This window comes from Triticum urartu, chromosome 2A, assembly GCF_056163025.1.
Source record: "Triticum urartu cultivar PI428250 chromosome 2A, HENAU_Tu73, whole genome shotgun sequence".
Lineage (NCBI taxonomy): Eukaryota > Viridiplantae > Streptophyta > Magnoliopsida > Poales > Poaceae > Triticum > Triticum urartu.
In genome coordinates, this window is record NC_141874.1 from 239,757,358 (window position 1) to 239,901,536 (window position 144,179).

Consider the following 144,179-nt stretch of genomic DNA (forward strand, 5'->3'; position numbering starts at 1 on the left):
TCTACGCCGATGATGACCTCTCGAGCCATGGAAAACAATCTTCACGTCAGCTCAGAACTCGCCGAGCAGTTAGTTCCAATGGAGCTCTCCTCCATAAACGAGCTCTTGGATCGCTTCGCCGCCCTAGGAGTCGCTACGGATTACGACCAGATTGGGCCTAAACCCGATCTGAGAGAGATTAACTCTCCCCAGGTCACCCACCACGTTGCCGTGGTAGAGGGACAGTGCGGCGACCCCTCATCCATCTTAAGGACTCGTTACGTCCGGATTCCCGATCCCTCCAAGCCGGATGCCCGCAGAGGGGAAGATATCACTCAAGGCCTGAACCTAGAGTCAGGCAACAGACTGGATTCATTGGACGACATCCAGGAATCCAAATTTTCGAGTTTAGAAATTCCTCGGCCTCTGAGCCTCAGATGGGGTGAGGCTTCGGATTTAATTCCACCCACCCACCCTAACATTAGCGATCTATCCCAAATCAGGCAAGAGCCCGAAGAAATAGTACATCATTACTGGGCTAGATTCCTCCTGGTTATGAACAGGATAAAGGGCTGCCGCCAGGAAGACGCGATTTCATTCTTCCGCAATAATTGCACAGACAAGGGAATCCTCAACGCCATAAGTCGCCGTGATATTACACGCTTCGCTGACTTGGCGTCCATAGTGCGAAAGTACTGTGAGATGGAAAGCGCCCGGAAAACCAAAACAAAATTTTGGGACAATCCGGCCCTGAATACAAACCCAGTCCGATATAAAAGGGTGCATCATCGCCAGACACCCGGGTCAAAAGCCAAAAGGAAAAAACCCTCTACAGGGCATGGAACCGTATTGGAAGGATGGCTTAATGGACCCTGTAAAATTCGTAGTACAGAGGACGCCACACCAACTCACAGCCTTAGAGCATGTTGGATACTCTGGCAGGTGGCCAAAATTGGTGAAAACCTCCTAATTCCGGAGGCCACAGAAAGCTACCCCAGAGACATCAATACGGTATTAACAGTCTTCGAGACCTTCACATCAAATAATATGCGAAAAAGGACACTCCGCAGCTTTGCCGAAGTCTACCAAGTAGCAACAATAAACCCATGGAGTGACACGGCTATTACCTTTAACGCCAGTGATGAACCTAAATTCCGAACAACCCGAGCACCAGCTGCATTGGTCCTCAGTCCAATAGTGGACGGCTTTCGTCTTACCAAGGTACTCTTGGACGGCAGCAGCGGATTGAACCTCATTTATGAGGAAACTCTTCAAAAAATGGAAATAGACTGGAACCGCATCGTGCGAAGCAGCACAATCTTTAGAGGAATAATCCCCAGTCGGGAAGCGCGCTGTACAGGAAAATCACACTAGATGTGGTGTTCGGCACGCCGGATAATTACAGGTCCGAAGAGGTCACGTTTCATGTGGCCCCGTTCAGCAGCGGTTATCACGCTTTGCTAGGGCAGGAAGCGTTTACAATCTTCCAAGCAATACCCCATTATGGGTACATGAAGCTCAAGATGCCCGGGCCCAACGGGATCATCACTCTCGCTAGTGATCCGGACATAGCACTCCGTGCCGAAAACAAGACAGCCGCACTGGCCCTCGAGGCACTATCCGAAGCCCTAGCGGCTGAGGAACTGACTGCGTTGCGCTCTACGGTGAATAGGGACGACATGATACTCGACAAAAGATCCAAGTCCACCTCCTTTAAACCAGCGGACGAAATAGTCAAATTCCAAGTACATCCAACGGACCCAAATAAAACAGCTTCCATCGGGGCACAGTTAAACCCTGACGTAGACGCCGCACTGCGAGAGTTCCTACGAGAGAACTGGGACATTTTCGCCTGGCACCCTTCAGACATGCTAGGAATCCCACGCAGGCTGGCCGAGCACAGCTTAAATATCCAAACAGGATTCAAACCTGTCAAACAGGCTCTTCGGCGTTTTTCCGAACCTAAGAGACAGGCCATGGGAGAGGAGCTAGCAAAGCTATTGGAGGCCGGATTCACCAGAGATATAAAACATCCGGACTGGCTAGCAAATCTGGTGATGGTACCAAAGAAGGACAAATCCTGGCGCCTGTGCGTTGATTTTAAAGACCTTAACAAGGCTTGCCCAAATGATCCCTTCCCCCTCCCCCGCATTGATCAAATTATCGACACTACCGCAGGACACGATCCGTTGTGTTTCCTGGATGCATATTCCGGCTACCATCAAATCAAGATGGCAGAACCAGACCAAGCCGCAACGACATTCATCAGACCATACGGCCCATTCTGCTTCAACACAATGCCCTTCGGGCTCAAAAACGCCGGCGCAACATATCAGCGCATGATTCAGACATGTCTGGCAAACCAGATCGGCAAAACAGTGGAGGCATATGTAGATGATGTGGTCGTCAAAACAAGACATGTCGAATCTCTAGTAGACGACTGGAGGCTCACATTCGATAACCTCCGAACATACGACATCAAGCTCAACCCGGAAAAATGCGTTTTCGGCGTTCTAGCCGGAAAGCTCTTGGGCTTCATTGTATCCGGTAGAGGAATTGAAGCAAATCCAGCCAAGATCCGAGCTCTTTCGCAACTGGATATCCCAAAGGACCTCAAACAAATACAAAAGTTAACCGGATGCGTGGCGGCTCTAAGCCGCTTTATCACCCGCTTGGGAGAAAAGGCCCTACCCCTTTACCGCCTCCTTCGCGCACCGAACACTTCAAATGGACGGATGCACCCACGGCCGGACTCGACGAAATAAAAACCATGTTGGCAACAAACCCAGTCCTGGCCGCGCCAAACACTGGCGAACCAATGCTATTGTACATCGCAGCAACACATCAGGTTGTAAGCACAGTGCTCGTCGTCGAACGAGAAATGGACGGACACAAATTCCCCCTTCAAAAGCCGGTCTATTATGTGTCCACTGTCCTCACTCCCTGCAAATCACGGTACCCGCATTATCAAAAGATTGTGTACACGGTATTCATGGCATCCCGGAAGCTACGACACTACTTTCAAGAGTGTTCAATCACAGTAGCCTCGGAAGTACCACTTAATGATATTATAAATAATCGTGACACAACGGGCCGGATTGCAAAATGGGCCATTGAGCTCCTCACGTTCGACATAACTTATAAGCCACGGCAAGCCATCAAGTCACAAGTCTTGGCCGACTTCGTCGCAGAATGGACGGAGGCCGAACTTCCTAAAGAGTACGGCACATATTCAAATTGGATCATGCATTTCGATGGCTCCAAGATGTTGGCTGGACTGGGGGTTGGCATCGTTTTGACGTCCCCCATAGGACACAGTTCAATACATACTCTAGATTATGTACACAGATTCCAACAATGCAGCCGAATATGAGGCCCTTTTACATGGTCTCCGGATGGCAGTATCCATGGGCATTCAACGCCTAGAGGTGCGCGGGGACTCAAACCTCACAATATCCCAAATAAGTGGATACTTCGACGCCAAGGATCCAAAGATGGCGGCTTACTGCAACGCCATCCTAAAAATGTCAGCTCGATTCGAAGGGCTTGAATTTCACCACATAGCCCGGGAAAATAATCAGGCAGCAGATGTCCTGGCACGCATCGGCGCAAAACGCGATGTAGTCCCCCCCCAACATCTTCTTGGAAAGGCTATTCAAGCCATCCGTAGTTTGGGAAGGGGAGCCACACAACAACATCCCGGACCCAACCGCACTGCCCGACACTGAACATTCTGACACAATCGGCGGCTCTGACAATGAAATAACACCTTTAGCCCACGTAATAATGGCCGTCATCACCCCGTGGACAGAACCATTCCTCGCCTACCTTATTAGGCAGGAACTCCCCGAGGACCAAAACGAGGCATGCTGCATAGTGCGGCGATCCAAAGCCTACAAAGTCCATGAGGGAGAGCTTTATAAGAAAAGCACTACCGGAGTCCTTCAAAGGTGCATCTCCGAAGAGGAAGGGCGGAACCTCCTAGCGGAAATCGATGCCGAACTTGGCGGTCATCTTGCTGTAGCTCGGTCCCTTGTGAGCAAGGCTTTCCGTACAGGCCTTTACTGGTCGACGGCCCGGGCAGACGCCCAGGACTTAGTCCAACGATGCACCGGTTGCCAGCTCTTTGCAAACCAAAGCCATATGCCACCCACAGCCCTCCAAACTATCCCCATCACTTGGCCCTTTGCGGTCTGGGGGCTTGATATGGTTGGACCCCTTAAAGGCGGAACCCACAAGCACAAATACTTACTGGTCATGGTGGATAAGTTCACCAAATGGATAGAAGCCAAGCCTGTCAAGACTGCCGAATCCGGACCTGTGATAGACTTTATATCCGGGGTTGTACACCGTTAAGGCATCCCCCACAGCATCATCACTGATAACGACACGAACTTTACGACCGATTAGGTAAAATTCTGGTGCAAAAATATGGGCATCAAGCTCGATTATGCTTCCGTCTATCACCCACAAACCAACGGCCAGGTCGAACGTGCAAATGGTCTTATCATGAGCGGCATCAAACCCAGATTAGTGCGGTCCCTCAAGGAATCTAACACGCACTAGGTAGAGGAGCTCGACTCCGTACTCTGGGGGCTGCGGACCACGCCGAATCGCACCACCGGATACACGCCATTCTTTATGGTGTACGGCGCAGAGGTAGTTTTGCCTTGCGACATAATTCATGACTCACCTCGAGTGCGCATGTATGAAGAAAGAGAAGCCGAGCTCGATCGGCAGGACAGTTTGGACGCATTGGAGGAGGAGCGTGACGTGGCAAAAGCCCGTTCCGCATTCTATCAACAACAGGCTCGAAGATACCAAAGCAGAGAAGTACGGGCCAAAAATTACAACGTTGGCGAATTAGTTCTATGACTGCCGGACAAGAAAAAGGACAAACTCAAGCCCAAGTGGGAAGGTCCCTTCATAATTAACCAAGTCCTGACCGGTGGAGCGTACCGCCTGCGAAATGCATCGGACAACCGACTCGAGCCGAACCCATGGAACGCAGCCCGTCTCCGAAGATTCTATGCCTAGCGCCGAATCCTATGTTTGTCTCCTTACTCTGTCCATTTTTTATATATACTTTCTGTCTTACATCTCTCTCCTTCTCTCTCTCTCTTATAGCCTTTAAAGGCTCATAAAGTGACGCACTCTCCACGCTCATTAAACCTGGGGGCTTCTTTAAACAGAAGCTTATTTATACGGGCTTCATCCCCAACACATGTGTTACGCTTCCGCATGTACCTTTTATTCACCATTATATGCATCGATATGACTTAAGTTTTGGCCAAGCTGGGTTGCCTGGCTCCTGTGCTTACCCCTACATTCCCGATTGTTCGGCTAGGTGGTAAAGGGAGCACCTCTGCGATTGTTACTGTCGGGTCAGCCGGACATGTACCTCAGACTGGGTGAAGCTAAAAGCTAGCGTTCTCAAGGGAATATTCGGTCGGTGAAATAAAGATGATCTTTTTTTCTATATGCCTCTAGATGTTTTTCCTGCGTTTCTTTTCGCAGCATGGACATGCACTTTAGGGCATGCCTCCCAGGGAAAGGAACCCCTAACGGAACTATTCTCCCTGGAAGATGTTTCTTACTAACCATGTAATATAACATAACTAGTCGGGCACTTGTCTGTTCATGCACTAATGACCCCTACGCCTGGTCTCCATGCATTCCCCGGTTCTTATATAACCGTATGGGAATTCGGACACACTCCGGACCGTCAGGTCCCGAGGCTGAAGGAAAAAGGTCGGCCATGACAAACGATCTACAATCCGGCTAGAAGGCATTATAAATGTCAATTAAATTACATAGTCATTTTGACTGATTGTATTCCTCTTCAATACCATCTAACAGGCTATCTAATTGACAGTCCTGCTGGGAATACTTTGCGGCCAACTCTACTTGGCCATATACTAAGCTTACAAGGATCTCCTTCCCATCGGGCCCTATAGGACCGACCTCGGCCATGTGGTTGGGGTCAGCCTTTGCGTACCGCGTCTTCACCATGGCCCAGGCCTCCCTAGCGCCTTGACGGCAGGCTGATATCTTCCACAATCGGAAGCGCCACCGTGCTCCCTTTAGCTTCTCCGCAAACTCTCCAAGACCTTCGGGCATGGAGACGGATGGCCACAGGGCCTGGGCGACGCCTCACATCGCCTGCCGAACTAGATCGAGCAGTTGCGAGAGCTCGGGAAGAAGCTCACCCGTAGAACCGGGCATCTCCTCTGCAGGACGACCTGTTAGCACACCTACAGACATTGCTCTGTTAGTCGACTTCCCCGCCGAACTTTCTTTCAAAAGGTTCGTTCAAGCACTTACTAAATATGTCGCGCCGAAGCCGCTGATTCTCCTTCACGGAGTCTGACAGCTGGGCACGAACATCTTCCAGCTCGATGCCCAGCCGGGTGTTGGCATCTTGGAGAACGTTCTTCTCCCCCATCACCTTTAATAGCACCCTCTCACCAGCCTTTAGCTGGCGTAGGAGGTGTTGCCTTTCCCGATTCAATCCGGTGCCATCTGCAATTTTATTTGTCAGATTCGCACCAAAGTCGTGCTTCGCAACATACTTATCTTTCAAAATGTATATTACCAGAGGGGGTCTCCTTCGGCTCCCCTGCCGCGGCTAGTGCGGCCTCTAGTTGGGCTTTGCACTCTTCCAGCTCCTTGGACAGTAGGGAATTCTTTTCCGTAAGAACCTGCATATCAAATGATCCTTAAATCAATTATTCTAACTGTTTCAAGTCTCGGGGGCTACTGCTACATGTATATTTACCAAAATTTTCTTACCCGTATGTCTTTTACATATTGCTCCGTGGCTCTGGCTAGACCATTTTGAGCGGCACGGAGATGCGCATCTCCCGAGTTGAAGGCATCTAACGCCCCTTGGGATAAACAAGCGTCGCGAAGAATTGTCTGGCGACGCCCGTGGTTCATGGCACTCTCCACCTCAGAGTTGGTGGCAGACAACCTGTCCACGTCCTCCGTCGGAGGAGCGTCTAGCGCGCGCCTTGCATTCGCCTCCGCCTCCGGACCAGGCTTTGGAGCCTGGCTGGTGGAGGCGCGACTGGCAGCCTCTCCGGGTATAGTCCGACGAGGTCTCTTTGTCCTGAAGAGAGCACGAGTGTCAATGTGCCTCGAAGGTATAGCACCTGGGATAAGGGGGCGCGCCATACCTTTGCGCTGACGCCTCGGTCCGGACTGCACTTCTTTTCGGCCCACGGGCCCCATGGCCCCTCGTTGGCTTGTCGCCGCAGGTTCGGCCTTCCGCCTTAAAAACCTCCCCTGCAAAGTTCGGTTGCAATCAGGAAACAGAACACGAGTGAGCGGACACCTATTCAGGGTACTGGGACTTCGATCTCAGGTACCTGGGGCGTTGGGATTAGCCCTGGGTAATCGTTCGTAATGGCCACCAAGGCATTGTCCTCGCTCAATTGATGGAACACTCCATCAATCAGCTCCACAGATATGTCCGGATCCTCTTGAGAGGCCGGGTCGAGGGACCGTCCTGGGTCCTCGGGTTGTGGAGGCGGACTGCTTATTTCCTTAACAGCCCGGCGCAGTTCCTGCGTTGAAGTCATCAGACTAAGTATTTAACAATGGGAATACTAAACGGATGAGCAAGTAAATGCGACCACTTACCCAGCTTGGGGGATTGTGCATAGAGAATCCACCCTGTGGGTTGACGCGGAGAAATTCCTCCTCTTCCCCCTTGTACAAAGTGGACAAGATCTTTAATAGAGCGGCAACTAAATTTGGCCCCTTACGCCCATAGCGGGTGGCGTCATCCTCCCCATTGAAATCCCACATGGGGTGGCTTCTATACTGAAGCGGCTGCACCCCCCGCATGATGCATTCGGCCATAACTCCGATCATGGTTAGTCCGGAATGGGCCAACAATCTTATTCGGCCCATCAGGTAAACGATGTCCCTATCACTTTCCCTTCGAGGGCTCCATGGACACAAGCTTAGGTGCTTCTTTAGGGGAGCACTATCGAACTCAGGGAGGCCGATCCAAACAGGATCCGTCAACGGGACGTCTTCTATATAGAACCATTCCGAGGGCTAGTCTTCGGACGCCTTCTTTGGGGTTCCGGACAGATATTCGGTCCCGGCGATGCGCCACACTTCGGCTCCACCCACTTTATACATTTACCCCTCCTTAGAGCGGGGCACAAGGCAGAATAACCTTTTCCATAGCCTGAAATGAGCCTCGACGCCCAAAAACAGCTCGCAGAGGGCTACGTAGCCCGCGATATGCAGTACAGAGGCTGGCGTGAGATTGTGTAGCTGGAGGCCATAGAACTCCAGCAGCCCCCGGAGAAATGGGTGGATTGGAAACCCGAACCCCCTTATTAAATAAGGGACGAGGCACACCCGCTCTCCTTTGGAGGGATTGGGGGCACTTTCCGCTTGCTTCCCGCCGTTATAGGTGGCGAGACCGGCTCGAAACGGGACCATATAGGCCGGAGGGAGAAATACCTTGATCTGGAGCGTCACTAGCTTGCTATGCGGGGTGGAACATCTCTCCCAATATCCAGGCTTAGGGCTGGAAGGGCGAGGGGAGGAGTTGTGGCGGCTGGCCATGGTGGAATGGACCTTTGTCGGATGCACTCTGATGAACACTCGCGGAGGAGAGAAGGTGTGGATTGGATCTAAATCCTCGTCCCCTTAAATAGGGCAGCTCATTTACGCAGCTAGGGGTGTGAATGTAAAAACACTCAGGCTTTTCATATTCGTTTGACATGTGGGAAACGGCCATTATTGGGCGTAGAAGCCAAGGAGTGCAACATCTACAAGAAACCGGACTTTATTCAAACAGGTACACAAAATTTGGCGGAGAACCCGCCTTGGAATGCCGAAGACAATCTGCGCGCCAAACTCATCGTCATTGAAGCCTGGTTTGGGGGCTACTGAGGGAGTCCTGGAATAGGGGGTGTTCGGATAGCCGGACTATACCTTCAGCCGGACTCCTGGACTATGAAGATATTAGATTGAAGACTTCGTCCTGTGTCCGGAAGGGACTTTCCTTGGCGTGGAAGGCAAGCTTGGCGATACGGATATTCAGATCTCCTACCATTGTAACCGACTCTATGTAACCCTAACCCTCTCTGGTGTCTATATAAACCGGAGGGTTTTAGTCCGTAGGACAACATACACATCAACAATCATACCATAGGCTAGCTTCTAGGGTTTAGCCTCTCTGATCTCGTGGTAGATCTACTCTTGTAGTACCCATATCATCAATATTAATCAAGCAGGACGTAGGGTTTTACCTCCATCGAGAGGGCCCGAACCTGGGTAAAACTTCGTGTCCCTTGCCTCCTGTTACCATCCGGCCTAGATGCATAGTTCGGGACCCCCTACCCAAGATCCGCCGGTTTTGACACCGACAATGACCTTCTCGAAGAACTTGTACTTGGGGCCACTTGGAGACGTCATGGTGATCTAGATCTGTCAAAAAAACAGCTCGAAACAAGAACAGAGGATATTTGCGTGGTACGGTGGTCAAAACCTTGGGGAGATTATATAATGAATTTTTACCGACCATAAGAAGTATCATGCAAGAAAACGGAGTCCGGAGAGCGCGCGAGGTGCCCACGAGGCAGGGGCGCGCCCAGGGGGGTAGGGCGCGCCCTCCATGCCTCGTGTCCTTCCCGGACTACTTCTTATTTTCCCATTTTCTTAAATATTCCAAAACGGAGAAAAATTGCCATTAGAACTGTTTTGGAGTCGGTTTACTTACCGTACCACATACCTATTCCTCCGGGGTTATGGTTTCAATAATATTAGTTTCAACATTTATGGGATTACATGAGATATAATGTTTGATTCTTTGACCGTTCACCAGCTTCGGATTTGTGCCTTCGAAGTTGTTGATTATGGCACTGGAACGGTAGACCTCCTCGATGACATAAGGACCCTCCCATTTAGAGAGAAGTTTGCATGCAAAAAATCTTAAACGAGAGTTGTATAACAATACATAATCAGCTACATTGAACTCACGTTTTTGTATCATTTTATCATGCTATCTTTTAACTTTTTCTTTAAACAGCTTGGCATTTTCATAGGCCTGGGTTCTCCACTCATCAAGTGAGATAATGTCAAATAACCTCTTCTTGCCGGCAAGTTTGAAATCATAATTTAGCTCTTTGATGGCCCAATATGCCTTATGTTCTAATTTGAGAGGTAAGTGACATGCTTTTCCATAAACCATTTTATACGGAGACATACCCATAGGATTTTTATATGTAGTTCTATAAGCCCATAATGCATCATCAAGTTTCTTGGACCAATTCTTTCTAGCACTATTAACAGACTTTTGCAAAATTAATTTGAGCTCTTTGTTACTCAATTCCACTTGACCACTAGACTACGGGTGATATGGAGATGCAATTCTATGATTAACATCATACTTAGCAAGCATTTTACGGAAGGCACCATGAATAAAATGTGAACCACCATCAGTCATTAAATATCTAGGGACTCCAAACCTCGGAAAGGTAACTTCTTTAAGCATCTTAATAGAGGCGTTATGATCAGCACTACTAGTTGGGATAGCTTCTACCCACTTAGTAACTTAATCAACAACAACTAAAATATGTGTATACCCATTAGAGGAAGGAAAAGGTCCCATATAATCGAAGCCCCAAACATCAAATGGTTCAATAACAAGTGAATAATTCGTAGGCATTTCTTGACGTCTACTAATATTACCAATTCTCTGACATTCATCACAAGACAAAACAAATTTACGGGCATCCTTGAAGAGAGTAGGCCAATAAAAACCGGATTGCAATACCTTATGTGTAGTTCTATCTCCAGCATGGTGTCCTCCATAAGCCTCAGAGTAACACTTGCCTGTTCCTGTTCATGCTCAGGTATACAACGTCTAGTAACACCATCTACTCCTGCTTTATAAAGGTGTGGGTCATCCCAGAAGTAATGTCTTAAATCATAGAAAAACTTTTTCTTTTGCTGGTATGTGAAACTAGGTGGTATAAATTTAGCGACAATGTAATTGGCATAATCAACATACCATGGAGCAGTGCAAGAAGCATTTATGAAAGCTAATTGTTCATTAGGAAAGCTATCATCTATAGGTAGTGGGTCATCAAGAACATTCTCTAACCTAGACAAGTTGTCTGCAACGGAATTTTCAGCTCCCTTTCTATCAATAATATGCAAATCAAATTCTTATAGCAGGAGAACCCATCTAATAAGTCTAGGTTTAGCATCTTTCTTTTCCACAAGATATTTAATAGCAGCATGATCAGTGTGAATAGTTACTTTAGAATCAACAATATAAGGTCTGAACTTATCACAAGCAAATACAACTGCTAAGAATTCCTTTTCAGTAGTAGCATAATTTCTCTGGGCATTGTCTAGAGTTTTACTAGCATATTGAATAACATTTAATTTTTTATCAACTCTTTGTCCTAGAACAGCACTTACAGCATAGTTACTAGCATCACACATGATTTCAAAGGGTAAATTCCAATTTGGTGCCTAAACAATAGGTGCAGAAATCAAGGCTTTCTTAAGTATTTCAAATGCTTCTACACAATCATCATCAAAGACAAAAGGAATGTCTTTTTTTAATAGTTAGTCAGAGGCTGGGAAATTTTTGAGAAGTCCTTAATGAACCTCCTATAAAAACCGACATGACCAAGGAAACTTCTTATACCTTTGATGTCCTTGGGACACGACATCTTTTCAATAGCATCAACTTTAGCTTTGTCAACTTCAATACCTCTTTCAGAAATTTTATGCCCCAAGACAATACCTTCATTAACCATAAAGTGGCACTTCTCCCAATTCAAGACAAGATTAGTTTCTTCACATCTCTGCAAAACTCAATCAAGGTTGCTCAAGCAATCATCAAAAGAGGATCCATAAACAGAGAAATCATCCATGAAAACTTCACAAATCTTTTCAGAAAAGTCAGAGATTATAGCCACCATGCATCTTTGAAAGGTAGCAGGTGCATTACATAAACCAAAAGGCATACGTCTATAAGCAAAGGTACTGAAAGGGCAAGTAAAAGTAGTATTTTCTAGATCATCAGTTGACACAGGTATTTGAGAGAAACCAGAGTAACCATCTAGAAAGCAAAAATGTGTATGTTTGTTGGATAATCTTTCTAGCATTTGATCAATGAAAGGCAAAGGGTAATGATCTTTTTTAGTAGCTTTATTTAATTTGCGGAAATCAATCACCATCCTATAACCAGTAATAATTCTTTGCGGAATCAATTCATCTTTATCATTAGGAATGACAGTAATTCTCCCTTCATAGGGACACAATGGACAGGGCTTACCCACTGACTATCAGCAACGGGATAAATTATACCTTCTTCAAGGAGCTTTAATATTTCTTTTCTTACCACTTCTTTCATCTTAGGATTTAGCCGTCATTGGTGATCAATAACTGGTTTGGCGTCTTTCTCTAAATTTATTTTGTGTTGACATAGATTCACACTAATGCCCTTAAGATCATCAAGAGTATATCCAATAGTAGCACAGTGCTTCTTCAGAGTTTTCAACAATTTCTCTTCTTCATGCTCTGAAAGGTTAGCACTAATAATAATAGGATATATCTTCTTTTCATCAAGATAAGCATATTTAAGAGTATCAGGAAATGGTTTAAGCTCAAACACGGGATCACCCTTGGGTGGAGGAGGATCCCCTAGAATTTCAGCAGACAAGTTGTATTTCAAAATAGGTCCCTGTTTAAAGAATACTTCATCTATTTCCCTTCTTTCATTCATATACGTATCATTTCATGGTCTAGCAAATATTGTTCTAAAGGATCACTAGGAGGCACGGCAACAGAAGCAAGACCAATAATTTCATCTTTACTAGGCAATTCCTCATCATGGGGTTGTCTACTAAATTTATCAAAATTAAACTCATGAGACATGTCCCCTAAACCAACAGAAACAATATCCTTATTGCAGTCTATCTTAGCATTAACAGTATTCAAGAAGGGTCTACCAAATATAATGGGACAAAAGTCATCTTGTGGGGAACCGAGAACAAGAAAATCAGTAGGGTATTTAACTTTCCCACACAAGACTTCAACATCTCTAACAATCCCAACTGGTGAAATAGTATCTCTATTGGCAAGCTTAATTGTAACATCAATCTCTTCTATCTCAGCAGGTGCAATATCATGCATAATTTCTTGGTATAAGGAATGAGGTATTCCACTTGAACTAGCACCCATATCACATAAGCCATGATAGCAATGATCTCCTATTTTAACAGAAATAACAGGCATGCCTACAATAGGTCTATGTTTATTTTTAGCATCGTCCAAGAGATCTTTAACCATAGCAATACTAGGTTCAACTTTAATATTCTCAGGGGGTTAAGGTGTCTTAATATTACTTTTGTTAACCATAGTTGAAGCTTTAGCATGATCCATTATTCTAACAGGGAAAGGTGGTTTCTCAATATAAGCGGTAGGAACAACGGGATCATTATAAGTGATAGTCTTTTTTTCAACTTTAATAGGTGCAACTACATTTATTCCAATGGGAGGATTATATTTAAACCACTTCTCCTTAGGGAGATCAACATGAGTAGCAAAGGATTCATAGAAAGAAGCTACTATCCTAGAGTTAAGTCCATATTTAGTGCTAAATTCACAGAAAGCATCGGTATCCATAAAATATTTAACACAATCAAACTTAGGTGTTATACCTGACTCCTTACTTTCGTCGAGGTCCCAATCTTCAGAGTTGCGTTTAATTCTTTCAAATAAATCCCATTTGAATTCAATAGTCTTCATCATAAAAGATCCAGTACAAGAAGTATCGAGCATGGAGCGATTACTGAGAGAAAGTCGAGCATAATTTTTTCGAATAATCATTTCTCTTGAGAGCTCATGATTGGGGCATGAATATAACATTGACTTTAGCCTCCCCCAAGCTTGAGCGATGCTTTCTCCTTCACAAGGCCAAAAATTATATATATAATTACGATCACGATGAACAAGATGCATAGGATAAAAATTCTGATGAAATTCCAATTTCAATCGTTTGTAGTTCCATGATCCCATATCATCACATAGCCTATACCATGTCAATGCCTCTCCCTTCAAAGATAAAGGGAAGACCTTCTTCTTGATAACATCATCGATCATACCTGCAAGCTTAAATAATCCACAAACTTCATCCACATAGATTAAGTGTAAATCGGGATGCAATGTTCCATCTCCTGCAAAAGGATTAGCTAGCAGTTTCTCTATCATACCCGAAGGAATTTCAAAGTAAACATTTTCAGTAGGTTCAGTAGGTTGAGGAGCAACTCTTTGCTCTACTGGGCGGGGTGAAGATACCCCGAACAAGCCCCTTAAAGGATTATGTTCCATAGTAACAAGTGACAGTAAATTTCAGCACACTATATAAAATTTTCCTTACCATATTCCACCTACCAAAGGCGCTTCACACCCTGACAACGGCGCCAGAAAAGAGTCTTGATGACCCACAAGTGTCGGGGATCTATCGTAGCCTTTTCAATAAGTAAGAGTGCCGAACCCAACGAGGAGCAGAAGGAAATGATAAGCAGTTTTCAGTAAGGTATTCTCTGCAAGCACCGAAATTACTGGTAACAAATAGTTTTGTGATAAGGTAATTTGTAACGAGTAACAAGTAATAAAAGTAAATAAGGAGCAGCAAGATGGCACAATCCTTTTTGTTGCAAAGGACAATCCTGAACAAACTCTTATATGAAGGAAAGCGCTCCCAAGGACACATGGGAATTATCGTCGAGCTAGTTTTCATCATGTTCATATGATTCACGTTCAGTACTTTGATAATTTGATTTGTGGGTGGACCGGTGCTTGGGTACTATCCTTACTTGGACAAGCATCCCACTTATGATTAACCCCTATTGCAAGCATCCGCAACTACAATAGAAGTATTAAGGTAAACCTAACCATAGCATGAAACATATGGATCCAAATCAGCCCCTTACGAAGAAACGCATAAACTAGGGTTTAAGCTTCTGTCACTCTAGCAACCCATCATCTACTTATTACTTCCCAATGCCTCCCTCTAGTCCCAAACAATGGTGAAGTGTCATGTGGTCGACGTTCACATGACACCACTAGAGGGATGAAAACATACATCTCATCAAAATATCGAACGAATACCAAATTCACATGACTACTTATAGAAAGACTTCTCCCATGTCCTCAGGAACAAATGTAACTACTCACAAAGCATATTCATGTTCATAATCAAAGGGGTATTAATATGCATAATGGATCTGAACATATGATCTTCCACAAAGTAAATCAACTAGCATCAACTACTAGGATTAATCAACACTACTAGCAACCCACAGGTACCAATCTGAGGTTTGGATACAAAGATTGGATACAAGAGATGAACTAGGGTTTGAGATGAGATGGTGTTGGTGAAGATGTTGATGGAGATTGACCCCCTACCGATGAGAGGATCGTTGGTGATGATTTCTCCCTCCTAGAGGGAAGTTTCCCTGGCAGAACAGCTCTGCCGGAGCCCTAGATTGGTTCCGCCAAGGTTCCGCCTCGTGTCGGCAAAGTTTCTTCCCGAAAGCTTGCTTATGATTTTTTCCTCAACGAAAGACTCCATATAGCCAAAGATGGGCATCAAAGGGCCACCAGGGGGCCCACGAGGCAGGGGGCGCGCCTAGGGGGTAGGGCACGCCCCCACCCTCGTGGCTAGGGTGTGGGCCCCCTCTGGTGGATTCTTCCGCCAGTATTTTTTATTAATTCCAAAAATAACTTTCATGAACTTCCAGGACTTTTGGAGCTGTGCAGAATAGGTCTCTAATATTTTCTCCTTTTCCAGCCCAGAATTTCAGTTGCCGTCATTCTCCCTCTTCATGCAAACCTTGTAAAATAAGAGAGAATAGGCATAAGTATTGTGACATAACGTGTAATAACAGCCCATAATGCAATAAATATTGATAGAAAAGCATGATGCAAAATGGACGTATCAACTCCCCCAAGCTTAGACCTCGCTTGTCCTCAAGCGAAAGCCGATATCGAAAAATATGTCCACATGTTCAGAGATAGAGGTGTCGAAAAAATAAAATACGGACATGAGGGCATCATGATCATTCTTAGAACAGCAACATATATATATATATATGTGTGTGTGTGTGTGTGTGTATTGTCATATGATCTCCCATGCTAAAGTAACAATTCATTCACATACTCAAGTATGAATCAGAAACTTCATTGAAGACTAACAAACTATAATTTCCGTCATTGAAGCAATTGCAATTTATCATAACATAGGGAAGAGTCAATATAAGAGCTTCTCAGCAAGTCCACATACTCAACCATCTTTTAGTATTTCAAAATTTCTAACACTCCGCGATATTTATGGTTATGAAATTTTAATCGGACACAGAGAAAGACAGGGGCTTATAGTTTTCCCTCAAAACGTTTTACCTCAAGGGTAATGTCAACAATAACAGTTCATGAAAACCCACATCCAATTAGCCATATATATCAGGATCTTTCCAACACATTATGCTTGCCAAAGGATAAAATGTAAAAAAGGAAAGGTGAATATCACCATGACTCTTTGCATGAAGTATATGACAAGAATAAAAGATAGGCCCTTCACAGAGGGAAGCATAGGTTGTCATGTGCTTTTATGGTTGGATGCACGAAATCTTAATGCAAAAGAACGTCAATTTATATTGCCACTTGTGATATGGACCTTTATTATGCAGTCTGTCGCTTTTATTTCTTCCACATCACAAGATCGTATAAAGCTTATTTTCTCCACACTAATAAGTCATACATATTTAGAGGGCAATTTTTATTGCTTGCAGCGATGACAACTTACTTGATGGATCTTACTCAATCCGTAGGTAGATATGGGTGACTCTCATGCCAAAACTTTGTTTAGGGATATTTGGAAGCACAAGTAGTATCTCTACTTGGTGCAAAAAATTGGCTAGCAAGAGTGAGAAAGGCAAGCTCAACATGTTGGATGATCCATGACAATATAATTTATCTCAGATGTAAGAAAACATAACCCATTACATTGTCTTCCTTGTCCAATGTCAACTCTTTAGCATATCATACTTTAATGAGTACTCACAATCATAAAAGATGTCCAAGATAGTATATTTATATGTGAAAACCTCTCTTTCTTTATTACTTCCGATTAGTTGCAACAATGACCAAAACTATGTTTGTCAACTCTCAACAACTTTTATTCATCATACTCTTTATATGTGAAGTCACTACTCTCTATAAGATACATATGATCTCTTTATTTCTTTTTGATTCCTTTTTGATTTCTTCTCTTTTATTTTATTCCCTCAAGATCATAGCAAAATAATCAAGCCCTTGACTCAACACTAATATTTATTATATATAGCTCACAGACTCGATTACATAGGAAGATCATAAAGCAAAACTCACAACTAGATCATACTGAAACTTTATTCTACTAGATCAAGATATTATCAAAAGGATTGAACTAAGAAAAACGGTAAAGGTAAAAGTCATGGTGATACGATACCGGGGCACTCCCCCAAGCTTGGTAGTTGCCAAGGGGAGTGCCCATACCCATGTGATTATCTCTCTTTTGCCGGTGAAGGAGATGGAATTGTTGATGATGTAGGCTTGTCGTCCCTCTTCCAAGGCATAGGCTCACCATCATAGATGGATGATCGAGTCTCCAGGATCCTTAAATATGTAGCCAAACTAATCCTCTTGAATCTATATTCATACTCACAGTTTTGATTTTGCAGGTCATAGATCTGGGCTTGGAGGTGCTCGATTTTCTCATGAAGCTTGAAGATGGCCTCCCCAATGTCCTTGGCATCCAGCCTGTGGTTGTTGGTGAAATCCATGATCATTATGTGACTGGAGTTGATTCCACGCTCCACCATCTCCTGATACTTGCAAACTTGTTGCTCCATTGCCTCGAGCCTTGTCTCCACGCTTTTGGTCCTCCTTGGTCCCTCAACATCACGGATGTGCAGCAACCCCTCACGCTTCTCAATGGTTTGATGATGTTGCAGCACTTCCACGAGGTAGGGGTTGATGACCTTCTCGGAGAACTTGTCCTTGGGGGCACTTGGAGACGTCATGATGATCTAGATCTGTCAGAAAAACAGCTCAAAACAAGAACAGAGGATATTTGCGTGGTATGGTGGTCAAAACCTTCGGGAGATTATATAATGAATTTTTACCGACCATAAGAAGTATCGTGTAAGAAAACGGAGTCCGGAGAGCGCACGAGGTGCCCACGAGGCAGGGGGCGCGCCCAGGGGGGTATGGCGCGCCCTCCACCCTCGTGGACGCCTCGTGTCCTTCTTGGACTACTTATTTTCCTATTTTTTAAATATTCCAAAATGGACAAAAATTGCCATTAGAACTGTTTTGGAGTCTGTTTACTTACCGCACCACATACCTATTCCTTTTCAGAGTCTGAAACATTCCGGAAAGTGTCCCTTATGTATTCCTCCGGGGTTACGGTTTCAATAATATTAGTTTCAACATTTAATGGATTACCTGAGATATAATGTTTGATTCTTTGACAGTTCACCACCTTCGGATTTGTGCCTTTAAAGTTGTTGATTTTATGGCACCGGAACGATAGACCTCCTCGATGATGTAAGGACCTTCCCATTTAGAGAGAAGTTTGCCCGCAAAAAATCTTAAATGAGAGTTGTATAATAATACATACTCACCTACATTGAACTCACGTTTTTGTATCCTTTTATCGTGCCATCTTTTAACTTTTTCTTTAAATAGCTTGGCATTTTCATAGGCCTGGGTTCTCCATTCATCAAGTGAGCTAATTTCAAATAACCTCTTCTCACCGGCAAGTTTGAAATCATAATTGAGCTCTTAAATGGCCCAATATGCCTTATGTTCTAATTCGAGAGGTAATTGACATGCTTTTCCATAAACCATTCTATACGGAGACATACCCATAGGATTTTTATATGTAGTTCTATAAGCCCATAATGCATCATCAGGTTTCTTGGACCAATTCTTTCTAGATCTATTAACAGTATTTTGCAAAATTAATTTGAGCTCTCTGTTACTCAATTCTACTTGACCACTACACTACGGGTGATGTGGAGATGCAATTCTATGATTAACATCATACTTAGCAAGCATTTTACGAAAGGCACCATGAATAAAATGTGAACCACCATCAGTTATTAAATATCTAGGGACTCCAAACCACGGAAAAATAACTTCTTTAAGCATCTTAATAGAGGTGTTATGATCAGCACTACTAGTTGGGATAGCTTGTACCCAATTAGTAACGTAATCAACAACAACTAAAATATGTGTATACCCATCAGAGGAAGGAAAAGGTCCCATATAATCAAAGCCCCAAACATCAAATGGTTCAATAAAAAGTGAATAATCCATAGGTATTTCTTGATGTTTACTAATATTACTAATTCCTTGGCATTCATCACAAGACCAAACAAACTTGCATCACCAAAAAACACCTGACTACAACTGTTGACTCTAGACTTAACTGTCGAAACTGAAATTTACTATGGAATCTGAATGTTACTATTGAAACTCAACGCCCTGGTAGCACAGAGGCACTTCACATGTAGTTTACACCGCTCGAGCACTAGTATTAGAGAAATAGTGATCTAAATCAGCAGGCGATCGGCAGGGAACATAGTAGTAGATAGCAGTTGGAGTAGCAGCGCGAGGAGGAGTAGCTCGAACTAGAGACACAACAGCAACTTGTGTGGCTGCAGTAGCCCGTTTACCAGCATTAGCAGTGCAAGCGAGAGCAAGATCAGAGCAGGAACACGAGTGAGGGGGAGAGCAGAGCAGCAGCGCGAGCGAGCGAGCGAGAGACGGAGTAGCAGCGGTAGCGCGAGCAAGCGAGAGCCGGAGCAGCATCAGTAGTAGTGTCAGCGAGCGAGCGAGAGCTGGAGCAGCAGATCCGGCTGGTATGGCTGCCACCGCCGAAGTGGCCTCACACTGGGGGAGAGCCGCTGTGGAGATGTCACCCACGATGCCGGTTCGAGGTAGCCGCGCCATGGGGGGTGCGGGATGGAGCACCGTCGGCGCTGGGAGGTCGAGTTAAGGAGAAGGTGCGATGCGTTGAGTGTACAACCTCTTTGGTGGCGCCAAGTAGGCCTCGGCTTCGTCCAGGAGTCGGTGAGGATGTTGCGGTTCTAGTGGAGCAGGTTAAGGCGGCGCTGTGGGGATGGAGCAGCCGTGATAGATGAGGCGATCGTCGGAGCAGCTCCTTGGAGGTGGAGGGCGGGGCGGCTGAACTGGCGGGACGACAAGATGGACGATGGGTCCTCATCTGGCGAGGTGGATAAGGGATGTCGAGCTATTGCAGTGGACGACATCGTCGGGGAAGAGGCTCCGGCTGGGCAGCAGTGAGGTGGTGGACAAAGGAGGGTTGGGTTTCGTGCCTCGAGCAGAGAGGTTATGGTGGCTTGGGATTTCAAATGGCGAAAAGGAGGCGATGGGACGGGGAACCATGACTTAGGGACACGCTTGTCCAAAATGTAGGGTGTGTTGCAAAAGTACCCCCATCGATTTGAACTAGCGGCCCTTTCGGGTCAGGGTTAGAAGGGGGATTTCATGTGTCGGGATTTGGCAGCTAGAGGTAGTTTTCGCGCGCGTTGTAATTTCGGGATAGCAAGGCGCGGGTTGTGAAGGAGCGAGTTTTGGGAGCATGATATTTGAATTTTTGGGATATAACAAGGCGGGGGTTGAATTTTAGGGACAAGCCTAACGTGTAATATTGTACATACCAAAACAATTCGCACTTCCATCAACGAAAAAAACGAGAAAAACAAAACTATTGACACCACACAAAGAGAGAGTCTTGTCCCATTTTACTATACCAATGCTATTCAAAGCTATGAATCCATGTTATGTCCAATTAATTTTTTTCGCTGGCTGTATAATGCATGTAACCTACTCATACCAACATTTTAGTGCATTCCAAATGTCTATACTACCGCTGCAATTCAAACTAAATTTGAATTCATGTCTCTATTTGAATAAGAATCTACAATCATGATTGTTGCCAACTTAAACCATCATTCGTGTATTACCTTAACAACAAACCACATGATTACTATATAGGTAGATATGAACTATGTGTACTATATGAACTCGAATTCTAATTTTTTAATACACTTGATGTTGATTCCAAATAATAGTACATTTGATGTACTAACTTGATATTCATAATTTAAACCATGTTCAATACGTACACCGTGTTTATCACACAAAGTATAGTGCCCCACCCTCTACATTATGACCAGTATTTAGCCCTGAGCTGCAAAAGCCACACAATATCCCAAATTATAATATATGTTCTATATATTATATGTAGTACTAGCAAGATGCCCATGCATTGCACGGAACATCAAGATGCATTTGTATATGTAGTTTATCTTGTGGGAGAAAAGGATGTACGAGGGAAGGCCTTATTCGCAAATCTGGAGAGGGGTGTGGGTATCTTTTTTCAAAATTGCCATAGTTTCCTTCCTATCCGTCAGATATAGATTGTACGACGTATATTGTAGGATGGCAGGCACACCATCATCACCAACTAGTTTTTTTATATAAAAAATATATTATATGTAGTATAACATGTTCATAACCACACCATGCGTATCACCGTTATATATATTCATGCATGCATCGGTTTAAAACACTGATAAATTCCTCAAATATCCGAATTCACTTTTTACAATGAATTATGATCTCTATTCGTCTCTTACACCTACACAATCCTCTTATCTTTGTAGCTAGCGCTAACTTTCTCTCATGCATGCACACGCCAGCCTCCCTCTCACCCTCCCTCAGCATTCTCTAGCTCCATCATGCAAATTCGTCTTTTCACTTTAGGTCCTTCACCCACAGTATCTATAATTTATGAAGTATTCATGCCATGTTTACAACAACTTTATATGGTTTTGGTATGATTTGCATGGAACTAACCCGGACTGACGCTGTTTTCAGTAGAACTACCGTGTTGTTGTTTTTCGTGCAAAAATGGAAGTTTTCTAAATGAGCTGAAAATTTTTGACGATTTTTTTGGAACAAAAGAGACCCTCGAAGCTTCGCGTGAAACCGACTCAAAAAATCATATGAATAGAGAAACCTTCAAAAGTATCCCTAGATTAGAAGTTCTGCCGCTGCAAGGCTCTGTAGCCACGAGAAACAAATCTAGACCCTGTTCTGGCATCCTGCCGGAGGGGGGACTCATCACCGGTGGCGATCTTCATCATCCCGGCGGCCACCACAATGAGGAGGGAGTAGTCCACCCTCAGGGCTGAGGGTTTGTACCAGTAGCAATGTGTTTAATCTCCCTCTCTCTCTCTCTCTTGTGTTCTTGAGATGTCATGATCTTGATGTATCGCGGGCTTTGTTAATATAGTCAGATCATATGGTGTTTAACCCTCTCTATCTTGTTGTGATGAATTTAGTTTTCCCTTTGAGATTTTGTTTTATCGGATTGAATACTTTATTGAATACTCGTGGTGACAATGGGTATCATATTGATTCACTTGATATATGTTTTGGCACTCAACTGTGGATTCCCAAGGTGACATTGGGGTAATCTATGCGTAGGGGTTGATGCACGTTCTTGTCTTTGTTTCACCGGTAAAAATCTTGGGGCATTATTCGAGGTTCTTTATGTTGAATTGAGTATTATTAATATGAAATTATTTAGTGTTATTTTAGTATGAAATCTTGGATAGGTCGACCGAAAAGAATAGCTTTGAGGTGGTTTCGTACCCTACAAATGATTTCTTCTTATGGTCTCCGCTAGATAGGAACTTTGGAGTGATTGTTCATTGCACGTTGAGGGATGGTTATATGATCCAATTATATTAGCATTGTTGAGAGATTGCACTCGCAAAAGTACGAACCCTTGGCCTCATTTTCAAGCATTGCAATACCATTTTTGTACCCATGTACTATTTGCTACCTTGCTGTTTATTATTTATTCAGATTATTAAAATATATTTCTACCATCAATATTACACTCTTATCACCATATCTTCACCGAACTAGTGCACCTATACAATTTGCCATTGTATTGGGTGTGTCGGGGACACATGAGATTTCTTGTATTTGGTTGCAGGGTTGTTTGAGAGAGACCATCTTCATCCTACACCTCCCACGGATTGATAAACCTTAGGTCATCCACTTGAGGGAAAATTGCTGCTGTCCTACAAAACTCTGCACTTGGACGCCCAACACGAGTCTACAAGAATAAAGTTGTGTAGTAGACATCAAGCTCTTTTCTGGCGCCGTTGCCGGGGAGGTGAGTGCTTGAAGGTATATCTTTAGATCTTGCAATTGAATCTTTTACTTTCTTGTTTTATCACTAGTTTGCTTTATAAAAAGAAAACTACACAAAAATGGAATTGAGGTTGCATCATATTATTCATCATTATAATGTCTTTCATGATAATGGTGGAAAGGAAAATTGTTCTAAATTTATAGAAGAAGAATTGTATAAAATGTTTGGAGGTATTGCAATAATATCAAGTTTCCTCTCTACGTATTGAAAATCTTGAAGTTTTGCTTGTTTTTCCTTCCTATCCTAGTTGATTATTGTTCCCATAAATTGTTTGCTCAAAAAATCCCTGTGTGTGGGAAGTGGGTTTTCTACCTCTTGAGCACTGCGTTGGTTTTCCCTTGAAGAGGAAAGGGTGATGCAGTAAAGCAGTGTAAGTATTTCCCTTAGCTTTTGAGAATCAAGGTATCAATCCAGTAGGAAACTGATACGTCTCCGTCGTATCTACTTTTCCAAATACTTTTGCCCTTGTTTTGGATGCTAACTTGCATGATTTGAATGGAACTAACCCGGACTGACGCTGTTTTCAGCAGAATTACCATGGTGTTATTTATGTGCAGAAACAAAAGTTCTCAAAATGACCTGAAACTTCACGGAACGTCTTTTTGGAAATAATAAAAAAATCCTTGCAAAAGATGAAGACCAGGGTCCCACACCCTAGCCACGAGGGTGGGTGGCGCGCCTGCCCCTCTAGGCGCGCCCCGCTACCTCATGGGCCCCCTGGAGCTCCTCCGACCTCAACTCCAACTCTATATACTTGCTTTCGGGGAGAAAAAAAATAAGAGAGAAGGATTCATCGCGTTTTACGATACGGAGCCGCTGCCAAGCCCTAAAACCTCTCAGGAGGGATAATCTGGAGTCCGTTCGGGGCTCCGGAGAGGGGAATCCATCACCATCGTCATCATCAACCATCCTCCATCACCAATTTCATGACGCTCACCGCCGTGCGTGAGTAATTCCATCGTAGCCTTGCTGGACGGTGATGGGTTGGATGAGATTTATCACGTAATCGAGTTAGTTTTGTTAGGGTTCGATATCCAGTATCCACTATGTTCTGAGATTGATGTTGCTATGACTTTGCTATGCTTAATGCTTGTCACTAGGGCCCGAGTGCCATGATTTCAGATCTGAACCTATTATGTTTTCATGAATATATGTGAGTTCTTGATCCTATATTGCAAGTCTATAGTCACCTACTATGTGTTATGATCCGACAACCCCGAAGTGAAAATAATCGGGACAACTCCCGGTGATGACCATAGTTTGAGGAGTTCATGTATTCACCATGTGTTAATGCTTTGGTCTGGTACTATATTAAAAGGAGGCCTTAATATCCCTTAGTTTCCGCTAGGACCCCGCTGCCATGGGAGGGTAGGACAAAAGATGGCTTGCAAGTTCTTTTCCATAAGCACGTATGACTATATTCGGAATACATGCCTACATTACATTGATGAATTGGAGCTAAGTCTGTGTGACCCTAGGTTGTGACTGTTACACGATGAACCGCATCCGGCAAAATTCACTATCACCGATCCATTGCCTACGAGCATTCCATATATTGTTCTCCGCTTATTTACTTTTCCGTTGCTATTGTTACAATCACTACAAAATACCAAAAACATTACTTTTTCTATCATTACCTTTTGCTACCGTTACCACTACTATCATATTACCTTGCTACTAAACACTTTGCTGCAGATATTAAGTTTCCAGGTGTGGTTGAATTGACAACTCAGCTGCTAATACTTGAGAATATTCTTTGGCTCCCCTTGTGTCGAATCAATAAATTTGGGTTGAATACTCTACCCTCGAAAACTGTTGCGATCCCCTATACTTGTGGGTTATCAAGACTATTTTTTGGTGCCGTTGCCGGGGAGCATAGCTCTACTCTTTGATTCACTTGGGATTTATATCTGCTTATCATTATGAAGAACTTGAGAGATCCAAAAACGAGGGTAAGGAACTGCCATCTAGCTCTACACTTGATTCACCTTCTGTTTTGAGTAAGCTTGCGACACCTAAACCTGCTTCTGCTATTCGTTCTGATATGTCGCATGTTATTGATGATGTCACTTCTGCTATGCATGATACTTATGATGAAACTACTTCTATGCTCGATACTACTGTGCCACTTGGTGAATTTCTTGATGAACAACTTGCTAGGGTTAGAGAGAATGAAAATATTGAAACTGATAATATTGATGAAAGTGATGATGAAGACTCTCCCCTTAATAAATATGAATCGCCTATTATTCCTGAGGGTTATGTTTATGAAAAAGAAGCTGCTCTAGCTATTTTAGCTTGCAAAGATAGATACGAGCTCAAGAGGTTATTAGCTAAATGGAAGAAGCAATCTCTTAATGCTAGAATGAAACCTGACCTTGCTTTTGCTACTTCACCTATCTGTGTTACTGATAAGGATTATGAATTCTCTTTTAATCCTAACATAATTACTTTGGTTGAATCTGATCCTTTTCATGGCTATGAATCTGAAACTATAGTGGCACATCATACTAAATTAAATGATATAGCCACCCTGTTCGCTAATGATGAGAAATCTCGCTACCTTTATATCCTTAAAATATTTCCGTTCTCATTAAAGGGTGATGCTAAGATATGGTTTAATTCTCTTGATCATGGTTGTGTGCGTAGTCCCCAGGATATGATTTATTACTTCTCTACTAAATATTTCCCTGGTCATAAGAAACAAGCTGCTTTAAGGGATATATATAATTTTCTGCAAATTGAAGAAGAGAGTCTCCCACAAGCTTGGGGGAGGCTTCTCAAGTTACTTAATGCTTTTCCTGATCACCCTCTTAAGAAAAATGAAATACTTGATATCTTTTATAACGGACTAACCGATGCTTCCAGAGATTACCTGCATAGTTGTGCTGGTTCTGTTTTTAGGGAAAGAACACCGGATGAAGGTGAAATTCTATTGAATATTATGTTGACAAATGAAAATAATTGGACACTTCCTGAGCCTATTCCTAAACCAACTCCGAAGAAAAGAGGTGTTCTATTTCTCAGTCCTGAAGATATGGAAGAGGCAAAGAAATGTATGAAAGAAAAAGGTATTAAAGCTGAAGATGTTAAGAATTTACCTCGTATTGAAGAAATACACGGTCTTAATTTACCGCCTGTCAAAGAAACATATGATCTTAATCCATCTCCTATTGAAGAAATACATGGTCTTGATAACCCAACACAGGTAGTAAAGGTAAATTCTCTCTATAGATATGATAAAGCTGAAATACCATTTACTAAGTTTGCTAGCCCATGCTTAGATGAGTTTGATAAATTTATGGTTAAGCAAGAAGACTGCAATGCTTATTTTGGTAGAGAATTAAAACTCAATGCTGGTATGCTTGAACACTTGGGTGATTATATGGCTAATGTCAAAGGTGAACTTAAACTTATTAGTAAACATGATTCTATGGTTACCACTCAAGTAGAACAAGTACTTAAAGCTCAAAATGATTTGCTCAATGAACTGAATAGTAAGAATAATGATAATGTTGTTAGTTATGACTAGAGGTGGTAAAATGACTCAGGAACCTCTCTATCCTGAAGGCCACCCTAAGAGAATTGAGCAAGATTCTCAGAGAAATAATATAGATGCACCTAGTCCTTCTAAAAGGAAGAAAAAGAAAAATGATAGGACTTTGCATGCTTCTAGTGAACCTATTGCTGAAACACCTGAGAATCCAAATGATATTTCTATTTCTGATGCTGAAACACAATTTGGTAATGAACCTGAAACTAGTGATAATGTTCATGATAATGTTCATGATGATGCTCAACCTAGTAATGATAATGATATAGAAATTGAACCTGCTGTTGATCTTGATAACCCACAATCAAAGAATCAACGTTATGATAAGAAAGACTTTGTTGCTAGGAAAGATGGTAAAGAAAGAGAACCATCGGTTCAGAAACCCATGCCTTTTCCTCCCAAACCATCCAAGAAAAAGGATGATGAGGATTTTGAGCGCTTTGCTGAAATGATTAGACCTATCTTTTCGCGTATGCGATTAACTGATATGCTTAAAATGAATCCTTATGCTAAGTACATGAAAGATATTGTTACAAATAAAAGAAAGATACCGGAAGCTGAAATTTCCACCATGCTTGCTAATTATACTTTTAAAGGTGGAATACCAAAGAAACTTGGAGATCCAGGAGTACCCACTATACCATGCTCCATTAAAAGAAACTATGTTAAAATTGCTTTATGTGATGTTGGAACGGGTGTTAGTGTTATGACTCTCTCTTTATATCGTAGACTTGATTTGAATAAGTTAACACCTACTGAAATATCTTTGCAAATGGCTGATAAATGAACTGCTATACCTGTCGGTATTTGTGAGGATGTGCCTGTTGTGGTTTCAAATGTTACTATTTTAACGGACTTTGTTATTCTTGATATTCCCGAGGACGATAGTATGTCTATTATTCTTGGAAGACCCTTTTTGAATACTGCAGGGGCTGTTATTGATTGCAACAAAGGCAATGTCACTTATTCATGTTAATGGTAATGAGCATACGGTAGACTTTCCGAGGAAACAACCTCAAGTTCATAGTATCAACTCTATTGGAAAAATTCTGTCGATTATATTAGGAGGTTTTGAATTTCCTCTTCCTACTGTCAAGAAGAAATATGATATTCTTATTATTGGGGATGTGCATATCCCCGTTGAGGTAACATAGTGTTATTCGAAATTTCTCTGGTTCCATGTTATTCGGAATGTGTTTGTTAACAAGTCCTGATCAACCTTGTTAGTGGATTCCTTTTGATGAGCTTGAGATGGATGAAACTAGAAGGCACAACCTTTTGTACCCTCTTTCTACTTTCTGTTATTTAGTTGAAATAAAGTAAAAATAGCATTTTCTGTTTGTTATCTGAATTATCCGTGCAATATAAAAATACCCCGGAAATAAAAGTTCTCCAAATGCCCTGAAATTTAAATATGATTTTTTCTGGAATATTTGAGAATATTTGGCATTGAGAACACAGCACGGGGGGCATCCACCTGGCCACGAGGGTGGAGGGCGCGCCCTACCCCCTGGGCGCGCCCCCTGCCTCGTGCGCCCACGGTGGCCCTCCTCCACTTATTCCTGCACCCACACACTTCTTCTTCCTCCCACAAACACCAATATCCAGCTCAAGCATGAGTTCTAGCTCATTTTGCTGTGATTTTCGATCTCCTTGCTCAAAGCACCTCTCACCAAACTGCTTGGGGGATTGTTCTGATACGTCTCCAACGTATCTATAATTTTTGATTACTCCATGCTATATTATCTACTGTTTTGAATGTTTATGGTCTTTATTATACACTTTTATATCATTTTTGGGACTAACCTATTAACCCAGAGCCCAGTGCCAGTTTTTGTTTTTACCCTGTTTTAGGGTTTCACAGAAAACGAAAACCAAACGGAGTCCAATTGACCTAAAACTTCACGGAACTCACTTTTGGAAGGAAAAAAGCCCAGAAGACTTGGAGTGCACGTCGGGGGATCATCGAGGAGGCCACGAGGTAGGGGGCGCACCCACCCCCCTAGGGTGTGCCCTCCACCCTCGTGAGCCCCTCTTGCCCCCCCCTGACGTACTTCTTCCGCCTATATATCTCCATATACCCTAAAAACACCCGTGGGCACAATAGATCGGGAGTTCCGCCGCCTAAGCCTCCGTAGCCACCGAAAACCAATCTAGACCCATTCCGGCACCCTGCCGGATGGGGCAATCCTTCCCCGGTGGCCATCTTCATCATCCCGGTGCTCTCCATGACGAGGAGGGAGTAGTTCTCCCTCGGGGCTGAGGGTATGTACCAGTAGCTATGTGTTTGATCTCTCTCTCTCTCTCTCTCTCGTGTTCTTGATTTGGCACGATCTTGATGTATCGCGAGATTTGCTATTATAGTTGGATCTTATGTTTCTCCTGCCCCTCTTCTCTCTTGTAATGAATCGAGTTTCCCCTTTGAAGTAATCTTATCGGATTGAGTCTTTAAAGATTTGAGAACACTTGATGTATGTCTTGCCGTGGATATCTGTGGTGACAATGGGATATCACGTGATTCACTTGATGTATGTTTTGGTGATCAACTTGCGGGTTCCGCCCATGAACCTATGCATAGGGGTTGGCACACGTTTTCGTCGTGATTCTCCGGTAGAAACTTTGGGGCACTCTTTGAGGTCCTATGTGTTGGTTGAATAGATGAATCTGAGATTGTGTGATGCATATCGTATAATCATACCCACGGATAGTTGAGGTGACATTGGAGTATCTAGGTGACATTAGGGTTTTGGTTGATTTGTGTCTTAAGGTGTTATTCTAGTACGAACTCTAGGGCTGTTTGTGACACTTATAGGAATTGCCCAACGGATTGATTGGAAAGAATAACTTTGAGGTGGTTTCGTACCCTACCATATTCTCTTCGTTGGTTCTCCGCTATTAGTGACTTTGGAGTGACTCTTTGTTGCATGTTGAGGGATAGTTATGTGATCCAATTATGATATTATTGTTGAGGGAAATTGCACTAGCGAAAGTACTAACCCTAGGCCTTATTTCCACGCATTGCAATACCGTTTACGCTCACTTTTATCATTAGTTACCTTGCTGTTTTTATAATTTCAGATTACAAATACTATTATCTACTATCCATATTGCACTTGTATCACCATCTCTTCGCCGAACTAGTGCATCTATACAATTTACCATTGTATTGGCTATGTTGGGGACACAAGAGACTCTTTGTTATTTGGTTGCAGGGTTGCTTGAGAGAGACCATCTTCATCCTACTCCTCCTACGGATTGATAAACTTTAGGTCATCCGCTTGAGGGAAATTTGCTACTGTCCTACAAACATCTGCACTTGGAGGCCCAACAACGTCTACAAGAAGAAGGTTGTGTAGTAGACATCAAGCTCTTTTCTGGCGCCGTTGCCGGGGAGGTGAGTGCTTGAAGGTATATCTTTAGATCTTGCAATCGAGTCTTTTAGTTTCTTGTTTTATCACTAGTTTAGTTGATAAAAGAAAACTATAAAAAAATGGAATTGAGTTTGTCTCACACGCTTCACCTTTTTAATATCTTTCATGAGTATGATGGAAAGGATAATTGTGCTCAAGTGCTAGAAGAAGAAATCTATAAAATGTTTGGCACTAAATATTTGAATGATGAGCATGATTGCAATGTTGTTAGTATGAATTCCTTGTATATCCATGATGCTAATGATATGCAAAGCCACAAGCTTGGGGAAGCTATGTTTGATGAAGATGATATTTTTTGTCCCCCAAGTTTTGATGAGCAAATTTATTATGATGAAAGCATGCCTCCTATTTATGATGTTATATTGATGAAAGTGGATTTGGAGAGGTCATGACTTTATTTTGTGATGAATCCACTATTCCGGAAGAGGTTCCAATTGATTATGAGAACAAAGTTGCTATCTATGATGATTATTGTGATGACTTGTATGCTATAAAGAATAATGATATCCATGAAAATTGTCATCATGATTTTATTATTCATTTGGATTATGCCTCACATGATTATTATTTTGTTGAGTTTGCTCCCACTATTATTCATGAGAAGAATTTTGCTTATGTGGAGAGTAATAAAATTTCCATGCTCATAGATCATGAAAAGAATGCTTTTGGTGCTGGTTATATTGTTGAATTCATTCATGATGCTACTGAAAATTATTATGAGGGAGGAACTTATGCTTCTAGGAATTGCAATAATATCAAGTTTCCTCTCAATGTGTTGAAAATCTTGAAGTTATGCATGTTTTGCCTTCCTATGCTAGTTGATTGTTGCTCCCATAAGTTGTTTGTTCTCAAAATACCTATGCATAGGAAGTGGGTTAGACTTAAATTTGTTAGTCATATTCTTCATGATGCTCTCTTTATGTTTCAATTCTTATCCTTTATGTGAGCATCATTGAAATCATCATGCCTAGCTAGGGGCGTTAAACGCTAGCGCTTGTTGGGAGGCAACCCAATTTTATTCTTGTTCTTTGCTTTTTGCTCCTGTTAAGTAATAAATAATTCATCTAGCCTCTGTTTAGATGTGGTTTTATGCTTTTAATTAGTGTTTGTGCCAAGTAGAACCTTTGGGAAGACTTGGGGAAAGTCTTGTTGATCATGCTGTAAAAAAAAACAGAAACTTTAGCGCTCAGGAGAACTACTGCCATTTTTATTTGGAGAGTTCTATTTAGTTAATTATTTTTTAAGATGATTAATAGATAAATTAGTTAGGTCCAGCAATTTATTTGAGAATTTTATGAGTTCCAGAAGTATGTGTTTGATCCAGATTACTACAGACTGTTCTGTTTTTGACAGATTCTGTTTTCCGTGTGTTGTTTGCTTATTTTGATGAATCTATGAGTAGTATCGGAGGGTATGAACCATATATAAGTTGGAATACAGTAGATATTACACCAATATGAATTAAGAATGAGTTAATTACAGTACCTTGAAGTAGTGATTTATTTTCTTATACTAACGGAACTCACGAGTTTTCTACTTTAAGTTTTGTGTTGTGAAGTTTTCAAGTTTTGGGTAAGGATTCCATGGATTATGGAACAAGGAGTGGCAAGATCCTAAGATTGGGGATGCCCATGGCACCCCCAAGATAATCTAAGGACACCTAGAAGCCAAAGCTTGGGGATGCCCCGGAAGGCATCCCCTCTTTCGTTTTCGTTCATTGGTAACATTACTTGGAGCTATATTTTTATTCGCCACATGATATGTGTTTTAATTGGAGAGTCAATTTATTTTGTTAGAATTTGCTTAATGTTATTTAGAACAATGTTTTGCATCTTTTATTTCAATAAAAGTGGCATTGATGGCCTTTACTATGCCTATTTTAGAAGTCCACATGTTGCTGTTTGAAAACAGAAAGTTTACCGCTGTTGCAATAATTCCCTAGAAAAGTCAGAATGTGATAAAATGTTTAAACCTTTTGAATATTAACTTATGATAAATTTACTACAGTGGGAATTTTATTTCATAATTTTTGGAGCTAGGGAAATATGGATGTTGCTGCATTGTTTACAGACCGTCCTGTTTAGGCAGATTGCTGTTATGTTTGCATTGTTTGCATATGTTTGCTTCTTTAATGATTCTATCTAAGGATAGTACTATTAAATATGCAGAGGCATTTAGTATGCAATGTTGAATAATAATTTTAGTGATTTTCTATAGTAGAGTATGATAAGGTTTTGGCAATGGTTTATACTAACTTATCTCACGAGTCCTTGTTGAGTTTTGTGTGGATGAAGCTTTTGAGATTTAGGGAGACCGTGATATGAGAGGAATTAAGGAGACACAAAATCTCAAGCTTGGGGATGCCCAAGGCATCCCAAGATAATATTTCAAGAAGTCTCAAGCATCTAATCTTGGGGATGCCCCGGTTGGCATCCCACCTTTCTTCTTCAACAACTATCGGTTAGTTTCGGTTGATCCTAAGTTTTTGCTTCTTCACATGATGTTTGCCATTCTTAGAATGTCATTTTATTTTTATTTGCTTGCTGTTTGAATAAAATACCAAGATCTGAAATTATTAAATGTTAGAGAGTCTTCACATAGTTGCATAATTATTCGACTACTCATTGATCTTCACTTATATCTTTCGGAGTAGTTTGTCGTTTGCTCTAGTGCTTCACTTATATCTTTTAGAGCATGGTGGTAGTTTTATTTCGAAGAAATATATGAACTCTCATGCTTCACTTAGATTATTCTGAGAGTCTTAATATCATGGTAATTTGCTTAAAATCCTAACATGCTAGGCATCCAAGAATAGTAAAAACTTTCATATAGAGTATTGAATACTAAGAGAAGTTTGATGCTTGATGATTGTTTTGAGATATGGAGGTAATAATATCAAAGTCGTGCTAGTTGAGTAGTTGTGAAATTGAGAAATACTTGTGTTGAGGTTTGCAAGTCCCCTAGCATGGACGTATGGTAAACGTTGTGTAACAAATTTGAAACATGAGGTGTTATTTGATTGTCTTCCTTATGAGTGGCGGTCGGGGATGAGCGATGGTCTTTTCCTACCAATCTATCCCCCTAGGAGCATGCACGTAGTACCGAGGTTTTTGATGACTTGTAGATTTTTGCAATAAGTATGTGAGTTCTTTCTGACTAATGTTGAGTCCATGGATTATACGCACTCTCACCCTTCCATCATTGCTAGCCTCTACGGTACCGTGCATTGCCCTTTCTCACATCAAGAGTTGGTGCAAACTTCGTCGGTGCATCCAAACCCCGTGATATGATACGCTCTTTCACACATAAACCTCCTTATATCTTCCTCAAAACAGCCACCATACCTACCTATTATGGCATTTCCATAGCCATTCCGAGATATATTTCCATGCAACTTTCCACCATCTAGTTTATCATGACACATTCATCATTGTCATATTGCTTAGCATGATCATGTAGTTGACATAATTATTTGTGGCAAAGCCACCGTTCATAATTTTTTCATACTTGTCACTCTTGATTCATTGCATATCCCGGTACACCGCCGAAGGCATCCATATAGAGTCATACTTTGTTCTAGTATCGAGTTGTAATCATTGAGTTGTAAATAAATAGAAGTGTGATGATCATCATTCAATAGAGCATTGTCCCAAAAAAAGGCCAAAGAAAAAAAAGAAGGCCCAAAAAAAGAAAAAATAAATAAAAAGGGGCAATGCTACTATCCTTTTTCCACACTTGTGCTTCAAAGTAGCACCATGTTCTTCATATAGAGAGTCTCTTGAGTTATCACTTTCATATACTAGTGGGAATTTTCATTATAGAACTTGGCTTGTATATTCCAACAATGGGCCTCCTCAAGTGCCCTAGGTCTTCGTGAGCAAGCAAGTTGGATGCACACCCACTTAGTTTCTTTTGTTGAGCTTTCATACATTTATAGCTCTAGTGCATCCGTTGCATGGCAATCCCTACTCCTTGCATTAACATCAATCGGTGGGCATCTCCATAGCCCATTGATGAACCTCGTTGATGTGAGACTTTTTCTTTTTTGTCTTCTCCACATAACCCCCTCACTATATTCTATTCCACCCATAGTGCTATATCCATGGCTCGCGCTCATGTATTGCATGAAAGTTTATGAGTTTGAGATTACTAAAGTATGAAACAATTGCTTGGCTTGTCATCGGGTTGTGCATGATGAGAGCATTCTTGTGTGACGAAAATGAAACATGACTAAACTATATGATTTTGTAGGGATGAAATTTCTTTGGCCATGTTATTTTGAGAAGACATAATTGCTTAGTTAGTATGCTTGAAGTATTATCATTTTTATGTCAATATGAACTTTTGTCTGGAATCTTTCGGATCTGAATATTCATGACACAATTAAGAAGAATTACATTGAAATTATGCCAACTAGCATTCCGCATCAAATTTTTTGTTTTTATCATTTACCTACTCGAGGACGAGCAGGAATTAAGCTTGGGGATGCTGATACGTCTCCAATGTATCTATAACTTTTGATTGCTCCATGCTATATTATCTACTGTTTTGAATGTTTATGGGCTTTATTATACACTTTTATATCATTTTTGGGACTAACCTATTAACCCAGAGCCAGTGCCAGTTTCTGTTTTTATCCTGTTTTAGGGTTTCGAAGAAAAGGAAAACCGAACGGAGTCCAATTGACCTGAAACTTCACAGAACTCATTTTTGGAAGGAAAGAAGCCCAGAAGACTTGGAGTGCACATCAGGGGACCGTCGAGGAGGCCACGAGGTAGGGGGGCACGCCCACCCCCCTAGGGCGCTCCCTCCACCCTCGTGAGCCCCTCGTGACCCCCTGACGTACTTCTTCCATCTATATATCTCCATATACCCTAAAAACACCCGTGGGCACAATAGACTGGGAGTTCCACCGCCAGAAGCCCCCGTAGCCACCGAAAACCAATCTAGACCCGTTCCGGCACCCTGCCGGAGGGGGAAATCCTTCCCTGGTGGCCATCTTCATCATCCCGGTGCTCTCCATGACGAGGATGGAGTAGTTCTCCCTCGGGGTTGAGGGTATGTACCAGTAGCTATGTGTTTGATCTCTCTCTCTCTCTCTCTCTCGTGTTCTTGATTTGGCACGATCTTGATGTATCGCGAGCTTTGCTATTACAGTTGGATCTTATGTTTCTCCTCCCCCTCTTCTCTCTTGTAATGAATCGAGTTTCCCCTTTGAAGTAATCTTATCGGATTGAGTCTTTAAAGATTTGAGAACACTTGATGTATGTCTTGCCATGGATATCTGTGGTGACAATGGGATATCACATGATTCACTTGATGTATGTTTTGGTGATCAACTTGCAGGTTCCGCCCATGCACCTATGCATAGGGTTTGGCACACGTTTTCCTCGTGATTCTCCGGTAGAAACTTTGGGGCACTCTTTGAGGTCCTATGTGTTGGTTGAATAGATGAATCTGAGATTGTGTGATGCATATCGTATAATCATACCCACGGATACTTGAGGTGACATTGGAGTATCTAGGTGACATTAGGATTTTGGTTGATTTGTGTCTTAAGGTGTTATTCTAGTATGAACTCTAGGGCTGTTTGTGACACTTATAGGAATAGCCCAACAGATTGATTGGAAAGAATAACTTTGAGGTGGTTTCGTACCCTACCATAATCTCTTCGTTCGTTCTCTACTATTAGTGACTTTGGAGTGACTCTTTGTTGCATGTTGAGGGATAGTTATGTGATCCAATTATGATATTATTGTTGAGGGAACTTGCACTAGCGAAAGTATGAACCCTAGGCCTTATTTCCACGCATTGCAATACCATTTACGCTCACTTTTATCATTAGTTACCTTGTTGTTTTTATAATTTCAGATTACAAATACTATTATCTACTATCCATATTGCACTTGTATCACCATCTCTTCGCCGAACTAGTGCACCTATACAATTTACCATTGTATTGGGTGTGTTGGGGACACAAGAGACTCTTTGTTATTTGGTTGCAGGGTTGCTTGAGAGAGACCATCTTCATCCTATGCCTCCTATGGATTGATAAACCTTAGGTCATCCACTTGAGCAAAACTGTCCTACAAACCTCTGCACTTGGAGGCCCAACAATGTCTACAAGTAGAAGGTTGTGTAGTAGACATCATGTTCCTCGGTATGTGACTCCTCCATTGGTCCAATTAGTTTTTGTTCTAGTGCTTTATTCATTGCGAATTTGTGCTGCCTAGGTGACCATGTTCTTGAGCTTGCATGTCAAATTTATATGGTTCCAAGTAGTTTTGATGCATGATATAGGCTCTAGGCACTTGTAGGAGTAGTTGCTATCAATTTTATTGAGCTTGGTTCACTTTTGTTTGAAGTTACTAAAAATTTCAGAATTTTACAGAGAATGATGAAGAGATTTTTGAGGGGCTCATCGAGCCGAAGCTCGAAGGAAAAGCAAAATTAAGAAGCAAAGAAGCCCAAATATAATCCGCCTCGCACCGTGGACGTTAGGCCGTGTGAATGGCCCTCCGATGATTTCTTGAGAGCCACCAGGATTTATGAGGATTTTTATGAATTGGCTAAGAATGCAGGCCTCACCGACTTCCTCCGCGACCAACGCGAACAGTATCTCTTACTCACCAATACTTTTGTGCAAAACTTCTACTATTATCCTAGGGAATCACCTCATTCAGTAGAGTTTCATTTATATGATGTGGTTAAGAAGATGTCACTATATGAATTTTGCAGGGTTTGCAAAATACCTTTCGAGGGTAGCTTAGAGGAACCACATCGTAAAGATGTGGATGGGTTTATCGACACTATCACTTTAGGGGAAACTAGGAAGGTTTCCTGTAGCGACCCGACCCGAATGGATCAAGTCTCTGTGCTTATGTGTCATCCCTGGATCAGTATGCTGACACACACAGTACTCGAAGGATTTATAACAGAGGTAAATCACATGTATAAAGTAACGTAAATACTATTACCTCAATCCATATAGCGGAAGCAACAAGGTTGTGGTTTCCCATCAACACCAACGGCAAAGTTGAGTGTAGAAATCGTAACCCTAAAGTATCACTTACTCGTCGTAAGAAACCTGCAACATAAGATGTTGCAGCCCGAAACGGGTCAGTACATTGAATGTACTGGCAAATTCACACCATAGAGAATGATGAACAATGGCTATCACTACATGCATATTTGGCTGGTGGAAAAGCTCTATGGTTATAAGGTTTTTTGCGTAAAGCCAATTTTTCCCTACTACAAAGGAATAAATTTATTTAACTATCATGGTGGTTGTGAAACATCGAGAATGGTTGACAGCATTCTCAATCCCAATTAAAAATAATTAAAACCCAACAACATTAATTAGAAGTAACGTGATGAGATTCACAATGATATTCAAGTACTAGATACTCAAGTTGTCCATAACCGGGGACACGGCTAATCATGATTAGTTTGTTACTCTGCAGAGGTTTGCGCACTTTTCCCCACAAGACTCGATCGCCTCCGTTTGGTTTCTCGCACTACATGGTGTTTGAGAAGACGGATGACCGAGACATAGTATTTCAGAAGCGCTAGCACCTTACATGTGGGGTAGACCGGTACACCTACATCCCCTACATCTGCTAGTCCACCCCGTAAGAGTTCGCACAACTTACTCAACTATGCCAGAGCCCATAATGGCTTGTGGCTGCACACGGAAGTTTCTAGCATGAAAGATCTTATGATCCCTTTGAGCCTGGGTGGCGGTCCGAAAAAAAACAGGCAAGTCCTGATAGACATCAGGTGCCTCAATCCACCCAGATGTGTGTTAGGTTGCCACCTTAGATAAACCATTGAAATTATCAATCTCACATCTGTCATGGATATCACTCACCCAATCCACGTCTACTAGCATAGCATGGCATAATAAGCAAACGTAGAAGTAACTCCCAAAGGTTTCATAATAATACAGGTAACAGGTACTACCTCATCTACTTCCCATCCCACAATTTAATTAGATCCTAATCATGCAATGTGTGAGGATTGATCTAATGCAATAAAACATGGGTTGTAGAAAAGGTATGATCAAAGTGTGAACTTGCCTGCAATGTTGATGAAGACGATTCGCACTCAAAACTCGTGATAGATCTACTCGTCACACTCCGGTCAATCTATCGTAAGCAAACAATAGTAACCACACAATAAGTACTCATCTAATGCACAAGTAAAACTCGAACGAGAGAACGAACCAGAAAGTTCAACTTAAGAACTCTGGTTGCAAAGAAAGAACGAACCGAACAAAGAAACGGAAAACAACCGGCGGAAGAAAACAACTCGGTTCTAGCAAGTTGAATCTAAGTCAAATTTTACCGGGTCAAAAACTTGTTTAAGTTGATTAGACGGAACGGTGGTTTCGAGACGAAACTCCAGGCGCTTGAATCACCTGATTCCGATAAACGGGCGAGAAGATAAACTAGAACGAAGATCGGATCTGAGATCGCGATCGTGGAATAAATCCGACGAAAAGAAAACGGAGAATGGTTAAATGAACGGACGTTCGTTAACCTAGAAGAATCCGGTGATCACGTTCGTTAGGAAGAACGGTCCGGCGAACGGTCCAAAGGCAACTAAATCGGAAAAGAAAACGAATCTGATCTAGGGTTTCGGAGAAGTAAACAGAAAAAGAAACGGAAAACCGATCTAGAAAACTGGAACAGTTTGGCGAAGAATCGGAGAGAAAACGAATCGGTATAGAAGAAAAGAATCGGAACTGTTTATAAGAAAAACTGAACCGAGGGAAAGAAGAGACGCGGCGCGGTACCTCCGGCGAACGGCGGCGTTGGGCGGCGGCGGCGGTGCACAAGGCGGCGGTCACGTAGGGCGGCGGCGGCGCTAGGGCACAAAGGCGGCGGCGCGGTGGTGAGGTGGCGCGGCGGCGGTGCGGTGACGCAGGGCGGCGGCGGCGCGGCAAGGTGTGGCGGCGGCGGTGACGCAGGGCGGCAGCGGCGCGGCAAGGTGCGGCGGCGGCGGTGACGCAGGGCGCGGCGCGGCAAGGTGCGGCGGCGGCGGTGACGCAGGGCGCGGCGCGGCAAGGTGCGGCGGCGGCGGTGACGCAGGGCGGCGATGGCGCGGCAAGGTGCGGCGGTGGCGGTGACGCAGGGCGCGGTGGATGCTTGGGGCTTTTGGGTTTGATGATTTAGAGGGGGGGTGTGGGGTATTTATATAGGGGTATAGGGGAGGGGTGAGGAGACTTGGGGTAGGGGACAAGAAATAAGAATAGGAGTAGGAAAGATTTAAAAAAATAAACGGAAGTAGGACAAAAGTTCTACTAGGATTTCCTAAAGAAAGAGGCGGCGGCTCCCTGGCGCCTGGCGCCTGCGCACGGGGAGGCTGGGGCGCTAGCGATGGCCTTGGCCTCGGCCAGCTGGTGGCTTGGGCCTTTGGCCCAAGGCGCTGTAGTTTTTTTTTTTAAACAGATCCGCGCTTGGAAAAACACAGAAAAACAAAATCTACCGGACTCCAAAACTAATAAAGTAAATTTTCCCCGACTCCTAAAAATAAGCCGAACAAAATGAACTTTTCTCCGGACCTAAAATAAAATTTTCAAAAACGCGCATTTTTCCCTATCCAAATAAAATGCAAATAAACTCCGGAAAAACAAAATTTGATCTATTTATTAAATCTTCATTTTTCCTATATTTGGGAAAGTCATATTATTCCCTCTCTCATATATTTTTTTTGATAACGGAAAAATAATTGAAGATGAAATAAATAAATCAAATGATCCTCTTTTCCAATTCGAGAAAACTCTCAAATAAGAAAATAACGAAATCTCCACTCTCTCCGAAGGTCCTTGAGCTGCGTGAAATTTCTAGGATCGACCAAAAAGCAAGAAAATAAGATATGCATGATGATCTAATATTCCAAATTGAAAATAAATTCAAAAGAACTTTGAATTTAATTCTTTGAAACTCCCAACTCATATTTCATATAATTTGAAGAAGTCATTTTATCTTCTCTCGTGAAAATCATTGAGTTGCATAAAGTTTCAGAATTGGAATATTTCCAAATGAAATTCAATTATTTTTCAAACACCCTTTTCATTTTTAAATGGAAGAAGTCATGTCATCTTCTCTCTAGGGTTTTGTGTTTGAAAAGAATTTGAATCCATGGAGATCAGAAAGCAAATATGAAAGTTTGGGAAAGTCCTTTTATTCCCTCTAATTTAACTTTCAAAAAGCCTTGAATTTCAGTCAATTTTACGCAATCAATCAAACAATCAATCAAATCTATCTATTTGTTTATAACATTCCAAAATTTAGAATTTTGGGATGTTACAAACCTACCACCCTTAAAATGAATCTCGTCCTCGAGATTCGGAGAGGCTAGAAAGAAAAGGTTAGGGTTTGGGGTCTCCAAAAAATAATCCATCAATCATCTCCGGGGTCTAGGGTGCTACCACCCTAAGAAGCATGGTTACGGTTCCATCAAAACTCATATACTTCATCCATATTCTTGACAGTGTCGGTCTTCTTAGATCTTCAGGATAATTCCTTATCCGGGCTGTTCCGGTAGTGGCATAACCTTACCACAAGTCTTTTGTCCTTTCCTCTTGGTCAGGTTATTTCGAGATTGGGTCTTCTTAGCTGATGGGTCGGGCGCCAAAACTAAACAACTATCGATATCTCATGGTGGTCAACAATTTATGGTTTCTCCTGCAGGAAATGGGTCTGGGTTGATCCTCACCGTATAACCTACGGTTGGCAAAAGCTGCCTTGTACAGGGGAAAAATACCTATACCATTCTAAGACTTAAACAAGGTTTAATATCGCCGTCTCTCTACTATAGGTAAGTCACTCAGATTTACCATCCCATATAGCAAGGCGAATAATAAGAGTAAGTCGGTATGGTGATCAATCCATCCCGCACCCAAATCATTACCATGTATACAGTTTAGCGAATCTCGCATACTAACACTCAGTCATCCTCACAAGCATTGCAGAATTTCTCTTGTCGACGAACTAAGTTCGGATAATCCATTGATTCTGCAAGCCAGACAAACATCTATCGTTCCTTCACAACTCTCAGGTTTTGCGTTACTCCTATGGAATCGTCTATCGACAAAGGTATGGGTCCTTCCTTTAGCAAGAATGTGCTTGCTTGTTGGCAGGTCCTAGGCCTGTGGGTTATGGCCCATCTCATCACTTGTAGTCCTTGAACTTATCATCGGGCAACTGTTCATTATTCCAACTTCCAACTTCCTAGTATTCTTAAATCCATCCAATTGTATCATCTTCCTTCCTTATATTGGCACCAATATTAGGACATGATTACTCTGACTCATCATGGAGTTTTCCATTGATCCATATTCCAACATCATACCTCCTTTATATCCAATGGTAACTCATCTCTTCATCCGCGTGGGGTATCCCTCATACCGAGATAAAAACTTATACTTATGACGTCCATGTTCCACTTCGTGGAACATCATTATCCTTTCCGTGGCCAAGCATCCTTACAGGGGAATATTGGCCATCTCTGCATGGCACTTCTTCAACTGAGAAACGTGAAACACATCTTGAACTCCTGACAGTCCTTCGGGTAACTCAAACTTGTAGGCCACTTCTCTCATACGCTCCAAAACTCGGTATGGTCCTACAAATCTCGGGGCTAATTTTCCCTTAACTCCAATTTGTTTAACTCCTCGCAGAGGGATCACATGAAGACATGCTCTGTCTCCAATTTCATAGACTACCTCCTTGAGTTTTTGAGTCTACATAACTCTTCTGCCTGGACTGAGCTACCTTCAGTCTATCTTGAATCAACTTAACATTCTCTTCTGACTCCTTTGATCACCTTTGGTCCAAACAACTGTCGGTCTCCAACTTCATCCCACATACTCTTGGGGCATCACACATATCGAGACAAGACTCGTATTCATTTTTGTCCGAAATCCACTAAGTGGAGTATCCTTATCTTTTCCAAGAGTCAAGGGTTCTTATAGGGTACTACCACCCTTAAAATGCACAAATCTTCCATAGACCATATTTCTCTTATCATCAAAATGTTCAAAATCCTTCTTCATAGAGTAATAACTCATAAAATCCAAATCAGTACCAACACTGCTAACTTTATTGATTCTCAAATTATTACAATCTCCTGTTTTTCCATTACATGCCTCAACTCAACACCTCAAGAAAATGTTCTCACTTCTACTACTCCATTACTTTTGTTGCAAACTCAACTACCTAGCACAAGTTTCCTTCTCCGTGGGGCATTCTCTGGCAAAGTGCCCTACTCCATTACAACTAAAACATATTACTTCTGACAAGTATCGAGGTTTCCTTTTTGGGCATTTGTTGAGGTAGTGCCCTGACTCCTTGCACCCATAACAGGTGACATGACTCAGATCCTTCCTGGAATCCAATCTACTCTTTCTAGACTTTTCCATACCAATCAGGGCTTCTATTTCCTGTGGGTCATACTCTACTTCCTCAGTCGGGAATTCTACTAGATTCCCATTCATACAATTCTGGGAGATGTGTCCTTCTTCTCCACATGAATAGCAAGACTTGGTGTAGGGTTTAATTGGTTCCTCTTTGGGTGTGTCCTCCACCTCGTCCTTCATCGCAGGTTCTTCTAAAATTTCCATGAGGGCTCCTTTCAATGCTTCTTCCTTCTGCTGGATGGTTCTTTGTATCAAGGGGTAAATGTGACACTGAGCAGGGTAGTGGGTAGTCCCTTCACACAAGAAACAAGTGACCTGCCTAGTTGGGCATGATTCAGCTGGGTGACTTCCTTCACAATTAGGGCATTCATCCTTGTGTGCTTTATGGGTGTGTCCGACTTCTCCACAAATCTTGCATGCACAAGGTTTCTTCATATCCTTTCCATAAGGCTTCAACTTCTGGGACACAAACCGAGACTTTAGCAAAGTCAACTTAAATTCTTTCCAAGTGGTTACTCTTTGCCATCCATTCGTGGTTTGGTACATCCTCCACCAAGTAGCGGCACCTCTTTCAAAGCACTGAAGAGCATGCTGGGTCATATCCTTTCCAACTATAGGGTTGTTCTCCATATGATCCTCCATGTTCTGAATCCATCGGTCTGTCTCCAATTGACTCATCGGTCCAGAAAATACAAGCTCATCTCCATTCATCATCTATTGGGTCCATGGGTTTGGGGTGAGATGGGAGAGATAGAGAGGGATACACACAATGCAAACAACAGTTTTGAAAAGACAGATTTTTGTTGTGGCTGTCGAAAAACATCAAACAAATGACAGCTCACAAACGTCGCATCTAATGTAGGTGTATAATAGGGGTTTGGTCTTCTAAGGGTCAATAAATCTTCAAAATCACCAACTCTTCAAGCCTTGTTCAAGCCTCCAATGGCTTCTTCCAATCATGCTTGTCCTTCTCAAGTTCTTTTGCCAGATCAACTCTATTGACGCAAAGTCTATCGTGGCATCCTTCAATATTTCTGGAGTTGCATTCCAAACTTCTGGTTTCAACATCCTTGGCATGAACCATGTTCTACTGTCCTTTAGTTCCTGACGAATCTCCGGTATCTTGAGGTTCTGCTCCTCCAGCTTGGCTACTCTCATCTTCAGGATCCTGAGTTCCTCATGAAATACTTCCTTGTCTAATACGACTTCCTGGAGCTCCATTTTAAAATTCTTGATGTACTACTCCAAATCCTGGTGATACACCGGCTAGGGCTAAAACTTCATCTTATGATAGGTGCTCCATCAGCCTTCTACCATTTAATCCATTCTGATGACATGCATCCTTAACTCAGCACGGTGACAATAGCATTAGCAGGGGATGACATCACGGATAACCGTGTTTCTGCTCTTGTCATTTCCATGAGCTATCTTTCCATAGTTGATATCTCCTGCCTTAGGGTTTCTTTGACAAGACTTCGAGTTCTCATACTCCTTGTTTCAGTCTTTCTCCGATACACCCTGATCTCGGTTATTGACAACTTCCATAGTCTGCCAAGTTCCATAGGGGTAGCATTCCTAGGTCATACAAATCTGGGGATTCTTCAGAGCCTTCAATTCTACTTGTCTTCGGTCTTCAACAGCTGTAGTTTCCATTATCATAATGTATGGTAAAATCCTCTTCATTCCGAATGGTCTTACTGGTCTGATATCCTGTACTTCTTGGAGTGGTCTCATTCGTCGAATCTTCGAATGGTCAAAAGGGGAAAGGGGTATGGTCTCACTAAAGGGAATTTTTGAATAAGCTCAGAAGAGAAGAGAGGTAAAATATCTTTTTGAAAGGAAAAGTTGTAGAGAAAAATCTTTGCTATGGGCTTGCCAGTTTCTAGGGTCATGTCCTACAGTCAACATGTGCTCTGATACCATCTTGTAGCGACCCGACCCGAATGGATCAAGTCTCTGTGCTTATGTGTCATCCCTGGATCAGTATGCTGACACACACAGTACTCGAAGGATTTATAACAGAGGTAAATCACATGTATAAAGTAACGTAAATACTATTACCTCAATCCATATAGCGGAAGCAACAAGGTTGTGGTTTCCCATCAACACCAACGGCAAAGTTGAGTGTAGAAATCGTAACCCTAAAGTATCACTTACTCGTCGTAAGAAACCTGCAACATAAGACGTTGCAGCCCGAAACGGGTCAGTACATTGAATGTACTGGCAAATTCACACCATAGAGAATGATGAACAATGGCTATCACTACATGCATATTTGGCTGGTGGAAAAGCTCTATGGTTATAAGGTTTTTTGCGTAAAGCCAATTTTTTCCCTACTACAAAGGAATAAATTTATTTAACTATCATGGTGGTTGTGAAACATCGAGAATGGTTGACAGCATTCTCAATCCCAATTAAAAATAATTAAAACCCAACAACATTAATTAGAAGTAACGTGATGAGATTCACAATGATATTCAAGTACTAGATACTCAAGTTGTCCATAACCGGGGACACGGCTAATCATGATTAGTTTGTTACTCTGCAGAGGTTTGCGCACTTTTCCCCACAAGACTCGATCGCCTCCGTTTGGTTTCTCGCACTACATGGTGTTTGAGAAGACGGATGACCGAGACATAGTATTTCAGAAGCGCTAGCACCTTACATGTGGGGTAGACCGGTACACCTACATCCCCTACATCTGCTAGTCCACCCCGTAAGAGTTCGCACAACTTACTCAACTATGCTAGAGCCCATAATGGCTTGTGGCTGCACACGGAAGTTTCTAGCATGAAAGATCTTATGATCCCTTTGAGCCTGGGTGGCGGTCCGAAAAAAAACAGGCAAGTCCTGATAGACATCAGGTGCCTCAATCCACCCAGATGTGTGTTAGGTTGCCACCTTAGATAAACCATTGAAATTATCAATCTCACATCTGTCATGGATATCACTCACCCAATCCACGTCTACTAGCATAGCATGGCATAATAAGCAAACGTAGAAGTAACTCCCAAAGGTTTCATAATAATACAGGTAACAGGTACTACCTCATCTACTTCCCATCCCACAATTTAATTAGATCCTAATCATGCAATGTGTGAGGATTGATCTAATGCAATAAAACATGGGTTGTAGAAAAGGTATGATCAAAGTGTGAACTTGCCTGCAATGTTGATGAAGATGATTCGCACTCAAAACTCGTGATAGATCTACTCGTCACACTCCGGTCAATCTATCGTAAGCAAACAATAGTAACCACACAATAAGTACTCATCTAATGCACAAGTAAAACTCGAACGAGAGAACGAACCAGAAAGTTCAACTTAAGAACTCCGGTTGCAAAGAAAGAACGAACCGAACAAAGAAACGGAAAACAACCGGCGGAAGAAAACAACTCGGTTCTAGCAAGTTGAATCTAAGTCAAATTTTACCGGGTCAAAAACTTGTTTAAGTTGATTAGACGGAACGGTGGTTTCGAGACGAAACTCCAGGCACTTGAATCACCTGATTCCGATAAACGGGCGAGAAGATAAACTAGAACGAAGATCGGATCTGAGATCGCGATCGTGGAATAAATCCGACGAAAAGAAAACGGAGAACGGTTAAACGAACGGACGTTCGTTAACCTAGAAGAATCCGGTGATCACGTTCGTTAGGACGAACGGTCCGGCGAACAGTCCAAAGGCAACTAAATCGGAAAAGAAAACGAATCTGATCTAGGGTTTCGGAGAAGTAAACGGAAAAAGAAACGGAAAACCGATCTAGAAAACCGGAACAGTTTGGCGAAGAATCGGAGAGAAAACGAATCGGTATAGAAGAAAAGAATCCGAACGGTTTATAAGAAAAACCGAACCGAGGGAAAGAAGAGACGCGGCGCGGTACCTCCGGCGAACGGCGGCGTTGGGCGGCGGCGGCGGTGCACAAGGCGGCGGTGACGCAGGGCGGCGGCGGCGCTAGGGCACAAAGGCGGCGGCGCGGTGGTGAGGTGGCGCGGCGGCGGTGCGGTGACGCGTGGCGGCGGCGCGGCAAGGTGTGGCGGCGGCGGTGACGTAGGGCGGCAGCGGCGCGGCAAGGTGCGGCGGCGGTGACGCAGGGCGCGGCGCGGCAAGGTGTGGCGGCGGCGGTGACGCAGGGCGGCAGCGGCGCGGCAAGGTGCGGCGGCGGCGGTGACGTAGGGCGCGGCGCGGCAAGGTGCGGCGGCGGCGGTGACGCAGGGCGGCGGTGGCGCGGCAAGGTGCGGCGGTGGCAGTGACGCTGGGCGCGGTGGATGCTTGGGGCTTTTGGGTTTGATGATTTAGAGGGGGGGTGTGGGGTATTTATATAGGGGAGGGGTGAGGAGACTTTGGGTAGGGGACAAGAAATAAGAATAGAAGTAGGAAAGATCTAAAAAAATAAACGGAAGTAGGACAAAAGTCCTACTAGGATTTCCTAAAGAAAGAGGCGGCGACTCCCTGGCGCCTGGCGACTGCGCACGGGGAGGCTGGGGCGCTAGCGATGGCCTTGGCCTCGGCCGGCTGGTGGCTTGGGCCTTTGGCCCAAGGCGCTGCAGGTTTTTTTTTAAACAGATCCGCGCTTGGAAAAACACAGAAAAACAAAATCTACCGGACTCCAAAACTAAGAAAGTAAATTTTCCCTGACTCCTAAAAATGAGCTGAACATAATGAACTTTTCTCCGGACCTAAAATAAAATTTTCAAAAACACGCATTTTTCCCTATCCAAATAAAATGCAAATAAAGTCCGGAAAAACAAAATTTGATCTATTTATTAAATCTTCATTTTTCCTATATTTGGGAAAGTCATATTATTCCCTCTCTCATATATTTTTTTTGATAACGGAAAAATAATTGAAGATGAAATAAATAAATCAAATGATCCTCTTTTCCAATTCGAGAAAACTCTCAAATAAGAAAATAACGAAATCTCCAACTCTCTCCGAAGGTCCTTGAGCTGCGTGAAATTTCTAGGATCGACCAAAAAGCAAGAAAATAAGATATGCATGATGATCTAATATTCCAAATTGAAAATAAATTCAAAAGAACTTTGAATTTAATTCTTTGAAACTCCCAACTCATATTTCATATAATTTGAAGAAGTCATTTTATCTTCTCTCATGAAAATCATTGAGTTGCATAAAGTTTCAGAATTGGAATATTTCCAAATGAAATTCAATTATTTTTCAAACACCCTTTTCATTTTTAAATGGAAGAAGTCATGTCATCTTCTCTCTAGGGTTTTGTGTTTGAAAAGAATTTGAATCCATGGAGATCAGAAAGCAAATATGAAAGTTTGGGAAAGTCCTTTTATTCCCTCTCATTTAACTTTCAAAAAGCTTCAAATTTCACTCAATTTCACGCAATCAATCAAACAATCAATCAAATCTATCTATTTTTTTATAACATTCCAAAATTTAGAATTTTGGGATGTTACATTTCCGATGCAAGAATCACTAGCATACATTTTCCTGTTTTACGCTACTTTGCAATATTTGTTAGTCGTTTCTTAATTGGTCGCGGAAACTGTGGAAACCTTAGTGTTCCTGATATTTTTATTTTGCTCCATGTTTTATTCCGTGATGACTCTGTTAGTATGGGCGGTATTATTGCTAAACGGTTAAATCTGAATCGTACAAAGGGCCCCATCTTTGGAGGCATCTATGCTTCACGCCTAGCTGCACATTTTAACATACCTATTAGGCACTATAAAAAGAAGAAAAAGTGCTTCCTACTATTTATTTAGATTACAAGAGTATGGTAGCTCATGATTTTGTTATAAAGAATAGGGAAGGGGAGCTGAAATACAAATTGTTCTTTGATAAACATCATCCTGAGACTATCACCTTGCCTGCTCCTTCCTTGTTTGATTTCTCTACAGGCCAGTACCTCGTCTCGCTGGAGGACATTCACGCTTACCGGGACCCTACATCGGCCACAAAGCCAGAGTCGGAACCACAAATGATCCTCCACGACAGTCTAATTACCAGTGGGATCCGGAGATGATTGCCAACTAGTGGCAATCAGAGTCTTCTTCTTCACAGTATGACCCCAACTATTACTATGGATATCCGCCAGGCCAACCGTGGCCATAAACCAACTTAGGGCAAAAGCCTAATCTTGGGGGAGTACGTATTTCTCACCGACATTACATTTATGTTCACACACTCATTGCTAGATGTCGGTGCTCATACTTTTTCATTTTAATATCCATGCTAGTTTATTTTCCTTTTTATGCTTTCTTCTTGTGTGTTTAATAAACCTTAAGAAAAAATAAAACAAAAATTAGTTGTAGCTTTTAATTAGTTTACTTTCCATGCTTGTAGTAGTAATTAAAAAGAAAACCCAAAAAGATTTCCTGTTCTTCTTTTGCTTGTTGGTAGCTTTCCCGTGTAAATAGTTTTATTTCTTTTCTTTTCTTTGGGGATCGACAGGAGAAGACCATGATTAAATTGTTGAAGTGGCTCTTATATGCATTATTGTTGATCTGACAAAAGAGCCCATATTGCCTTGTCTTCTCCTGTTTATTGAATGCTCGCAGATTCCAGCGTAGTCCAATGCACGTGCACTATTATTATTATTATCCACATCGTTCAGTCGTGCAAGTGAAAGGCAATAATGATAATTATATGATGGACTGACTGAGATGAGAAAAGCTGGTATGAACTCAACCCTCTTGTTTTTGTAAATATGATTAGTTCATCGTTCCTAATTCAGCATATTATGAATAAACATGTTTGCAATGACAACTAGAGATCATAGTTTCTTGTGCCATGCTTAATTAACTAGGAGCTTATAATGGTTTACCTTGTGTGCCAACATGCTATTAAAATGGTTGTGATGTGGTATGACAGGGTGGTATCCTCTTTTGAACGATTTGAGTGGCTTGACTTGGCTCATGTTCACGCATGTACTTGAAACAAAATCAACATAGCCTCTACGATATTTATGTTCATGGTGCATTATATCCTACTCATGCTTGCATTATGTGTTGATTAATTTTAATGCATGTTCATGACTGTTGTCGCTCTCTAGCTGGTCGCTTCCCAGTCTTTTGCTAGCCTTCACTTGTACTAAGCGGGAATACTGCTTGTGCATCCAATCCCATAAACCCCAAAGTTATTCCTTATGAGTCCACCATACCTACCTATATACGGTATCTACTTGCTGTTCCAAGTAAATTTGTATGTGCCAAACTCTAAACCTTCAAATAAATATCCTATTTTGTATGCTCGAATAGCTCATGTATCAACTAGGGTTGTCCGTATCTTCCATGTTAGGAGGGTTATTTTCAAGAGGAGTGGACTTCGCACCTCACTCACGAGAAAATGGCTGGTCACCGAGATGCCCAGTCCCATTCTTTACACAAACTAAATCAAAATAATTGCAAACAAAACTGCCCCTGGGACTCTTATTAGTTGGAGGCACTCGTTGTTTCAAGCAAGCCATGGATTGATGCTTGTTGGTGGAGGGGGAGTATAAACTTTACCATTCTGTTTGGGAACCGCCTATAATGTGTGTAGCATGGAATATATCGCCATCTCTTGGTTGTTATCTTGACAATGAAAGTATACTGCTCAAAGTATTATTCATCTCTATTTCAAAACTGAGCTCTGGCCCCTCTAGAAATCCCTACTTCCCTCTGCGAAGGGCCTATCTATTTACTTTCATGTTGAGTCATCATCCTCTTATTAAAAAGCACCAGTTGGAGAGCACCACTGTCATTTGCATTCATTACTGTTAGTTTACATTGAGTATGACTGGACTGGTTCTCTTTTACCATGAATTACAATGTCTAGTCAGTCCTTGATCTTTAAAGGTGCTTTGCATTTATGTTTTGCGGTCTCAAAAAGGGCTAGCGAGATACCATCTTGTTATATCATATTATGATTGTTTTGAGAAAGTGTTGTCATCCGAGATTTATTATTATTGCTCGCTAGTTGATTATGCCATTGATATGAGTAAACATGAGACCTATGCGTTATTGTGAATATGGTTAGTTCATAATCTTTGCTGAAAACTTGAATGTTGGTTTTACATATTTACATCAACAAGAGCAAACAGAGTTTGTAAAAGGAGGCGATGGGAGGGGGAACCATGACTTAGGGACATGCTTGTCCAAAATGTAGGGTGTGTTGCAAAAGTACCCCCATCGATTTGAACTGGTGACCCTTTCGGCTCAGGGTTTGAAGGGGGATTTGATGTGTCGGGATTTGGTAGCTAGAGGGAGCTTTCGCGCGCGTTGTAATTTCAGGATAGCAAGGCGCGGGTTGTGAAGGCGCGAGTTTTGGGAGCATGATATTTGAATTTTTGGGATATAACAAGGCCGGGGTTGAATTTTCGGGACAAGCCTAACGTGTAATATTATACGTACCAAAACAATTCGCACTTCCCTCAATGAAAAAAAACAAGAAAAACAAAACTATTCACACCACACAAAGAGAGAGTCTTGTCCCGTTTTACTATACAAATGCTATTCAAAGCTATGAATCCATGTTATGTCCAATTAAATTTTTTTGCTGGCTGTATAATGCATGTAACCTACTCATACCAACATTTTAGTGCATTCCAAATGTCTATACTACCGCTGCAATTCAAACTAAATTTGAATTCATTTCTCTATTTGAATAAGAATCTACAATCATGATTGTTGCCAAATTAAACCATCATTCATGTATTACCTTAACAACAAACCACATGATTACTATAGAGATAGATATAAACTATGTGTACTATATGAACTCGAATTCAAATTTTTGAATACACTTGATGTTGATTCCAAATAATAGTACATTTGATGTACTAACTAGATATTCATAATCTAAACCATGTTCAATACGTACACCGTGTTTATCACACAAAGTATAGTGCCCCACCCTCTACATTATGACCAGTATTTAGCCCCGAGCTGCAAAAGCCACACAATATCCCAAATTATAACAAATGTTCTATATATTATATGTAGTACTAGCAAGATGCCCATTGCACGGAACATCAAGATGCATTTCTATATGTAGTTTATCTTGTGGGAGAAAAGGATGAACGAGGGAAGGCCTTATTCGCAAATGTGGAGAGGGGTGTGGGTATCTTTTTTCAAAATTGTCATAGTTTCCTTCCTATCCGTCAGATATAAATTGTACGGGCTATATTGCAGGATGGCAGGCACACCATCATCACCAACTAGTTTTTTTATATAAAATATATTATATGAAGTATAACATGTTCATAACCACACCATGCGTATCACAATTATATATATTCACTCATGCGTCGGTTTAAAACACTATGATAAATTCCTCAAATATCCGAATTCACTTTTTACAATGAATTATGATCTCTATTCGTCTTTTACACCCACACAATCCTCTTATCTTTGTAGCTAGCGCTAACTTTCTCTCATGCATGCACATGCCAGCCTCCCTCTCACCCTCCCTCAGCATTCTCTAGCTCCATCGTGCAAATTCGTCTTTTCACTTTAGGTCGTTCACCCACGGTGTGTGTAGGCCCTGATATGTCTCCAACGTATCTATAATTTATGAAGTATTCATGCCATGTTTACAACAACTTTATATGGTTTTGGTATGATTTGCATGGAACTTACCCGGACTGACACTGTTTTCAGCAGAACTACCGTGGTGTTGTTTTTCGTGCAAAAATGGAAGTTGTCTAAATGAGCTGAAACTTTTTGACGTAAGAGACCCTCGAAGCTTTGCGTGACACCGACGCCAAAAAATCATATAAATAGAGAAACCTTCAGAAGTAACCCTAGATTAGAAGTTCCGCCACTGCAAGGCTCTGTAGCCACGAGAAACCAATCTAGACCCCGTTCCGGCATCCTGCCGGAGGGGGGACTTATCACCGGTGGCCATCTTCATCATCCCGGTGGCCACCATTATGAGGAGGGAGTAGTCCACTGATATGTCTCCGTCGTATCTATAATTTTTGATTGTTCCATGCCAATATTCTACAACTTTCATATACTTTTGGCAACTTTTTATGCTATTTTTGGGACTAACATATTGATCCAGTGCCCAGTGCCAGTTCCTGTTTGTTGCATGTTTTTTGTTTCGCAGAATATCCATACCAAACGGAGTCCAAACAGAATAAAAACTGATGGAGATTTTTTTGGAATACATATGATTTTTGGGAAGAAGAATCCACGCGAGACAATGCTCGAGGGGCCCACGAGGTAGGGGGGCGCCCCAGGGTGTCAGGAGCGCCCCTGACCCTGGTGGCCACCCCGTAAGGTGGTTGGTGCCCTCCTTTCGCCGCAAGAAAGCTAATTTCTGTATAGAGACCGTGTCAAAATTTCAGCCCAATTGGAGTTACGGATCTCCGGGAATATAAGAAACGGTGAAAGGGAAGAATCTGAGAACGCAGAACCAGAGAGAGACAGAGAGACAGATCCAATCTCGGAGGGGCTCTCACCCCTCCTGTGCCATGGAGGCCATGGACCAGAGGGGAAACCCTTCTCCCATCTAGGGAGGAGGTCAAGGTAGAAGAAGAAGGAGGGGGGCTCTCTCCCCCTCGCTTCCAGTGGCACCGGAGTGCCACCGGGGGCGATCATCATCACCGCGATCTACACCATCACCTCCAACATCTTCACCAACATCTGCATCACCTTCCCCCCTCTATCTACAGCGGTCCACTCTCCCGCAACCCATTGTACCCTCTACTTGAACATGGTGCTTTATGCTTCATATTATTATCCAATGATGTGTTGCCATCCTATGATGTCTGAGTAGATTTTCATTGTCCTATCGGTGGTTGATGAATTGCTATGATTGATTTAATTTGCTTGTGGTTATGTTGCTGTCCTTTGGTGCCCATCATATGATTGCGCACGTGGATCACACCCTAGGGTTAGTTGTATGTTGATAGGACTATGTATTGGAGGGCAAGAGTGACAGAAGCTTCAACCTAGCATAGAAATTGATGCATATGGGATTGAAGGGGGACCAATATATATTAATGCTATGGTTGGGTTTTACCTTAATGAACATTAGTAGTTGCGGATGCTTGCTAATAGTTCCAATCATAAGTGCATAGAATTCCAAGTCAGGCATGACATGCTAGCAGTGGCCTCTCCCACATAATACTTGCTATCGGTCTAGTAAAGTAGTCAATTGCTTAAGGGACAATTTCGCAACTCCTACCACCACTTTTCCACACTCGCTGTATTTACTTTATTGTTTCTTTATCTAAATAGCCCCTACTTTTTATTTATGTACTCTTTATTATCTTGCAAACCTATCCAACAACACCTACAAAGTACTTCTAGTTTCATACTTGTTCTAGGTAAAGCGAACGTCAAGCGTGCGTAGAGTTGTATCGGTGGTCGATAGAACTTGAGGGAATATTTGTTCTACCTTTAGCTCCTCATTGGGTTTGACACTCTTACTTATCGAAAGCTATTGCGATCCCCTATAGTTGTGGGTTATCAAGACCTTTTTCTGGCGCCGTTGCCGGGGAACAATAGCGTGGGGGTGAAGATTCTCGTGTGTGCTTGTTTGCTTTATCACTAAGTAATTTTTATTTTCTGTTCTTAGTTGTTTTCTGTCTTTAGTTATGGGTAGGAAACGCAAAATACCAAAAAAAATTAGTTGTTCCTACTGAACCAACGGTTGAAGAACCACTCAAAATCTATCACACTGCTGAAGCTTTTTACTTGGATCATCTTCGATCCCTTTGTGCTCGTGCCGAAACCCCAACTAGCTTAGTTGAGGGCAAATCTTTAGATGAGCATGCTTGTTATGTGCGACACCGTATATCTAAAAAAGGGAAATTATTATGGAGTCAAATTCAATGTTTGCAATGCTATGCTTGGAATTTATGTGAATTATATGATTTTACTTGTTGTTCTGAAAACCCTAAGAAACTCCTTCCCTACCAATGTGAGTTTATTGATAATGGAATCTTATCTTCTTATGCTAAAGGTGTTTATAATTACTATGATGTTTCAACAAATTGGAGAATTTGTTGCTTATAAGGGTGCTTTTGAAATTGCTTCTTTGATTGAAAAGTATGATGCTACTTTTCACAAATCTGGAAATTTTGCTATACTTAAATATTGCTATGATAATTATGCTTCTAATACCTATGTTAAACAATATATTGAGGAATACTCCGCTGTCCAAGAAGAGACTAATATTTTGCAGGAGTCTTTGGAAGAAGAAGTTGATGACACTGTGAGCTCATTGGATGAAAAAGATGAGGAGGATAGCGAAGAACAAAAGGAGGAAGAGAGGATTTATCACCCGTGCCCACCTTCTAATGAGAGTAACTCTTCAACTCATACATTGTTTAATTGCCCTTCGTGCTTACCGAAGGATGATTTCTATGATGACTATTATGATCTCTTTGATTCTCTTGAAATATCCCTTTTTGATGATGCTTGCTATGCTTGTGGCCAAGATGCCAATATGAATTATGCTTATGGAGATGATCTTGCTATAGTTCCTTATGTTAAACATGAAATTGTTGCTATTGCACCCACGCATGATAGTCCTATTATCATTTTGAATTCTCCCGACTACACTATATCGGAGAAGTTTGCCCTTATTAAGGATTATATTGATGGGTTGTCTTTTACCGTTGCACATGATGATTTTGATGAATATAATATGCATGTGCTTTCTGCTCCTACTTGCAATTATTATGAGAGAGGAACTATATCTCCACCTCTCTATGTTTCCAATGCGATAAAATTGCAAGAAACTGTTTATACTATGCATTGGCCTTTACTTTGTGTGCATGAATTGTTCTTTTATGACATGCCTATGCATAGGACGAGAGTTAGACTTTGTCATTACATGATATATGCTACCTTGTGCTCACCACTAAATTACAAATCATTGTTAATTAAAATTGGCTTTGATATACCTTGGGATCCGGGTGGATCCATTACTTGAGCACTATATGCCTAGCTTAATGGCTTTAAAGAAAGCGCTGCCAGGGAGACAACCCAGAAGTTTTAGAGAGTCATTTATTTCTGTTGTGTGCTTTTATAAAGTTTAAATATAAAAATAATGTGCCAAGTTTTGCCTTTAGGATGTTTACATTTGCTTGATGGTTTGTACGGTGCAGGACAGAAACTTTGGCTGTAGTGCGCGATTTTACATTTTTAAGTGGAACATAAAATGGTTCTTATTATGTTTGCACTGTCTTCCTATACAAATTGTTTATTTTTCCTAATTTTGGTAGAATTTTTCAAGTATCAGAAGTATGGTGAATGTTCAGATTATTACAGACTGTTCTGTTTTTGACAGATTCTGTTTTTGATGCATAGTTTGCTTGTTTTGATGAAACTATCAATTTATATTAGTGGATTAAGCCATGAAAAAGTTATATTACAGTAGACACAATGCAAAAACAAAATATGAATTGGTTTGCAACAGTACTTAGAGTAGTAATTTGCTTTATTATACTAACGGATCTTACCAAGTTTTCTGTTGAAGTTTTGTGTGGATGAAGTGTTCAATGATCGAGAAGGTCTCGATGTGAGAAGAAGGAAGAGAGGCAAGAGCTCAAGCTTGGGGATGCCAGAGGCACCCCAAGTAAATATTCAAGGAGACTCAAGCGTCTAAGCTTCAGGATGCTGGGGAGGCATCCCCTCTTTCTTCAACAAATATCGGTATGTTCTCGGATTCGTTTCGTTCATGCGATATGTGCAATCTTGGAGCGTCTTTTGCATTTGGTTTTCATTTTTCTTTTATGCACCATGCTGGTATGAGATAGTCCTTGGTTGATTTATAGAATTCTCATTGAACTTCACTTATATCTTTTGAGTATGGCTTTATAGAATGCTTCATGTGCTTCACTTAAATCATTTGAAGTTTGGATTGCCTGTTTCTCTTTACTTAGACAACCACCATTTGCAGAATGCTCTTTTGCTTCACTTGTATTTGTTAGAGCGTGGGCATATCTTTTGTAGAAAGAATTAAGCTCTCTTGCTTCACTTATATCTATTTAGAGAGATGACAGGAACTGGTCATTCACATGGTTAGTCATAAAATCCTACATAAATCTTGTAGATCGCTGAATATGATATGTTTGATTCCTTGCAATAGTTTTGCGATATAAAGATGGTGATATTAGAGTCATGCTAGTGGGTAGTTGTGGATTAGTAGAAATACTTGTGTTGAGGTTTGTGATTCCCGTAGCATGCACGTATGGTGAACCGTTATGTAACGAAGTCTGAGCATGATTTATTTATTGATTGTCTTCCTTATGAGTGGCGGTCGGGGACGAGCGATGGTCTTTTCCTACCAATCTATCCCCCTAGGAGCATGCGCGTAGTACTTTGTTTCGATGACTAATAGATTTTTTCAATAAGTATGTGAGTTCTTTATGACTAATGTTGAGTCCATGGATTATACGCACTCTCACCCTTCCACCATTGCTAGCCTCTCTAGTACCGCGCAACTTTCGCCAGTACCATAAACCCACCATATACCTTCCTCAAAACAGCCACCATACCTACCTATCATGGCATTTCCATAGCCATTCCGAGATATATTGCCATGCAACTTCCATCATCATCATATACATGACTTGAGCATTCATTGTCATATTGCTTTGCATGATCGTAAGATAGCTAGCATGATGTTTTCATGGCTTGCCCGTTTTTTGATGTCATTGCTACGCTAGATCATTGCACATCCCGGTACACCGCTAGAGGCATTCATATAGAGTCATATCTTTGTTCTAGTATCGAGTTGTAATATTGAGTTGTAAGTAAATAAAAGTGTGATGATCATCATTATTAGAGCATTACCCCAGTGAGGAAAGGATGATGGAGACTATGATTCCCCCATAAGTCGGGATGAGACTCCGGACTTTACAAAATAAAATAAAAGAGGCCAAAGAAGCCCAAATAAAAAAAGAGGCCAAAGAAGCCCAACAAAAAATTAAAAAAAATAAAAAAATAAAAAAAATGAGAGAAAATGAGATAAGGGGCAGTGCTACTATCCTTTTTCCACACTTGTGCTTCAAAGTAGCACCATGTTCTTCATATAGAGAGTCTCTTGAGTTATCACTTTCATATACTAGTTGGAATTTTCATTATAGAACTTGGCTTGGATATTCCGATGATGGGCTTCCTCAAATGCCCTAGGTCTTCACGAGCAAGCAAGTTGGATGCACAAGCACTTAGTTTCAGTTTGAGCTTTCATATACCTATAGCTCTAGTGCATCCGTTGCATGGCAATCCCTACTCACTCACATTGATTTCTATTGATTGGCATCTCCATAGCCCGTTGATACGACTAGTTGATGTGAGACTATCTTCTCGTTTTTGTCTTCTCCACAACCACCATTCTATTCCACCTATAGTGCTATGTCCATGGCTCACGCTCACGTATTGCATGAAAGTTGAAAAGGTTTGAGAACGTCAAAAGTATGAAACAATTGCTTGGCTTGTCATCGGGGTTGTGCATGATGTGAATATTTTGTGTGGTGAAGATGGAGCATAGCCAGACTATATGATTTTGTAGGGATAACTTTCTTTGGCAATGTTATTTTAAAAAGACATGATTGCTTTATTAGTAGGATTGAAGTATTATTGTTTTTATGTCAAATGATAGACTATTGCTTTGAATCACTCGTGTCTTAATATTCTTGCCATGATTAGACATATGATCAAGATTATGCTAGGTAGCATTCCACATAAAAAATTATGTTTTTTATCATTTACCTACTCGAGGACGAGCAGGAATTAAGCTTGGGGATGCTGATATGTCTCCGTCGTATCTATAATTTTTGATTGTTCCATGCCAATATTCTACAACTTTCATATACTTTTGGAAACTTTTTATACTATTTTTGGGACTAACATATTGATCCAGTGCCCAGTGCCAGTTCCTATTTGTTGCATGTTTTTGTTTCGTAGAATATCCATATCAAACGGAGTCCAAACGGAATAAAAACTGATGGAGAATTTTTTGGAATATATATGATTTTTGGGAAGAAGAATCCATGCGAGACGATGCTCGAGGGGCCCACGAGGTAGGGGGGCGCTCCCCAGGGTGTCAGGCGCGCCCCTGACCCTCGTGGCCACCATGTAAGGTGGTTGGTGCCCTCCTTTCGCCGCACGAAAGCTAATTTCTGGATAGAGATCGTGTCAAAATTTCAGCCCAATCGGAGTTACGGATCTCCGGGAATATAAGAAACGGTGAAAGGGAAGAATCTGAGAACGCAGAACCAGAGAGAAACAGAGAGACAGATCCAGTCTCGGAGGGGCTCTCACCCCTCCCATGCCATGGAGGCCATGGACCAGAGGGGAAACCCTTCTCCCATCTAGGGAGGAGGTCAAGGAAGAAGAAGAAGGAGGGGGGCTCTCTCCCCCTCGCTTCCGGTGGCACCGGAGTGCCACCGGGAGCCATCATCATCACCGCGATCTACACCAACACCTCCGCCATCTTCACGAACATCTCCATCACCTTCCCCCCTCTATCTACAGTGGTCCACTCTCCCGCAACCCACTGTACCCTCTAGTTGAACATGGTGCTTTATGCTTCATATTATTATCCAATGATGTGTTGCCATCCTATGATGTCTGAGTAGATTTTCGTTGTCCTATCGGTGGTTGATGAATTGCTATGATTGATTTAATTTGCTTGTGGTTATGTTGCTGTCCTTTGGTGCCCATCATATGATTGCGCGCATGGATCACACCCTAGGGTTAGTTGTATGTTGATAGGACGATGTATTGGAGGGCAAGAGTGAGAGAAGCTTCAACCTAGCATAGAAATTGATGCATACGGGATTGAAGGGGGACCAATATATCTTAATGCTATGGTTGGGTTTTACCTTAATGAACATTAGTAGTTGCGGATGCTTGCTAATAGTTCCAACCATAAGTGCATAGAATTCCAACATAATACTTGCTATCGGTCTAGTAAAGTAGTCAATTGCTTAAGGGACAATTTCGCAACTCCTACCACCACTTTTCCACACTCGCTGTATTTACTTTATTGTTTCTTTATCTAAACAGCCCCTACTTTTTATTTACGTACTCTTTATTATCTTGCAATCCTATCCAACAACACCTACAAAGTACTTCTAGTTTCATACTTGTGTAGGTAAAGCGAACTTCAAGCGTGCGTAGAGTTGTATCGGTGGTCGATAGAACTTGAGGGAATATTTGTTCTACCTTTAGCTCCTCGTTGGGTTTGACACTCTTACTTATCGAAAACTGTTGCGATCCCCTATACTTGTGGGTTATCATCCACCCTCAAGGCTGAGGGTTTGTACCAGTAGCTATGTGTTTAATCTCTCTCTCTCTCTCTCTCTCTCTCTCGTGTTCTTGAGATGTCATGATCTTGATGTATCGCGAGATTTGTTAATATAGTCAGATCATATGGTGTTTGACCCTCTCTATCTTGTTGTGATGAATTTAGTTTCCCCTTTAAGATTTCGTTTTATCGGATTGAATACTTTTTTGAATACTCGTGGTGACAATGGGTATCATATTGATTCACTCGATATATGTTTTGGCACTCAACTATGGATTCCCGAGGTGACATTGGGGTAATCTATGCATAGGGGTTGATGCACGTTCTTATCTTTGTTTCACCGGTAGAAATCTTGGGGCATTATTTGAGGTTCTTTGTGTTGGATTGAGTATTATTAATCTGAAATTATTTAGTGTTATTTTACTACGAAATCTTGGATAGGTCGACCAAAAAGAATAGTTTCGAGGTGGTTTCGTACCCCACAAATGATTTCTTCTTATGGTCTCCGCTAGATAGGAACTTTGGAGGGATTGTTCGTTGCATGTTGAGGGATGGTTATATGATCCAATTATATTAGCATTGTTGAGAGATTGCACTAGCGAAAGTACGGACCCTTGGCCTCATTTTCAAGCATTAAAATACCATTTTTGTACCCATTTACTATTTGCTACCTTGCTGTTTTTATTTATTCATATTATTAATATATATTTCTACCATCAATATTACACTCTTATCACCATATCTTCACCGAACTACTGCACCTATACAATTTGCCATTGTATTGGGTGTGTTGGGGACACATGAGATTTCTTGTGTAGTAGACATCAAGCTCTTTTCTGGCGCCGTTGCCGGGGAGGTTAGTGCTTGAAGGTATATCTTTAGATCTTCCAATTGAATCTTTTAGTTTCTTCTTTTATCACTAGTTTGCTTTATAAAAAGAAAACTAGACAAAAATGGAATTGAGGTTGCATCATATTATTCATCTTTATAATGTCTTCATGATAATGCTGGAAAGGAAAATTGTTCTAAATTTATAGAAGAAGAATTATATAAAATGTTTAACAAAAACTCTTTGAATGATGAGCATGATTGCAATGTTGTTGGTATGAATTCTTTGAATATCCATGGTGCTAATGATATGCAAAGCTACAAGCTTGGGGATGCTATGTTTGATGAAGATGATATTTTTAGTCCCCCAAGATTTGATGTGCAAATTTGTTATAATGATTGCATGCCTCCTATTTATGATGATTATAATGATGAAAGTGTATTCGGAGAGGTCATGACTTTATTTAATGATGAATCCACCATTTTGGATGAGGGTTCATTTGACTATGAGAAAAAGGTTGCTATCTATGGTGATTATGGTGATGACATGTATGGTATATTGAATAATGATAACCATGAAACTTTGCATCATGATTTTAATTTTCAATCCCATGATAGTTATATCGTTGAGTTTTCTCCCACTACTATTGATGAGAATAAATTTGCTTATGTGGAGAGTACCACAATTTCTATGCTTATGCATCATGAAAAGAATGCTTTATGTGATAGTTATATTGTTGAATTCATTCACCATGCTATTGAAAATTATTATGAGAGAGGAACATATGCTTGGAGGTATTGCAATAATATCAAGTTTCCTCTCTACATATTGAAAATCTTGAAGTTTTGCTTGTTTTTCCTTCCTATCCTAATTGATTCTTGTTCCCATAAATTGTTTGCTCAAAAAATCCCTGTGCATGGGAAGTGGGTTTTCTACCTCTTGAGCACTGCGTTGGTTTTCCCTTGAAGAGGAAAGTGAGGGAGTCCTGGATTAGGGGGTGTCTGGATAGCCGGACTATACCTTCAGCCGGACTCCTGGACTATGAAGATACAAGATTGAAGACTTCGTCCCGTGTCCGGAAGGGACTTTCCTTGGCGTGGAAGGCAAGCTTGGCGATACAGATATGCAGATCTCCTACCATTGTAACCGACTTTGTGTAACCCTAACCCTCTCTGGTGTCTATATAAACTGGAGGGTTTTAGTCCGTAGGACAACATACACAACAACAATCATACCATAGGCTAGCTTCTAGGATTTAGCCTCTCCGATCTCGTGGTAGATCTACTCTTGTACTACCCATATCATCAATATTAATCAAGCAGGACGTAGGGTTTTACCTCCATCAAGAGGGCCCGAACCTGGGTAAAACTTCGTGTCCCTTGCCTCCTGTTACCATCCGACCTAGACGCACAGTTCGGGACCCCCTACCTGAGATCCGTCGGTTTTGACACCGACATTGGTGCTTTCATTGAGAGTTCCTCTGTGTCGTCGCCGTCAGGCTTGATGGCTCCTACGATCATCAATAGCGATGCAGTCCAGGGTGAGACCTTCCTCCCCTAACAGATCTTCGTCTTCGGCGGCTTTGCACTGCGGGCCAATTCACTTGGCCATCTGGAGCAGATCGAAAGCTATGCCCCTGGCCGTCAGGTCAGATTTGGAAGTTTAAACTACACGGCTGACATCCGCGGGGACTTGATCTTCGACGGATCCGAGCCACTGCCGAGCGTGCCGCATGTCGTGGTTCTAACTCTGACAGTGATGTAGGGGGGTGAGTATGGAGAGGCTAGATCCTAGCTATTGGGAAGTTGTTACACGCGAGGTTTACGAGTTCAGGCCCTTTTCGGAGGAAGTAATAGCCCTACGTCTCGGAGCCCGGAGGCGGTCGACTGGATTATGCGTGTATAGATTACAGGGGTGCGAACCCTTCCTACTGAGGAGGGGGGTGGCTTATATAGAGTTCGCCGACCCCCTCCTGCCCTCAGTAATGCAGGGTTTTAAAGTACATTTAAGATGGGGCGTTACTGGTAACGCCTCTAATAAAGTGCTGTAATGACCATGAAGACTACTTAACAGCTGACCGTTTGCCTACGGAGTGACTGTAGATCTCCTGGCAGTCGAGTGAATAGCTTCATGGTCGAGTGGTAGCTTCTTGGTCGAGTGTCTTGAACCCGTCGAGTGGAGTGCCTTCAAGTCGATTGATGGGTGATTTCTTCTAGGGATGTCCTTGGGTAGGACTCTTTGGGACGGGTCCGTGCTCCTACCCCAGGTACATAGCTTCATCATTAGCCCCCGAATGGATCGAGGTTAGATTGGGGGAAGAGTTGGGGATCCTTTCCGACTGGTTCTTCGAGGTTGTAAGAGTGCCTCGCTTAGGGTCAGTTGTCGCGGACGACGTCACCAACCTCTTTCAGTCACCTTGATCCATTCCAGGCCCTTCGTCGAGTGAATATCCTTGCTCGCGACATGCCGAGTGTTGGTACGAGCGGGATACTCTGTTTTTGGCAAGCGGTTCTGCGGCCCGCGGATCTCACGGGATTTGGATTTTGGGAAGCACGCGGGATGGGAGTAGCCGCAGTAATCGGAAGTGAAAAAGCAGAAACTCCTCGATCCTCGCGTCGCCTTTTTCGCCACGTACTGCGCGCGCGTCTGTTGCGGGATTTGACTGTGCTGCCTGGGCCTACCGGTCAGTCACTCGGGAGCAGCCCCTTATAAGTTGCCGGCTCGGGGTTTCCAAGCCGCGCGCTTCTCTTCTGCTTCCTTCTTTCTTTCTTCCTCTCTCCCTTTGCCAGCTCTCCTGCGACCCTCGGCCATACCCTAGCGCCGTTAGCCCGTGCGAGACCTCGCCGGCGACGATGGGGAAGGGCAAGACCACTGCTTTGGAGCGCGCGAAGAAGGCGGCGGCGGCGGGGAAAGGAAAGAAGTCTTCGCGAGGTGGATCTTCCTCCCGGACCACCATGCCCAAGGGTTGGATTCAGGGCGATTGGATGCCATCGGTGCTCCGACAGGAAGATCTCGACGACATGGTCGAGGGAGGAGCCATTCCCCACGAGGTCGCGCGTCTCCCGGGGAGGGAGATTGAGCCGCAACCCCGCGACGGTGAGTGCGTGCTCCTCGCCACCCACATCGACCGAGGGTTTTCTCTGCCTCCCCATCCATTCTTCCGGAGCTTCTTGAATTTCTTCGGAGCGCAGCTCCATCACTTTACCCCCAATTCCATAGTCTACCTTGCCGCGTTCATTTCCATGTGCGAGGCCTTCCTGGGTTGCCGTCCGCATTGGGGGCTTTTCAAGCATATCTTTACTTGCCGCTCCCAGTCGGTGAAGAAGGCCAAGTCGAGTGACGAGAAGACGCAAGTCATCCAGTTGTGCGGGGGTCTGGCGATCCAGACGAGGGGGAAGAGCTGTTTCCCCTCTATCACCTTCCCGGAGTCGGTCCGCGGCTGGCAGTCGACCTGGTTCTACTGCCAGGACCAGGCGACCCCCGAGCAGTCGACCGGTCTTCCTCCTTTTTCACTCGACCGAGCCGAGAAGCCTATCTCTCTGAAGGTCACGCCGGAGGAAAGTGCCCAAGTCAAGGTATTGGCGGGTCGAGTGATTGAACTTGTCCGTGAGGGGGTGACTGGGATGGACTTGTTAGAGGTCTTTCTCCAGAGGCGCATCCAACCGCTCCAGGCGCGAGACCATCTGATGTGGCTGTATTCTGGTCTTGACGACACCACTCGGATCCACCCGGAGGAGGTCACCGATGAGATGCTGGAGGGGTGGCTGTCAAGCATCACGGGGAACAAAGACAACCCCCGAGGAGCCAGAAGGGTGATTCCACTCGACAACTCATATGAAGTGGATCAGGTATGTCTTTGTGTCGGATATCTGGCCTTCTGTATTAGTCTTCTTTGTGTAAGTCGACTGACTTTCGTCCTGTCCGTTGTCCTCCAGGCTACCACTGAGATTTACTCGACGCCCAACGGGGCACAAGGGCCGACCGAGGAAGGTGAGGGGAGCGGAGGCGAGAGCAGGGACGACCAGGTCGAGTGGGAGTCCGACGGTGAGGGAGAGGAGGGCGACGACATCTTCTCCAGTGACGAGGAGGAGGAGGCTGAACCCTCCCGCTCGGAGGGACGGTCCAAGCTCGCCCACGATCCAGCGCAGGAACGTGGCAAGGCGGCCGCTCCTGTTGGGCAGTCGTCGAAACGCCCTTGGACTTCTTCTCCTCCGCCGACCGGGAAGGCTCCCAAGCACCCACGAACGGCGCCATCTAAGCCGCCCAAGGCCTTGCCCAAAATGAAGATAGCTATTCCCACCATTTCGGGGTAACAACAACACTTGCTTTCCTTTGTCGACTGTGGACGGATCCTTGGTCGATTCACTGGGCCAACTGACTAACTTTCGAGATTTGCAGTGGTGCAACTTCTGAGGTCTCCGCCAGGAACGACGACCAAGAGATGGAGGACGCTGTCACCTCCAACCCTGGTACGATCACTGCCGTCCTGCTTACGAGTCGACTGAAGCGTTGGTCGATTGAATGTTTTCCTTGCAGCTCCTCCTTGTGTTATCGACCTCCCGGACGACGACGACAACACACCACTGAGGGTGAAGAGGAAGAAGAAGGTGTTGGCTGGCAAGGCTCCGCAATCCACTCCCGCGCCTGAGGCTGCAGTTCGGGATGATGGCGAACTCACTCGGGCTTCTGTGACTTTTGCTGTTCCTTTGACGAGTGTGCAGCCTTCAGTGTCGACTGCACATCCGTCTTCGCTTTTTGCTGCGTACCCCGTCCCTGAGGACCAAGCGGCTGCTGCGAAGGAGGCTGTACGCCAGGCTGGAGTCATGATGGAGCAGGTAAAAGTGGCTCGGGAGGCTTGCCAGGCGGCTTACGACGCAAGCTCGGCTCTTCAGAGCAATGTCCAGGTCAGTCGACTTCAACACTTGGTCTGTTTTGGTATGTTCTTTGAAGAATCTCTTTTCCGAAGATCTTTAAGTTTGTACACCCACTGGGTGTTTTTTTTGGACGAGTGGGGGCACGCTAAGTGCACCCACTAGGTGTAGTCCCCGAGACTATGGTCGATTGCTGGCGGTCGGCTGTAGTCTTTAAATTGAGTCGTAGTTGAGTTTCTTCGCTCTGTCTGATCGGGCCATGTCGAATGGAAGTCGACTGCGGGCAGTCGACGCCTTTCTCTCTTTTTTTTACTAGGTGTAGGCTTATTGTCTCTCAGCTTCTCGGAAGCAACTTGTCTTTGACTCGACTTCAGGGGTCGGTCGGGTGGTCTTTGACTCGACTTCAGGGGTCGGTCGGGTGGGATAGGAACCGGTGGGGGCACGCTAAGTGCACCCACTGGGTGTAGTCCCCGAGACTATGGTGGACTGCTGGCAGTCGACCGTAGTCTTAGTATTTATTGTCTTTGTTGCTCTTCTTCTTTTTTTACTGAGATTGCAACTCCTCCCCTTCGACTTCAGAAGTCTTGTGATCTTGGAACCCGCTTGGCTGACCTGGAGAAGCAGCAAATTCAAATGAACCTCGATCTGGAGCTGGCCAGGATGGAGCTGCAGAAGGTCAGAGACGGCGCCGCAGGTAAGACGCCTTTGTCGACTGGTTAGTTTTCAGGCTTGAGTATCTCTTCGCTTTCTCCGACTCAATCATCATTTTTGCAGAAAAACTGAAAGGAGCTCTAGCGAAGAAGGATCAGGACTTGGCTGCTGCCCGTAAGGAGGCTGATGACAAGACCGCTCTGGCCGCGCAGAAGCTGGCTTCGGTCGACCAATTAGAAGGGGAGAACACCAAGTTGAAGACCGCTCTGAAGGAAGCCAACAGGGAGTGTTCGCGTTGGAAGAAGGAGCACCTCACCCTGAGCGAGAAGATGGAAAGCATCGCTCGCAGGAGAGACGACCTGGAGAGCTACTTGAGGAGCTTTGCCAAGAAGCTGTACATCAAGCTCGAAGGTGCACAATCAGTTTCGACTGGTTCTTTTTGTGTCGACTCAGTTTTATGAAATTTGACTTATCTTTGGGTCGTGCATGCAGAAATTTGCCAGAACTTCGAAGAGGAGACCGGGTGGATCGAAACAGGTTTGGATCCAATCAACTCTCCGGTGCAAGACGAAGCTGCCATGAACCTGCTCCGACTGGAATCCCGCGTTGACGGCGTCGTGGATTAGTTGGCTCGACTGAAGGTCGCCATGACGCGGATCGACCCAACGCTTTGGCCAGAGTCCACGCTCCATAACGATCTCGAGTCTCTGATGACTCGACTCAACGGAATCCCTGACCGAGTGCAAGAGTGGAAGAAGTCTTCAGCTCGGTGTGGTGCCGACGTGGCTCTGTCTTTGGTCCGCGTCCATTGCAAGGAGGTGCGGGAGGAGAAGCTGGCCGCCATCCAAGTTGCCAACACGAGGAAGCACAACTTCCAGGACTTCATGGAGACATTTATTGCTGCTGCTTCCCGCATCGCAGATGGGATCGACTTGGATGAGTTTGTCGCCCCTGCCAGTCCTCCTCCTCCTGAGGAATGAAAAAACTTGCCCCGGGATTCCGAGTGTATTTTGTAATCCGTTAAACTCTGCCTTAAATTTGCCTCGGAATGCCGAGTGGAAGTGTAACAGTTAAACTCTGCCGAGCTGTGGCTCGAGTACTTTGATCTGAGGTCTCTCGGATATTTTAGGCTTTATTTGAACTTGATTTGTCGTTGAATCTCTTTGTGGATGACCCGTCAAGTGGGATTTGATCTTCACTCGAAATAACTTTGTGTCTGTGGTGCAGCTCCGAAGGAGAAGGTGGCGGTCGACCTGCCCCTCGTCGTCCTTGGGAAATGAGAAGTGTTTCATACTTAGGTGAGTGCGGGACTGCAGCTAAGCCCCCGAGTGGGAGGTTTGCTCTCCACTCGGTAGGATTTTTCAAACTTAGGCGAGTGCTGACCGCAGCTAAGTCTCTTCGTAAGAGAACTTAGGCGAGTGCTGTACTGCAGCTAAGCCCCCGAATGGGAGGTTTTCTCTACACTCGGTACGATTTTCAAACTTAGGCGAGTGCTGACCGCAGCTAAGTCTCTTCGTAGGAGAACTTAGGCGAGTGCTGGACTGCAGCTAAGCCTCCGAGTGGGAGGTTTGCTCTCCGCTCGGTAGGATTTTCCAAACTTAGGCGAGTGCTGACCGCAGCTAAGTCTCTTCGTAGGAGAACTTAGGCGAGTGTTGGACTGCAGCTAAGCCCCCGAGTGGGAGGTTTGCTCTCCACTCGGTAGGATTTTCAAACTTAGGCAAGTGCTGACCGCAGCTAAGTCTCTTTGTAGGAGAACTTAGGCGAGTGCTGGACTGCAGCTAAGCCCCCGAGTGGGAGGTTTGCTCTCCACTCGGTAGGATTTTTCAAACTTAGGCGAGTGCTGACCGCAGCTAAGTCTCTTCGTAGGAGAACTTAGGCGAGTGCAGGACTGCAGCTAAGCCCCCGAGTGGGAGTTTTGCTCTCCACTCGGTAGGATTTTACAAACTTAGGCGAGTGCTGACCGCAGCTAAGTCTCTTCATAGGAGAACTTAGGCGAGTGTTGGACTGCAGCTAAGCCTCCGAGTGGGAGGTTTTGCTCTCCACTCGGTAGGATTTTTCAAACTTAGGCGAGTGCTGACTGCAGCTAAGTCTCTGCGTAGGAGAACTTAGGCGAGTGCTGGACTGCAGCTAAGCCTCTGAGTGGGAGGTTTGCTCTCCACTCGGTAGGATTTTTCAAACTTAGGCGAGTGCTGACTGCAGCTAAGTCTCTGCGTAGGAGAACTTAGGCGAGTGCTGGACTGCAGCTAAGCCTCCGAGTGGGAGGTTTGCTCTCCACTCGGTAGGATTTTTCAAACTTAGGCAAGTGCTGACTGCAGCTAAGTCTCTGCGTAGGAGAACTTAGGCGAGTGCTGGACTGTAGCTAAGCCTCCGAGTGGGAGGTTTGCTCTCCACTCGGTAGGATTTTTTATTTGAACTTAGGCGAAACGGGTTCGTGGCTAAGTCACCCACTGGGGGTTCTCGTATGTAAACAGAAGTGACAGCAATCATTGGAACACTCTTGACTTTGATAAAAATGAACTGCGGAAGTTTCTCTTATTACATCTTTATGGGAAGGAACTTAAGTGTAAAAGGGGCGGAGTAGTTCCGCATTCCAAGCTCGCGGCTCGTCAATCTGGCGATCAACATTGTAGAGGTGATACGCTCCGTTGTGGAGGACTCTGGTGATGATGAAGGGGCCTTCCCAAGTAGGAGCAAGCTTGTGTGGTTTCTGTTGATCCACTCGGAGGACCAAATCTCCTTCTTGGAAGGCTCGACTCTTCACATGTCGGGCATGGAATCGACGCAAGTCTTGCTGATAAATGGTCGATCTGATCATGGCCATCTCTCTTTCTTCTTCCAGGAGGTCTACTGCATCTTGCCGAGCCTGTTCTGCTTCATCTTCGGTGTAAAGCTCGACTCGGGGAGCGTTGTGAAGGAGATCACTTGGTAGAACGGCTTCGGCTCCATAAACAAGAAAGAACGGGGTTCTTCCAGTCGACCGGTTAGGGGTGGTCCTTAATCCCCACAAAACTGACGGAAGCTCGTCGACCCAGGCACCTGCTGCGTGCTTGAGATCATGCATTAGCCGAGGCTTTAGTCCTTTGAGGATCAGACCATTTGCTCTTTGAGCTTGTCCATTCGACTGGGGATGGGCGACTGACGCATAGTCGACACGAGTGCCTTGAGAGGCGCAAAAGGCTCTGAACTGGTCTGAATCGAAGTTTGACCCATTGTCAGTGATGATGCTGTGAGGGACTCCATATCTGAATATTAGTCCTCTGACGAAACTAATAGCAGTGCCAGCATCGAGGTTCTTGATGGGTTTAGCTTCAATCCACTTGGTAAACTTGTCGATTGCCACAAGCACATGGGTGAAACCGCTCCTGCCTGTTCTCAGAGGACCGACCATGTCCAGTCCCCAGACAGCGAAGGGCCAGACGAGTGGAATGGTCTTCAGGGCTGATGCGGGCTTGTGGGACATGTTGGAGTAGAACTGACACCCCTCACACTTGTCAACTATCTCCTTTTCCATCTCATTTGCTTTGGGCCAGTAAAATCCCGCTCGGTATGCTTTGGCCACAATGGTCCGGGAGGACGCATGGTGACCGCAGGTTCTCGAATGGATCTCATCAAGGATCATCTGACCTTCTTCCGGAGTTATGCACTTCTGACCGATTCCAGTCGCGCTTTCTCTGTACAACTGCCCCTTTATGACTGTGAAGGCCTTGGATCGGCGGACGATCTGTCGAGCCTCTTCCTCGTCCTCTGGGAGCTCTTTCCTTAGGATATACGCGATGTATGGTATCGTCCAGTCGGGAGTGATGGCCAAGACTTCCATGATCAGGTCGACCACAGCAGGAACTTCGACTTCAGTTGGATCTGTGGCACTTTTCGGTTGTGGGGCTTCTTCTGTGAAAGGATCCTTCTGGACTGACGGGGAGCGGATGTGCTCCAAAAACACATTGCTGGGAATGGCTTCTCTCTTGGAGCCTATCTTTGCCAGATCATCGGCTGCTTGATTTTTGAGTCGGGGGATGTGATGAAGCTCTAACCCCTCGAATTTCTTTTCTAGCTTTCTCACTGCATTGCAATAACCAGTCATAGCCGGGCTTCTGACGTCCCACTCCTTCATTACCTGATTAACCACCAAATCTGAGTCGCCATAGACCATGAGGCGACAGACGCTGAGTGAAATGGCCATGCGCAACCCATACAGAAGTGCTTCATACTCTGCTTCATTGTTGGAGGAATCGAAGTGAATCTGGAGGACGTATCTGAGCTTTTCTCCTCGCGGGGAGACTAGAACTACCCCAGCACCGGAACCATTCAGCATCTTAGATCCATCGAAGAACATGGTCCAGTGCTCCGAGTGAACTTGAGTCGGAAGCTGCTGTTCAATCCACTCGGCGAAGAAATCTGCGATTGCTTGGGACTTAATAGCCTTCTTTGCTTCAAACCTGATATCTAAGGGAAGGAGTTCATTCGCCCACTTGGCCACTCGACCAGTTGCATCTCTGTTATGCAGTATCTCTGACAGTGGGGCGTCGCTGACGACTGTAATGGAGTGGTCAGAGAAGTAATGGACTGGTAGTGAGGGTATCTTTGTTTTGAAGGGGTCAAAACTTCAGACAGATAATAGACTGGGCGCTGAACTTTGAAGGCCTTTCCTTCTTCTTCCCGCTCGACCGTGAGTACTGTACTGACAACTTGTCCCGTGGCCGCAATGTACAGCAGCAGAGGCTCTTTGCTGATTGGGGCAGCAAGCACCGGCTGGGTGGAGAGCAGAGCTTTGAGTTCTGCAAATGCTGCGTCAGCTTCTGGAGTCCACTCGAACTTGTCAGACTTCTTCATCAGTCGGTAGAGAGGCAACGCCTTTTCACCGAGGCGAGAAATGAATCGACTCAAAGCGGCCAAGTAGCCTGTAAGCTTTTGGACATCGTGCACGCGTACAGGACGCTTCATCCGGAGTATGGTGCCAATTTTCTCAGGATTGGCGTCGATCCCTCGTTCGGAAACGAGAAAACCGAGTAACTTTCCGCCTGGAACTCCGAATGTGCATTTTGATGGATTGAGCTTGATATCATACCTCCTGAGGTTGGCAAAAGTTTCGGCAAGGTCAGCTCGCAGGTCAGAACCTTTGCGTGACTTGACCACAATATCATCCATGTATGCCTCCACATTCTGACTGATTTGAGTGAGTAAACACTTCTGAATCATTCTCATGAACGTGGCTCCGGCGTTCTTCAGGCCGAACGGCATAGTGATATAACAGAAGCATCCGAATGGGGTGATGAAAGCTGTTTTGATTTCGTCGGGTCCATACAGACGGATCTGATGGACCCGGAATAAGCATCTAGAAAAGACAATCTCTCGCACCCCGCAGTCGAGTCGACTATTTGGTCAATGCGAGGGAGAGGAAAATGATCTTTCGGGCAGGCCCGATTGATATGTTTGAAATCAATGCACATGCGAAGTGACTTGTCCTTCTTGGGGACCATGAAGACATTGGTGAGCCACTCGGAGTGGTAAATTTCTCGGATGAACCCTGCTGCTAAGAGCCGAGCCACCTCCTCGCCGATGGCTTGCTTCTTCTGGATGGCGGACCGTCGAAGATGTTCCTTTACAGGCTTGAATTTTGGGTCGACCCGTAGACGGTGCTCAGCCAGCCCCCTGGGAACTCCAGGCATGTCGGAGGGTTTCCATGCGAAGATGTCCCAGTTCTCACGGAGGAGCTGGATGAGCGCTTCTTCCTATTTGGAGTCAAGCGTCATTGAGATGTGAGTTGGGGCAGCGTTGGGGTCGGTCGGGTGAATGTCGACTATTTTTGTTTCACCGGACGACTGAAAAGCTGATTCTGAAGCAGGCTTCTTGGCTCGTAGCAACTCGCTTGGGTCGGCAGTCTTTTGGTCCTCTTGCAGCTCGACCACTGCCATCTGAGCATCTGCAATCTTTGAGCCCTTCTGAAAGCACTTTTCCGCCTTCTTCCGATTGCCTGTTACAGTGATCACACCTTTGGGGCCAGGCATCTTCAGTTTGAGGTACACGTAACATGGCCAGGCCATGAAGCACTTTGGAAGTCCACGACCTCGAATGTCAACTTTTCCTTGCGGTAATTCTTTGAATCACCGAAAACCACATCAAGAGCGATCTGGTCGAGTGATTGGGCTTTCTTCCCAGGAATGACTCCATGGAAACTCATGTTACTGGTGCTGAGTCTGGACATCGGAATGCCCATTCCTTTCAATGTTTCAGCATACAGTATGTTCAGGCCACTGCCTCCATCCATCAGGACTTTAGTCAGTCGAGTGCCTTCAACAATTGGGTCGACCACCAAAGCTTGCCTCCCAGGGGTGGCAATGTGCGTCGGGTGATCAGACTAGTCGAATGTGATGGCAGTCTGAGACCACTTCAGGTAACTGGGTGTTGCCGGGGCAACCATGTTCACCTCTCGGTTAATGACTTTCAGTCGACTTTTGCTTTCGACATCGGCAAAAATCATCAGGGTGGAATTGACTTGGGGGTATCCATCGTCACTGTCTTCCTTGTCCTCGACTCTGTCCGACTCTTTTTCCTTATCCTTGGACTGTTTTCCTTGGAACTGCTGGATCAGGAGCCGGCACTTTCGAGTGGTATGCTTTGGGTAAATAAAATTACCCTCTTCATCCTTCTTGGTGTGGATGTGACATGGCAGATCCAAAACATCATTTCCGTCTTGATCCTTGACTTTTTTGGGCTTCCAGGTGCCCTTGGGTTTTCCCTTGAAGTTTCCCTGGGCTACGGCCAGGGCCTCTCCTGGAGCGGCTGGCTCGGCCTTCCGCTTCTGCTTCCGACTGGAATTGCCTCCAATTTCCTGGGCGATTGCTTTCTGCTTGCCACTCCGGAGTCGATCTTCGTATTCTCCGTTAGCATAGTTGGTGGCAATCTCCATCATCCGATTCAGAGACATCTCTCCAGTTCGACCAAACTTCAGATTCAACTCTCTGTATTTAACACGTTCCTTGAAGGCACAAACTGCTTGATGGTCTGGCACGTTCTCAACCGAGTGATGCAGCGTGATCCACCTCTGGATGTATGCCCTCAGAGTTTCATTCGGCTTCTGCACGCAAGACCGTAGCTCAGTTAGGCCTGCAGGTCACTTGCATGTTCCTTGAAAGGTTGTGATAAACACTCGGGAGAGGTCCTCCCAAGTGTAAATGCTGCTGGGTGCCAACTGATTTAGCCATGCTCTGGCCGAGCCCTCTAACATGAGAGGCAAATGCTTCATGGCCACCTCGTCATTGCCACCGCCAATCTGTACAGCCACTCGGTAATCTTCGAGCCAGGTGTCAGGCTTAGATTCACCGGTGAACTTGCCGATTCCAGTCGCCAACCTGAAATTGGGAGGTATCACTGCGGCTCTGATGGCTCGACTGAAACACTCTGGCCCTGAAGCGCGTACTCTGCTACTGGCAGGCGCATCTCTATTGTGGCCTTCTCGATGAGCTCTGTTCCTGTCAACCAAACCTTGAACGAGGATGGATCTCGCATCAAAGCCTGGGTCTCTGGGGTCGACTGGAATCCTCTGCCCAACACTATGAGGGCGTCTGTCATCTTGCCGTCGAGGCGCATACGACCCACTCCTCGGGGGAGGGGTTGGCACTCGACGTCGATCATCATGGTCGAATCGGTGATCATACTGCTCATTCCTCCTGTACTGATCATGCTGGCCACCACGTCCCTCACGCCTCGGGGGCGATCTCGGGCTGTGAGCTGACTCGACTGTATCTGTTGCGACAGACCGACTGTGGATCCTATTCCGCGACTGTGAGACAGCGGAATTCTGGTCTCCCGCCGCCCGGAGCAATGCTCTGATCTGTAACAAGCCCCTGCCAGCCTCCGACTGGGAGGGCTGAATCGATTCTGCTATACGGGCCGCGGCGGCTAGATTCTGAACTGGGGTTCGATATACCTGCGTCGGCGGGAAGAGCTGGCGTCGACTAGACTCGGGAGCCTGCTGACGCGCTTGCTCGTCGAGTGCTCGCTGGAGATTCTCCAGTCAAGTGCGCTCGGCCAAGTTGGCCAAACGCGCATCCTCCAAGGCTCGGGCCTCGGGGGTCTCTCCGACGATAGGAGTGCGGAGCGCGTCCATGTTCCGGCGGCGAAGCTCCTCTCGCTGCAATGACGTGAGAGGTTCAGGGAGATACTCATCGTGGGGATGCGACGGATCGCCCCCACCCGCGCCTCCATCAGTGCGAGGGAAACCAGGGGGACTGTGTGTTCCATCGACCGCCAGAACCTCAGCCGCTGGATCGCTGCTGTCGCACTCGGATGCGGTCTCCACGGAGCCAGTCCAACAGGCCGTAGAGGGATTCGACGGGCTCGATGGCTGCGACTTGCGGGGCTGCCAATTGGCAGGCCATGGCGTGCCTCACCCACCGCTGAAGTCTTGACCGACCGGAGTGCTTGCGCTGGTGGGAGACAGGGCGGGGAGACGATACGGGGGCCGACCCATATTGGGTCGACGGTTGCCGCAGGAGGACGTCACGAACGCATGCGCGGAAATGTGTCGCACCGCAGGCGGGGAGCGCGTCGATGTCGAGTGGTGCCTCCTGAAGCCAGGCGGAGTCGTCGACGATGAAGGTGAGCGCGCCGAGACGGATGTCGCGGTCCTCCACCAAAACTCCGCAAGAAAACATGATCAAAGGGATCGAGAAAAATCGTAACTTCTCCAACTAAGCGCTAAGATTCCTGCCCCACGGTGGGCGCCAACTGTCGTGGTTCTAACTCTGACAATGATGTAGGGGGTGAGTATGGAGAGGCTAGATCCTAGCTATTGGGAAGTTGTTACACGCGAGGTTTACGAGTTCAGGCCCTTCTCGGAGGAAGTAATAGCCCTACGTCTCGGAGCCCGGAGGCGGTCGACTGGATTATGCGTGTATAGATTACAGGGGTGCGAACCCTTCCTACTGAGGAGGGGGGTGGCTTATATAGAGTTCGCCGACCCCCTCCTGCCCTCAGTAATGCAGGGTTTTAAAGTACATTTAAGATGGGGCGTTACTGGTAACGCCTCTAATAAAGTGCTGTAATGACCATGAAGACTACTTAACAGCTGACCGTTTGCCTACGGAGTGACTGTAGATCTCCTGGCAGTCGAGTGAATAGCTTCATGGTCGAGTGGTAGCTTCTTGGTCGAGTGTCTTGAACCCGTCGAGTGGAGTGCCTTCAAGTCGATTGATGGGTGATTTCTTCTAGGGATGTCCTCGGGTAGGACTCTTTGGGACGGGTTCGTGCTCCTACCCCAGGTACATAGCTTCATCACCGCATTGTCATGACGAGCATGATCTAGCTCTGCCACCGAACAGTGCCCTGGAGGCCGCACCAGCATCGGCTTCGACCCTTAATTTGGAGCCAACTACGCCGATCAAGGATGTGTGGTTGGACACCGCCTCGGGGGCTGCGATCCCAACGGCGATCGAGCTGAACACCAGCCCCGCACTCTGTGAGACTCATGACTCCAAGGAGCCGGACTCCTCTCCGAACTCCGAACCCCTCGCGCCCCTGCCGATTGAATCCGATCGGGCGCCGATCATGGAGTTTACTACCGTGGACATCTTTCAGCACTCGCCTTTCGGCGATATTCTGAAGACACTAAAGTCTCTCTCTTTATCAGGAGAGCCCTGGCCGGACTATGGTCAGCAAGGCTGGGATACGGACGATGAAGAAATTCAAAGCCCACCCACCACCCACTTTGTATCCACTGTCAATGATTTAACTGACATGCTCGACTTCAACTTTGAAGACATCGACGGTATGGATGCCGATGCAAGAGACGATGAAGAACCAGCGCTTATCGGGCCCTGGAAAGCTAGCTCGTCATATGACATATACATCGTGGACACCCCAAAAGAAGGAGATGGCGATGGAACAGCGGAGGATGACCCCTCCAAGAAACAGCCTAAACGCCGGCGTCAGCGGCGCCGCTCAAAATCCCGCTAAAACAAATACGGTGATTCCAGCACGGGAGATAATAATACTCCGGAGAGTGCCGAAGAAAACCCCCTCCAGCAAGATTCAGCATAGGAGGATGGAGAAACCAGCCCTCATGAGAGAGCGGCAGACAGAGAGGTCGAGGAATAATCATATGCCTCCCTCCGAAGACGAGGCAAGCCTCGACGACGACGAATTCATCGTGCCAGTGGATCCCGTCGAGCAAGAGCGTTTTCAACGCAGGCTTATGGCCACGGCAAGAAGCCTCAAGAAAAAACAACAACATCTTAGAGCTGATCAAGATTTGCTAGTCGACAGATGGACTGAAATCCTTGTGGCCGAAGAGCATAAACTCGAACGCCCCTCCAAGAGCTACCCAAAGCGTAGGTTGCTACCCCGATTAGAGGAGGAAGCACTTGATACGGCCGACCGGCCACCTTGTGGCCACGACAGAGAGGCCTCTCGGCCCTCTACTCAAGCCGCACCCCGTACCAAGGCACGGGAAAATGCGCCAGACCTGCGAGATATGTTGGAGGACAAGGCAAGGCAAACAAGATCGATCTACGGATTGCGCGGGCGCTCCACGACTCGAGACAATAACCGTCACGCTGGACATAAATCCGGTGGGGCCGAACATAGTAGACAAAGCTCATTGGAGCTACGTCGTGATATAGCCCAGTACAGAGGCGCCGCACACCCACTATGCTTCATAGACGAAGTAATGGATCATCAAATCCCCGAGGGTTTCAAACCCGTAAACATCGAATCATATGATGGCACAACAGATCCTGCGGTATGGATCGAGGATTATCTCCTTCATATCCACATGGCCCGCGGCGATGATCTCCAAGCCATCAAATACCTCAGACTCAAGCTTAAAGGACCAGCTCGGCATTGGCTTAACAGCTTGCCCGCAGGATCAATCAGTTGTTGGGAGGACCTGGAAGCCGCATTCCTCGATAATTTCCAGGGCACTTATGTGCGACCACCAGACGCCGATGACCTAAGCCACGTAATTCAGCAGCCAGAGGAATCGGCCAGGCAATTCTCGACACTGTTCCTAAGAAAAAAATCAATAGTCAACTGTCCGGATGCAGAGGCCCTAGCAGCCTTCAAGCACAATATCCGTGATGAGTGGCTTGCCCGGCACCTAGGACAGGAAAAGCCGAAATCTATGGCAGCACTCACGACACTCATGACCCGCTTTTGCGCGGGAGAAGACAGCTGGCTTGCTCGTAGCAACAATATGGCCAAGAACCCTAGTAATTTGGATACCAGGGATAGTAGTGGCAGGTCGCGTCGCAACAAGCAGAAGCGCCGCATTAACGGCGACAATACTGAGGATACGACAGTTAATGCCGGATTCAGAGGCTCTAAATCCGGTCAGCGGAAAAAGCCGTTCAAAAGGAATCCTAGGGGCCCGTCCAGTTTGGACCGAATACTCAACCGCTTGTGCCTAATACATGGCACCCCCGAAAAGCCGGCCAATCACACCAACTGGGATTGTTGGGTGTTCAAGCAGGCAGGCAAGTTAAATGCCTAAAATGACAAGGGGCTGCATAGCGATGACGACGAAGAGCCCCGACTGCCGAACAACAGTGGACAGAAGGGTTTTCCCCCACAAGTGCGGACGGTGAACATGATATACGCAACCCACATCCCCAAAAGGGAGCGGAAGCGCGCGTTAAGGGACGTATACGCGGTAGAGCTAGTCGCCCCAAAGTTCAACCCATGGTCCTCCTGCCCGATCACCTTTGATCGAAGGGACCATCCCACTAGCATCCGTCATGGCGATTCGCCACATTGGTTCTAGACCCAATTATTGACGGATTTCATCTCACTACAGTCCTTATGGACGGCGGCAGCAGCCTAAACCTGCTTTACCAGGATACAGTGCGGAAAATGGGCATAGATCCCTCGAGGATTAAGCCCACCAAAACGACCTTCAAAGGCGTAATACCAGGTGTAGAGGCCAACTGTACAGGCTCAGTCACACTTGAAGTGGTCTTCGGATCTCCGGATAATTTCCGAAGCGAGGAGTTAATCTTCGACATAGTCCCATTCTGCAGTGGTTATCACGCACTGCTCGGGCGAACCGCATTTTCCAAGTTCAATGTGGTACCGCACTACACATACCTTAAGCTCAAGATGCCAAGCCCTCGAGGAGTAATTACGGTCAATGGAAACACCGAACGCTCCCTCCGAACGGAGGAGCATACGGTGGCCCTTGCAGCGGGAGTACAAAGCAGCCTCTCCATGCAGTTCTCCAGTCCGGCCATTAAACGTCTGGACACCGTCAAGCGCGCCCGGAGTAACCTACAACAAGACCGCCTGGCATGTTCCAAGTAGGCGTAGCAATGCGGCCCCAACCCCAGCCCTCGCAAAAATGCGACACCAGTGCTTCGCGCACATAACTACGCTCTAGAAATACCATGGGTACAGGGGGAGGGGAACCATCACGGCACGCCCGAAACACGGCTTAAACCGCACCAGGGGATGCCAATTTTTTAATTTTCTCTTACTTTCAGGACTCCATTCTTCGGAAGGCCTGTTCGGCAGTTCAATTGCCGCACAAACGATGCAAGAACCAGGGAAGCAGACAAGCCATGCCGCATTACGGAACTCCCAGGTGGTCTCTATCACGAGCAGTATACCTGTTTCGCATACCATTCCGCAGCCTGCCCCTGGAACGGACATGTTAAATAGTCCAACCTTTTGCTTACCGCATTATTTGTATCGTTCTGCTTTGATCGCAGCCCTTTTTAATAAACAATGCATAGCTTTTGTCTATTTGTGCATTACTCTTTTTCTATAAATATATGTTCCTTAACGACATGTTGCACCTGTACACTTTGGTACGGCCAAAATACGCCAGGGGCTTTAGTACCCCTCAATATGGTGTGAGAAGTCTGAACACTTTAACAAGTGCGGCACCCCGAACTTATAGCATTATATGCATCGGCTCCGAATCATGTCTTGGGTCAATAGTTGGGTTTTCCCGTCTCCTAGGTTTTGGTGCCTTATGTTCCGCTATATCGGCTAAGGTAGCACTAGGAGAACCACTGAGATTGTGCCCCAGTTGAGCTGGGTCGAGCACCTCAGTGGAGAAAGCTAAAACTGACTTCCATGATGAAGCGAGAGCCGGTCACTGTTCGAGAGGTTTTTCGAGTCCCTAAAGACTTATGCTGCTTAGAGCGAGGAGTCGGCTCTGTCCGGCCAAGGCGTGGATAGCGCCCCGAACTCGGTCTTCCGAATACCAGGGGCTTCGCCGAAATTTAAAATTATAGAATTCTATGGCTAAGTGAGAGTGTTCATGCATTATAGTCCGATTTCCTTGTTCGTTGGGCTGAGCGCCTCCCTCGAAGGACCCAAACATGGGGACAAGAGCGCTCAGGTTTATCCCCGAACACCCCAGCACTAGCGGCATGGGGGCAGAAGCCGACGACTCGCCATCTCTCAGAATTGATGAACAGCCGCATAGAAGGTAATATTTTAAATTCCAACAGCATTTCTTAGCGCATATGAACAAGTTTTCAGCGCACGGGACAAAACGAGCGAGTTTTACTCAAAAATTACATCCCTGAAACATTCATCCGCCACAAGGCAGGCACCCTTCAGAACATCCTTATAATAATTCTCGGGCTTGCGATGCTCTTTCCTCGGCGGTGGCCCGTCCTTCACAAGCTTCTCAGCATCCAGCTTGCCCCAGTGCACCTTACCACGGGCAAGGGCGCTACGGGCACCTTCAATGCAGACGGAGCGCCTGATGACTTCGAGCCTTGGACAGGCCACCACCAGCCGCCGCACCAGCCCGAAATAGCTCCCAGGCAGAGCCTCTCCAGGCCACAGCGGAAATATGAGGCCCTTCATGGCCTGTTCGGCCGCCTTGTGGAGCTCGACCAGTTGCTTCATCTGGTCGCTCAGGGGCACGGGGTGTCCGGCCTCAGAATACTGAGACCAGAACACCTTCTCTGTCGAGCTGCCCTCCTCGGCTCGATAGAATGCGGCGGCATCGGACACACTCCGGGGAAGATCTGCAAACGCTCCTGGAGAGCTCCGGATTCGGGTAAGTAACAAGTAACTCACGTTTATGTGTTTGCTTTGCATAAAGAATGCCTTACCCGCCGCTATATTCTTCACCTCATCCAACTCCTGAAGGGTCTTCTGGGATTCGGCCTTGGCAGACATGGCATTTTTAATAGCCGCCGTGAGCTCGGACGCTCGCGTCTTTGAGTCAAGCTCCAAACTCTCATGTTTTTTCATGAGAACCTGGAGCTCTTGCTGTACCTTGCCAACCTGGGCCTCGTACTTCTCCCGCTCGGTGCGCTCCGTGGTCGCCCTCTTCTCGGCCTCGACTAGCACTTGCTTAAGGGTCGCCACCTCAGACGTGGCCCCTACAATAGCCACGATAATCCTGTCATTTTGTGCAATTGCACCTTTTTATATATATATTTAAACAAGGTATTTCTTACCTTCGTTGTCCTCGAGCTGTTTCTTGGCACGCCCAAGCTCTTGCTCGGACCGCTCGAGGTTCTGCTTTAGCGTGTCCACTTCCGCAGTCAGCGCGGCGGACACAAGCAGAGAAGCCTGCATACGCATATTGACTCCTTTTTGTTAGACTCCTAGAAATTTTATTTGATCCTCTATTCGGCTTTTCTTTTCGAACGCCAAACAGAGCATCAGGGTCTACTGTCTATGCGGTAATATTATTTACACATTCTTTACTTACCTCAAAGCCTGTTAAAAGGCTAGTACAAGCTTCGGTCAGTCCGCCTTGGCGGACTGAACCTTCCGGACCACCGCACTCATAATGGTGCGGTGCTCCTCGTTGATGGAGGCGCCTTGGAGCGCCTCCAACAGATTGTCCGGCGCCTCCGGTTGGATGGGGGTCACCGGCACAGTGGGCTTGCTCCTCTTGGAAGGAGGTCCCCCGCCGGACTCTGGAACCTTTGAAGGTTCCAGAGCAGTGTCCGGCCTAGAGCCGAACTTGGAGCCCTGGGGGGCTTTATCCCCTTTACTCCTGGAGTCCGGGAGGTCGCCTTGCGGCGTCTCCAGGACCTCCTCCTCCCGGCTTGGAACCTGTTGAGACAACACTCCGGCGTCTTCCGTAGGGCGGGGGGAGGAAGCCGTCGGAAGCGAATTCACATCCGACGAGTCCAGTGAACCGCTCGACGATGCGTCGAGCCGGTCTTTGGGTGGGCTGCATAATCATATTCGACATAAGGGAAAGCTGTGCAATAAAGAAATACTATGAATTACTCTAGTATCCGGATACTTACGATTTCGCCATGGGCTTGTCCCTGAGTGGCCACTCCTCTCCGCCGTTGTCAGCGTCGGTGGAGTAGTCCAGAGGAAGGGTTTTCCCCTTCTTGGATTCTTCGGCCTCCCCAGAGAGGGCGGCCTTTCTCTTCTTCTCTCCCTCCGCTGGAGGGGGAGAGGTCTCTTCTTCCTCCTCCTCGTCTTCACGGGAGGAATGCGCCTCGGAGCCGTCGGACGATGAACTCGACACCTCCTGGCGCCGGGCACTTTTTCGAGTCCCCGTGGCCTTCTTCGTGGCCTTCTTCTCCGGCACCACATAGGGTGCCGGAACCAGCAGCTTCGCTAAGCGGGCATCGGCTGGGCCTTCGGTCAAAGGTAAGGGATCTTAGATCCCGCATAGAGTTAAACTATGAAAAATTAGTACCATGTAAAAGATACAAAAAACATACCACGCTAGCGTGACGCTACGCGCTAAATCCGCGATCCTCGGTAGCGGATGCGGGAGCCTCGGCGCCCTTGAAAAGCACCTTCTAGGCATCTTCGTACGTCGTGTCGAAGAGCCTACTCAGAGTTCGATGCTGCGCTGGGTTGAACTCCCACAGATTGAAGGCCCGTTGTTGACAAGGGAGGATCCGGCGGATGAGCATAACCTGGACTACATTGATAAGCTTGAGCTGCCTGTCCACCAGGGTTTGGATGCATGTTTGCAGTCCAATCACCTCTCCTTTGCTGCCCCATGACAGGCCCGTCTCTTTCCAGGACGTGAGCCACGTTGGGGGTCCGGACCGGAACTCGGGGGCTGCGACCCACTCAGGGTCGCGCGGCTCGATGATGTAAAACCCCCCGATTGCCACCCCTTTAGGGTCTCCACAAAGGAGCCCTCGAGCCATAAGACGTTGGGCATCTTGCCCACCATGGCGCCTCCGCACTCCGCCTGGTTGCCGCGCACCACCTTCGGCTTGACATTCAAAGTCTTGATCCATAGGCCGAAATGGGGCGGATGCAAAGGAAAGCCTCGCACACGACGATAAACGCCGAGATGTTGAGGATGAAGTTCGGGGCCAGATCATGGAAATCCAGGCCGTAGTAGAACATGAGTCCCCGGACGAATGGGTGGATCGGAAAGCCCAATCCGCGGAGGAAGTGAGGAAGGAACACTACCCTCTCATGGGGCATTGGGGTGGGGAGGAGCTGCCCCTTTTCGGGAAGCCGGTACGCGATGTCGTTAGACAGGTATCCGGCCTTCCTTAGTTTTTTGATGTGTCCCTCCATAACGGAGGAGACCATCCACTTGCCTCCCGCTCCGGACATGGCTGGAGAAGGTTGAGGTGGGGAGTGCGGACTTGGGCGCTGGAGCTCGAGTGCGCGAGAATGGATAGGCAATGGAGGAAGAAGGCATAGGTGAAAAGGTGGATCCTTATCCCCTTATATGGGTGGACGCAACTACGTGTCCCCACCAGCCTGGTAAAACTCGCTTATCTCCAAGCGCCATAATCAATGGCGCGGTTCGGTTACCCACGCCTGTATTGATGAGAATCCCGGAATAAGGGGACACGATCTCTGCTTTAACAAGACATGCCAAGGAAACCTCCTCGCATGACGCGCTGAGGTGGGATAATAAAACGATTCAGAAAAAGGCTTGGCCGTGGTGTGTCACACTACGGAATACGTCAGCAGATTAGATTTGTGTAAATATTATTCTCTCTATGGCAATATGTGGAAACTTATTTTGCAGAGCCGGACACTACCTTTGTGTTCAAAATATTCTATGAAGTACTTGGAGGAGGAACCCGCCTTGCAATGCCGAAGACAATCTGTGCGCCGGACTCGTCGTCATTGAAGCCTGGTTCAGCGGCTACTGAGGGAGTCCTGGATTAGGGGGTGTTCGAATAGCTGGACTATACCTTCAGCCGGACTCCTGGACTATGAAGATACAAGATTGAAGACTTCGTCCCGTGTCCGGAAGGGACTTTCCTTGGCGTGGAAGGCAAGCTTGGCGATACGAATATGCAGATCTCCTACCATTGTAACCGACTTTTGTACCCCTAACCCTCTCCGGTGTATATATAAACCGGAGGGTTTTAGTCCGTAGGACAACATACACAACAACAATCATACCATAGGCTAGCTTCTAGGGTTTAGCCTCTCCGAACTCGTGGTAGATCTACTCTTGTACTACCCATATCATCAATATTAATCAAGCGGGACGTAGGGTTTTACCTCCATCAAGAGGGCCCAAACCTGGGTAAAACTTGGTGTCCCTTGCCTCCTGTTACCATCCAGCCTAGACGCACAGTTCGGGACCCCCTACCCGAGATCCGCCGGTTTTGACACCGACAGAAAGGGTGATCCAGTAAAGCAGCGTAAGTATTTCCCTCGGTTTTTGAGAATCAAGGTATCAATCCAGTAGGAGACTGATACATCTCCATCGTATCTACTTTTCTAAACACTTTTGCCCTTGTTTCGGACTCTAACTTGCATGATTTGAATGGAACTAACCTGGACTGATGCTGTTTTCAGCAGAATTACCATGGTGCTATTTATGTGCAGAAACAAAAGTTCTCGGAATGACCTGAAACTTCACGGAACGTCTTTTTGGAAATAATAAAAAATCCTTGCAAAAGATGAAGACCAGGGGGACCACACCCTAGCCACGAGGGTGGGGGGCGCGCCTGCCCCCCTGGGCATGCCCCCCTACCTTGTGGGCCCCTGGAGGTCCTCCGACCTCAACTCCAACTCTATATATTTGCTTTCGGGGAGAAAAAATAAGTGAGAGGGATTCATCGCGTTTTACGATACAGAGCCTCCGCCAAGCCCTAAAACCTCTCGTGAGGGCTGATTTGGAGTCCGTTCGGGGCTCCGTTGAGGGGAATCTATCGCCATCGTCATCATCAACCATCCTCCATCACCAATTTCATGATGCTCACCACCATGCATGAGTAATTCTATCGTAGGCTTGCTGGACGGTGACGGGTTGGATGAGATTTATCATGTAATCGAGTTAGTTTTGTTAGGGTTTGATCCCTAGTATCCACTATGTTCTGAGATTGATGTTGCTATGACTTTGCTATGCTTAATGCTTGTCACTAGGGCCCGAGTGCCATGATTTCAGATCTGAACCTATTATGTATTCATGAATATATGTGAGTTCTTGATCCTATCTTGCAAGTCTATAGTCACCTACTATGTGTTATGATCCGACAACCCCGGAGTGACAATAATCGGGACCACTCCCGGTGATGACCATAGTTTGAGGAGTTCATGTATTCACCATGTGTTAATGCTTTGGTCCAGTACTCTATTAAAAGGAGGCCTTAATATCCCTTAGTTTCCGCTAGGACCCCGCTGCCACGGGAGGGTAGGACAAAAGATGTCATGCAAGTTCTTTTCCATAAGCACGTATGACTATATTTAGAATACATGCCTACATTACATTGATGAACTGGAGCTAGTTCTGTGTCACCCTAGGTTATGAATGTTACATGATGAACCGCATCCGGCATAATTCTCTATCACCGATCCATTGCCTACGAGCCTTCCATATATTGTTCTCCGCTTATTTACTTTTCCGTTGCTAACGTTACAATCACTACAAAATACCAAAAACATTACTTTTGCTATCATTACCTTTTGCTACCGTTACCACTACTATCATATTACCTTGCTACTAAACACTTTGCTGCAGATATTAAGTTTCCAGGTGTGGTTGAATTGACAACTCAGCTGCTTATACTTGAGAATATTCTTTGGCTCCCCTTGTGTCGAATCAATAAATTTGGGTTGAATACTCTACCCTCGAAAACTGTTGCGATCCCCTATACTTGTGGGTTATCAGAGACCACGTGTGAGTCACCTCGTACCTACACAAACAAATAAGAACCTGGCAACCAACGCGATAAAGGGGTTGTCAATCCCTTCACGGCCACTTGCAAGAGTGCGATCTGATAGAGATGATAATAATAAGATAAATATTTTTGGTATTTTTATGATATAGATTGAAAGAAAGATTTCCAAATAAAATAGATTGGAAACTTGTATGATGGTGAATAGACCCGCGGGCCATATGTTTCACAAGTGGCTTGTCTCAAGATAGCATAATTATTACGGTGGGTGAACAAATTACTGTCGAGCAATTGATAGAAAAGCGAATAATTATGAGAATATCTAGGCATGATCATGTATATAGGCATCACGTCCGAGACAAGTAGACCGAAACGATTCTACATCTACTACTATTACTCCACACATCGACCGCTATCTAGCATGCATCTAGAGTATTAAGTTCATAAGAACAGAGTAACGCCTTAAGCAAGATGACATGATGTAGAGGGATAAACTCATGCAATATGGTATAAATCCCATCTTTTTGTCCTCGATTGCAACAATACAATATGTGTTGTTTCCCTTTCTGTCACTGGGATCGAGCACCGCAAGATTGAACCCAAAGCTAAGCACTTCTCCCATTGCAAGAAAGACCAATCTAGTAGGCCAAACCAAACTGACAATTCGAAGAGACTTGCAAAGATAAACCAATCATACATAAAAGAATTCAGAGAAGATTCAAATATTGTTCATAGATAAACTTGATCATAAACCCACAATTCATCGGATCTCGACAAACACACCGCAAAAGAAGATTACATCGAATAGATCTCCAAGTGAATCGAGGAGAACTTTGTATTGAGATCCAAAAAGAGAGAAGAAGCCATCTAGCTACTAGCTATGGACCCGAAGGTCTGAAGTAAACTATTCACACATCATTGGTGGGGCCATGGAGTTGATGTAGAGGCTCTTCGTGATCGATGCCCCCTCCGGCGGCGCTCCGGAAAAGGCCCCAAGATGGAATCTCTTGGGTACAGAAGGTTGCGGCGATGGAAATAGGGTTTCATGGTGCCCCTGGATGTTCTCGGGGTATATGGATATATATATAGGAGGAAGAAGTAGGTTGGTGGAGCAACGAGGGGCCCATGAGGGTGGAGGATGCGCCCAGGTGGGTAGGCGCGCCCCCTGCCTCATGGCCTCCTTGATTGTTTCTTGACGTCCATTCCAAGTCCCCTGGATCATGTTTATTCCAAAAATAATGCTCTCTAAGGTTTCATTCCGTTTGGACTCCGTTTGATATTCCTTTTCGGCGAAACACTGAAATAGGCAAAAAAACAACAATTTGGGCTGGGCCTCCGGTTAATAGGTTAGTCCCAAAAATAATATAAAAGTGTAAAATAAAGCACATTAACATCCAAAACAGATAATATAATAGCATGGAACAATCAAAATTATAGATACATTGGAGACGTATCAAGCATCCCCAAGCTTAATTCCTGGTTGTCCTCGAGTAGGTAAATGATAAAAACAAAATTTTTGATGTGGAATGCTTCCTAACATATTTCTCAATGTAATTTTTCTTTATTATGCCATGAATGTTCACATCTGAAAGATTCGAGATAAAAGTTTAATATTGACATAGAAATAATAATACCTCAAGCATACTAACTAAGCAATCATGTCTTCTCAAAATAACATGGCTAAAGAAAGTTATCCCTACAAAACCATATAGTCTGGCTATGCTCTAACTTCATCACACAAAATATTAAATCATGCACAACTCCGATGACAAGTCAAGCATTTGTTTCATACTTTTGGTGTTCTCAAACTTTTTTGATCTTCACACAATATATGAGCGTGAGCCATGGATATAGCACTATAGGTGGAATAGATTGGTGGTTGTAGAGAAGACAAAAAGGAGAAGATAGTCTCACATCAACTAGGCGTATTAATGGGTTAGGGAGATGCCCATCAATAGATATCGATGTGAGTGAGTAGGGATTGCCATGCAACAGATGCACTAGAGCTATAAGTGTATGAAAGCTCAACAAAAGAAACTAAGTGGGTGTGCATCCAACTTGCTTGCTCACGAAGACCTAGGGCAATTTGAAGAAGCCCATCAATGGAATATACAAGCCAAGTTCTATAATGTAAAATTCCCACTAGTTTATGAAAGTGACAACATAGGAGACTCTCTATCATGAAGATCATGGTGCTACTTTGAAGCACAAGTGTGGAAAAAGGATAGTAACATTGTCCCTTCTCTCTTTTTCTCTTATTTTTTTAATTTGGGCCTTCTTTTTTTGGCCTCTTTTTTTTCGTCTAGAGTCTCATCCCGACTTGTGGGGGAATCATAGTCTCCATCATCCTTTCCTCACATGGGACAAGGATCTAACGATGATCATCACACTTATTTTTACTTACAACTCAAGAATTACAACTCAATACTTAGAACAAAATATGAATCTATGTGAATGCCTTCGGCGGTGTACCGGGATATGCAATGAATCAAGAGTGACATGTATGAAAATATTATGAACGGTGACTTTGCCATAAATAGGATGTCAACTACATTATCATGCATGGCAATATGACAATGATGAAGCGTGTCATAACAAATGGAAAGTTGCATGGCAATATATCTCGGAATGGCTATGGAAATGCCATAATAGGTAGGTATGGTGGCTGTTTTGAGGAAGGTATATGGTGGGTTTATGGTACCGGCGAAAGTTGCGCGGTACTAGAGAGGCTAGCAAATGTGGAAGGGTGATGGTGCGTATAATCCATGGACTCAACATTAGTCATAAAGAACTCACATACTTATTGCAAAAATCTATTAGTTATTGAAACAAAGTACTACGCGCATGCTCCTATGGGGATAGATTGGTAGGAAAAGACCATCTCTCGTCCCCGACTGCCACTCATAAGGAAGGCAATCAATAAATAAATCATGCTCCGACTTCATCACATAACGGTTCACCATACGTGCATGCTACGGGAATCACAAACTTCAACACAAGTATTTATAAAATTCACAACTATTCAACTAGCATGACTCTAATATCACCATCTCCATATCTCAAAACAATTATCAAGTATCAAACTTCGCATAGTATTCAATGCACTTATATGAATTTTTTTATTATGCCTAAAAGAAAATTTCCATGTTGTTCTAAAGGACCCCCAAAATAATATAAGTGTAGCATGAGAGATCAATTATTTCTATAAAATAAAACCACCACCATGCTCTAAAAGATTTTAGTGAAGCACTAGAGCAAAAACTATATAGCTCAAAAGATATAAGTGAAGCACATAGAGTATCCTAATAAATTCCGATTCATGTGTGTCTCTATCAAAAGGTGTGTACAGCAAGGATTATTGTGGTCAACTAAAAATCAAAGACTCAAATCATACAAGACTCTCCAAGCAAAACACATATTATGTGGTGAATAAAAATATAGCTCCAAGTAAAGTTACCGATGAACGAAGACGAAAGAGGGGATGCCTTCCGGGGCATCCCCAAGATTAGGCTTTTTGGTGTCCTTGGATTTTACCTTGGGGTGCCTTGGGAATCCCCAATCTTAGGTTCTTACCACTCCTTGTTCCATAATCCATCAAATCTTTACCCAAAACTTGAAAACTTCACAACACAAAACTTAACAGAAAATCTCGTGAGCTCCGTTAGCGAGAGAAAACAAAACACCACTTCAAGGTACTGTAATGAACTCGTTATTTATTTATATTGGTGTTAAACCTACTTTATTCCAACTTCTCTATGGTTTATAAACTCTTTTACTAGCCATACATTCATCAAAATAAGCAAACAACACACGAAAAACAGAATCTGTCAAAAACAGAATAGTCTGTAGTAATCTATAGATAACACAAACTTCTGGAACCCCAAAATTTCTAAATGAAGTTATGGACGTGAGGAATTTATATATTAATTATCTGCAAAAATAATTAGCTAAATATCACTCTCCAATAAAAAATTTCAGCAATTCTCGTGAGCGCTGAAGTTTCTGTTTTTTACAGCAAGATCATAAAGACTTTCCCCAAGTCTTCCCAACGGTTCTACTTGGCACAGACACTAATTAAACATGAAAAAAACTAACAAAACAGAGGCTAGATAATTTTTTTATTACTAAATAGGAGAAAAAAGCAAGGAATAAAAATAAAATTGGGTTGCCTCCCAACAAGGGCTGTCGTTTAACGCCCCTAGCTAGGCATCAAAGCAAGGATAGATCTAGGTATTGCCATCTTTGGTAGACAATCCATAAGTGGCTCTCATAATAGATTCATATGGTAATTTAATTTTCTTTCTAGGGAAGTGTTCCATGCCTTTCCTTAACAGAAATTGGAATCTAATATTCCCTTCCTTCATATCATTAATTGCACCAATCGTTCTAAGGAAAGGTCTACCAAGAATAATAGGACATGAAGGATTGCAATCTATATCAAGAACAATGAAATCTATGGGCACATAATTCCTATTTGCAACAATAAGAACATCATTAATCTTTCCCATAGGTTTCTTAATAGTGGAATCTGCAAGGTGCAAGTTTAAAGAACAATCATCAAATTCACGGAAACCTAGCAAATCACACAAAGTTTTTGGGATCGTGGAAACACTAGCACCTAAATTACACATAGCATAGCATTCATGATCTTTAATTTTAATTTTAATATTAGGTTCCCACTCATCATAAAGTTTTCTAGGGATAGAAACTTCCAGCTCAAGTTTTTCTTCATAAGATTGCATCAAAGCATCAACGATATGTTTAGTAAAAGATTTATTTTAACTATAAGCATGAGGAGAATTTAGAACGGATTGCAAGAAGGAAATACAATCTATCAAAGAGAAATTATCATAATTAAATTCCTTGAAATCCAAGATAGGGTTCGTTGCTATCTAAAGTTTTGACCTCTTCAATCCCACTTTTACCAATTTTTGCGTCAAGATCTAAAAACTCTGAATTTTTGGGACGCATTTTAACTAAAGTTGACTCATCTCCAGTCCCATAATTATCAAGATTCATATTGCAAAACAAAGATTTAATGGGGGACACATCAATCACTTTTAATCTTCATCCTTATTATCATGAAAACTAGAAGAACACGCTTTAAAAAAGCAATCTCTTTTTGCACGCATCCTAGTGGTTCTTTCTTTCCACTCATCAATGGAAATTCTCATGGCTTTTAGAGACTCATGGATATCATGCTTAGGTGGAATATATCTAAGTTTCAAAGAATCAAGATCAAGAGAAATTCTATCCACGTTCCTAGCCAACTCATCAATCTTAAGCAATTTTTCTTCAATCAAAGCATTGAAACTCTTTTGCAAAGTAATAAATTCTTTAATACTAGATTCAAAATCAGGGGGCATATTATTATAATTTCCATAAGAATTTTTGTAGGAATTACCATAATTATTAGAGGAATTACTAGGAAACATCCTAGAATTAAAATTACCTCTATACGCGTTGTTACCAAAATTGTTCCTACCAACAAAATTCACATCCATAGATTCATTATTATTCTCAATCAAATTAGACAAAGGAATATCATTAGGATCAGTAGGAGCACTCTTATTAGCAAACAATTTCATAAGTTCATCCATCTTTCCACTCAAAACATTAATCTCTTCGATTGAATGCACTTTTTTACTAGTAGATCTTTCCGTGTGCCATTGAGAATAATTAACCATAATATTATCTAGGAGTTTGGTAGCTTCTCCTAAAACGATTTCCATAAAAGTGCCTCCCGCAGCCGAATCTAAAAGATTTCTAGAAGCAAAATTCAATCCATGTGTAGGGAAATTACGTATCATTATTTCATCCTCTCCCAAGATTGTGCAACATGCTCATGATCAAGTTGCTTAAAATTCATAATATCGTTTCTAAGAGAGATGATCTTAGGGGGATGAAAATACTTAGAGATAAAAACATCTTTGCACTTATTCCATGAATCAATACTATTTTTAGGCAAAGTCGAAAACCAAGCTTTAGCACGATCTCTAAGTGAAAACGAAAGTAGCTTAAGTTTAACAATATCATTATCCACATCTTTCTTCTTTTGCATATCACACAAATCAACAAAGTTGTTTAGATGGGTAGCGGCATCTTCACTAGGAAAGCCAGAAAACGGATCTTTGATGACAAGATTCAACAAAGTAGTATTAATTTCACAAGATTGAACATCGGTAAGAGGAGAAATCAGAGTGCTAATAAAATCATTATTGTTGGTATTGGCAAAGTCACACAATTTAGTATTCTCTTGAGCCATTGTGACAAACAAGCAATCCAACACACAAGCAAACAAGCGAAGAAAAAGTGAACAGAAAGAGAGGGAGAAAGGAAAAGAGCGCGAATAAAATGGCAAGGGTGAAGTGGGGGGAGAGGAAAACGAGAGGCAAATGGCAAATAATGTAATGCGAAGGATAAGAGTTGTGATGGGTACTTGGTATGTCATTACTTGGTATAGATCTCCCCGGCAACGCCGCCATAAATCCTTCTTGCTACCTCTTGAGCACTGCGTTGGTTTTCCCTTGAAGAGGAAAGGGTGATGTAGTAAAGCAGCATAAGTATTTCCCTTAGTTTTTGAGAACCAAGGTATCAATCCAGTAGGAGACCACACGCGAGTCACCTCGTACCTACACAAACAAATAAGAACCTGGCAACCAACGCGATAAAGGGGTTGTCAATCCCTTCATGGCCACTTGCAAGAGTGAGATCTGATAGAGATGATAATAATAAGATAAATATTTTTGGTATTTTTATGATATAGATTGAAAGTAAAGATTGCAAAATAAAATAGATTGAAAACTTGAAAGATGGTGAATAGACCTGGGGGCCATAAGTTTCAGTAGTGGCTTCTCTCAAGATAGCATAAGTATTATGGTGGGTGAACAAATTACTGTCGATCAATTGATAGAAAATTGAATAATTATGAGAATATCTAGGCATGATCACATATATAGGCATCACGTCCGAGACAAGTAGACCGAAACGATTCTACATCTACTACTATTACTCCACACATCGACCGCTATCCAGCATCCATCTAGATTATTAAGTCATAAGAACAGAGTAACAACTTAAGCAAGATGACATGATGTAGAGGTATAAACTCGTGCAATATGATATAAACCCCATCTTTTTATCCTCGATGGCAACAATACAAAACGTGTCGTTTCCCTTCCTGTCGCTGGGATCGAGCACCGCAAGATTGAACCCAAAGCTAAGCACTTCTCCCATTGCAAGAAAGATCAATCTAGTAGGCCAAACCAAACTGATAATTCGAAGAGACTTGCAAAGATAAACCAATCATACATAAAAGAATTCAGAGAAGATTCAAATATTGTTCATAGATAAACTTGATCATAAACCCACAATTCATCGGATCTCGACAAACACACCGCAAAAGAAGATTACATCGAATAGATCTCCAAGAGAATCGAGGAGAACTTTGTATTGAGATCCAAAGAGAGAGAAGAAGCCATCTAGCTACTAGCTATGGACCCGAAGGTTTGAAGTAAACTACTCACACATCATCGGAGGGGCCATGGAGTTGATGTAGAGGCCCTCTGTGATCGATGCCCCCTCTGGCAGAGCTCCGGAAAAGGCCCCAAGATGGGATCTCTTGGGTACAGAAGGTTGCGGAGGTGGAAATTGGGTTTCGTGGTGCCCCTGGATGTTCTTGGGGTATATGGATATATATAGGTGGAAGAAGTAGGTCGGTGGAGCAACGAGGGGCCCACAAGGGTGGAGGGCACGCCCAGGGGGGTAGGCGCGCCCCTTGCCTCGTGGCCTCCTCGATTGTTTCTTGACGTCCACTCCAAGTCCCCTAGATCGCGTTTGTTCCAAAAATAACGGTCCCGAAGATTTCAATCCGTTTGGACTCCGTTTGATATTCCTTTTCGGCGAAACACTGAAATAGGCCAAAAAAACAATTTGGGCTGGGCTTCCGGTTCATTGGTTAGTCCCAAAAATAATATAAAAGTGTAAAATAAAGCCTATTAACATCCAAAACAGATCATATAATAGCATGGAACAATCAAAAATTATAGTTACGTTGGAGACGTATCAGGGTTAGACTTAAATGTGCTTGTCATGTGCTTCATGATGCTCTCTTTATGTTTCAATTCTTATCTTTTATGCGAGCATCATTGAAATCATCATGCCTAGCCAAAAGGCATTGAAGAAAAGCGCTTGTTGGGAGACAACCCAACACTTTTACCTACTTTTTTGTGTGTTCGCATGATTAGGCTACTATAGTAATCATGTTTTATTGCTTTTGTTTCAATAAAGTTCCAAGTAAGACCTTTGGGATAGCTTACGGTGATGGTTGATTTGATCTTGCTGAAAAACAGAAAATTTTGTGCTCAGGAAAACAATTCTCATTTTAAACATAAGCGTGATAAAATGCTGACTATTTTTGTAGAAGATTAATAGACGAATTTCCTAGGTTTTCCTATTTTTTTAGAATTTTTGGAGTAGCAGAAGTATGGTTGGAGTACAGGTTACTACAGACTGTTCTGTTTTTAACAGATTCTGTTTTCAATGCATAGTTTGCTTGTTTTCTAGTTTCCATGGCTTATATTGCTCATTATAAATGTTGGAATGATATGCTACAGTAGGAATTGTGTGAGAAAAATTATGAATCATGTCTTTGACAGTACCAAAAGTGAAATGGTTTGCTCTTTATCATACTAACCTATTTCACAAAGTTCCATTAAGTTTTGTGTGATTGAAGTTTTCAAGTTTTGGGCGAGATGTCGATATGAGGAGATTAAGGAGTGACAAGACCCTAAGCTTGGGGATGCCCATGGGACCGTAATATTCAAGGAACATCCAAGCAACTAAGCTTGGCGATGCCCTGGAAGGCATCCCCTCTTTCGTCTCCAAAATTATCAGTAAACCTCACTTGGAGCTAGGTTTTCATTCATCACATGATATGTGTTTTTCTTGGAGCATCATTTTATTTTTTTAGGATTTGATTGATGTTATTTAGAATAATGTTTTTGCATCTTTTATTTCAATAAAAGTGGCAATGATAGCCTTTGCCATGCTTATTTTGCAAGCCTACATGTTGCAGTTTGAAAACAGAAAGTTTATCGATGTTGCAAAAATTCCCTAGAAAAATCAGAATTTGATAAATTGTTGAAACTTTTTGCAAAATAAGAGCTGATAAATTTTCTACAGCATGGAAAATTTCCATAACTTTTGGAGTTCGGGAAGTATTGATACTCTTGCATTCTTTACAGAATGTACTGTTTTGGCAGATTGTTGTTATGTTTGCATATGTTTGCTTGTTTAATTATTCTATTTGAGGAAAGGTGTATTAAATATGCAGAGGCATTTAGTGTGCAATGTTTAATACTAATTTTAGTGATTTGCTACAGTAGAGAATGATAAGGTTTTTGCATTGTTTTATACTAACTTATCTCACGAGTCCTTGTTGAGTTTTGTGTGGATGAAGCTTTTGAGATTTAGGAAAACCGTGATATGAGAAGAATTAAGGAGGAACAAAAGCTCAAGATTGGGGATGCCCAAGGAATCCCAAGATAATATATCAAGAAGTCTCAAGCATCTAAGCGTGGGGATGCCCCGGTAGGCATCCCACCTTTCTTCTTCAACAATTATCGGTTAGTATCGGTTGAGCCTAAGTTTTTGTTTCTTCACATGATGTGTGCTATTCTTGGAATGTCATTTGATTTTGTTTTGCTCTTTGTTTTAATAAAATGCTTAGATATTAAAGTTTTTGAATAAGAGAGAGTCCTCAAATAGCTACCTATTTACTTAACTACCCGCTGGATCTTCACTTATATCTTTTTTGGAGTAGGTCGTCATTTACTCTTATGCTTCACTTATACCCTATGAGTAAATCGTTGAATGAATTGAATATCATGAAGTTGAAATTATATCATGCCTAGTGGTAGCTTCACATTCGGTTTAGAAAGTGAATCTTTTGAGGCTTGACAATCACAATATTGGTCATACAAACAATTCACGAATAATTAGTATAAGGAAGAGAACTTTCACATGCAAATACACTATCATGGAAATCTTTTGTGATTGTGAGCCCCCACCAAAATATTATATGCCAAAATTGTTGACATTGGACAAGGAAGACAACGTAATGGTTTATGTTCGTTCATATTCACATAGAAGTTATATTGTCATAGATCCTTTAACATGTGGTGCTTGCCCCCATCCTTGCTAGCCAAAAATTCCGCAGCAAGTAGAGATACTACCCGTGCATCCAAAAACTCTTAAACCCAAATCTTATCTTTAAGAGTCCACCATACCTAACTAAGTATTGAGCAATACCCTTCAAGTAAGTTGTCATCAGTGCAATAAGGCAATAAAAATTGCTTCTAAAAGTGTGATATCATTTAGAGTAAGAGAAAATTGAGCATTTGTACGAACTTGTGACGTTGAAGAATAAAAGCGATAGACTGCATAGCAAAGGTTGCCATCAAAAGGCATACAAACAAGTAAGCGCATGCCAACCTCTGCTTCCCTCTGTGAAGGGCCTATCTTTTGCTTTTATGTATTTACTTTTATGCAAAGAGTCAACGCTCTTCTATCTATTCCTCTTTATTTTTCCTTTCGGCAAGAATCATGTGGCGAGGAAAGATCGAGGCACATATACCCAGTTGGATATGGGTAGCATGAGTTATTATTGTTGACATCACCCTTGAGGTGAATACGTTGGGAGGCGAAATTATAAGCCCCTATCTTTCTGTGTGTCCGGTTGAAACGTTTTGCTCATGTGTATGTGGTGAGTGTTAGCAATCATAGAAGACTATATGATGGTTGAGTATGTGGAGCTCTTACTTAAACTCTGCTGAATAAGTTGAATTACAATTGCTTGGTGACTAAGAACATAGGTTGTTGCGTTTCAAGAGAATTCATCGTTTGAACCATAACATGTGAATTGGTTGCTACTTTAACATGAGAAGTTTTATAAGAAAGAGTTGTTGTTATGATGCTGGGAAAAGTGATTGAAATTATCATTGATCAAACTTATGCACTTTGCTAGCATTCACACTTCATAAATTATTTATTTTATCATTTACCTACTCGAGGACGAGTAGGAATTAAGCTTAGGGATGCTGATATGTCTCCCACGTAGCTATAAATTATGAAGTATTCATGCCATGTTTACAACAATTTTATATGGTTTTGGTATGATTTGCATGGAACTAACCAGGACTAACGCTGTTTTCAGCAGAACTACCGTGGTGTTGTTTTTTGTGTAGAAATAAAAGTTCTCCAAATGAGCTAAAACTTTTTGACGATTTTTTTGGAGCAACAAAGACCTCCGAAGCTTCGTGGGAGGGCCAGAAGAGCCATGAGGAGGGCACAACCCACCAGGGCACGCCTAGTGGGCCATGCTTGCCCTGGTGGGTTGTGCTACCTTGAGGCCCATCTTCGCGTGAAACCGACACCAAAAAATCATATAAATAGAGAAACCATCAGAAGTAACCCTAGATTAGAAGTTCCTCCGCCGCAAGGCTCTGTAGCCACGAGAAAACAATCTAGACCCCGTTCCAGCACCCTACCGGAGGGGGGAATCATCACCGGTGGCCATCTTTATCATCTCGGCAGCGACCAGGATGAACAGGGAGTAGTCCACCCTCGGGGCTGAGGGTTTGTACCAGTAGCTATGTGTTTAATCTCTCTCTCTCTCTCCCTCTCCCTCGTGTTCTTGAGATGTCACGATCTTGATGTATCACGGGCTTTGTTAATATAGTCGGATTGAGTTTTCCCTTTGAGATTTTGTTTTATCGGATTAGGTACTTTTATGGATTTGGGAACACTTTATGTATGTCTTGCATATGAATACTCGTGGTGACAATGGGGTATCATATTGATTCACTTGATATATTTTTTGGCACTCAACTTGCGGATTCCCGAGGTGACATTGTGGTAATCTATGCATAGGAGTTGATGCACGTTCTTGTCTTTGTTTCTCCGGTATAAATCTTGGGGCACTCTTTGAGGTTCTTTGTGTTGGATTGAGTATTATTAACTAGATGGTACCCCGCGTGTTGCTTCGGGAATTTTGTAGCAATGCGGACATACTGTGGGATAATTCAGAGTCGCTAACAGCGTAACAAATACAAAAAGACATATCAAAGTGATTACCCTATAGATAGGAACAACATATTATGGATTTGGTATGCCACAGTTGCAAGTAGAAACTAACCAAATTGTACTAATGAGAGTTTTTTCTTGATTACAAACAAATGTGGCCACATTACTGATAACCATTCTAAATTTAGGCAACATAATTACTACTTTTAGGTGGAAGTCATAGTGTAGTTTGTAAAAAGCTACATGCATGGTTAACGTTGTACCATGTGAGGTCGTCTCATAAGGAAATTCTAAAAGAAATAAAAGAGAACACTTCGACCTGTATATGTGAGCTGCATATGAAACATTCAGGTAGGTCCATAACATCATGCTTCTATAATAAGAGAAAGAAATGTGAACAAAAAGTAGGTTGATGAGTATGAGCAGAAAATGTTTTTTTCTATTTTGCTGATGTCAAAAGATATAACATGCATTACTTTTTACCCTCATAATGTAACTAAAAATAGATGTGTGAACTGATTTGACAGAATCTGTAGATGTAAAATCACATGAATTAGAAACAAAGGCCAAGTGTACAATCTTGTATAGGCTAGCCCAGACTCAAGGGTCATGACCCTCTACTTCTTCCTCTGCATTCAGAAAAGGAATACTGGTCGGTTCATTCTCTCTCTTTGTACGACATTGAACAAATACATCCATTCTTTCATGTGCGTGGGTGTGCATACATGTTGCTCATTCTCGATATATCATTGGCATCCAAATTTGGTGAATAAACAGTGTTGCGCCAGACAGTTGCACATGCCAACGTGAATCTGCCCTCTAATCACTTGTACAAAAATTCTAAACTCTGTCTAGCTAGGAGCCCAGGAAAAAAAACAAAGAACTAAGGGAAGAAGTTCCAGAGAGAGGAGTAGGAAGGAGAAGACATAGTCGCTGTGAGGAGGGCAGTTTCCATCCACCGCTGGGGTGGGATTGATGGTGGGCATTAGATCCAGCCCAATGGTGGGCACCTACCTCCTCTCGATCCTTCATTACATTAGTCCTTACCCTTCCTTTCTCGATCCGCTCCACCCAAAAGTATGAATAGCTGGCATGATCTCCATTCCCCGCCAATCAAGGAGTTAATCCACACCATGGATTGTAAATGACCTGCAGCCAAACCAAGATATAAAGGAGGGCGTCACCATCCGCAGAAACATTAGAGAAACAAAAAGAGACCATACACTTTGATTTTAGGTAGGAGGAGGGACAATCCGAAGAGGAGTAGCGCTATGATGGGGCTTTTCCTTTCAGGCAAACATTTATAGATCGAAGGGGAGAGGTGGAGCAGTGCCTGTTCGGCTGTGGTAACTGAATGAAGGAAGGAGCCTGTAGGGGAAGGGGATGGGACGGGCGGGAAGGAAGGAGAAGAGGTTGGGATTTTCTTTTTTGTTTCTGAATTGACACCATTGGCCTTCGGTGTTAATTTAAGTAGGGAAACTGAGTTAAATTCTTCTCTAGGCCATGCCCGTAGGGTGAAAAAGAGTGATTTGCTGATTTTGCAAACTGATTGATGATGTGGCATAGAGATGATGTGGATAGTGTGCATGTTGAGAGAATAGGTAGAAGTGGGGAGCAACTTCTTAAGTATGTTAGATCTGAAATTATTTGGTGTTATTTTAGTACGAACTCTTGGATAGATCAATCGGAAAGAATAGCTTCGAGGTGGTTTCGTACCCTATAAATGATTTCTTCTTATGTAATCCGCTAGATAGGAACTTTGGAGTGATTCTCCGTTGCACATTGAGGGATGGTTATATGATCCAATTATATTAGCATTGTTGAGAGATTGCACTAGCGAAAGTACGGACCCTAGGCCTCGTTTTCAAGCATTGCAATACCGTTTTTGTGCCCGTTTACTATTTGCTACCTTGTTGTTTTATTTATTCAGATTATAAAAATATATTTCTATCATTAATCTCTTCACCGAATTAGTGCACCTATACAATTTGCCATTGTATTGGGTGTGTTGTGGACACAAGAGATTTCTTGTATTAGGTTGCAGGGTTGTTTGAGAGAGACCATCTTCATCCTACACCTCCCACGGATAGATAAACCTTAGGTCATCCACTTGAGGTAAAATTGCTACTATCCTACAAAACTCTGCACTTGGAGGCCCAACACGAGTCTACAAGAATAAAGTTACGTAGTAGACATCAGCCTCCCCCCAGCTCCTTCTTTACAGCACACACTGATCGATATGCCTCTCTAGCCAGGTGTGCCTACCAGAAATACAAGCTTTCCCTCTTCTCTTCTGACCGTCCATGTCTCACTACCGTCCCTCTTTTCATCGATCTCATACTCGCACACTCCTTCCCCCTCGATATAGTATGCCTCTCGCACCACCTCCTAGCTGCATCCCTCTCTCTCTCTCTATCCTTCTCTCTGGGCCTTATTTGCTTCTAACACATACATGCATGTATACCGATCGACCTCCCTACATATACCTAGGTTGACTTTTAACTATTTTCCCCACACATCGATTGACGTACCTCACAAGTTATGCATGTCCTTTCTCCGACAAAGGACGATTGACCTTCCTATGTAGTTACGTCTGTTTAGCACAACCATATCGTCCCCCTCATCATTCGTGCATGCCTCCTGACCCGTCTCTCAATCACACGTGCACAAATAGGCAGACATCCCCTCGCTTATTGATATTGCAGGCGTGCCCTCCGTTTGTCTAGCAAGCCTCTCCCACCATTTGTGAGAAGTAACTCCACCACCAACCCCTCCGATACTCTAGCTATGTCGCTCTCCAAACTTTATTCCTCTCCTACACATATGCATGTATGCCGATCGATCTCCTTCAATACATAAGGTAGGTCTCTCTCCTCCTCGACACATATACCAGCCATTGTACCTCTATAGTTAGGTCTCCCCCCACACACACCAATAGTCGAGCGCTATAGGTAGGTATCCATGCCACAGAGACAAACTGCACCTGTCCTCTCTCACATTCCAGTAGGCCAACCACCCTATATTTTTGACATGGGCACACACAAATTCGATGGCACTCTTTATCGATAGCACGCACACACACACATCATCCCTCTCTTTGATTCTATGGATACCTCACGCTGATGATACCTCCACTCTCTTCTCGTGGATCGCCCCCTCTATATATATGATATATCCAGGCCTATGTTTCACACACATTTCATATGTTACATTTTTTGATTGAAATATCATTGACACATATTCCCTGTCTATCTCTCATGCCCCCCCCCAAAAAAACACTCACAAACCCACACACTATATCCCTCTACGTTTGTATCTCTCTCACACAACCCCACGTAGGTGGTGTATGTACACGAAGAGAATAGGTGCACGTACTCACGCTTCGTTCCTAATCACACCCGCGCGGGTATAGGGTGGAACTCATTTCTGTATGAAATGGCAGACCACGTGCTAATTTAGCGTGTATAGTGGCTATTTACCTACAGAGGTTTGTACCACGCGTGCACGAAACAAAGTTCGACTTGATGCGTTGGCGTGTTATTTTTAAATAAAGTTATATCGCTCAACGGCACGTACACATAATATAAAATGATTTTTATGGAGAAAAGGTAGCCCCCCTCCAATATATACAATGGAGCCTGCCTGCCGGGGTTTGTCTCTCTTTAGAGTATATCACACAAGGCGCCGGTGGCCTCTCTCTCTTTCTCACCGTTGGTCACTGATCCAGCCGCATCCCGTCCTCAAGCGGAAAGGGAGGATGTGCATCATTTCTCCATTTGACGGTGTCGAGGCAGCACGTCCCGATCTGCGGTACCTGCCGTTCTCTCTAACCAAGCTCCGGCGCGGTAGGGCCTACGCCACTTGCTTGCTACCGCAGTATGGGCAGATCCCGCCCGCAGCCACTCTCCTAGTTACATCCCGATGACCCCCGGGTATCCCCTTCGGCGTTGCTCCACTACCCGTCTTCCCACGTCGCTGCCTGTGGAAAATCTTGCATGTGGATCTTCCATAGTTATTTTCCCAAAACGTAGCTCGTCCGACGTACTTTCTATATTGCAATCTCGTCCTCACACCGTTTTAGACAAACACAACTGTGTTGTTATCTTCCCTTAGGATAAGGAATATGCTTCTTTTTTGTCGTCGTATGTGTCATCAACTGTTATTGGCCAGTAATTGTTTCCTTTCTACCTCTTTTTTGCAAACAGGGCTATCCATTTCACCATGTTGCTATTGCGACCTTTTGGTGAACTATACAAATCACTTTTTTCTTATGAGTGTTTTGTGCAGTCGTACTAAAATGTCACACGGGCAAAGTCTCTACATTTCAGTGCGACTGCACAAAGGGAGGTTGGTTTTGCTCTATCGTCCTCATCCAACTCCGAGCCTAATCTTCTCCAACTATTTGCTTAAGCTTCTCCAACTAGTTAGTATTAAGAGATACTGCAAAGGTGACCGGCTTCTATTTGTGTGTTTATTGTTTCATCAATAGTCCTCTATTATTGTAATCACACTTAGCATCTTTGGAATAGGGACGCTCAACTCTATTTTAGTGGAACTACACAAAATGATCGGAATGTTGCATGCTCCTGACAGCTACTTTTTTCCTAACATGCCTTGTTGATTTAGACAGAGCTGGAGGGAAGTTGCTGCCAATGACAGCATGGATCAATTTTAATTTAACACCTTCTCACAACTTTGTCTTCAATTGTGATGTAAATATTAGCTCTGATCTACTAATCATTGACATGCATTAGCAAGGAAGTTAGTTTTTTTTATTTTTTCCAAAAGAGCATGGATGGCAAGACACACGAAGCAAAAGCTGAAAGCTTAGTGCATTGTACAATTTCATGTCGCTGGAAAATTATTTGTATGGTACATCAATTATGTAAACAAATGCTGGAATCTTGATAGGATTGCCAGAAGCCTCTTCAACATCCGGGTCCATGAGCCATGCACAAAATTATACTCCCTTCGTTCCTAAATATTTATCTTTTTAGAAATTTCAAATGGACATATTTTAGGGTGTAGATTTACTCATTTTGCTTTGTATGTAGTCACTCGGAGATCTCTAGAAAGAAAATATTTAAGAACGGAGGGTGCACAACCGCATGGGAGACTCAGCCCGGTCGTTGCGCTGCACTAATAGTGAGTAATGAGCAGTCAAATCATAAGCCCCACCTTTCCCAATGTAAGTTGCTCAGAAGAAGCAACCACCAATACACTCTTCTTTGAATCCGCACATACTACTCCCTCCATCACTGTTTATGGAGCGGGCTTCAACAATCTCTGGGACCAAGACAACTAGCGACCGACCTGAAAAATAGCATTGGTAGTTATAGCACGACATCTATTACTAGAGGAAATAATGCGTACACACATGCATGCAGTGCTTCCACCCTGGGTATACACATGCATGCACTTACTCCACTCCGCGTACACACCGACATCGGGAGAAAATTGTGGACTTGATTGCGGTTACCACACCCTAATTAATTTATAATTAAATCAAATGTGTCTAAAATCTCTCTGGTGGTGGAAATGCATGGAGAGAAATGCATTAGAATGCAGCGCGCCCTGTAAACTGTGACGGAGGGAGGAGTAGTATGACGGTGCAAAACCAAGTACGTGTATGTCCAGTCGGTCAACGCACTTCCTCTTGGCATATCACTGACATGTGGGACCGGAGTGTGAGCAAACCGATCTCAATTGATGGCAAAATGGCCAACCCGTTGTTCCTTAAGAGAGAGGAGGAGCGAGAACACATAGACGGGCTCGCACGAAGGCCAAGATATATTCGAGCATGGTTGATCGATATCATCATTACATGTTCGATGTTTTTAATAGTACTATTGGGCTGCCGTTTTCCGCACTTCTCCCGAATAAATGTGTACTTTATCAGAGATTAAAATAAAATAAGAGTATAGACGCTCCACCATGAAGTTCCTAGTACCTGTATACTAGTAGTAGTAGTACTCGTACTACTAAACCTTGTGCTTGGCTCTTCGCCTCTTCCTGAAGTCGAACAATGATGGTACTACAGTGTATGCCTCTGGCAATCTGACACTGAATGAACTACTGCACGTCCACCGCCTGGGTGAGGGTAGGTTGCATTAGTCAAAAGCTTCTCGTCATCCTTCGAGCCACCAGGCTTGAGGCAGACGGAGAGGGCGTAAGCCAGCTTCACCTTGTCCTGCAAGATTCTCCTCGTTTTGCGAGTTGACGGGACACACCAAAAAGTAGTGCTAGTCCATACTCCGTCCTTTCCAATTAATATGGCTTAATATTTTTTGCGGGTAAATGAGAGAGCTTTATTCATATATAAGCATTCTTAGGATGATCAACCAAGTGACTGGTCACTAGGAAGCAAGGTACCCCACAAAAAAGAAGAAGTAAGAGAGGTGTTTCATCAAGCCAACTCTCAGTCACATTCAAAGTGTAGCCAATACAAAAAAAGACACATCTCTGACATTTTGGGCCAAACGAAATTTTTTCCTGTCATGCTGATGACACTTTTATGACGATAATTGTGACAAAACCCGGTATCATCATTGATGTGGTGGGCTCCTACTTCTATGACAAAAAAACATGATAGAAAATGGGCTTTTCGTCCTAGGCGGGCTAGAGATGCAGCTGCATGACATTGTTTGGGCCGTCCATGACGGAAAAAACCATGGTAGAAGCGAAGGTGAGGAAAATATCGGGGAGTTCCCGGTTACGGTGGGTGGTTGGGGTCGAGCGATGCACGGAGCTTTGTGCATTTCTCTCGTACACATACGCACGTGTGTGCGAGGCGTTGGGCTCTAACTGAACCCGAGCGATTGCACTAGCTACGTTACTAAACCCCCATTGATCCGTTGCTATTAACTGAACCAGAGTGATTCCTTTGCTACTGCTACTAACTGAAGCCGATCGAACCTGCTGCCTCCTTCCCTTGATGAACAGTGAGCATCTTTGGGGGAGGCTGAATGAACAGTTCCCGGTGGGGGGGGGGTTGGATGAAGAGGACCCCGTGGTAGTAGAGGCTGTTGCCTCTTGATGAACATGACCCCATGGAGGGCTGGATGAACAGGACGAACCCGTGCAAGGTTGGTTGAACAGTAGCCGGTGGAGGGCTCGATGAACAGTATCCCGTGGAGGGGTGGTTGAATAGGACCCCATGGGGAGGGCTGGTTGAACAATAGCCGGTGGAGGAGCGGTGGAGGCTGGATGAACAGGAGCCTGTCAATGAACAGTGGCTAGTGGAGGCAGGAGGGGAGACACCGTGGATGAACAGTCGCAGGTGGAGGCTGGAGGAGGTCGACGGTGGATGAACAATAGCCCATGGTGGCAGTCAACGGTGGAGATGAACAGTATCCCGTGGAGTCCCGTTTTGCGGTACGCCACACCCCTCCCGGTGAACAGGACCCCCGTTTCGACCATAGCGCTCCAACACAAGTCCGTTTCCTCCGTTTTGCGGTATGCCACACCCCTCCGGATCAGCAGGACCCTGTTTCTACCGTAGGAGGTCCAAGAGAAGTCCGTTTCCTCCGTTTTGCGGTATGCCAGAACCCTCCCGATGAACAGGTGATAACCCACAAGTGTAGGGGATCGCAACAGTTTTCGAGAGTAGAGTATCGAACCCAAATTTATTGATTCGACACAAGGGGAGCCAAAGAATATTCTTAAGTATTAGCAGCTGAGTTGTCAATTCAACCACACCTGGAAACTTCATGTCTGCAGCAAAGTGTTTAGTAGCAAAGTAATATGATAGTAGTGGTAACGGTAGCAAAATTAATATTTTTAGTTTTATAGTGATTGTAACAGTAGCAACGGAAAAGTAAATAAGCGAAGAACAATATATGAGAAACTCGTAGGCAATGGATCAATGATGGATAATTATGTCGGATGTGACCAATCATGCAACAGTTATAACATAGGGTGACACAGAACTAGCTCCAGTTCATCAATGTAATGTAGGCATGTATTCCGAATATAGTCATACATGCTTACGGAAAAGAACTTGCATGACATCTTTTGTCCTACCCTCTCGTGGCAGCGGGGTCCTATTGGAAACTAAGGGATATTAAGGCCTACTTTTAATAGAGTACCAGACCAAAGCATTAACACATAGTGAATACATGAACTCCTCAAACTATGGTCATCACCGGTACGTATCCTGATTATTGTCACTTCGGGGTTAACGGGTCATAACACATAATAGGTGACTATATACTTGCAAGATAGGATCAAGAACTCACATATATTCATGAAAACAGAATAGCTTCAGATCTGAAATCATGGCACTCGGGCCCTAGTGACAAGCATTAAGCATAGCAAAGTCATAGCAACATCAATCTCAGAACATAGTGGATACTAGGGATCAAACCCTAACAAAACTAACTCGATTACATGATAAATCTCATCCAACCCATCACCGTCCAGCAAGCCTATGATGGAATTACTCACGCACGGCGGTGAGCATCATGAAATTGGTGATGGAGGAAGGTTGATGATGACTATGGCGACAGATACCCCTCTCCAGAGCCCCGAACGGACTCCAGATCAGCCCTCCTGAGAGAGTTTAGGGCTTGGCGGCGGCTCTGTATCATAAAACGCGATGAATCATTCTCGCTGATTTTTTTCTCCTCGAACATGAATATATGGAGTTGGAGTTAAGGTTGGTGGAGCGTCAGGGGGCCCATGAGGCAGGGGGTGCGCCCAGGGGGTAGGCGCGCCCCCACCCTCGTGGACAGGGTGTGGGCTCCCTGCCGTGGATCTTTTCGCTAGTATTTTTTATATTTTTAAAAAATAATCTCCGTTGATTTCAGGTCATTTTGAGAACTTTTATTTCTGCACAAAAATAACACCATGGCAATTCTGTTGAAAACAACGTTAGTCCAGGTTAGTTGCATTCCAATCATGCAAGTTAGAGTCCAAAACAAGGGCAAAAGTGTTTGGAAAAGTAGATACGACGGAGACATATCAACTCCCCCATGCTTAAACCTTTGCTTGTCCTCAAGCAATTCAGTTGATAAGCTGAAAGTGATAAAGAAAAACTTTTACAAACTTTGTTTGCTCTTGTTATTGCAAATATGTAAAGCCAACATTCAAGTTTTCAGCAAAGATTATGAACTAACCATATTCACAATAACATTTAGGTCTCATGTTTACTCATATCAATGGCTTAATCAACTAGCGAGCAATAATAATAAATCTTGGATGACAACACTTTCTCAAAACAATCATAATATGACATAACAAGATGGTATCTCGCTAGCCCTTTCTGATACCGCAAAACATAAATGCAGAGCACCTTTAAAGATCAAGGGCTGACTGGAAATTGTAATTCATGGTAAAAGAGATCCAGTCAAGTCATACTCAATGTAAACTAACAATAATACATACAAATGACAGTGGTGCTCCCCAACTGGAGCTTTTTAATAAGAGGATGATGACTCAACATAAAAGTAAATGGATAGGCCCTTCGCAGAGAGAAGCAAGGATTTGTAAAGGTGCCAGAGCTCAGTTTTGAAATAGAGATGAATAATATTTTGAGCGGTATACTTTCATTGTCAACATAACAACCGAGAGACCTCGATATCTTCCATGCTACACACATTATAGGTGGTTCCCAAGCAGAATTGTAAAGTTTATACTCCCCCACCACCAACAAGCATCAATCCATTTCTTGCCCGAAACAACGGATGCCTCCAACTAACAACAACCTGGGGGAGTTTTGTTTGCAATTATTTTGATTTGATTTGAGCATGGGACTGGGCATCCCGGTGACCAGCCATTTTCTCATGAGTGAGGAGCAGAGTCCACTCCTCTTGAGAATAAGCCGCCTAGCATGGAGGATACAGACAGCCCTAGTTGATACATGAGCTATTCGAGCATACAAAACATAATGTTTATTTGAAGGTTTAGAGGTTGGCACATACAAATATCTTGGAACGGCAGGTAGATACCGTATATAGGAAGGTATGGTGGACTCATATGGAATAACTTTAGGGTTTATGGAATGCACAAGCAGTATTCCTGCTTAGTACAAGTGAAGGCTAGAAAGAGACTAGGAAGCGACCAGCTAGAGAGCGACAATAATCATGAACATGCATTAAAATTAATCAACACTGAATGCAAGCATGAGTACGATATAATTCACCTTGAACATAATTATCGTAGAGGCTATGTTGATTTTGTTTCAACTACATGCATGAACATGTGCCAAGTCAAGCCACTCGGATCATTCAAAGAGGGATACCACACCATCATACCACATCACAACCATTTTAATAGCATGTTGACACGCAAGGTAAACCATTATAAAGTCCTAGCTAATTAAGCATGGCATAAGCAACTATAAGCTCTAATTGTCATTGCAAACATGTTTCATTCATAATAGGCTGAATCAAGAATGATGAACTAATCATATTTACAAAAACAAGAGAGGTCGAGTTCATACCATCTTTTCTCATCTCAGTCAGTTCATCATATATCGTCATTATTGCCTTTCACTTGCACGACCGAATAGTGTGGATAATAATAATAGTGCACATACATTGGACTAAGCTGGAATCTGCAAGCATTCAATTCAAGAGAGAAGACAAGGTAATATGGGCTCTTTGTTAGATCAACAATAATGCATATGAGAGCCACTTAACATTTTCTTTATGGTCTTCTCCTCTCGACCCCCAAAGAAAAGAAATAAAACTATTTACACGAGAAAGCTCCCAAGAAGCAAAAGAAGAACGAGAAATCTTTTTGGGTTTTCTTTTTAATTACTACTACGACAAGCATGGCAAATAACTAGCTAAGAGCTACATCTAATTTTTTAGTTTTTCTTAAGGTTTTTCAAACACACAAGAAGACAACTTAAAAAGAAATTAAACTAGCATGGATGATACAATGAAAAACTATGAGCACCGACAACTAGCATGAGTGTGTGAACATGAATGTAATGTCGGTGAGAGATACGTACTCCCCCAGGCTTAGGCTTTTGGCCTAAGTTGGTCTATGGCCATGGATGGCCTAGTGGATATCCGAAGTTGAAGTTGGGGTCATACCAAGATGCATCAGCTACTGCCTGAAGAGCTGCAGCTTGGAGGCCAAGAGCTGCAGCTTGGAGGCGAGCTGCTTCCGCCCTCCTCTCGTACTCGTTCGCCACCTCCCTGGTTATAACATATCTCCTTTTTGCCTGAAAGTCAAAGAAAGTAGGAGTAGGGAGAGCGACGTAATAGGTGCATCATCTGTCAAACATTAGTCAGTACTGGAGGGACTGATCGTTCCTCTCAACAAACTGATGACATACCATGGCATTATAATCTAAATATGCAGGAGGCAACTCAATATCATCTCTGTGTATGGGTATCTCAAGAAAATCAGTTAAACAGGTTGCATAAATTCCACCGAAGAAATCTCCATTAATACTATTATTATGCAACCTACGTGCAACAATGGCCCCCAAGTTATATTGTCTATCTCCTAATACAACACTCTTGAGAACACTAAGATCGCGAATGCACCTGTGACATGCCTCGTCCTTACCGTTAATGCATCTACCTATAAAGAGAGCAAAATAATGTATGGCAAGAAAATGAATGCTCCCTATGGTACTTTGTGGTATTTCTGTAGATTCCCCCACAGTGATACTTGCAAGAAAATATTTATATTCAGATTTGCGAGGTTCACTACATTACCCCATTGTGGGAGTTTACAAGCAGTATTAAAATCTTCTAAGTCCATGGTATAAGGTTTATCATAAAGATCAAACAAGACAGTTTGAGAATTGCGTAATGATGTAAATTTAAATCTTCTCACAAAGGAATCAGTTAAATAGAGGTACTGACGGCACTTATCTGCCTCGAAGCTCTCAAGATCAGCGTTACCCACATATGTGTCAAATTCTTCCTTGATTCCTGCTTGAACCATAAAATCTTCGGACGGACATTCACAAGGCCGCACTTGAGCATCCCTTGGTAGTTCATTGTCTGGCTTGCGTATTGCGGGCCTGGGTCCTTGCTTCCTTGAGGAACCACCTTGGTACATTTTCCTAAACATATTTCTTCCTCTAAAAAATTTCTAAAATTTTTATTGACTCAAAATAAAATTGAACCAAACTCAATAAATTTGATAGCAACTACTCCTACAAGTGCCTAGAGGCTATATCATGCATTAAAACTACTTTTGACCACATAAATTTGACATCCAAGCTCAAGAAGAGGGTCACCTAAGCAGCACAAATTTGCAATAAATAAAGCACTAGAACAAAAACTAATTGGACCATTGGAGGAGTCACATACAAAAGAACAATCTCCCAAAGCAGTTTTGTGAATGGAGCTTTGAGCAAGGAGATCGAAAATGGCAGCAAGATGAGCAAGAACTCGGGTTTGAGCTGGCTAGTGATTTTTTCTGGACCAAGACGAAGTGTGTGGGTGCAAGGGTAAATGGAGGGGACCCACGTGGGGTCCACGAGGCAGGGGGCACGCCCAGGGGGGTGGGCGCGCCCTCCACACTCGTGGGCACGTGGATGCTCCCCCTGCTGTGTTCTCAGTTCTTAAAATCCTCAAATATTCTAGAAAAAATCATATTTCATTTTCAGGGCATTTGGAGAAATTTTGTTTTCATGGTATTTTTTTATTGCATGGATAATTCAGAAAACAGATAGAAAATACTAATTTTGCTTTATTTCATATAAATAACAAAAAGTAAAAAGAGGGTACAGAGGGTTGTGCTTTCTAAATTCATCCATCTCATGCTCATCAAAAGGAATCCACTAACAAGGTTGATCAAGTCTTGTTAACACACTCTTTCCGAATAACATGAAGCTGGAGAATTTTCCAATAACACTAGGTTACCTCAACGGGGATATGCACATCCCCAACAATAAGAATATCATATTTCTTCTTGACAGTAGGAAGAGGAAATTCAAAACCTCAAATAGTAATTGTTGAAATTTTTCCAATAGAATTGATACTGTGGACTTGAGGTTGTTTCCTCGGAAAGTGTACCGTATGCTCATTACCGTTAACATGAAAAGTGACATTGCCTTTGTTGTAATCAATAATAGCCCCTGCAGTATTCAGAAAGGGTCTACCAAGGATAATCGACATACTATCGTCCTCGGGAATATCAAGAATAACAAAGTCCATTAAAGTAGTAACGTTTGCAACCACAACATGCACATCCTCACAAATACCGACAGGTATAGCAGTTGATTTATTAGCCATTTGCAAAGATATTTCAGTAGGTGTCAACTTATTCAAATCAAGTCTACAATACAAAGAGAGAGGCATAACACTAACACCGGCTCCAAGATCACATAAAGCAGTTTTTACATAGTTTCTTTTAATAGAGCATGGTATAGTTGGTACTCCGGGATCTCCTAGTTTCTTTGGTATTCCACCCTTAAAAGTGTAATTAGCAAGCATGGTGGAAGTTTTAGCCTCTGGTATCTTTCTTTTATTTGTAACAATATCTTTCATGTATTTAGCATAAGGGTTCATTTTAAGCATATCAGTCAAACGCATACGCAAAAAGATAGGTCTAATCATTTCATCAAAGAGCTCAAAATCCTCATCATCCTTTTTGTTGGATGGTTTAGGAGGAAAATGCATGGGTTTCTGAACCCATGGTTCTCTTTCTTTACCGTGCTTTCTAGCAACAAAGTCTCTCTTATCATAACGTTGATTCTTTGATTGTGGGTTATCAAGATCAACAGGAGGTTCAATTTCTACATCATTATCATTGCTAGGTTGAGCATCAACATGAACATTTTCATTAACATTATCACTAGGTTCATGTTCATTACCAGATTGTGTTTCAGCATCAGAAATAGAAATATCATTGGGATTCTCAGGTGTGTCAACAATAGGTTCACTAGAAGCATGCAACGTCCTATAATTTTTCTTTTTCTTCCCCTTAGAAGGACTAGGTGCATCTACATTAGTTCTCTAGGAATCCTTCTCAATTCTCTTAGGGTGGCCCTTAGGGTACAAAGGTTCCTGAGTCATCTTACCCCCTCTAGTCATAACTCTAACTACATTATCATTTCTCTTATTATTTAATTCGTTGAGCAATCATTCTGAGCCTTAATTACTTGTTCTACTTGAGGGGTAACCATAGAAGCATGTTTACTAATAAGTTTAAGTTCACCTTTAACACTAGCCATATAATCACTCAAGTATTCAAGGATATCAGCATTGCGTTTCAATTGTCTACCAACATAAGCATTGTAGTCTTCTTGTTTAACCATAAAGTCACCAAACTCATCCAAGCATTGGCTAGCGAACTTAGTAATTGGGATTTCGCATTTATCAAATCTATAGAGAGAATTTACCTTTACTACCTGTGTCGGTTTATCAAGACCATGAATTTCTTCAGTAGGTGTAAATTCTTAACATCTTCAACTTTAATACCTTTTTCTTTCATAGATTTATTTGTCTCTTGCATATCTTCAGTACTGAGAAATAGAATACCCCTTTTCTTCGGAGTTGGCTTAGGAGTTGGTTCAGGAAGTGTCCAATTATATTCATTAGTCAACATATTATTCAATAGGAATTCAGCTTGATCAACAGTTCTTTCCCTGAAAACACAACCAGCACAACTATCCAGGTAGTCTCTGGAAGCAACTGTTAGTCCATTATAAAAGATATCAAGTATTTCATTCTTCTTGAGAGGATGATCAGGCAAAACATTAAGTAATCGGAGAAGCCTCCCCCAAGCTTGTGGGAGACTCTCTTCTTCAATTTGCACAAAATTATATATTTCGTTAAGGCAGCTTGTTTCTTATGAGTGGGGAAATATTTAGCAGAGAAGTAATAAATCATATCCTGGGGACTACGCACACAACCAGGATCAAGAGAATTAAACCATATTTTAGCATCACCCTCTAATGAGAATGGAAACAACTTAAGGATAAAGTAATAGCGAGTTTTCTCATCATTAGTGAAGAGAGTGGCTATATCATTTAATTTAGTAAGATGTGCCACAACAGTTTCAGATTCATAGCCATAGAAAGGATCAGATTCAACCAAAGTAATTAACTCAGGATCGACAGACAAATCATAATCCTTATCAGTAATAAAGATAGGTGAAGTAGCAACAGCAGGGTCATATTTCATTCTAGCATTCAAAGACTTTTCTTTAAGATTAGCAAATAATTTCTTAAGATCAGATCTATCATTGCAAGCTAAGAAGTCTCTAGCAGTTTCTTCATCCATAACATAACCCTCAGGAACAACAAGCAATTCATATCTAGGGGGAGAATCTTCATCATCACTTTCATCAATATTATCAGTTTCAATAATTTCATTCTCTCTAACCCTAGCCAGTTATTCATCAAGAAATTCACCTAGTGGCATAGTATTATGAAGCATAGAAGTAGTTTCATCATAATTATCATGCAAAGCAGAAGTGGCATCATCAATAACATCCGACATATCAGAATGAATAGTAGGTGTAGGTGTCGCAAGTTTAGTCAAAACAGAAGGTGAATCAAGTGCAGAGCTAGATGGCAGTTCCTTACCTCCCCTCGTAGTTGAGGGAAAAATCGTGGTTCTTTGATCTTTCAAGTTCTTCATAGTGATCCACAGATATAAATCCCAAGTGACTCAAAGAAACAGAGCTATGCTCCCCGGCAACGGCGCCAGAAAATAGTCTTGATAACCCCCAAGTATAGGGGATCGCAACAGTTTTAGAGGGTAGAGTATTCAACCCAAATTTATTGATTCGACACAACGTGAGCCAAAGAATATTCTCAAGTATTAGCAGCTGAGTTGTCAATTCAACCACACCTGGAAACTTAATATCTACAGCAAAGTGTTTAGTAGCAAAGTAATATGGTAGTAGTGGTAATGGTAGCAAAAGTAATATTTTTAGTTTTATAGTGATTGTAACAGTAGCAAAGGAAAAGTAAATAAGCGAAGAACAATATATGAAAAGCTCATAGGCAATGGATCAGTGATGGATAATTCTGTCGGATGCGATCAATCATGCAACAGTTATAACATAGGGTGACACAGAACTAGCTCCAGTTCATCAATGTAATGTAGGCATGTATTCTGAATATAGTCATACGTGCTTATGGAAAAGAACTTGCATGACATCTTTTGTCCTACCCTCCCGTGGTAGCGGGGTCCTATTGGAAACTAAGGGATATTAAGGCCTCCTTTTAATAGAGTACCGGACCAAAGCATTAACACATAGTGAATACATGAAGTCCTCAAACTACGGTCATCACCGGTAAGTATCCCGATTATTGTCACTTCGGGGTTAACAGATCATGTCGGTGGGAAACGACACCTATGGGGTCACTTGGATCCCTTCTACGGTTGGCGGACGTGGGGTTGTGCGAAGAGCAGGTCTAGCGGTCAGCACACAAATCGTTTACCCATGTTCGGGCCGCGGAGGCGCGTAGAACCCTAGTCCTGCTTGTCTGTGTATTGAGGTGTTCTTGTGTTCTTGAACTAGCTGAAGTGGCTCTCTAGTCCAAAAGATCTAAATCCCTCTCCAGTACGCCTCGGGCCTCCTTTTATAGACAAAAGGGGTTGCCACAGTGGCACAAAGGAGGTGGAAAGGTGTACAGGGGCTGAGTCTATCCTCTGGCATCGTCGGACAAATGCATTTAATGCGCTGCCACGTGCCCCTCTTGCATTATTTGGGACGACAAAGAAGCTTGTCCCAACTGTCGTCGCCTCGCCTAGCTCTGACGCGCGTCCAAGATGACGAGGCATTGTAGAGCCACGTTGGCTAGCCGCAGGGATGGCGCGGTGGTGGAGCCTTCACGAAGATAAGCATGCCACCACGCAGATGCTTGCTGAGTTGGTGTAGAGGCTGCATGCTGCCACACAAATGCCTACTCAGCTGGTCGAGCTGGCAGCTATATGGGAGCGGTGGTGGAGTGTTGGCGGATGCGGGCACCACTGCGGCCTCGCAGGCGTCCTCGGTAAGGGTCTTGCCGAGGGCCCGGCAAGGGTCTCGCTGCGGCACCGCGGTCGTCCCCGGCAAGGGTCTTGCCTGGGGTCTCGTGGACCTCCTCGGCAAGGATCTCACCAAGGGTCGTCGTCTTCTGGTTTCCATCTGATCTTGCGTGTCTATGATCTCTACAAAGATTTGCATGCCACCATGGAGGTGCCTCCCGAGCCTTGGTTCCAATATGGCATGGGGACCCCTTGGGTTCAAGGGTGGTACACTCTATTGGCGTCAGGTAAGTTGCCCCGGCAAGGATCCTATCGAGGCTGTGGAAGCCACCCCGGTAAGAGTTTTGCCGGGGGAGTCCACCTCACCCGCTTGATCTCTTTGCATCTCTGGCCTTGGCGTTTCTCCGGCATCCCTCCCCTGCCCTGCTTAGTGTGGCCGTGGGCGCGGCTCTGACTGCCCGTGCACAAGATAAGGGGTGCAAAAGGAGAGCCCCTACTTTTGTACACCGACAGATCATAACACATAATAGGTGACTATAGAGTTGCAAGATAGGATCAAGAACTCACATATATTCATGAAAACATAACAGGTTCAGATCTGAAATCATGGCACTCGGGCCCTAGTGACAAGAATTAAGCATAGCAAAGTCATAGCAATATCTATCTCAGAACATAGTGGATACTAGGGATCAAACCCTAACAAAACTAACTCGATTACATGATAAATCTCATCCAACCCATCACCATCCAGCAAGCCTATGATGGAATTACTCACGCACGGCGGTGAGCATCATGAAATTGGTGATGGAGGAAGGTTGGTGATGACGATGGCGACAGATTCCCCTCTTCGGAGCCCCGAACGGACTCCAGATCAGCCCTCCCGAGAGAGTTTAGGGCTTTGCAGCGGCTCCGTATCATAAAACGCGATGAATCCTTCTCTCTGATTTTTTCTCCCCGGACACGAATATATGGAGTTGGAGTTGAGGTCGGTGGAGCGTCAGGGGGCCCACGAGGCAGGGGGCGCGCCCAGGGGGGTAGGCGCGCCCCCCACCCTCATGGACAGGGTGTGGTCCCCCTAACATGGATCTTTTCGCCAATATTTTTTATGTATTCCAAAAATAATCTCCGTTGATTTTCAGGTCATTCCGAGAACTTTTATTTCTGCACAAAATAACACCATGGCAATTCTGCTGAAAACAACGTCAGTCCGGGTTAGTTCCATTCAAATTATGCAAGTTAGAGTCCAAAACAAGGGCAAAAGTATTTGGAAAAGTAGATACGGTAGAGACGTATCAACGGGATCCCATTTCGACTGTGGCCGGTTGAACACAAGGCCGTTTCCTCTGTTCTGCGGTACGCCAGGCCTTGTTTCAATCGGTTGTTCCGTCCAAGCCGGTTGGCTCCCGATGAACACGACGGCGTAGTTTCTCTGTTCCGACCCAGCCATGTACATGAGCCCTGGCCATATGTATGCGCGAGTAGGCATTGGAGACCCCGCCCATATGTACGTACATGGCCGTATTTACTTTCTTGCACCCCTGATGTATGTACGTGTACATGCTACGTGCGCACCTCTACGACGAAACATGCCCTTCCTTACTCGGCCACGGTTCATTGCTGCAGCATGCAGACAGACCAATCGACCAGTATGTACGTACATGTTCGCGACCAGAATGACAATGCTACGTACGCTTCGACCAGGTGGGTCCCGACTGTCAGGGAGGATAAGGAGGCACTTCCTTGCATGCGAAGATGTAGCTGGTGGGTCCCAGCAGTCAGGGGGCATATCATTTTTTGCCCGTAATATGGACGCACTTATTTGCGTGCGAAGTTGTAGCTGGTGGGTCCTAGCAGTCAGGGGGGAAACGTTTTTTCGCGAAATATGGTGGCCCGTCCGGTGGGTCCCAGCTGTAAGGTGGAGGTCATTATTTTCTGCGTAATAAGGAGGCATTTCCCTGTGTGCGGCCGTGGACGCAGCTGTCAGCCTCTCCACATACAATCCACTTCCAATGGATGTTGTTCGTTGACCGCGTTGACCAGGCTGCACCGAGAGCACCAGGGCGGTGGATGAAGGCAGGGCCTAGGAAGGGGACGACGCGGAGCCAGGGAAGACGCGGCAGTGGATGCCCACGCAGAGAGGAGTATGAGGGTTCACTGGTTCGGCTTCGGTGTGAGGTTGCCGTCGCCACAGAATATCAGGGGGTGTGGGTGAGTAGAGGGATGACCTGGCCAGCGATGAGAGTAGTAGGGGGCAGTGAGGCCTCCGCGATAGCACATCCGGGCACGGGAGACAGGAGGACGCGGCACGACCGACGCTAGTTTCGGCGACTGGAGCAAGAAGACCAGAGATTGAAGAAGCACTACAGCCGTTGGATGGACATCGTACGGTCACTGGAGCTAGAATCATTCATATTGACTACGTTGACAAAGCCCTCAGTCCCCGTCAACTTATTAGGCCCACAAGTCAGCCTCCCACTATGGTGGGTCCTAGCTAGCAGGGGGAGTATTCATTTTTTGCATAGTAAGGAAGCACTTCCATGCATGCGAAGATATAGCTGGTGGGTCCAAGCTATCAGCGGCGAGAACATTTTTTCGTGAAATACAGAGGCCCTTCTGGTGGGTCCCAGCTGTCAGGTGGAGGAATCATTATTTTCCGTGTAATAAGGAGGCATTTCCTTGTGCGCGGCCATGGACCCAGCTGTCAGCCTCTCCACGTAGAGTCCACTTCCGAAGGATGTCCTTCATTGACCATGTTGACCACGCCGCGTAGAGAGCACTAGGGCGGTGGATGACGACGAGGCCTAGGAAGGGAATGACACGGAACCAGGGAAGACTCGGCAGTTGTTTCACACGCGGAGGGGAGTATGAGGGTTTACTGGTTCGTCTACCGTCGCTGGAGAATAACAATAGGTGTGGGTGTGTAGAGGGATGGCCAGACCAGCGATGGGAGTAGGGTGGGGTGGTGAGGCATGCACGACAGCATAGCCGGCCACAGGAGGAGGGAGGAGGCAGTCCCGCCGGCGCTTGTTTGATCGGCTGAAGCAGGAAGAGCAGAGATTGAAGAAGCACGACGGTCGCTGGATGAACATCCAACAGTCACTGCTCTGATGTGTTGACTAAGTTGACATGGCTTTGCGTGTCTGTCAACCTTTTTTTGGGAAAGCCTCAAATCTGTGAAAAACAGCATAGAACCCATCCGTCATTATTTCTAATAATTTACAAGTCATTTGCTAATTCTAAAGGTTTTTTGGGAGCCCATATTCTTTTTGTTAAAATTACAGCCCATATTGTGGCCACGGTTAAAAAATTATATGAAATTTTGCATATCTCGGTTCAGTCTGAACTGTTTTTAATCCTGAAATTTTGAGTCACATTCAAACTGATTTTTAAAATAAATGTATATCAATATAAAATCCAACAAATTTTCCACGCATAAAAATCAATGGAATTTAAAATCTCGAAATGAAAAAAAAGAAATTTGAAACTAATTGCCGATTTGATGTGTTTCAAAAGTGTACAACCCATTTCTCACATTACTGATAGGCCATTTTCTGGGCTAGCCGAATGAAGCTCTCCTTGTCTTGAAAGATTTGCAGCCCAACAGGCATGACAAAGCGACTTGACAAAGCACAAAAAACTGGGCTAGCCATTTTCAGAAAGAAAAAAAACTACTGGGCTAGTCTTGTGGTAAACATAAAAGAAAAGGTTGTCTAGACAGGCCAGAGTGCCCCGCGCAGCCCAGTTGACACCATGCTTCCGTCTCAAAAACAAATTAGATAAATGGCACTCCAATTATGGAGATTCATAAAATTTCCATTGCAATTTCCAAACTTTGAAAAATGCCATTGCAATTTTTGCAAACTTTGAAAAACGCCACTCCAGACTTCGAAAAAGGCCACTGGAAATGGCAGTTTTCAAAGTTTGGAAATTACAATGGCATTTCTCGAAATCACCAGATTTGGAGTGGCATTTATCAAATTAACCCAAAACAAAGATAACTAGGGGAGCTGCTGGGTCCCTGGTGTCAGCCGCTCATTGTGCAATTCTCTCGTTTATTGACTACGTTGATAATGGTATGAGACCCAAATGTCAGAAATCCATTAGGAGGAGCCATTTTTTTATTGGCTTGAAATAAGGAGGCACTTGCTTGCATACTGCCATGACCTTGGTGGGTCCCTGCTATCATCCTCTCCACATACAATCATCTCCGGATTGTGTATGTGTCAACCTGGTAGGCCCACAAGTTAGCCTCTAAACCCGTAGCAGACAAATACAACCCATTTAACAAAATAACTGCCCATTCCATATGTTCAAATGGAAAGTTCAACATTCAGAGCAAAGTAACAGGTCTAATCCAGATATAGAGTATTGAACTTCCACGTTGACAACCATCATAGCCAAGTTAACTATCTACTCCCTGATGTCTACTACACAACCTTCTTCTTGTAGACATTGTTGGGCCTCCGAGTGCAGAGGTTTGTAGGACAGTAACAAATTTCCCTCAAGTGGATGACCTAAGGTTTATCAATCTGTAGGAGGCGTAGGATGAAGATGGTCTCTCTCAAGCAACCCTGCAACCAAATAACAAAGAGTCTCTTGTGTCCCCAACACACCCAATACAATGCTAAATTGTATAGGTGCACTAGTTCGGTGAAGAGATGGTGATACAAATGCAATATGGATAGTAGATAAAGGTATTTGTAATCTGAAATTATAAAAACAGCAAGGTAACTAATGATAAAAGTGAGCGTAAACAGTATTGCACTGCGTTGAAACAAGGCCTAGGGTTCATACTTTCGCTAGTGTAAGTTCCCTCAACAATACTAACATAATTGGATCACATAACTATCCCTCAACATGCAACAAAGAGTCACTCCAAAGTCACTAATAGTGGAGAACAAACGAAGAGAATATGGTAGGGTACGAAACCACCTCAAAGTTATTATTTCCAATCAATCCGTTGGGCTATTCCTATAAGTGTCACAAACAGCCCTAGAGTTCGTACTAGAATAACACCTTAAGATACAAATCAACCAAAACCCTAATGTCACCTAGATACTCCAATGTCACCTCAAGTATCCGTGGGTATGATTATACGATATGCATCACACAATCTCAGATTCATCTATTCAACCAACACAAAGGACCTCAAAGAGTGCCCCAAAGTTCTACCAGAGAATCACGACAAAAACGTGTGCCAACCCCTATGCATAGGTTCCCAATGTCATGAAACCCGCAAGTTGGTCACCTTAACATACATCAAGTGGCATGTGGTATCCCATTGTCACCATAGATATCCACGGCAAGACATACATCAAGTGTTCTCAAGTCTTTAAAGACTCAATCCGATAAGATTACTTCAAAGGGGAAATTCAATTCATTACAAGAGAGAAGAGGGGGGAAGAAACATCATAGGATCCAAATATAATAGCAAAGCTCGCGATACATCAAGATTGTATCATCTCAAGAACACGATAGAGAGAGAGAGATCAAACACATAGCTACTGGTACATACCCTCAGCCCCGAGGGAGAACTACTCCCTCCTCATCATGGAGAGCACCGGGATGATGAAGATGGCCACTGGAGAAGGATTGCCCCCTCCGGCAGGGTGCCGGAACGGGTCTAGATTGGTTTTCGGTGGCTACGGAGGCTTCTGGCGGCGGAACTCCCGATCTATCTTGCGTTCTGGAAGTTTTAGGGTATATGGAGTTATATAGGCAGAAGAAGCACGTCAGGGGAGCCACGGGGGCCCCACGAGGCAGGGGGCGCGCCCTAGGGGGGTGGGCGCGCCCCCACCCTCGTGGGCAGCTCCCGTATCTTCTAACATGGGGTCCAAGTCCATCAGGTGTGTTTCCTTCCAAAAATTACATCTCCAGTTGATTTCGTTCCGTTTCGACTCCGTCTGATATTCCTTTTCTTCAAAACACTGAAATAGGCATAAAACAGCAAATCTGGGCTGGGCCTCCGGTTAATAGGTTAGTCCCAAAAATAATATAAAAGTGGATAATAAAGCCCAATATTGCCCAAAATAGTAGATAATATAGCATGGAGCAATCAAAAATTATAGATACGTTGGAGACGTATCAAGCATCCCTAAGCTTAATTCCTGCTCGTCCTCGAGTAGGTAAATGATAAAAATGATAATTTTTGATGTGGAATGCTAGTTGGCATAATTTCAATGTATTTCTTCTTAATTGTGGCATGAATATTCAGATCCATAAGATTCAAGACAAAAGTTTAATATTGACATAGAAACAATAATACTTCAAGCATACTAACTAAGCAATTATGTCTTCTCAAAATAACATGGCCAAAGAGAGCTATCCCTACAAAATCATATAGTCTGGCTATGCTCCATCTTCACCACACAACATATTTAAATCATGCACAACCCCGATGACAAGCCAAGCAATTGTTTCATACTTTTGATGTTCTCAAACATTTTCAATCTTCACGCAATACATGAGCGTGAGCCATGGATATAGCACTATGGGTGGAATAGAGTGGTGGTTGTGGAGAAGACAAAAAGGGAGAAGATAGTCTCACATCGACTAGGCGTATCAACGGGCTATGGAGATGCCCATCAATAGATATCAATGTGAGTGAGTAGGGATTGCCATGCAACGGATGCACTAGAGCTATAAGTATATGAAAGCTCAACAAAAGAAACTAGTGGGTGTGCATCCAACTCGCTTGCTCGCTTGCCCAATAGCCTCCAAGGCTATTTGCCAGGCGCCAGCCTCCATGTAGTCGGCCCAGTTGCTGGCACTCTGCTGGCGACTCAGAGTGTCGGTGCACTGCTGCTCCATGCCCTGCTGGCAGCGCAAATCAGTGATACTTTGCTCCTCCGCCAGACGGTCTCTCTCTAACAACTCCTCATACTCCACATTGCCATCTAAAGAATGATATAATGCCTCCTCCCTCCGTCTGCCTTCCTGTGAAAAAACAGAACACTAGTTCCGGCGGTGACCGCCTCCGGCGTCGCCTATTGTGGACAGGCGGGGGCATGGCGGACATAGCGAGAGCGAGGATAAGTGGCGAGTGACGTTGGGCCGGTGGGGGCTTATGAGGATAGGGCGAGTTGGGTGATGGTGCCATCGGAGAAGGCCAGGAAATGGCAATTATAGTCGGAAGGTACGAGAATCAGTGTGTCGCAGGAAATGAGACGGTCATCACGGTCATCGGAATTCAATGCATAAGCAGGCATGGCTTAGCGTGCCAGCTTGCCCTCGAAAACTAGAAAAACTGAAATTATGATTGTGCCATCCCGTGCCATCCCATCCGTGTTGGGTCGCACGTCGGCATGATGGTCAAACGAGTGCACTCGAATCATCCAGATGAGGTACTCCCTCCTTGTCAAAAATGATTCCACCACTCATCATGTACCTTGGTTGGTGAGATTTTTGAATTGCCCTGCAAAGCGGAAAGGAGGTAGTACATGCGTGATTCGCTATTTATTCGTGTAGGATCGAGTAGGTCGGATGGTGTACGTCTAGGATTGCATTAGCTGATGAACGTTCGCTGGGAGATAAGGCATTTGCGAACGTTTTTGCTGGCAGTTTCTTCAGATTCGCATGGCATTTTCTTCAGAGCATCTTGCCAGTTTCTTCAGAGGTAGGCATTTTTATTCAAAAAACTGCCACTTCTGATCTTGCATCACAACTAAAGCTGCCAGGAGCGCATTAGTAGGCTATCTAGTGATCAATCAGTAACTTGTAAACACTGAGCGAACAGAAATAAGGAACTATTAGTAACTTGTAAACACTAAGAACACAGAAATAAGAGCTGATCCATTCGAAATGTTCACACGATACTCACAGGCCTGGCATTGTAATATGTTCACATTAGTAGCCCAAATTCAAAACCAACTAGTACGATTCCCATACATAAGATCAACATATTAATGCATCTCAATGATTCACAGATCATATACAAATATGTAGCTCCAAAAGCAAAGATCTAGAGAAAACATTTGTTCTTCCTACTAACATGGATGCTTATCTTGGCCATCATTCAGTACAGAGTGAAAGACAAATTTGTTTGTGAAGTCTACAATTCCTCTTGCAAACGTAAGTGGTTTCACCAATAGCTGGAACCATGAGAATGAACCACACATGATAGAGGAACATCCACATATGATTTGGTCTTCTCTCGATCACACGACGACTATTTTCGGAATACAAACTATAATCAGACAAAAGAAATGAAGCACCCAGTGTTGGACAATAAGTAGTACAATACTACTTTTGTGAAGTCCATGAAGTGACTATCCAATATTTCTATGTCTATTTTCAAATGGCACTGCATGTAGTGACCATACTATTCTCTTGTGCAGTTTAACCAAAATTGCGGTCACTTTGTTTGTTTTCCAAATAGCAACGGGCAGACATCTCTGTCTGCACAAATATCAAGCACCTAGTAAACATATACCCCACCTTGTATTTTTGGTTTAAACACATCTCTTCTAGTTAGCATCTGTCATGTTTTGCACTGGACAATTTGATACTGCCATGTTTTGCCTGGAAAATTTCATACTGAATTGATTTGCTGGTTTAGAGCAAAAATATAGCGCCTATTCTTCATCGGACCAAGGATATCCATGTTCGGAGTGATGGAAGAGGTGAAATCGATACAACCGAATTTGAGCATCCAATCATTGAATCATGTCTTGCACATCCAATGTAGGTCCACCCTGCCAATAAATTCACATGCAAACCACTAATATTACTATCTAATGACAGTACAAAAAGAGTAGCAAGATAGTAGCAAACCATGTACCTTCGTAATGAACAGCTCATAGTGCCACCAATTGGATATAAATGTTTGGAAGAAAACATGCTCCTACTGTTGAACCATTTGAACTTTTTGTGGAGTTCCACTAAAATCGAGCATCCCTGTTTGCATAGATATTGAAGCATAGACTCACAAATATAAGCATTCCAATTTCTTACTGGGAAAAGGTAGCAAGACTGTTTCTAACCACCTGTTTGAAGGAATAAATAAGGCAACAATGGCTGATGTCAGGAAGGCATACATAGTTTTTTCTGAAAAATTGAACCATTTCTGACCTTTCCTCTTCTTTTAAGCACATTTTGTGTAGTTCAACTAAAATAAAGTGCCATCTCTGCCTTCAGAACTCAGTGACACTGTACAAAAAGAAATGGCTTAACTACATCATGATGTTAGGTATGTAGTCGACATGCATTAGAGACAAACATACAGACCTCCTCCGATAACATAATAAACATTAATTTTAACAAAGGTGTGACTAGCTTTACCGGGACAAATTTGAGTGAACACTACACCCTATGTTCCTTAATATAAGACGTTTTCGCAGTTCAATTGAAAGTACCCAAATGTCTAGTATTTAGAAAAACAGGTAGTAGTTTTCTTGAGCACATATCTAGGAAAGCTTGCCACACTTTATATATGTCGATACGCTAATGCAACACCTTTCGAATAGTACAAATATACACTAATCCAGTGGCTAGTACAACAGTAGACTAGTTTTTTTATTACAGGGTACATTACAATGGTTTTACTGAACATATTTCCATAAGCTCTAGCACTGGAAGATTTCTATAAGCATTAATAATACAAAATGTAAAGGTAACAAGTTTTGAGCATTGGTATACTAGCTGTGCAAGAGCATTAAACCAAATACAAATGTCTGAAGGTAACTAGCATTATTAACTAATGGCAGTATAAAAAATTTGCAAACCTTGTACCTTCAAGGTAAATATCATTTTGAACTTGAGGGGACCTAAAAATTGCTATCCCAATCTTGATAATCGATCAAACATAAAAACTTGATTGAACGAATCAAGAGAACAATCGGAGGAGGAGGTGCCCACTCGTGACCTTTCCTCTTGTATTCATAATTTTATGTGCAGTTTAACCAAAATAAAATGACATCAGCGCCTTGGCATTTTGGTGACACTGTACAAAAAAATTGACTTATCTCATGAAAGTGAGGTATGTAATCTATAAGCATTAACAGTGCAAAAATCTAAAGGTAGTAACAAGTTTCATCGTTGGTATACTGGCTGTGCAATAGCATTAGAATGCCTTTGCTGGAAAATCTTTAATACATCCACAATCAACTGCTAACCCTGAAATAATCTAGTGACATTAAATGGCATTGCTTAATTTATCGGTGGCATTAGACTGAGTGAGGCATTTGTTAAATGTGGCATCACTTAAGCAGTAGCATTGCTTGACTTGACCGCTGGCGTTATACTAACAGCAAAAAAGTGGCAATAAGAGCAGGGGAGGACAATTCAGACAGTGGCACACCAGTACAATGTACCTCCATGGACGCATAGTGTCCAGGCAGCATATGTGGATTACGTCCCATTTTTGTTCTCTTTAGCCACCTTTTTCCTATGTGAGGACAACAAACCGATCGACCTGGTCATTCTCTATTGCGTTGTCATTCCTTTATGCCCTTTTTCAACCAAGAGACACAAGACTCATTCCTCAGCTACCGATTTTCCCCTTTTCAACCTAGATGCGGGTTCAATGCCTAGTCTCTTGGACACCACATTCTCCCTTCCTTTCCTTATTCAACCCAAACATGGATTAGTCTGCATGAAGTAGGGTTTCCTTTAATAGTGCATATTAAGGTTTTCGTCTGCGTGACCCTCAGGAGGATAGCAGATTGGGAAGATGGTGGAGTGGAAAAAGATCCACATGCAATGACGTGGCAGATGGGGCAATATAACAAGGGTTGGTTCAAAAAGAGGTAGCATACCTAAGGGTCACTGGGAAGTGGCTTCGCTCGTGGTCGTCGTCCTCCGCACACACTATGGCAACGAGCTTGGGGATGGAGGCCATCCCGTGTGGGCGCTAGGTCTGAGAGGATGGCCTTGTTGTCAGTGCGTGACCTCGCTCGCCGACGACAGGACACTACACTTCTTTTTCTTCCCCAGCGGATCTGTGACCACTTATGAGGAGGGAGAGAGAGGCCGTCTTTTTTAGATCTGGAGAGAGGGTGATAGTGTGAGAAGCAAGTGGGCAGCCCTTAGCAAGAAAGCGATGAAGCTCCAGCCTATATATCTTTTTTGATACTACTAGTACTAGAGGTGGAGTAGTGGTAGAGTAGTTTATATTTTCTCTCCATATAGTACCAGTTAGTTGTGCTTCAAAGCTGAACGGCACGCCATTAAGAAAATAAAGGTGGATAACTAATGCGGCACCTCGGGCCAATGCGGCCAGATCACATTTTGCACAAGAAATTTCACACCATGTTTCGTTGACATGTGGTCCTGTTCCAACATGTCAGTGAGACGACGGCGAGTCCTTTTATACAATTTCCGAGCGGACGTCTATGTAGGCCGGGGCGCCTCTTCGTGTACCATGGCAACCGTCCACTGCTTCTTCACCTTTCCCTCTTGATTTGGAACTGCTATCGCATGCTCTTCCTCCCTCCTCCATTTGCCTTCACCCTTCCTTCTACCATTGTTTGATTGTATTCTCCATGGAGGGAACAGGCCGGAAACGACCCCATTATTCTTGCCTCGAACTGAAAGATGACGTGGTGGAGGAACTCATTGATCGGTGCGACGTCATCACCTTGGCTAGCATGGAAGGTTCGTTCAAGACCATTCTCAACTCAACAAATAACATCATTACAAGGAACACAAGGGTCCAGGAGCGGTTTGATATCCCCTATCTTCTTCACCGTGACACTGCTGACTGGCGCGCGAACGACAGATGCCTCGCCTTGTGCAAGTTGATGCTGCTTGATAATGATACGTGTGATGTTAAGATACCACCGCTTGAGGGTAAGGCTTGGGCAGGCGCAAATGGAGATTGGGTTGTTTACATTGGGTACAACTACAAGTGGGAATTTGTGAATGTGTACACTCGTCGCCGGGTTCCACTTCCAAAAATCTTAGACTGCCCAGAGGTTGAGCAAACCGGTATTACGTACGTTCAACTACGATCATGTTGACTGTCGCCTATGGAAGATAGCAATTTGTCAAGTTCCCGACCGCTCTTGGGATTACACGAACTATGAAGTTGTTGCTATCTTCGACAAGCTTGTTGCCATCCTTACTTCCATGCCTCAATGGATATTGCTCAAAAATCAATTTCTGTACACGGATGAGTATTGTGATGCAATTCAATACAAGGGTCTTGTGTTTGCTGCCACCACTCGTGGCACTGTTTTTGCATGGAATCCTGATGCTTTCGGTACGTTTGTCTTCCACCGTAATTATAATTGTTTCATCCACATGCATGAGGGTTAGCTAGTTTCCCTTTACTAATTAACCTTCTTGTGTTTCGAAGGTCCTGTGAACATTCCACCACCTATACTTGAAAAATTTTATAACCAAGGGGGAGATGACGATGATGATGATCACGAGCATGAGGATCCATATACTCAATGGCGCCTGGCAACTTATTCCAATGGATCACCTCTTCTTGTCTGTATACAGGACACTGCTGATGGTACTAAGGAAGCAGGTGTTGTCTCCCATGGTCGCACTCTCCGGACCTATTCCAACATCCGTTGTAGGGTATTCGGGATGGATACTACTATGCTAGCGCCAACATCTTCTCCCTGGTTTAGTATTGATACTCTTGGAGGAAACTCGCTCTTCCTTGGACAAAACTATCCAATGATGGTGAAAGGTGATCCAGCTGCTATTGACACAATGATACTACCATTGATGATAACAACTGTATCTATACCTCGGACATTGCTATGGTTCCCTACCGTGGCTATCACTATATGCGTCCTGACATAGGCCACTTCGGCCTGGATGATCAGTCCTGCGTTGGTCTCGAGATTGACAGTAGCTGCCCCTTCCTAGAGAATCACTATTGGTTCAAGGCAAGCGTTTCCAATGCCAACGAGTGGTTGAGCTGAAGTTCATTTCATTGCTTGTTATTTGTTGTGTGATGAAAATTTAGTATTTCGTTCTCATTGTGGGTTGATGACATGTTGTATGTAATGCTAAATGATATGCCTATGACAAACTTACTAAATTTATGAATGGCTTTTGAGTCGCTTCTCTGAGTGGGTGCTGCGAAGAGGCAAAAAAATATTTTCCGAATACATAATTGTACGTGCATTGCAACAGGTTATTGGATAATTCCAATCAAAAATAGTACTACTATTTCTACTAGCTTCACATGCTTCATGCGTCAGCTGGATGTTTTTACTATAGCTACGAATCCCATCATCCTAGGTCCTCAAATGAGTCCAGTAGAAATTTCATTCTGATGTTTGGGTTCAAACTTCCAAAACTGCTGCACTATCTCTACGTCTACATATACGTAATACAACAAGTTTTAAACTTGAGACTAGCCACCCACCCTCACAAAGAACACTTTTGAACCTAGCACAGACTCCAGGGAATTTGGCCATAGTGTGAGGTGGGCCATGTGTTAATGTGTTCGTTGTACGTAACTAGCACCTCGAATCCTCGATATATAGTAGGGTGGCATGGGCCAGAACAAACATTCACATCCAGGAGTATGGCACATGCCACCAGCACAACTTCCATCTGACACCATATTTCTTGGAGTACGTGCTACAACTATCTCTTCAACCTCCTCATTTCTCTAACTCAGCCATCGCGCGGCGGGCGAGGTGGGGGTTTGCCGATAGTCGATTTCCTCAACTGCGGTCCCACTTGTAAGGCCAACTCCAACGCACGACCACAAACAGACGTCCGATTTGCCTAGATTCTGTCCGTTTGGGCAGGGCCATGGTGTCGTGTCCGTGCCATTGCGGTGGTCGTGTGCCCAACGTGAGGACGTATCCCGACTGTGTACATTTTTCTTTGCAAACACATATCTTTTTTTTCATCATTGATTTTTGGTACATGGAAATACATCACCAAATTCTGACTAGAAAAGCAAGACCAAAGAAAACAAGAACCACAAGAATATATTTTAGAAGATATCCAACTTCCATAATTGCTCCTGTAAGTTGGATTAGTGCCTTCTCAATGCATTCATTGTTGATCTGCGGTGGCTCGATCATGTGTGCTTCTTTCTTCTTCGAGTGTAAAGTAGGCGTTGCTTCCTCGCATCTAGTCTCATGTCTAGCCTCTATTCTATCAACAAGTGCACTAGTCTCATCTCCAGCCTCAATGCTAGCTAAAAGTGCTAGAACATCTACTAAATTGCGCTCTATCAATATATCGATGTACTCTTCTTCCGAATACCAAAACTTGCATCCATTCTACACAATAAAATTTTAAGTTAGCACAACTAGTCTAATCCGAGAGCACAACCGAAGCTTAAGTAGCACATACCCCATCGGTTGAACACTTGATGAACACCCATCCGGGATGTTTCGGCATTGTAGACACGCGGCGCAAGACCTTCTTTAGGCAGTCGTCGCACATAATGAGTGGCAACGGTGTGCCGATGAGCTTTTGGGCCAGCACCGAGCCCGGCCGACTGCCATTCATGTATGTGCCGGCGGACAGCCGACCGTGTAGCTCCGAGCGGCTAGCGGAGGAGTCAGTACCTGCACGCGGCCTTGCCGAGGCCTTCGGCCCGGTTCTCCGCCATTCCATGGCACGGCGCGGCCTCCCACAGCCGGGTGAGCTCAAGCCCGACCGGATCTTCTCTAAATCCGGCCTAGGGTGCGCGAAACACGTAGCCGTGGTTGGGTAGCTTGGGGGCGTCGAGGGAAAGGGTGCTGAGAGAGCGCACGTCCGAGCTGCACGCGCTGGAGTTGGCCTAGCGGCATGCCGGACCAGCCGTGTGGGGGTGCAAAGTGGCTTCACTCTGGTGGGGGCCGGAAGCCATCCCGTGCGGGCGCTAGGCCTGACAGGACGGCCTTGTCGCCAGTGTGTGACCTCTGTGGTAACCATCCGCTCCCCACTAGCCTCTTCGTTGACATGTGGTCCCATTCCAACATGTTAGTGAGACGACGGCGAGTCCTTTTGTTCAATTTTCAAACGGACGTCTATGTAGGCCGGGGCGCCTCTTCGTGTCCCATGGAAACCGTCCACCGCCTCTTCGCGTTTCCCTCTCGATTAGGAACTGCTGTCTCATGCTCTTCCCCCCTCCTCCATTTGCCTTCACCCTTCCTTCTTCCATTGTTCGATCATCTTCTCCATGGAGGGAACAGGCCGGAAACGACCCCGTTATGCTTGCCCCGATCTAAAAAATGACATGGTGGAGGAACTCATTGATCGGTGCGACGTCATCACCTCGGCTAGCATGGCAGGTTCATTCAAGAACATTCTCGACTCAACTAATAACATCATTACAAAGAACCCAAGGGTCCAAGAGCGGTTTGATCTCCCATATCTTCTTCACCGTGACCCTGATCACTGGCACGCGGACGACGCAAGCCTCGCCTTGTGCAAGTTGATGTCGCTTGATAATGATACATGTGGTGTTAAGATGCCATCGCTTGAGGGTAAGGCTTGGGTAGGCGCAAATGGAGATTGGGTTGTTTATATTGGGTACAATTGCGAGTGGGAACTTATGAATGTGTACACTCGTCACCGGGTTCCACTTCCAAAAATCTCAGAATGCCCAGAGGTTGAGCACACCGGTATTCTACGTACGTTCAACTACGATCATGGTGACTGTCATCTACAGAAGATAGCAATTTGTCGAGTTCCCCACCACTCTGGGGTTATAGGAATGCTTGTGTTGTCACTATCTTCGACAAGCTTGTTGTCGTCCTTCATATTTCGACTGGATGGATGTTGCTCGAAAATCAGTTTCTATACACGGATGGGTACTGTGATGCAATTCAATACGAGGGTCTTGTGTTTGCTACCACCACTCGTGGCACTGTTTTTGCATTGAATCCTGGTGACCGTAATTATAATTATTTCATCCACATGCATGCATGTTGGCTAGTTTCCCTTCACTAATTAACCCTATTGTGTTTCCAAGGTCCTGTGAACATTCCACCACCTATACTTTAAAAAATTTATAACCAAGGGGGAGATGACGACGATGATGATCACGAGCATAAGGACCCATATACTCAGTGGGCCTAGCAACTTATTCCGATGGATCACCTCTTCTTGCCTGTATAAAGGGCACTGCTGATGTTACCAAGGAAGCAGGTGTGTGATAACCCACAAGTATAGGGGATCAATTGTAGCCTCTTTCGATAAGTAAGAGTGTCGAACCCAACGAGAAGCTAAAGGTAGAACACATATTCCCTCAAGTTTTATCGACCACCGATACAACTCTACGCACGCTTGACATTCACTTTACCTAGAACAAGTATAAAACTAGAAGTACTTTGTAGGTGTAACGGGATAGGTTTGCAAGAATATAAAGATCACATAAATAAAAACTAGGGGCTGTTTTAGGTAAAGAAGCAATACATTTAGTATAGCGAGTGTGGAAAAGTGATGGTAGGAGTTGCGAAATTGTCCCTAAGCAATTGACTTCTTTACTAGACCGATAGCAAGTTTTATGTGGGAGAGGCCACTGCTAGCATGTCATCCTTGATTTGGAATTCTACGCACTTATGATTGGAACTATTAGCAAGCATCCGCAACTACTAACGTTCATTAAGGTAAAACCCAACCATATAATTAAGATATATTGGTCCCCCTTCAATCTCGTATGCATCGATTTGTATGCTAGGTTGAAGCTTCTGTCACCCTTGCCCTTCAATACATAGTCCTATCAACATACAACTCACCCTATGGTTTGATCCACATGCACGCTCAAGATGATGGGCACCAAAGGACAACAACATAACCACAAGCAAATTAAACCAATCATAGCAATTCACCAATTACCAATAGGACAACGAAAATCTACTCAGACATCATAGGATGGCAACACATTATTGGATAATAATATGAAGCATAAAGCACCATGTTCAAGTAGAGGTTACAGCGGGTTGCGGTAGAGTGGACTATTGTAGATAGATCGGGGAAGGTGATGAAGATGTTGGTGAAGATGACGGAGGTGATGGTGTAGATTGCTGTCACACGATGATAGCCCCGGCGGCGTTCCGGCGCCACCGGGAGAGAGGGGGGAGAGCCCCCCTTCTTCTTCTTCTTATTCTTCTTCTTCTTCCTTGACATTCTCCCTAGATGGGAGAAGGGTTTCCCCTCTGGTCAATGGCCTCCATGGCATGGGAGGGGCGAGAGCCCCTCCGAGATTGGATATGTCTCTCTGTCTCTCTCTATTTCTGCGTTTCAGATTCTGGCCTTTCACCGTTTCTTTTATTCCCGGAGATCCGTAACTCCCATTGGGCTGAAATTTATCACGATTTGTATCCAGATATTTGCTTTATTGCGGCGAAAGAACGACACCAACCGCCTTACGAGGTGGCCACGAGGATCAGGGGGCACCCCCTTCCTCATGGCCCCCTCGGGCATCGTCTCGCGTTGATTCTTCTTCCCAAAAATCACATATATTCCAAAAAAATCTCCGTAAGTTATTATCCCCTTTGGTCTCCATTTGATATGGATTTTCTGCGAAACAAAACACATGCACCAAACAAGAATTGACACTGGGTACTGGATCAATATGTTAGTCCCTAAAATAGTATAAAAAGTTGCCAAAAGTATATGAAAGTTGTATAATATTGACATGGAACAATCAAAAATTATAGATATGGTGGAGACGTATCAGCATCCCCAAGCTTAATTCCTGCTCGTACTCGAGTAGGTAAATGATAAAAAAAGATAATTTTTGATGTGGAATGCTACCTAGCATAATCTTGATCATGTAATCTAATCATGGCATGAATATTAAGACACGATGGATTCAAAGCAATAGTCTATCATTTGATATTAAGACAATAATACTTCAAGCATACTAATAAAGTGTTCGCACATGAACACATCACCGTGTACTTCCAATGCAGAGGGTGATGCACCGTAGCTCACGTCGAAGGAGACCCGGCCGAAAGCGCGGTACGCAGGCAATCCGGCGGGTGCTTTTGTTGACCCGAAGCTCCACGCACCCGGGAGGGACCCCGTCTGGTCGTGTGGCGGCTATGGGCTGCCCTAGGTCGACCTGATCGCCCCTAGGGCCTCGAGGTTCGCCGCCCTGCAACAAGAAGAACAGACGAAGAACGAGGAAGAAGAAGAACTAGGGTTAAGGAGAAAAGATAAAAGATAAAAAGTGGTAGATGATTTGATCGATTGTGTGTTGTTCAATCGGCCATCACCCCCTAGGTATATAAGAGGCGGCTGGACTTCCCGTGCAAGGAAAAGGCTTGGATTCACGTCCAAAACCCTAGTCAAATTCGGATTGGTTTTGTACGAACTTTCCAAAACTGTTCGGTTTAAACTGGCTGCACCTTGCGGGTCTTTTTTGTGTTGGTAAACTACCTCAGATGGAAACGAGTCCCAAAGCAATCTTGAACGTTCCGACGAGACGAACAACTTTCATGTTGAACGTTTTTCAATTTGACGCCATCTTCTGGGCCAAAACAGTCACGCAAAACATCTGTTCCCTCGCGCTACCCATCAGACATGCGTCTAGTAGGGCGCGCCACATCTCGCCTCATGACAGGGCTGCACTCTGATTACTCTAGCTTTTGCATACGAACTCGGATTTGGATGACTTTTATATTAAAATCGATCGTTTCGACGAGACGAAGAGAATCCGTGTAGATCACTTTTCCATACAAGGCCGACTTGAGTGCGTAATCAGCCGAATAGTGTTCTAGATACAAAATCTCAGAACTTCGAACATAACTTCGGCCTTAGAGATGAGACCGGATGGCTATTGCCCAAATATCAAAGTTTCTCCTTTTGACGATATGGAACTTTCTCACTATGAGAACTTTTCAATTTGAGGTCTTCTTAATTATGCTTTTGACCATGCCAAAATCTGGTGTCAACACATGCCCCCTATTTTTCGGCAAAGCTTGTGTGCCGAAAAATAACTTACTCATAGCTTGTTATAAGGACGATTTCAACACTTCATCAGCCATTTTGCATGTTCTTAGGACAATAAGTATATATCGGCCATTGCTTGTTTGAACCTCTTGATGCAAACTTCGGTAAAAACTTCTCAGCTTCTATAACAATCCGGTGATAAGGTTCCATAGATCAAAACCATCCTCAGAACCATATTGTTCTCCCTTTCGCGAGGATTTTGCAGATAATCAAGAATGAACTTCCTCCAATCCTTACTTCGTCTACATAAAAGTTTCATTAGTGGCCGAGGTGGTGAGCTCCAATTCGGCCTTACCTATGTTGGCAAGAATAAGCATCGACTATTGATAGAAATGCAATACACCATGATTAACATAGTAGTCGGATGCTTGCTCTGCCAACTCTCTCCAATTGTCATGTCTAAATATATGAACAATTTTAATGCAACCCAAGGTAAATTTTGCATCTAGACATACCCCAAGATAAACTAAAAGTGATTCGTCAAAACATTGATAACCCTTGGATATTTGTTGCACTACTCATAAAGACTCATCGAAAGCCTCAATATGTATAGCACCTATAGCAAGTAAAAGAGTCAATCCGAATAACAATGCATATTCTGCCTTGATTAATCATGCATAAAATTATTCTAAGCGGCATGAGGCTCCAAAAAATAGTACCATAAAGAGATATATAAACAACACCAACACTTTGGCCATTGTTATGAATTGAACCATCAAAACATAATCTCCATAGTACTAGAGAGACAAGGCTAATATCAATATTATGACATTAATCCGATGTTCAGTAATAAAATCAGCTATGATTTGGCCTTTTATAGATCTCGAAGATGCATAAGCCAAATCATATCCAAAGAAAGTATAATCCCAGTAACCAACTATGCAGCTATGAATTGGTCTATGCAGCATATATTCAATGACATCGGTCATGATGTCTCAACTCCATTCAATCCTAATATAGGCATACATATAAATTTCCATGAGCATGTACCTTGTCTCGCTCTCCAATCGAACTAAGGATGATGTTAGAATACTACACCGGCCATGCATTGACATACTCTTAGGACGATAGATAAATATCGGCCATTACCATGTAAAATTCATTCAAAGCACATATAGCCGCAATAAACAAATGAAATGACAAATCAAGTATTTCAGCCCTTTGGATCAGCAACAAACTTGTAGCTAATCAAATGTATAGTGACTTGGCAATACCCTTTCATGACGTAAGAAATTATATTGCATCCATGGATTAAAATAAGCCCATTGAGGGTTACCAATCATACCTGATGACGAATTCCATGGCATAGGCATTACTTACATAGTTGAAGAATATGGATAATGTGTAGACCAAAGATGTTGAAACCTACGGCATGTTCCTTCATAGTTTTCACTCTTTTCCTTCTTCACCTTTGCCGCACTTCTTGTAATGGAAGCTTGCACATAATTCTTATTTTGAGCAGTTCCTTTGGGAACCCATGCCATGTTCCTTTCTTCAAGTTCTTGTGCACTAAGTTTTTGTAATTTCTTCTTTTGCCAATACGATAAACGGAGCAGGCATCTCGGCTGTGATTCTGTTTTGACCAATGGCAATTCCTTTTTGGCCTTGTGCACTCTCAACTTCTTTTCTTCAGATTTGGCACTTCGACTCTCAATAACTGGTTGCTTTGTCTCATTGTCTTTAGTAGCCAATGTCAACACATTAATTGGCTCCTTTTCATTTGAGATCAAATCTGAAGTTGCACTCTTACGACCATCTCTTTTAACATGGTAAACTTGCTTGACCACCTCTTTCTTCTTCCTTGAGCTTTGGACCGATTCTTTATGATTGAAATGGTATTTAACATGTGATTGTTCAAATGTTGATCTTCTCGGAGCTGCATAATATTGGTGAGATGGTGTAAAATAAGATGGAGAATGTGCCCTTGTATCATACCTGTCCCATGATGGATATGGATCTATATGAGCATAGGGAGGCATCCACGTCATCGGCATTGGCGGACCAAAATAAGGATATGAATATGTCACATTAAAATTCTTACTTTGCTAATACCAATCCTCATATTTGCACCTTGGCGGTGATCTTGGTTTCTTTCCATGATTTGGCCGATAAGTATTCTTCTCTTCACTCTTCTTTTGATATTTATCCAATAGTTCAGCGAAGGTGATTTTTGATCTCTTACACTTGCGCTTATTTCGGCCATTATTTTCTTTTGGTTTTCTTTTGTCGATCATTGGATTTGCTTGCTCCCCCAGTTCTTGGTGTCTCCATTGTAGCTTCGATGGAACTCTCGCCCTCAAGATTATTTTCATTATGCTCTTCAACAACTTCTTTGCTTGAAAGCTTGGTCTCATCACCTGCAGTTTTTACATTCTCTTTAAGTGGATCGGCTTCAAGCAGCCGATGCAAAAACTTTCTGCCATCGGGACCAATCGGAATAGACTGGTCATCTCTTGGTGTCTCAACAAATTTCAATCGTCCTTTATCAATGGCCGATCTAATTATTTGACGAAACATGTTGTAATCATCAAAATTATGCTTGGACGAATCGTGCAACTTACAATACATTCATCCCTGGACAGATGGCTCAACATGGTGATCAGGAATTCTAATATAATTATTTCTCAACAACAAATCAAAGATTTGATCACACATATTGGAATTGAAGGTAATTTTTTTATTTTCTGGCCGATCTTGTTGTGAGAACTGCTTTGGAGTTAAGCAAACGAATGGTTCAGATTTTGCATCACCCTGTTCGGCTATGCATTGTGTTTTGCACTCTATCTCCGATGTCTTCGGATAAGAAACTATACTGGCATCGCTCAGAAGATTTTAACCTTGGCTTTAAATTTTTAAAATGAAAATAGTTAGAACATACATGTCTCAATTGAGACCAAGTGTAAGCCACGTAAGAAATAAGCAAAGCTACCCAACTAGATATGAACTTTGGACAAAGCAATGGGGAAAGCTTTGGCTCTAGCAATAAGTCATCATCGGTCTTTATAAATGGCGCAATGGGTTGACCGATATGTTCCACAACAATTTTATTGCTAACAAGAAAGTAAATTACCCTTCTTCATTAGTCTTTCAAAATTACTTATGAGAATATTTCTTATAGATGCATCAATAATGAAGTCGCTACCAAATATGAAAATAGGTAAATTACTCGCTATGCATACCTCTTCAAATACGTTGGGAGAGCATGATGGTGGTGTGACTTGAACAATATCTAGCTTCTTCTTTGGATGACTCTCCAACGCCTTTTCATCATCTTTTTCTTTATTCCATGCACCATTACCTTGAAGATCCTTATGAGCCGAACTTTGTTTGGCTACTTGCTCTTGTCCTTGAGGCTTGTCAATTTCTACAGCACGGAATTCATAGGGCAAGAAGTACGTTCCATTAACTTCAGAAAAATCAAGGATGGTTGTTTTGCTATGCTTGCCATGCCCTTTCTCAATAATGCTTGCCTCTTTGGATTTGATGGATTCATAATGTATACTACTTGATTTGGCTTTTTCAACCGAAAGACTTTCAAGTTCCGAATCATACTTCTTTTCATTGATAATACAAATTGGCAATGCTTCTTTTATTTGAGCCAATTCTTTTTCTATTTCTTTCTGGCAGCGAGCGACAAAGTTGGCTTTAAGCTTTTTCTCAATTTCAGCCCACTCTGGATATGATTGCCCCCCAATGCTTTTAGATTCTTTCAGCAATGACACACGGGTGTTGCCGAATTTTTGCAATAGTGTAGGGGGTGTATAATATGATGTAGTACTAGGTGAAGGCATATGCATTGTTGTAAAACCATATTTTTTCTTGCTAATTTTATCAATTGGCAAAGATTCATCTTCTTGCAAAACTCTAGCTTTTATTGCGGCGTAATCAGGAAATAGCCCCTTTTCATGTTGTTTAAGGCAAAGAGCACTAATCCTCTTATTTTGGGCTAAACTCTTCAATGCAACCACTACTACCTCATCTTCTACAATATTGGGCACAACCTCTGCTGTAAAACTTACATTTATTCGGCTATGACCAGGAAGGTGTGAAGCCGAACTATGAACATCTACGGTTGTGTATGGTGCTGAAAAATTATTGTCATGAGGGGTAGCATATGACGGTTGAGAATAACTGGCTGAATAGCTAGTAGTAGCATGGCCAATTCTCTCATTCATCGGCATGGTTGGATTAGTATATTGCTAATTAGTTGTCGATGAATAAAAGGGTGAAACACTTTCTTGCATGGCATTGGAAATTCTAACATGAGGTGTTTCAAATTTATTAACCGAACTCACCATGTAGTTCATCGGCATAACGATTTATGGGGTTGCCGATGCATGGGAGTTGTGATACATATGGTGCATGCTACTTCTATCATAATAAGTTGAAGCATGTAAATTACATTGAATCGGCATATACACGTAATTAGATGCATGATTGAACAAACTAGGGCTAACACCATATGAATTATTTGCATCTACAGTAGGGAATTGGGTATTCATATTACCTTTGAAGATTGCAAACCCTAGATGACGATCTCTAGCAAGAACGGGCTGGAGACCGTTGAAAGCTTCGTCCCTAGTGGAGTCGCCAAAAAGTGTGTTCGCACACGAACACGTCACTGTGTACCTCCAACGCCGAGGGTGATGCACCGCAGCTCACGTCAAAGGAGACCCGGCAGGAAGCGCGGTACGCATGCAATCCGGCGGGTGCTTTTGATGACCCGAAGCTCCCCGCGCCCGGGAGGGTCCCCATCTGGGCGTGCGGCGGCTATGGGCTGCCCTAGGTCGACCTGATCGCCCCTAGGGCCTCGAGGTTCGCCGCCTTGCAACAAGAAGAACAGACGAAGAACGAAGAAGAAGAAGAACTAGAGTTAAGGAGAAAAGATAAAAGATAAAAATTGGTAAATGATTTGATCGATTGTGTGTTGTTCAATCGGCCATCACCCCCTAGGTACATAAGAGGCGGCTGGACTTCCCGTGCAAAGAAAAGGCTTGGATTCACGTCCAAAACCCTAGTCAAATTCGGATTGGTTTTATCCGAACTTTCCAAAACAATTCAGTTTAAACTGGCTGCACCTTGCGGGTCATTTTTGTGTTGGTAAACGACCTCGGATGGAAACGAGTCCAAAAGCAATCTTGACCGTTTCTATGAGACGAACAACTTCATGTTGAACGTTTTTTCGATTCGACGCCATCTTCTGGGCCAAAACAGGCACGCAAAACATCTGTTCTCTCGCGCTACCCATGAGACATGCGTTTGGTAGGGCGCGCCGCATCTCGCCTCATGACAGGGCTGCACTCGGATTGATCTAACGTTTGCATACGAACTCGCTTTTGGATGATTTTTATATCAAAATCGATCATTTCAATGAGAGGAAGACAATCCATCTAGATCACTTTTCCATACGAGGCAGTCTTGAGGGCGTAATCAGTCAAATAGTGTTCTGGATACAAAATCTCAGAACTTTGAACATAACTTCGGCCTTAGAGATGGGACCGGTTGGCTATTGCCCAAATATCAAAGTTTCTCCTTTTGACAATACGGAACTTTCTCACTCTGAGCATTTTTCAATTTGAGGTCTTCTTAATTATGCTTTTGACCGTGCCAAAATCTGGTGTCAACATAAAGCAATCATGTCTTTTCAAAATAACAATGCCAAATAAAGTTATCCCTACAAAATCATATGGTCTGACTATGCTCCATCCTCATCACACAAAATATTCAAATCATGCACAACCCCGATGACAAGCCAAGCAATTGTATCATTCTTTTGATGTTCTCAAACCTTTTCAACTTTCACGCAATACATGAGCGTGAGCCATGGATATAGCACTATAGGTGGAATAAAATATGATGGTGGAGGTTGTGTGGAGAAGACAAAAAGGAAGAAAGTCTCACATCGACGCAGCTAATTAATGGGCTATGGAGATGCCTATCAGTTGATGTCAATGTGAGGAGTAGGGATTGCCATGCAACAGATGCACTAGAGCTATAAGTGTATGAAATCTCAAACTCAAAACTAAGTGGGTGTGCATCCAACTTGCTTGCCCATGAAGACCTCGGGCATTTGAGGAAGCCCATCATCAGAATAAAAGTGATCATGAAACTTCAGCTCATTATCACCGCTATAAAAGTGATCATGAAACTTTTGCTCTAATTGCGACCATAAGAGAATTGAACCATGTGGTAAAGCAGCAAACCATGAAAATGCGGTGCCAGTTAAAGACAAGGGAAAGAAACGCACCTTCAAATCTTCTATGGAACCTGCTTCTCCCAACTGTGCTAGATACTGACTCACATGCTCCCAAGCCGTTTTCGTACCCTCACCACTAAATTTAACAAAATCAGGAACCTTATAACCTTGAGGGTAAGAAATTGCATCGAAGTGTTCAGGATAAGGCTTTTAATACACACGACTCTTTACTTTCGGCTCGTCTCCGAAAGTTTCTAGAAACATCTTATGCAAGTCCTCCCTTAATTTAGCTAAAATTGGATCCGAGGTAGATGAAGATGTTTGTGGCAATGACATAGGAGCATCCTGAGTACTAGTTATTGGTGCCACTTGTGGGATGGCCTCCGAACCATAATTCGACGGAAGACAAAACATGCTTGCGCCTATGGGTGGTGTGACAAAGTGATTCGGCGTTGACGCTGAATTGGGCACACTCATAATAGGATTAGGGTATGTAGGTGCAGCCACAAGCTGGTTGGTTTGAGTAGGGTAAAAATTCAACAGCATATTATATTGTTGTTGCATAGGTGGTGCCGATGAAATAGGTAAAATTGGACTAGGGTTTTCAGATATACCAACAGTACCACTAGATGATGGAGGCATATTTTTCTGACCATTAGCACTAGCCACAAAAGAATTGTATGCCATCACATTACCCTTACTAACAGGACTTTCAATCACAGCCACTTGCTCTGGAGAAAAAACTTTACTCACAGTGATTACATATTGTTCGTCGATGAGGGGAGAAAAATTGACGTTTCCAGCCAGAGTGATGTTGCCTTAACGGTCCTTCTTGAAACTTGAAAGAAACGCTTCCAAATCCTCCTCCTTGCGCTTCTTCTTGAGCGCCTCAAAAGCCTCTTCACGCTGCTTCTTACGTGCTTCGTAGGCTTGGCGATGTTCATCCGATAGTTCATCAAGACCGGGCTTAATGATGTTATCGACGTCAACTTCCGAGGGCTTGGGGAGACTAGACATGGTTGATGATGATTCTTGATCTTTCATCCCCAGCGGAGTCACCAAAAAGTGTGTTCGCACACAAACACATCACCGTGTACCTCCAACGCCGAGGGTGATGCACTGCATCTCACATCAAAGGAGACCCGTCCGGAAGCGTGGTACGCAAGCAATCCGGCGGGCGCTTTTGAGAATCCGAAACCCCACGCGCCCGGGAGGGACCCCGTATGGACGCGCAGCGGCTATGGGCTGCCTTAGGTCGGTTCGCCCGCCCCTAGAGCCTCGAGGATCGCTGCCCTTCAATGAAGAACGAACGAAGAACGAGAGAGAAATAACAAGGGAGAGATGTAAAACTAGGGTAAAAAGTAGATTGATTGTTCAATTGTGTGTTTTTGTTCAATCGGCCATCACCCCTTAGGTATATAAGAGGCGGCTGGACTTCCCATGCAAGGAAAAGGCTTGGATTCACGTCCAAAACCCTAGTCAAATTCGGATTGGTTTTATCCGAACTTTCCAAAACTGTTTGGTTTAAACTGGTTGCACCTTATAGGTCTTTTTTGTGATAGCAAACTACCTCGGATGAAAACGATTCCAAAAGCAATCTTGACCATTTCGACGAGGCGAACAACTTTCATGTTGAACGTTTTTTGATCATAGGTCACCTTGAGGGTCAAATCGCTCGTGCAAAACAGGCAATTATTCGCGCGACCCATAAGACATGGTGTCCGGTGGGGCGCGCCATTTTATGCCTCGTGAGAGAGTTGCATTCCAATGGCTCTAACTTTTTCATACGAACTCGTATTAGAACAATTTTTATATAAAAATCGATCGTTTCGGAGAGACGAAGATAATCTGTGTAGATCATTTTTCCATAGAGGCAGTCTTGGGGGCGTAATTAGCCGAATAGTGTTCTGAATACAAAATCTCGGTATTTCAAACACAACTTCGGCCTTCGAGATGAGATCGGATGGCGATGGCCCAAACATCAAAGTTTCTCCTTTTGACGACACGAAACTTTCTTACTTTGAGCACTTCTTCATTTGAAGCCATCTTAATTAAGTTCTTGGTCGTGCCAAAATCTGGTGTCCACACATGCCCCCCTGTTTTTCGGCAAACTTGTGTGCCAAAAAATAACTTGCACGATGCTTTTTCTAAGGACGATGTCAACACTCCATCGGCCATTTTATGTGCTGAGGGCGATAATTTCTATATCAGCCATGTTTATGCTTAGGGCGATAATTCTATATTGGCCATTGATTTTAACTTCTTGTTGACATCATACCTTGGAACCGATTACCACCAATCGGCTTTAAAGAGATGGGAATGAACGCGTTCCTCATAGCATTAAGGAAATCAAACTCCGAGAGGTCACGCCCTGTTAAGCAAGTAACATCAGGATGATTCCAATCCACCAATGCATCGGCTAAAGCAACACAAGCCGAATTATCCGCGTGAATCAATGACTTCTACCTCATCATCGACCCATTGTATTAGGAATTTATGCATGGTGGATGGAACACATTGGTTAGCATGAACACAATCGCGGCCTAGTATAACACTATAGTTACCTTGCACCTCGGCGATGAAGAATGTGGTGGCCAAAGTTCTATTTCCCACGGTGAGTTCCATGCACATCACACCTTTGGCCTCTGTTTTTTCTTTTCCCTCAAATCCATTAAGTACCATATTGGTCTTCATCAATGCATCATCATCTAACCCCAACTTCTTGAAGACTGAGTAGGGCATTAGATTTACCATGGCACCACCATCAACGAGCATTCTAGCAACCGGCGATCCGTTAATATGACCTTTGAGGTACAATGGCTTCAAGTGTTTCACCGGTTCTTTCGGCTTCTCGAAGATAGCATTCTTAGGACCAAAATCTAGCTAGGCTACCTTCCCTTCTTCACCTATAGCACGAAACTCGGCAGGTAAGTAATATACCATATTAATATCCATACCTTCCGGAACCGGCGTAGATTCATAATCCACCATCTCATCTTCATCTCCCAACGTGTATATCTTAAATATTCCTCAATTGAAGGGGATGTTTTAGGTGATGTGGACGATGCAATAGGGGTCTCATCATCCTCTTTTGATGGTGAAGGTGTTCTTGGAGCCAGCATCTATGTTTCATTTTTGTTTAGGCCTCCACACTTGTTTCGTGAGTGCCATGGGCCGAATTTCACTTAACAATTCGTCCCTTTGCCTATCCTCTTTGTGCTCTACATTCTCATCGTTCCTCATGCGTTGTAATCTCCTTTTCATGGTCTTGGTTAAACCGGGAGGACACCACTTAGGTTGAGTATATTTGGGATCCCTTGGTTTAGCCTTGCTTGTGCTCGCCTCATGATCATTCACCATGGAACCCTGCTGAACAATCACAATATCACCATTAGAAGTAGCCAGATTACCAACAACCGTCTTTTCCATCTCCTTTTTCTTGTCGCATTCTGAAATTTTCGCATTAGATGACTTAACACGCCACACTTTTTTATTGGCCTTACTTGGAGAAATTTTTGTTGGCCGATTAGCACCATAGCTCAAACGGCCTTGCATGGGATAATAAAGCCTCTCGCGAGCAAGCCTTCTAGGTGTTACCCACCCCATATGGAAAGCATAAAGAACCATTGGGGGCTGCCCCCATCCTCCACCAAAGCCTCTCATGTAATATGGCGCATAGGAGGGTTGTGACATCCACGGTGTCGGTGCCCATGACCCATATGGTCTTGCATATCGTCGAAACTCTTGCTCCGGAGTCAATCTTGAACGCTTTGAATGTGATGGCCGATTAGAGCTAGAACCGGCCGCTTGACTTGCATATTTGGATAGCAACATGTCAAAAGTTGGCCTGATTCTCTTGTGCTTAGCTTCACTCTTTTCCCACTTGCCAACTTCTGAATTCTTGGTCTTGATAAATTTAACATGAGTATCTTCTTGTACTTGTGCCCCCCCCCCCCGAGTGAAGGATTTTTTATGGCGATCTTCAATACTTCTTTGCCATCAGGTTGTTTATCGAGCACAACCTCTTGTCCCAAGACTTTGTCGCCCTCCTTGCCTTTCCTGGGGTCACCAATAACAAAATTATCTTTATTAGCAGATTCGGCTATGCTAGGCCGAATCAACATTTTCTTTCCCTCTAAGTCCATGGTGTTTATCGGGAAAGGCAGTTTATCAACTTGCATCTTAGCAAAATTCAATCGTCCGTCATTAATGGCCGATTGTATCTATCATCGGAAAACATTGCAATCATTAGTAGCATGATAAAATGAATTATGGTACTTGCAATAAGCACGCCTTTTCAGTTTCTCAAACGGCGGTATGGTGTGTGATATTCTAATCATCTTATCTTGCAAGAGAGCATCAAATATTTTATCACAGTTTGATGTATCAAAAGTAAACCTCATCTCCTCATCACGATTCTTGCGAATCGTCTTAAGAGCATTGCACATATAGGGTTTGGCCTTTAAGGACCAAACAAATTCAGTAGTATAGGCATCAACTTCATCGTCCGAATTATCATCATTGTTTTCAACCATATGACTTCTAGGATGATCGGTTGTAGACCTATGGACCTCTTTACTTCAACTCTCTTGGGCCAAAGCTTTTTGTAAGACTTCATTAATGCTAAAAAACTTATAACTTTCTAGCCTCTCTTTAATGTGATTTTTCAAACCATTAAGAATAAGATCCACCAAGTCTGTCTCAGTTATCACTAAGCTATAACATCAGTTTTTTTATATCTCTAAATCTCTTGACATAATCGGTGACCAATT